A 144,179-nucleotide genomic window follows, 5' to 3' on the forward strand; every position below is an offset into this window, starting at 1 on the left:
GTCCCTCTACACTGTCCCATCAACACTCCCAGGGCAGGTGCAGCACGGGTTATATACATAGTAAAGCTTCCTCTACACTGTCCCATCAAACACTCCCAGGGCAGGTACAGCACGGGTCAGATACAGAGTAAATTTCCCTCTACACTGTCCCATCAAACACTCCCAGGGCAGGTACAGTACAAGTCAGATACAGAGTAAAGCTCCCTCTACAATGTCCCATCAAACACTACCAGGGGAGTACAGCACGGGTTAGATACAGAGTAAAGCTCCCTCTGCACTATCCCATCAAACACTCCCAGGGCAGGTACAGCACAGGGTTAGATACAGAGTAAAGCTCCCTCTACACTGTCCCCATCAAACACTCCCAGGGCAGGTACAGCACGGGTTAGATACAGAGTAAAGCTCCCTCTACACTGTCCCATCAAACACCCCCAGAGCAGGTAAAGCACGGGTTAGATACTGAGTAAAGCTTCCTCTACACTGTCCCATCAAACACACCCAGGGCAGGTACAGGGCGGGTTAGATACAGAGTAAAGCTCCCTTTGCACTGTCCCATCAAACACTCCCAGGGCAGGTACAGCACGGGTCAGATACAGAGTAAAGCTCCCTCGACACTGTCCCATCAAACACTCCCAGCACGGGTTAGATACAGAGTAAAGCTCCCTCTGCACTGTCCCATCAAACACTCCCAGGGCAGGTATAGCACGGGTTAGATACAGAGTAAAGCTCCCTCTACACTGTCCCATCAAACACTCCCAGGGCAGGTACAGCACGGGTTAGATACAGAGTAAAGCTCCCTCTACACTGTCCCATCAAACACTCCCAGAGCAGGTACAGCACGGGTGAGATACTGAGTAAAGCTTCCTCTACACTGTCCCATCAAAAACTCCCAGGGCAGGTACAGCATGGGTTAGATACAGAGTAAAGCTCCCTGTACACTGTCCCATCAAACACCCCCAGGGCAGGTACAGCACGGGTTAGATACAGAGTAAAGCTCCCTTTACACTGTCCCATCAAACACTCCCAGGGCAGGTACAGCACGGGTTAGATACAGAGTAACGCTCCCTCTACACTGTCCCATCAAACACACCCAGGGCTGGTACAGCACGGGTAAGATACAGAGTAAAGCTCCCTCAACACTGTCCCCATCAAACACTTCCAGGGCAGGTACAGCACGGATTAGATACAGAGTAAAGCTCCCTCTACACTGTCCCATCAAACACTCCCAGGGCTGGTACAGCACAGGGTTAGATACAGAGTAAAGCTCTCTCTACACTGTCCCATTAAACACTCCCAGGGCAGGTACAGCACGGGTTAGATACAGAATAACGCTCCCTCTACACTGTCCCATCAAACACTCCCAGGGCAGGTCCAGCATGGGTTAGATACAGAGTAAAGCTCCCTCTACACTGTCCCATGAAACACTCCCAGGGCAGGTACAGCACAGGTTAGATACAGAGTAAAGCTCCCTCTACACTGTCCCATCAAACACTCCCAGGGCAGCTCCAGCACAGGTAAGATACAGAGTACAGCTCCCTCTACACTGTCCCCATCAAACACTCCCAGGGCAGGTACAGCACAGGGTTAGATACAGAGTAAAGCTCCCTCTGCACTGTCCCCATCAAACACTCCCAGAGCAGGTACAGCACAGGTTAGAAACAGAGTAAAGCTCCCTTTACACTGTCCCATCAAACACTCCCAGGGCAGGTACAGCACGGGTTAGATACAGAGTAAAGCTCCCTCTACACTGTCCCATCAAACACTCCCAGGACAGGAACAGTACAGGTCAGATACAGAGTAAAGCTCCCTCTACACTGTCCCATCAAACACTCCCAGGGCAGGGACAGCACGGGTTAGATACAGAGTAAAGCTCCCTCTACACTGTCCCATCAAACACTCCCAGGGCAGGTACAGTACAGGTCAGATACAGAGTAAAGCTCCCTCTACACTGTCCCATCAAACACTCCCAGGGCAGGTACAGCATGGGTTAGATACAGAGTAAAGCTCCCTCTACACTGTCCCATCAAACACTCCCAGGGCAGGTACTGTGATGAAATATTCCATTCATCACTGCCTGTGACTGTGGTCGGTTTCAGTGTCATTTCCCTTCCCCCAGTCCTCATTGTATTGTTTATTGGAATGTGCTGTGTGTAGGGCTCCGCCCATACCTGGCCCCTTTTGTAAGCTAGCTCAGTCTGGCCTCAGTCTCCAGAAGGAAGATACCTCTCTCTCTTACGTGTTACTTTCTAAGTTAATAAAAGCCTTGTTTTGTTTCGCTAACATCGAGTCTCGGAATTATTGAGGCACATCAATTTTATTAACTTATTTTTCAACACGATGGATCAACTCCTGAAACCCGAACGTTTGGATTTGGATCAACATGCTCCGGATGCATCAGCACGCTTCGGACACTGGTTTGAGTGTATGGAATTCTTCCTGGACTATTCCGCAGCCGTCAAAGACGCTACGGACGCTGCGAGGATGAGACTCGGAATTCTGCGGAATTGGGTAAGCCACCGAGTTTACCCCCTCATCCAAGATTCCGATACGTACCTGGCCGCCTGCGACATCTTAAAGGCGCATTACCAGCAGCCTACGAATGAGGTGTATGCTAGGCATCTGCTCGCTACTCGCGCACAGCGACCTGGGGAATCGGTGGAGGAGTTCCTAAGCACCCTGAAAATGCTTGGCAAAGACTGCAAGTGCCGAGATGTAAAAGCCGCACTGTACACTGACGAGCTTGTTCGCGATGCCTTTATCACAGGCCTCAGCTCCACTTACATCCGGCAAAGACTGCTGGAAGAAACGGGGTTGGACCTGAAACAGGCTGCGGACACCGCGCGATCTCTGGATGTGGCCCAGAGAAACTCGGATGCCTACTCTTCAGCCCGCGCCGTCCACGCCGCCACGTGTGCACCGAGGGCGCCGCCATCTTGGAAGGCATCTTCCCCGCTCGGCAGCCCGACACCGGCGGGGCCCCGCTCTCCCCCCAGAAGCCCTACGACAGCCGCGACGCGTCAGGGACCCAACTGCTACTTCTGCGGGCAGCCAAAACACACCAGAAACCTGTGCCCGGAGAAAGGCACCACCTGCTTTAAGTGCGGTAAGAAGGGGCACTTCGGGAAGGTGTGCAGAGGGAACCCCGCCGGAAAACCAACCGCCGGAAAACCCGCCACCGCCGCGTGTGCGCCGTGGGAGCGGCCATCTTGGACGCCATCTTGCCCGACCTCGTGGGGTCCGCCATCTTATGAGCAGACAGCGTGGACGCCATCTTGTATCGATCAGGGCCCTACAGTGGCATCGGTCAGTGGACCAGACCAGGCCGCACCCGCTATCCAAATCAATGGTGGGCATCGAGGTAAACGGGTGCCGGGTTTAATGTTTAATTGACAGTGGAAGCACGGAGAGTTTTATCCACCCTGAACTGGCACAACAACTCTCCCTAAAGGTGGTCCCTGCTCAGGGTACCATCTCTATGGCTGATAAAACCCAGACATCGACCATTCTGGGTTACTGCACGGTACAATTGGGCGTTAACGGGACTGTATACGATAATTTTAAAGTATTAATCATGAAGAACCTATGTGCGAGCGTGATCTTGGGTTTGGATTTCCAGTGCAACCACCAAAGCATCACGCTCAAGTACGGTGGGTCCCAGCCGCCCCTCAGTGTGCGGCCTGGCTACCCTGAAGGTAAAGCCGCCTTCGCTATTCGCGAACCTTACCCCTAACTGCCGGCCAATAGCGACCAAAAGCAGGAGGTACAGCTGGGAGGACAGGCGGTTTATCGCGACCGAGGTAGACAGGCTCCTGAAAGAGCGCATTATTGAACGCAGCAACAGCCCGTGGCGCGCCCAAGTGGTAGTGGTAAGGGGTAGCGAGAAGAAACGGATGGTGATCGACTATAGTCAAACGATCAACAGGTACACCCTACTAGACGCCTACCCGCTACCCCGCATATCGGAAATGGTGAACCAAATCGCCCAATACCGGGTGTTCTCCACCATCGACCTCAAGTCAGCGTACCACCAGCTCCCTATCAGACCAGAGGACCGCCCGTACACCGCCTTCAAGGCGAACGGACGCCTCTACCAATTCCTCAGAGTCCCCTTTGGGGTGACTAATGGGGTCTCGGTCTTTCAGAGGGAGATGGACCGCATGGTCGATGACCACCACTTGCAGGCAACCTTCCCCTACCTCGACAACGTCACCATCTGCGGCCACAATCAGCAGGATCACGACTCGAACCTCGAGAGGTTCCTGGAAACCGCACAAAAACTCAACCTCACCTACAACGAGGACAAGTACGTTTTCAACACCACGCGCCTCTGCATACTAGGCAGCGTGGTGGAGAATGGGGAAATCGGACCAGACCCCGACCGATTGCACCCCCTACGGGAGCTGCCCCTGCCCAACACTCCCAAAGCCCTGAAAAGGTGCCTGGGGTTATTTTCTTACTATTCCCAATGGGTCCCCAACTACTCCGACAAAGCGCGCCCCCTCTTGAAAGCATCCTCTTTTCCGCTCTCTGCTGAGGCCCACGCCGCCTTCAAAAGCATTAAGCAGGATATTGAGCGAGCCACGCTACAGGCAGTGGACGAGAACACTCCATTTCAAGTGGAAAGTGATGTGTCTGACTTCGCCTTGGCGGCCACCCTCAACCAGGCGGGGCGGCCCGTAGCTTTCTTCTCGAGGACCCTCCAAGGGCCCGAGATCAGACACTCCTCCGTGGAAAAGGAGGCCCAAGCCATCGTGGAGGCAGTGCGCCACTGGCGCCACTACCTAGCCGGCAAACGCTTCACCCTACTTACCGACCAGCGGTCGGTAGCGTTTATGTTCAATAATAAACAGAGGGGGAAGATTAAAAATGATAAGATTCTTAGGTGGCGGATCGAGCTCTCCACCTTCGAGTACGACATCATTTACCGGCCAGGGGCCCTTAACGAATCCCCTGACGCCCTCTCACGAGGGATGTGTGCCAGCGCCACCAGGGATCGGCTACAGACCCTCGACAACGACCTCTGCCACCCAGGGGTCACGCGGCTGTTCCACTTCATAAAGTCCCGTAACTTACCCTACTCGATTGAAGAAGTTCGGTCTCTGACCAGGAACTGCCGCACTTGCGCTGAGTGCAAGCCTCGGTTCTACCGCCCAGATAGAGCCCACTTAATCAAAGCTACACGGCCCTTTGAGCGGCTCAGCTTAGATTTCAAGGGCCCCCTCCCGTCCGTCGACCGCAATGTTTACTTCCTGAACATTGTGGACGAATACTCCCGGTTCCCATTCGCCTTCCCCTGCCCAGACATGACCAGCGCCACGGTCATTAAATGCCTCAACAGCCTGTTCTGCCTGTTCGGTATGCCGAGCTACATCCATACGGATAGGGGGGCGTCCTTCATGAGTGAAGAGCTACGCCAGTACATGCTGTCCAAGGGGATCGCCACGAGCCGTACCACCAGCTACAACCCCCGGGGTAACGGCCAAGTGGAGCGAGAGAACGGGACAGTATAGAAAGCAGTCACTCTAGCTCTAAGGACCAAGGGCCTCCCTATCTCCCGCTGGCAGGAAGTCCTCTCGGATGTGCTCCATTCGATACGGTCGCTATTGTGTACGGCCACTAATGCCACGCCTCATGAACGGATGTTTGTCTTTCCCCGGAAATCCACTTCAGGCGTATCCATGCCGTCATGGCTCTCCACCCCAGGTCTGGTACTCGTGCGAAGGCATGTGAGGGGCCACAAGACGGACCCTCTCGTGGAGCCAGTACACCTACTCCACGCCAACCCCCAATACGCATATGTCCGGCACGCCGACGGAAGGGAGGACACCGTGTCCATAAAAGACGTCGCCCCAGCCGGCATCGACAACAACCACGGCAATAGCAGCAACAATGATCACAGCAACTCTTACCAACCCACTACTCTTTCATCACCCCCGGAAGAACATCGACCAACGGCAGCCCCACCAACTACCCCTTCAACAACCCTGGCGGCACCCCCGGCAGAGACCCAGGAGGCGACCGGGGACACCCAGCCGACACCCGCGGCACCACAACAGCCACGTCGGTCGCAGAGGACTATCAAACCCCCGAACAGACTAAATCTATAGAAGGGGTGAATGTGATGAAATATTCCATTCATCACTGCCTGTGACTGTGGTCGGTTTCAGTGTAATTTCCCTTCCCCCAGTCCTCATTGTATTGTTTATTGGAATGTGCTGTGTGTAGGGCTCCGCCCATACCTGGCCCCTTTTGTAAGCTAGCTCAGTCTGGCCTCAGTCTCCAGAAGGAAGATACCTCTCTCTCTTACGTGTTACTTTCTAAGTTAATAAAAGCCTTGTTTTGTTTCGCTAACATCGAGTCTCGGAATTATTGAGGCACATCAGGTACAGCACGGTTTAGAAAGAGTAAAGCTCCCTCTACACTGTCCCATCAAACACTCCCAGGGGCAGATACTGCACGGGTCAGATACAGAGTAAAGCTCCCTCTACACTGTCCCATCAAACACTCCAAGGGCAAGTACAGCACAGGTTAGATACAGAGTAAAGCCCCCTCTACACTGTCCCATCAAACACTCCCAGGGCAGGTACAGCACGGGTTAGATACAGAGTAAAGCTCCCTCTACACTGTCCCCATCAAACACTCCCAGAGCAGGTACAGCACGGGTTAGATACAGAGTAAAGCTCCCTCTACACTGCCCCATCAAACACTCCCAGGGCAGGTACAGCACAGGTTAGATACAGAGTAAAGCTCCCTCTACACTGTCCCATCAAACACTCCCAAGGCAGGTACAGCACGGGTTAGATACAGAGTAAAGCTCCCTCTACACTGTCCCATCAAACACTCCCAGGGCAGGGACAGCACGGGTTAGATACAGAGTAAAGCTCCCTCTACACTGTCCCATCAAACACTCCCAGGGCAGGTACAGCACGGGTTAGATACAGAGTAAAGCTCCCTCTACACTGTCCCATCAAACACTCCCAGGGCAGGTACTGCACGGGTTAGATACAGAGTAAAGCTCCCTCTACACTGCCCCATCAAACACTCCCAGGGCAGGTACAGCACGGGTTAGATACAGAGTAAAGCTCCCTCTACACTGTCCCATCAAACACTCCCAGGGCAGGTACAGCACGGGTTAGAAAAAGAGTAAAGCTCCCTCTACACTGCCCCATCAAACACTCCCAGGGCAGGTACAGCACAGGTTAGATACAGAGTAAAGCTCCCTCTACACTGTCCCATCAAACACTCCCAGGGCAGGTACAGCACGGGTTAGATACAGAGCAAAGCTCCCTCTACACTGTCCCATCAAACACTCCCAGGGCAGGGACAGCACGGGTTAGATACAGAGTAAAGCTACCTCTACACTGTCCCATCAAACACTCCCAGGGCAGGTACAGCACGGGTTAGATACAGAGTAAAGCTCCCTCTACACTGTCCCGTCAAACACTCCCAGGGCAGGTACAGCACGGGTTAGATACAGAGTAAAGCTGCCTCTACACTGTCCCATCAAACACTCCCAGGGCAGGTACAGCACAGGTTAGATGCAAAGTAAAGCTCCCTCTACACTGTCCCGTCAAACACTCCCAGGGCAGGTACAGCACGGGTTAGATACAGAGTAAAGCTCCCTCTACACTGTCCCATCAAACACTCCCAGGGCAGGTACAGCACAGGGTTAGATACAGAGTAAAGCTCCTTCGACATTGTCACATCAAACACTCCCAGGGCAGGTGCAGCACAGGGTTAGATACAGAGTAAAGCTCCCTCTACACTGTCCCCATCAAACACTCCCAGGGCAGGTACAGCACAGGTTAGAAAAAGAGTAAAGCTCCCTCTACACTGTCCCATCCAACACTCCGAGGGCAGGTACAGCACGGGTTAGATACAGAGTAAAGCTCCCTCTACACTGTCCCTTCAACACTCCCAGGGCAGGTACAGCACAGGTTAGATACAGAGTAAAGCTCCCTCTGCACTGTCCCATCAAACACTCCCAGGGCCGGTACAGCACAGGTTAGATACAGAGTCAAGCTCCCTCTACAGTGTCCCATCAAACACTCCCAGGGCAGGTACAGCACAGGGTTAGATACAGAGTAAAGCTCCTTCTACATTGTCACATCAAACACTCCCAGGGCAGGTACAGCACAGGGTTTGTTACAGAGTAAAGCTACCTCTACACTGTCCCCATCAAACACTCCCTGAGCAGGTACAGCACGGGTTAGATACAGAGTAAAGCTCCCTCTACACTGTCCCATCAAACACTCCCAGGGCAGGTACAGCACGGGTTAGATACAGAGTAAAGCTCCCTCTACACTGCCCCATCAAACACTCCCAGGGCAGGTACAGCACAGGTTAGATATAGAGTAAAGCTCCCTCTACACTGTCCCATCAAACACTCCCAGGGCAGGTACAGCACGGGTTAGATACAGAGTAAAGCTCCCTCTACACTGTCCCATCAAACACTCCCAGGGCAGGTACAGCACGGGTTAGAAAAAGAGTAAAGCTCCCTCTACACTGCCCCATCAAACACTCCCAGGGCAGGTACAGCACAGGTTAGATACAGAGTAAAGCTCCCTCTACACTGTCCCATCAAACACTCCCAAGGCAGGTACAGCACGGGTTAGATACAGAGTAAAGCTCCCTCTACACTGTCCCATCAAACACTCCCAGGGCAGGTACAGCACGGGTTAGATACAGAGTAAAGCTCCCTCTACACTGTCCCATCAAACACTCCCAGGGCAGGTACAGCACAGGGTTAGATACAGAGTAAAGCTCCCTCTACATTGTCACATCAAACACTCCCAGGGCAGGTACAGCACAGTGTTTGTTACAGAGTAAAGCTACCTCTACACTGTCCCCATCAAACACTCCCAGAGCAGGTACAGCACGGGTTAGATACAGAGTAAAGCTCCCTGTACACTGTCCCATCAAACACTCCCAGGGCAGGTACAGCACGGGTTAGATACAGAGTAAAGCTCCCTCTACACTGTCCCATTACACTCCCAGGGCTGGTACAGCACTGGTTAGATACAGAGTAATGCTCCCTCTACACTGTCCCATCAAACACTCCCAGGGCAGGTACAGCACGGGTTAGATACAGAGTAAAGCTCCCTCTGCACTGTCCCATCAAACACTCCCAGGGCAGGTACAGCACGGGTTAGATACAGAGTAAAGCTACCTCGACACTGTCCCATCAAACACTCCCAGGGCAGGTACAGCACGGGTTCGAAAAAGAGTAAAGCTCCCTCTACACTGCCCCATCAAACACTCCCAGGGCAGGTACAGCACAGGTTAGATACAGAGTAAAGCTCCCTCTACACTGTCCCATCAAACACTCCCAGGGCAGGTACAGCACGGGTTAGATACAGAGCAAAGCTCCCTCTACACTGTCTCATCAAACACTCCCAGGGCAGGGACAGCACGGGTTAGATACAGAGTAAAGCTACCTCTACACTGTCCCATCAAACACTCCCAGGGCAGGTACAGCACGGGTTAGATACAGAGTAAAGCTCCCTCTACACTGTCCCGTCAAACACTCCCAGGGCAGGTACAGCACGGGTTAGATACAGAGAAAAGCTCCCTCTACACTGCCCCATCAAACACTCCCAGGGCAGGTACAGCACAGGTTAGATATAGAGTAAAGCTCCCTCTACACTGTCCCATCAAACACTCCCAGGGCAGGTACAGCACGGGTTAGATACAGAGTAAAGCTCCCTCTACACTGTCCCATCAAACACTCCCAGGGCAGGTACAGCACGGGTTAGAAAAAGAGTAAAGCTCCCTCTACACTGCCCCATCAAACACTCCCAGGGCAGGTACAGCACAGGTTAGATACAGAGTAAAGCTCCCTCTACACTGTCCCATCAAACACTCCCAAGGCAGGTACAGCACGGGTTAGATACAGAGTAAAGCTCCCTCTACACTGTCCCATCAAACACTCCCAGGGCAGGTACAGCACGGGTTAGATACCGAGTAAAGCTCCCTCTACACTGTCCCATCAAACACTCCCAGGGCAGGTACAGCACAGGGTTAGATACAGAGTAAAGCTCCCTCTACATTGTCACATCAAACACTCCCAGGGCAGGTACAGCACAGGGTTTGTTACAGAGTAAAGCTACCTCTACACTGTCCCCATCAAACACTCCCAGAGCAGGTACAGCACGGGTTAGATACAGAGTAAAGCTCCCTGTACACTGTCCCATCAAACACTCCCAGGGCAGGTACAGCACGGGTTAGATACAGAGTAAAGCTCCCTCTACACTGTCCCATTACACTCCCAGGGCTGGTACAGCACTGGTTAGATACAGAGTAATGCTCCCTCTACACTGTCCCATCAAACACTCCCAGGGCAGGTACAGCACGGGTTAGATACAGAGTAAAGCTCCCTCTGCACTGTCCCATCAAACACTCCCAGGGCAGGTACAGCACGGGTTAGATACAGAGTAAAGCTACCTCTACACTGTCCCATCAAACACTCCCAGGGCAGGTACAGCACGGGTTCGAAAAAGAGTAAAGCTCCCTCTACACTGCCCCATCAAACACTCCCAGGGCAGGTACAGCACAGGTTAGATACAGAGTAAAGCTCCCTCTACACTGTCCCATCAAACACTCCCAGGGCAGGTACAGCACGGGTTAGATACAGAGCAAAGCTCCCTCTACACTGTCTCATCAAACACTCCCAGGGCAGGGACAGCACGGGTTAGATACAGAGTAAAGCTACCTCTACACTGTCCCATCAAACACTCCCAGGGCAGGTACAGCACGGGTTAGATACAGAGTAAAGCTCCCTCTACACTGTCCCGTCAAACACTCCCAGGGCAGGTACAGCACGGGTTAGATACAGAGTAAAGCTGCCTCTACACTGTCCCATCAAACACTCCCAGGGCAGGTACAGCACAGGTTAGATGCAGAGTAAAGCTCCCTCTACACTGTCCCATCAAACACTCCCAGGGCAGGTACAGCACGGGTTAGATACAGAGTAAAGCTCCCTCTACACTGTCCCATCAAACACCCCCAGGGCAGGTAGAGCACGGGTTAGATACAGAGTAAAGCTCCCTCTACACTGTCCCATCAAACACTCGCAGGGCAGGTACAGCACGGGTTAGATACAGAGTAAAGCTCCCTCTACACTGTCCCATCAAACACTCCCAGGGCAGGTAGAGCACAGGTTAGATACAGAGTAAAGCTCCCTCTACACTGTCCCATCAAACACTCCCAGGGCAGGTATAGCACAGGTTAGATACAGAGTAAAGCTCCCTTTACACTGTCCCATCAAAAACTCCCAGGGCAGGTACAGCACGGGTTAGATACAGAGTAAAGCTCCCTCTACACTGCCCCATCAAACACTCCCAGGGCAGGTACAGCACAGGTTAGATACAGAGTAAAGCTCCCTCTACACTGTCCCATCAAACACTCCCAGGGCAGGTACAGCACGGGTTAGTTACAGAGGAAAGCTCCCTCTACACTGTCCCATCAAACACTCTCAGGGCTGGTACAGCACGGGGTTAGATACAGAGTAAAGCTCCCTCTACACTGTCCCATCAAACACTCCCAGGGCAGGTACAGCACGGGTTAGATACAGAGTAAAGCTCCCTCTACACTGTCCCATCAAACACTCCCAGGGCAGGTACAGCACGGGTTAGATACAGAGTGAAGCTCCCTCGACATTGCCCGATCAAACACTCCCAGGGCAGGTACAGCACAGGTTAGATATAGAGTAAAGCTCCCTCTACACTGTCCCATCAAATGCTCCCAGGGCAGGTAAAGCACAGGGTTACCTACAGAGTAAAACTCCCTCGACACTGTCCCATCAAACACTCCCAGGGCAGGTACAGCACAGGGTTAGATACAGAGTAAAGCTCCTTCTACATTGTCACATCAAACACTCCCAGGGCAGGTACAGCACGGGTTAGTTACAGAGTAAAGCTCCCTCTACACTGTCCCATCAAACACTCCCAGGGCAGGTACAGCACAGGTTAGATAAAGAGTAAAGCTCCCTGTACACTGTCCCATCAAACACTCCCAGGGCAGGTACAGCACGGGTTAGATACAGAGTAAAGCTCCCTCTACACTGTCCCATCAAACACTCCGAGGGCAGGTGCAGCACAGGTTAGATATAGAGTAAAGCTCCCTCTACACTGTCCCATCCAACACTCCGAGGGCAGGTACAGCACGGGTTAGATACAGAGTAAAGCTCCCTCTACACTGTCCCTTCAAACACTCCCAGGGCAGGTACAGCACGGGTTAGATACAGAGTAAAGCTCCCTCTGCACTGTCCCATCAAACACTCCCAGCGCAGGTACAGCACGGGTTAGATACAGAGTAAAGCTCACTCTACACTGTCCCATCAAACACTCCCAGGGCAGGTACAGCACAGGTTAGATGCAGAGTAAAGCTCCCTCTACACTGTCCCCATCAAACACTACCAGGGCAGTACAGCACGGGTTAGATACAGAGTAAAGCTCCCTCTACACTGTCCCATCAAACACTCCCAGGGCAGGTACAGCACGGGTTAGATACAGAGTAAAGCTCCCTCTACACTGTCCCATCAAACACTCCCAGGGGAGGTACAGCACAGGGTTAGATACAGAGTAAAGCTCCCTCTACACTGTCCCATCAAACACTCCCAGGGCAGGTACAGCACGGGTTAGATACAGAGTAAAGCTCCCGCTACACTGTCCCATCAAACACTCCGAGGGCAGGTACAGCACAGGTTAGATATAGAGTAAAGCTCCCTCTACACTGTCCCATCCAACACTCCGAGGGCAGGTACAGCACGGGTTAGATACAGAGTAAAGCTCCCTCTACACTGTCCCTTCAAACACTCCCAGGGCAGGTACAGCACGGGTTAGATACAGAGTAAAGCTCCCTCTACACTGTCCCATCAAACACCCCCAGGGCAGGTAGAGCACGGGTTAGATACAGAGTAAAGCTCCCTCTACACTGTCCCATCAAACACTCCCAGGGCAGGTACAGCACGGGTTAGATACAGAGTAAATCTCTCTCTACACTGTCCCATCAAACACCCCCAGGGCTGGTAGAGCACGGGTTAGATACAGAGTAAAGCTCCCTCTGCACTGTCCCATCAAACACTCCCAGTGCAGGTACAGCACAGGTTAGGGACAGAGTAAAGCTCCCTCTACACTGTCCCATCAAACACTCCCAGGGCAGGTAGAGCACAGGTTAGATACAGAGTAAAGCTCCCTCTACACTGTCCCATCAAACACTCCCAGGGCAGGTATAGCACAGGTTAGATACAGAGTAAAGCTCCCTCTACACTGTCCCATCAAATACTCCCAGGGCAGGTACAGCACGGGTTAGATACAGAGTAAAGCTCCCTCTACACTGTCCCATCAATCACTCCGAGGGCAGGTACAGCACGGGTTAGATACAGAGTAAAGCTCCCTCTACACTGTCCCATCAAACACTCCCAGGGCAGGTACAGCACGGGTTAGATAGAGAGTAAAGCTCCCTCTACACTGTCCCCATCAAACACTCCCAGAGCAGGTACAGCACGGGTTAGATACAGAGTAAAGCTCCCTCTACACTGCCCCATCAAACACTCCCAGGGCAGGTACAGCACAGGTTCGATACAGAGTAAAGCTCCCTCTACACTGTCCCATCAAACACTCTCAGGGCAGGTACAGCACGGGGTTAGATACAGAGTAAAGCTCCCTCTACACTGTCCCATCAAACACTCCCAGGGCAGGTACAGCACGGGTTAGATACAGAGTAAAGCTCTCTCTACACTGTCCCATCAAACACTCCCAGGGCAGGTACAGCACGGGTTAGATACAGAGTAAAGCTCCCTCTAATCTGACCCATCAAACACTCCCAGGGCAGGTACAGCACAGGTTAGATACAAAGTAAATCTCCCTCGACACTGTCCCATCCAACACTCCCAGGGCAGGTACACCAGGGGTTAGATACAGAGTAAAGCTCCCTCTACACTGTCCCATCAAACACTCCCAGGGCAGGTGCAGCACAGGGTTAGATACAGAGTAAAGCTCCTTCTACATTGTCACATCAAACACTCCCAGGGCAGGTACAGCACGGGTTAGATACAGAGTAAAGCTCCCTCTACACTGTCCCATCAAACACTCCCAGGGCTGGTACAGCACAGGTTAGATAAAGAGTAAAGCTCCCTGTACACTGTCCCATCAAACACTCCCAGGGCAGGTACAGCACGGGTTAGATACAGAGTAAAGCTCCCTCTACACTGTCCCATCAAACACTCCCAGGGCAGGTACAGCACAGGTTAGATAGAGTAAAGCTCCCTCTACACTGTCCCCATCAAACACTACCAGGGCAGTACAGCACGGGTTAGATACAGAGTAAAGCTCCCTCTGCACTGTCCCATCAAACACTCCCAGGGCAGGTACAGCACGGGTTAGATACAGAGTAAAGCTCACTCTACACTGTCCCATCAAACACTCCCAGGGCAGGTACAGCACAGGTTAGATACAGGGTAAAGCTCCCTCTACACTGTCCCCATCAAACACTACCAGGGCAGTACAGCACGGGTTAGATACAGAGTAAAGCTCCCTCTACACTGTCCCATCAAACACTACCAGGGCAGTACAGCACGGGTTAGATAGAGAGTAAAGCTCCCTCTACACTGTCCCATCAAACACTCCCAGGGCAGGTACAGCACGGGTTAGATACAGAGTAAATCTCCCTCTACACTGTCCCATCAAACACTCCCAGGGCAGGTTCAGCACAGGTTAGATATAGAGTAAAGCTCCCTCTACACTGTCCCATCAAACACTCCCAGGGCAGGGACAGCACGGGTTAGATACAGAGTAAATCTCCCTCTACACTGTTCCATCAAACACTCCCAGGGCAGGTACAGCACGGGTTAGATACAGAGTAAAGCTCCCTCTACACTGTCCCATCAAACACTCCCAAGGCAGGTACAGCACGGGTTAGATACAGAGTAAAGCTCCCTCTACACTGTCCCATCAAACACACCCAGGGCAGGTACAGCACAGGTTAGATACAGAGTAAAGCTCCCTCTACACTGTCCCATCAAACACTCCCAGGGCAGGTACAGCACAGGTTAGATACAAAGTAAAGCTCCCTCTACACTGTCCCATCCAACACTCCCAGGGCAGGTACACTACGGGTTAGATACAGAGTAAAGCTCCCTCTACACTGTCCCATCAAACACTACCAAGGCAGTACAGCACGGGTTAGATACAGAGCAAAGCTCCCTCTACATTGTCACATCAAACACTCCCAGGGCAGGTACAGCACAGGGTTAGATACAGAGTAAAGCTCCCTCTACACTGTCCCCATCAAACACTCCCAGGGCAGGTACAGCACAGGTTAGATATAGAGTAAAGCTCCCTCTACACTGTCCCATCAAACACTCCCAGGGCAGGGACAGCACGGGTTAGATACAGAGTAAAGCTCCCTCTACACTGTCCCATCAAACGCTCCCAGGGCAGGTAAAGCACAGGGTTACCTACAGAGAAAAGCTCCCTCTACACTGTCCCATCAAACACTCCCAGGGCAGGTACAGCACGGGTTAGATACAGAGTAAAGCTCGCTCTACACTGTCCCATCAAACACTCCCAGGGCAGGTACAGCACGGGTTAGATACAGAGTAAAACTCCCTCTACACTGTCCCATCAAACACTCCCAGCTCAGGTACAGCACGGGTTAGATACAGTGTAAAGCACCCTCTACACTGTCCCATCAAACACTCCCAGGGCAGGTACAGCACGGGTTAGATACAGAGTAAAGCTCCCCCTACACTGCCCCATCAAACACTCCCAGGGCAGGTACAGCACAGGTTAGATATAGAGTAAAGCTCCCTCTACACTGTCCCATCCAACACTCCGAGGGCAGGTACAGCACGGGTTAGATACAGAGTAAAGCTCCCTCTACACTGTCCCTTCAAACACTCCCAGGGCAGGTACAGCACGGGTTAGATACAGAGTAAAGCTCCCTCTGCACTGTTCCATCAAACACTCCCAGGGCTGGTACAACACAGGTTAGATACAGAGTAAAGCTCCCTCTACACTGTCCCATCAAACACTCCCAGGGCAGGTACAGCACAGGGTTAGATACAGAGTCAAGCTCCCTCTACACTGTCGCATCAAACACTCCCAGGGCAGGTGCAGCACGGGTTAGATACAGAGTAAAGCTCCCTCTACACTGTCCCATCAAACACTCCCAGGGCAGGTACAGCACGGGTTAGATACAGAGTAAAGCTCCCTCAACACTGTCCCATCAAACACTCCCAGCGCAGGTACAGCACGGGTTAGATACAGAGTAAAGCTCCCTCTACACTGTCCCCATCAAACACTACCAGGGCAGTACAGCACGGGTTAGATACAGAGTAAAGCTCCCTCTACACTGTCCCATCAAACACTCCCAGGGCAGGTACAGCACGGGTTAGATACAGAGTAAAGCTCCCTCTAGACTGTCCCATCAAACACTCCCAGGGCAGGTACAGCACGGGTTAGATACAGAGTAAAGCTCCCTCTAGACTGTCCCATCATACACTCCCAGGGGAGGTGCAGCACAGGGTTAGATACAGAGTAAAGCTCCCTCTACATTGTCACATCAAACACTCCCAGGGCAGGTACAGCACAGGGTTTGTTACAGAGTAAAGCTCCCTCTACACTGTCCCATCAAACACTCCCAGGGCAGGTACAGCACGGGTTAGATACAGAGTAAAGCTCCCTCTACACTGTCCCATCAAACACTCCCAGCGCAGGTACAGCACGGGTTAGATACAGAGTAAAGCTCACTCTACACTGTCCCATCAAACACTCCCAGGGCAGTTACAGCACAGGTTAGATACAGAGTAAAGCTCCCTCTGCACTGTCCCCATCAAAGACTACCAGGGCAGTACAGCACGGGTTAGATAGAGTAAAGCTCCCTCTACACTGTCCCATCAAACACTCCCAGGGCAGGTACAGCACGGGTTAGATACAGAGTAAAGCTCCCTCTACACTGTCCCATCAAACACTCCCAGGGGAGGTACAGCACAGGGTTAGATACAGAGTAAAGCTCCCTCTACATTGTCACATCAAACACTCCCAGGGCAGGTACAGCACAGGGTTTGTTACAGAGTAAAGCTCCCTCTACACTGTCCCATCAAACACTCCCAGGGCAGGTACAGCACGGGTTAGATACAGAGTAAAGCTCCCTCTACACTGTCCCATCAAACACTGCTGATGCACCTCAATAACTTCAAGGCTCAAAGTTAACTGGATAAAACTCGGCTTTTATTAGCAAAAAAAGATGCCTGTGTCTTCACCTAGCGTTCTGCTGCAAGGCATGCCTGGGCTTGTCTTAAGTAGGGCCAGGCATGGGCGGAGCCGACACACCCAATGGGGAGAAAGGGGGCGGTGCACTATATACAATACAAGGTAAAAATACAGGAGCAGGCAATACAATATATGGAGTTAAATACAGAGTCTGGTGAATGACATATTTCATCACAACTGCCAGGGCAGGTACAGCACGGGTTAGATACAGAGTAAAGCTCCCTCTACACTGTCCCATCAAACACTCCCAGGGCAGGTACAGCACAGGGTTAGCTACAGAGTAAAGATCCCTCTACACTTTCCCATCAAACACTCCCAGGGCAGGTACAGCACGGGTTAGATACAGAGTAAAGCACCCTCTACACTGTCCCATCAAACACTCCCAGGGCAGGTACAGCACGGGTTTGATACAGAGTAAAGCTCCCTCTACACTGTCCCATCAAACACTCCCAGGGCAGGTACAGCACGGGTTAGATACAGAGTAAAGCTCCCTCTACACTGTCCCATCAAACACTCCCAGAGCAGGTACAGCACGGGTGAGATACTGAGTAAAGCTTCCTCTACACTGTCCCATCAAACACTCCCAGGGCAGGTGCACCACGGGTTACATACAGAGTAAAGCTCCCTCTACACTGTCCCATCAAACACTCCGAGGGCAGTACAGCACGGGTTAGATACAGAGTAAAGCTCCCTCTACACTGTCCCTTCAAACACTCCCAGGGCAGGTACAGCACAGGTTAGATACAGAGTAAAGCTCCCTCTACACTGTCCCATCAAACACTCCCAGGGCCGGTACAGCACAGGTTAGATACAGAGTCAAGCTCCCTCTACACTGTCCCATCAAACACTCCCAGGGCAGGTACAGCACGGGTTAGATACAGAGTAAAGCTCCCTCTACACTGCCCCATCAAACACTCCCAGGGCAGGTACAGCACAGGTTAGATATAGAGTAAAGCTCCCTCTACACTGTCCCATCAAACACTCCCAGGGCAGGTACAGCACGGGTTAGATACAGAGTAAAGCTCCCTCTACACTGTCCCATCAAACACTCCCAGGGCAGGTACAGCACGGGTTAGAAAAAGAGTAAAGCTCCCTCTACACTGCCCCATCAAACACTCCCAGGGCAGGTACAGCACGGGTTAGATACAGAGTAAAGCTCCCTCTGCACTGTCCCATCAAACACTCCCAGGGCAGGTACAGCACAGGGTTAGATACAGAGTAAAGCTCCCTCTACATTGTCACATCAAACACTCCCAGGGCAGGTACAGCACAGGGTTTGTTACAGAGTAAAGCTAACTCTACACTGTCCCCATCAAACACTCCCACGGCAGGTACAGCACGGGTTAGATACAGAGAAAGCTCCCTGTACACTGTCCCATCAAACACTCCCAGGGCAGGTACAGCACGGGTTAGATACAGAGTAAAGCTCCCTCTACACTGTCCCATCAAACACTCCCAGGGCAGGTACAGCACGGGTTAGATACAGAGTAAAGCTCCCTCTACACTGTCCCATCAAACACTCCCAGGGCAGGTACAGCACGGGTTAGATACAGAGTAAAGCTCACTCTACACTGTCCCATCAAACACTCCCAGGGCAGGTACAGCACGGGTTAGATACAGAGTAAAGCTCACTCTACACTGTCCCATCAAACACTCCCAGGGCAGGTACAGCACGGGTTAGATACAGAGTAAAGCTCCCTCTACACTGTCCCATCAAACACTCCCAGGGCAGGTACAGCACGGGTTAGAAAAAGAGTAAAGCTCCCTCTACACTGTCCCATCAAACACTCCCAGGGCAGGTACAGCACGGGTTAGATACAGAGTAAAGCTCCCTCTACACTGCCCCATCAAACACTCCCAGGGCAGGTACAGCACGGGTTAGATACAGAGTAAAGCTCCCTCTACACTGTCCCATCAAACACTCCCAGGGCAGGTACAGCACGGGTTAGATACAGAGCAAAGCTCCCTCTACACTGTCCCATCAAACACTCCCAGGGCAGGGACAGCACGGGTTAGATACAGAGTAAAGCTCCCTCTACACTGTCCCATCAAACACTCCCAGGGCAGGGACAGCACGGGTTAGATACAGAGTAAAGCTCTCTCTACACTGTCCCATCAAACACTCCCAGGGCAGGTACAGCACGGGTTAGATACAGAGTAAAGCTCCCTCTACACTGTCCCATCAAACACTCCCAGGGCAGGTACAGCACGGGTTAGATACAGAGTAAAGCTCCCTCTACACTGTCCCATCAAACACTCCCAGGGCAGGTACAGCACGGGTTAGATACAGAGTAAAGCTCCCTCTACACTGTCCCATCAAACACTCCCAGGGCAGGTACAGCACGGGTTAGATACAGAGTAAAGCTCCCTCTACACTGTCCCATCAAACACTCCCAGGGCAGGTACAGCACGGGTTAGATACAGAGTAAAGCTCCCTCTACACTGTCCCATCAAACACTCCCAGGGCAGGTACAGCACGGGTTAGATACAGAGTAAAGCTCCCTCTACACTGTCCCATCAAACACTCCCAGGGCAGGTACAGCACTGGTTAGATACAGAGTAAAGCTCCCTCTACACTGTCCCATCAAACACTCCCAGGGCAGGTACAGCACGGGTTAGATACAGAGTAAAGCTCCCTCTACACTGTCCCATCAAACACTCCCAGGGCAGGTACAGCACGGGTTACATACAGAGTAAAGCTCCCTCTGCACTGTCCCATCAAACACTCCCAGGGCAGGTACAGCACGGGTTAGATACAGAGTAAAGCTCCCTCTGCACTGTCCCATCAAACACTCCCAGGGCAGGTACAGCACGGGTTAGATACAGAGTAAAGCTTCCTCTGCACTGTCCCATCAAACACTCCCAGGGCAGGTACAGCACGGGTTAGATACAGAGTAAAGCTCCCTCTGCACTGTCCCATCAAACACTCCCAGGGCAGGTACAGCACGGGTTACATACAGAGTAAAGCTCCCTCTACACTGTCCCATCAAACACTCCCAGGGCACGTACAGCACGGGTTAGATACAGAGTAAAGCTCCCTCTACACTGTCCCATCAAACACTCCCAGGGCAGGTACAGCACGGGTGAGATACAGAGTAAAGCTCCCTCTACACTGTCCCATCAAACACTCCCAGGGCAGGTACAGCACGGGTTAGATACAGAGTAAAGCTCCCTCTACACTGTCCCGTCAAACACTCCCAGGGCAGGTACAGCACGGGTTAGATACAGAGTAAAGCTCCCTCTACACTGTCCCATCAAACACTCCCAGGGCAGGTGCAGCACGGGTGAGATACAGAGTAAAGCTCCCTCTGCACTGTCCCATTTCCGGGTCCTTTCTGAGTTTGCACCGCAGTTCCAGGCCCCGCCCACTCTTACACGACATGACCAATCATCGAGTCTCTCGGGCGCCTCCTAAACCACGATTGGCTGTTTCCTGTAACCCGGATGCGGTGGTCCAATACGCTCTGCGATGAGAGAGCCGCGCTGTTCATTGGCCGCTACTCGGCTTCAGCTCCGGAGAGAGTGGAGCGGCGGCACCAATCAGAGCCCGGGGAACGGGGAGCGGCACCAATCAGAGCCCGGGGAACGGGGAGCGGCACCAATCAGAGCCCGGGGAACGAGACCAGTCGCAGCCCGGTGAACGGGGAGCGGAGATCGCGGATCGCCAGAGTAAGGCCGGGGGCAAGTGCTGGGTGGCGGTGCAGGTTGTGGGTGCAGAGTGTGCGGGCGTAGGGTGCTGAGTGTGTGGGTGCAGGGTGCAGGGTGCTGAGTGCAGGGTGCGGGTGCTGAGTGCAGGGTGTGGGTGCTGTGTGCCGGGTGTCGCCGCTCCTCCACACCCAGCCCTCCGGCTCAGGGAGACATTGTAGCGAAGCTAGCGCAGTGACACCGCCGGTGCTACAAGCCGCTACACTGTAACCGTGCGGGAAGTGGAGCCGCCCGAGCCCTGGTCAGCCCAGCCCCGGGGCACTGGCCGAGCCCTGGTCAGCCCAGCCCCGGGGCACTGGCCGCAGTCCTGGTCAGCCCAGCCCCGGGGCACTGGCCGCAGTCCTGGTCAGCTCAGCCCCGGGGCACTGGCCGCAGTCCTGGTCAGCCCAGCCCCGGGGCATTGGCCGCAGTCCTGGTCAGCCCAGCCCCGGGACACTGCCCGCAGTCCTGGTCAGCCCAGACCCGGGACACTGGCCGCAGTCCTGGTCAGCTCAGCCCCGGGGCACTGCCCGCAGTCCTGGTCAGCTCAGCCCCGGGGCACTGGCCGCAGTCCTGGTCAGCCCAGCCCCGGGGCACTGGCCGCAGTCCTGGTCAGCCCAGCCCCGGGACACTGCCCGCAGTCCTGGTCAGCCCAGCCCCGGGGCACTGGCCGCAGTCCTGGTCAGCCCAGCCCTGGGGCACTGGCCGCAGTCCTGGTCAGCCCAGCCCCGGGGCACTGCCCGAGCCCTGGTCAGCCCAGCCCCGGGGCACTGCCCGAGCCCTGGTCAGCCCAGCCCCGGGGCACTGCCCGAGCCCTGGTCAGCCCAGCCCCGGGGCACTGGCCGCAGTCCTGGTCAGCCCAGCCCCGGGGCACTGCCCGAGCCCTGGTCAGCCCAGCCCCGGGGCACTGGCCGCAGTCCTGGTCAGCCCAGCCCTGGGGCACTGGCCGCAGTCCTGGCCTTGGAGGGAGTGCTGCGTAGGTTTAGAAAGACAGACTTGCATTTCTATAGCGCCTTTCACAACCTCTGCACGCCTCAAAGCGCTTCACAGCCAATGAAGTGCTCTTTTTTGTAACGTGGGAAATGCGGCAGCCAAATTGCGCACAGCAAGCTCCCACAAACAGTGACGTGATAATGACCGGATAATCTGTTTTAGTGATGTTGATTGAGTGATAAATATAGCCCGGACACCGACGAGAACGCCCCTGCTCTTTGAAATAGTGCCCTGGGATCTTTTGTTTCCACCTGAGAGAGCAGACGGGCCTCGGTTTAACGTCTCACCTGAAAGATCAGACAGTGCAGCACTCCCTCAGCACTGCATTGGAAAGCCAGCCTAGATTGCTTGCTCGACTCTCGAGTGCGACTTGAACCCACGACCTTTTGACTCGGCAGCAAGAGTGCTGCCCACTGAGCCAAGGTTGAGATTTACAAGAATGATACTTGGACTGCAAGGGTTAAATTACAAGGAAAGATGACACAAATTAAGGGTGTATTCCTGGAATTTAGAATGTTAACGGGTGATTTGATCAAAGTTTTCAAGATATTAAGGGGAACTGATAGAGACTATTCCCGCTGGTTGGGGAGTCGAGGACTAGGGGGCAGAGTCTAAAAATTAGAGCCAGACCTTTCAAGAGTGAAATTAGGAAACACTGCTACACACAAAGGGTGGAAGAAGTTTGGAACTCTCTTCCGCAAACAATAATCAATGGTTAATTTTAAATCTGAAATTGATGGATTTTGTTAACCAAAGGTATTCGAGATATGGGGGTTTATGGAGATGGGTCATAATTCAGCCAAGATCTCATCGAGCGGCTAAATGGCCTCCTCCCATTCCTGTGTTCCTAATTGGCACTGACACTGTCACTCACTCTCACACTGTCACTCACACTGACACTGTCACTCACTCTCACACTCACACTGTCACTCACTCTCACACTGTCACTCACACTGACACTGTCACTCACTCTCACACTCACACTGACACTCACTCTCACACTGTCACTCACACTGACACTGTCACTCACACTCACACTGACACTGTCACTCACTCTCACACTGTCACTCACTCTCACACTGACACTCACACTGACACTGTCACTCACTCTCACACTGTCACTCACACTCACACTCACTCTCACACTGTCACTGTCACTGACACTGTCACTCACTCTCACACTCACTCACTGACACTGTCACTCACTCTCACACTCACACTGACACTCACTCTCACACTGTCACTCACTCTCACACTGTCACTGACACTGTCACTCACTCACACTGACACTCACCCTCACACTGTCACTCACTCTCACACTGTCACTCACTCTCACACTGTCACTCACACTCACACTCACACTGTCACTCACTCTCACACTGACACCGTCACTCACTCTCACACTGACACTGTCACTCACTCTCACACTGACACTGTCACTCACTCTCACACTGACACTGTCACTCACTCTCACACTGACACTGTCACTCACACTGACACTGTCACTCACTCTCACACTGACACTGTCACTCTCACACTGACACTGTCACTCTCACACTGACACTGTCACTCTCACACTGACACTGTCACTCACACTCACACTGACACCGTCACTCACTCTCACACTGACACTGTCACTCACTCTCACACTGACACTGTCACTCACTCTCACACTGTCACTCACTCTCACACTGTCACTCACTCTCACACTCACACTGACACTCACTCTCACACTGTCACTCACTCTCACACTGTCACTGTCACTGACACTGTCACTCACTCTCACACTGTCACTCACTCTCACACTGTCACTCACACTGACACTGTCACTCACTCTCACACTGTCACTCACACTCACTCTCACACTGTCACTCTCACACTGTCACTCACTCTCACACTGTCACTCACTCTCACACTGTCACTCACACTCACTGTCACTCACTCTCACACTGTCACTCACACTCACACTGTCACTCACTCTCACACTGACACTGTCACTCACTCTCACACTGACACTGTCACTCACTCTCACACTGACACTGTCACTCACACTGACACTGTCACTCACTCTCACACTGACACTGTCACTCTCACACTGACACTGTCACTCTCACACTGACACTGTCACTCTCACACTGACACTGTCACTCTCACACTGACACTGTCACTCACACTCACACTGACACTGTCACTCTCACACTGACACCGTCACTCACTCTCACACTGACACCGTCACTCACTCTCACACTGACACTGTCACTCACTCTCACACTGACACTGTCACTCACTCTCACACTGTCACTCACTCTCACACTGTCACTCACTCTCACACTGACACTGTCACTCACACTGACACTGTCACTCACTCTCACACTGACACTGTCACTCACTCTCACACTGACACTGTCACTCTCACACTGACACTGTCACTCACACTGACACTGTCACTCTCTCTCACTGACACCGTCACTCACTCTCACACTGACACCGTCACTCACTCTCACACTGACACTGTCACTCACTCTCACACTGACACTGTCACTCACTCTCACACTGACACTGTCGCTCACTCTCTCACTGACACCGTCACTCACTCTCACACTGACACCGTCACTCACTCTCACACTGACACCGTCACTCACTCTCACACTGACACCGTCACTCATTCTCACACTGACACCGTCACTCACTCTCACACTGACACTGTCACTCACTCTCACACTGACACTGTCACTCACTCTCACACTGACACTGTCACTCACTCTCTCACACTGACACTGTCACTCACACTCTCACTGACACTGTCACTCACTCTCACACTGACACTGTCACTCACTCTCACACTGACACTGTCACTCACTCTCACACTGACACTGTCACTCACTCTCTCACTGACACCGTCACTCACTCTCACACTGACACCGTCACTCACTCTCACACTGACACCGTCACTCACTCTCTCACTGACGCCGTCACTCACTCTCATAGATACATAGATACATAGAAGATAGGAGCAGGAGTAGGCCATTCGGCCCTTCGTGCCTGCTCCGCCATTCGATGAGATCATGGCTGATCCTTTAATTCAGTATCCCGTCCCCGCCTTCTCTCCGTAACCCTTAACCCCTTTTGCCCGTAGAAATATATCTAATTCCCTCTTAAATATATTTAATGAGCTGGCGTACACTGCCCTCTGTGGCAATGAGTTCCACAGGTTCACCACTCTCTGAGTGAAGAAATTCCCCCTCATCTCTGTCCTAAATGGTTTAGCCCTTATCCTTAAATTATGTCCTCTAGTTCTGTTCTCACCCGCCAAGGGAAACATTCCTTCTGCATCCAGTCTGTCTAGACCTGTCAGAATTTTATACACTTCTATGAGGTCCCCTCTCAATCTTCTAAACTCCAGTGTGTACATCCCTAAACTACATAGTCTCTCCTCATAGGTCATTCCCGCCATTCCTGGTATCAGCCTGGTGAATCGCCGCTGCACCCCCTCCATGGCAAGAACATCCTTCCTCAGATGAGGCGACCAAAACTGTACACAGTACTCGAGGTGTGGTCTCACCAGTGCCCTGTACAGCTGCAGCAAGGTATCCCTGTTCCTGTATTCTAACCCTTTTGCTATGAAGGCCAGCATACCGTTTGCCTTCTTGACCGCCTGTTGCACCTGCATGCTCGCCTTCAGTGACTGGTGTACAAGAACACCCAGGTCTCTCTGTACTTCCCCCTCTCCCAATCTATTGCCATTTAAATAATAATTTGCCCTCCCGTTCCTGCACCCAAGGTGGATAACTTCGCACTTGTCCACATTATAGTGCATCTGCCATTTATCCGCCCAATCGCCCAGTCTGTCCAAATCGCTCTGGAGCTTCCTGGTCTCTTCCTCTGAGCCCACCCCCCCTCCTAGTTTAGTGTCGTCTGCAAATTTGGAAATGCTGCATCCGACTCCCTGATCCAGGTCATTAATGTAAATTGTGAACAGCTGGGGGCCCAGGACAGATCCCTGTGGTACCCCACTTGTTACTGCCTGCCATTCAGAAAATGAGCCGTTTATTCCAACTCTCTGTTTTCTATCTGACAGCCAGTTCCCTATCCACGCCAAAACTTTCCCCTTTATCCCATGAGCCTCAATTTTCCATGCTAATCTTTTATGTGGGACCTTATCGAAGGCCTTTTGGAAGTCCAGGTACACCACATCTACTGGCTCTCCCCCATCTATTCTACCAGTTACTCCCTCAAAAAATTCCAATAGATTAGTCAAGCACGATTTACCCTTTGTAAATCCATGTTGACTCTGTCCTATCCTGTCCCCATTTGCTAAGTGCTCCGCTATTTCATCCTTAATGATGGACTCCAGCATTTTGCCCACAACTGATGTAAGGCTTACAGGTCTGTAATTACCTGCTTTTTCCCTACCCCCCTTTTTGAATAGTGGGGTAACGTTAGCTACCCTCCAATCCATCGGCACTGTTCCCGAGTCTAATGAATTCTGAAAAATCATCCTTAGTGCATCCGCTATCTCTAGGGCCACCTCCTTCAGTACCCTAGGATGCATGTTATCAGGCCCTGGGGATTTGTCCACCTTCAATCCCTTTAGCTTCCTTAACACCATATCCTTAGAGATATTGATTTGCGTCAGTTCCTCCTTTGCCAATGTCCCTATTTTTCCCGATATCCCAGGGAGGTTTTTTGTGTCTTCCTTCGTAAAGACTGACCCAAAGTATGCATTTAGTTGATCTGCCATTTCCTTATTTCCCATTATATATTCCCCCGTATCTGACTGCAATGGACCAACTTTGGTTTTCACCAGTCTTTTCCTTTTGATATACTTATAAAAGCTTTTGGAGTTAGTTTTTATATTTTCCGCCAGCTTGTTTTCGTAAGCTATTTTGCCCCTCTTGATTATGCCCTTTGCCCTCCTTTGCTCTATCTTAAACTGTTCCCAATCTTCCGCTCTGGCGCTTTTTTTGGCTATTTTATACGCCCTATCTTTGGATTTTATGCTGTCTCTAATTTCCCCTGTTATCCACGGTTGAGTCACCTTTTTAGATTTCCTTTTATGCCAGATTGGTATAAACAATTTTTGCAATTTTGTCATTCTATCTTTAAATGTTTGCCATTGTTTATCTACCTCCAGTCCTCCCAGGAACGTTGTCCAATCAGACCTACTCAGTTCCCGTCTCATGGCATCATAATTCCCCTTGTTTAAATTCAGGACCTTAGTCTCTGAGTCAATTTCTTCGCTCTCCATTTCGAGTGAGAAATCGATCATGTTATGATCGCTCTGACCCAAGGGTCCCCGTACAACAAGATTACTGATTAGTCCCTTCTCATTGCACAGTACCCAGTCCAATATAGCCTGTTCCCGAGTTGGTTCCTCGACATATTGATCCAGATAACCATCCCTCAAACACTCAAGGAATTCCTCCTCCTCATTATTTTTACTGATTAGGCTAGTCCAATCTATATGTAAGTTAAAGTCACCTATGATGACAGCTGTGCTCTTATTGCACGCTTCTCTAATTTCCCTCGTGATGCCCTCCCTAACCTCTATTTTACTATTTGGAGGCCTATATACCACTCCTATTAATGTTTTTCGCCCCTCGCTATTTCTTAGCTCCACCCATATAGATTCTGTATTAACTGAGTTAATATCCTTCCTTTCAATTGCATTTATCCCCTCTTTTACTAGCAATGCTACCCCTCCTCCCTTTCTTTTTTGTCGATCCTTCCTAAATACTGAATACCCCTGTATGTTAAGCTCCCAGCCCTGCTCACCCTGCAACCATGTTTCCGTAATCCCAATTAGGTCATAATTATTAACCTCTATTTCCACAGCTAATTCATCTACCTTGTTCCTGATGCTTCTCGCATTAAGGTATAAAACCCTCAGGCTTTTTTTATGCTCACATTTTTTATGAATTAGTTTGGCCCTTTGTTTTTTGTTCCTCACCCTTTTATCATTTATTTCTGTCTGCCTTTCACTTTCCTCTATTTCACTACATAGGTTTCTAGCCCCCTGCCATACTAGTTTAAATGCTCCCGAACTGCTTTATCAAAAATTACCCCGACACTGACACTCTCTCACACTGACGCTCACTCTCACACTGACACTGTCGCTCACTCTCACACTGACACTGTCGCTCACTCTCACACTGACACTGTCGCTCACTCTCACACTGACACTGTCGCTCACTCTCACACTGACACTGTCACTCACTCTCACACTGACACTGTCACTCACTCTCACACTGACACTCACTCTCACACTGACACTGTCACTCACTCTCACACTGACACTGTCACTCACTCTCACACTGTCACTCACTCTCACACTGACACTGTCACTCACTCTCACACTGACACTGTCACTCACTCAATTTTCAATTCAATTCAAATCGCTTTATTGGCATGATAAGGTACATCTTATGTTGCCAAAGCATCGAAATACATTTATGGTTGAACACATAAACGCAGATCTATTCGTACAGTGTATAAACAGATATATCCCTGAGTGTATAAATATACATTCGTATAATTTGTATATACTCTTTTCTTAGGTTTACTGGTTGTCTCTCTGTTTATGGCAAGCTGTAACATAGTGTGCCGCTAGTGTTACACAGTTTCTCTCTTCCCCTAGTAGGTATGGGAGTTTTTGGACGTCATTCAAATTTCTGAATTCAGGGCATATTTGTGAATTTTTGATAGAAATTCTCCCTGATATTTTCCACAAGCTGTGTGGAAGTGCATCTCTGTCTCCACCACTCCCTGACTGCAGTGAGAGCATATCCTGTCCTCTCTTGGCAGCCTGGTCTGCCTTTTTCGATCGCCAGGCTATGTTCGCTAAGTCTGTACCTTGTCAAGGTTTTTCTCAGTTTGCTATCCTTTACCATGGTCAGGTAATCAGCCATGTTGTATTGTCTGTTTAGGGCCAAGTAGCAATTGAGTTTGCTTTGGGTTTTTGTTGTTTCTGCCCAATATAACAGGTATTTTTCCTTTTGCTTAGTGACAATTGTGTTGGGTCGAATTCTCTGTGCTACGATGTCACTGTCCTGGGGCTGGTTATTGTTAGTAGTGTTAGTGGTTGCTTCACTGAGTCCCAGGACTAGTTGACTGAGGGTGTTCTTCTTTATGGTCCTCTCTTGGCATTTCAAGGCTTCGTAATGATAGCAGTGGGGGTTGCTCATTTTTAGGTGTTTCCAAAATTTGGTGGCTCTTTTTTGGATAGTAATTATTAGTGGATATTGGCCTAGTTCTGCCCTGCATGCATTGTTTACGGTTTTCCTTTGAGTCCGGAGGATACTTTTACAGAATTCTGCATGTAGGATCTCAATTGGGTGTTTGTCCCATTTTGCAAATTCTTGTTGTGTTAGCGGTCCCCACACCTCACTGCCGTAGAGTGCAATTGGTTCAATTACTGATTTGAAAATTTTGAGCCAAATGCTAATTGGGATATCTATTTGGATTGATTTTTTAATGGCATAGAAAGCCCTTCTAGCTTTCTCTTTCAGTTCATTCACAGCCAGTTTGAAATTTCCCGTAGAGCTGATTTTTATGCCCAAGTATGTGTAGTTAGTGGTTTGTTCGATTTTAGTTGTTCCTAGTGTGAGATTTATTTTGGGTCCCTGATGTCTGGATCTTTGCTGGAACACAAGGACTTTGGTTTTTTGGGGGTTTATTGTCAGGGCCCAGGTCTGACAGAACGACTCCAGCAGATCCAGGTTCTGCTGTAGACCCTCCTTAGTTGGTGACAGCAGAACCAGGTCGTCTGCATAGAGGAGGAATTTAACCTTGGATTCATATAGGGTGAGGCCGGGTGCTGTAGATTGTTCAAGTAGTTTTGCCAGTTCATTTATGTAAATATTAAAGAGTGTCGGTGAAATGGCGAGCCCTGCGTCACCCCCCGCCCCTGTGGGAAGTATTTTGTTTGTTTGTTTCCAATTTTAACTGCACATTTGTTGTTTGTATACATTGATTTAATTACATCATATGTTTTTCCCCCTACCCCGCTTTCGATAAGTTTCAGGAATAGACCGTCGTGCCAGATGAAATCGAAAGCCTCCTGGAAATCTATAAAGCATGCGTAGATTTTGCTTTTGTTTTGATGAACGTGTTTGTCAATTAGGGTCTGTAGGGTGAAGATATGATCTGATGTTCTATAGTTTGGCAGGAATCCAATTTGGCTTTTACTCAAGACATTGTGCTCCTCAAGGAAGTTATAAGTCTTTTGTTTATGATACTACAGAAAACCTTCCCCAGGTTACTGTTTACACAGATGCCTCGATAGTTATTTGGGTCAACTTTATCCCCACTTTTGTATATGGGCGTTATGAGTCCTTTGTTCCAGATATCAGGGAAGTAACCGACACTCAGAACCAAGTTGAAGAGTTTCAGTATAGCCAATTTCATTTTATCGTCCGTGTGTTTAATCATCTCGCTTAGGATGCCGTCTGCACCGCAAGCTTTTCCTGGTCGCAGGTCCTTGAGTTTTTCAATTAGCTCTTTTTCAGATATTATGGGGTCTATCGGGTTTTGGTTATCTTTTATGGCAAATTCTAGCTTTGCCAGTTTTTCGCATATTTGGTATTGCTCTGGGCTTAGTGTGTTTTTCTGGTATAATTTTTCAAAATGGTTTTCCCATGTGTCTCCGTTTTGAATGGCCAATTCGTCGTGTTGTTTTTTGTGTAATGTATTCCAGTTGTCCCAGAAACAATTGGAATCAATGGATTCCTCAATGGAGATGAGTGTATTCTTAATATACTGCTCTTTCTTGGTTCTGAGTGTGTTTTTGTATTGTGTTAGTGCCTGACAATAAGTAAGGCGTAATTCCTCATTTTCTGGTTGTCTGTGTTTTTGGTTTGATATTTTTCTGAGTTTTTTCCTCATGTTCTGGCAATCGGAGTCAAACCATTTTTCGTAGTTTTTTGTTTTGGGTTTGTTCTTGCGAACTTTCAAGTTTGACATTGATGCCAAATTATCAAAAATATTATTTAGGTTATTCACTGCCCAGTTTACGCCTTCTTTATTGTGTGTGTATGTATTTTCCAGAAAGGTGTCCAAGAGAGCTTGAGTTGTTTGGTTGCTAATTGCTTTCTGGTATTTTTCCGTGCTGTTTTTGGCCCATCTGTAAGATTTTTTAATGTTGTACAGTTTACTGGGTTGTGTTTCTGTGTTGGTTGTTTCTGTCCTCTCAAGATATGCAGTAATTTGACTGTGGTCTGACAGTGTTGTTTGTGGTTTGACTGTGAATGTTCTGAAAGAGGATGGGTCTAGATCTGTAATCATATAGTCTACGGTGCTGAAGCCAAGAGGTGAGCAATAGGTGGATCTTCCTAGGAAGTCTCCCAATAACCTACCATTGACAATGTACAGACCCAGGCTTCGACAGAGCTGCAGGAGCTGTTTTCCGTTAGCATTTGTCTGTTTGTCGCAGTTATGCCTGTGTGGATGGGAAGGGAGATCAAAGTGGTTATTCCCAAATATGTAATTATTCCCCTGATTATTGGTGAAGTCTGGTTCTTCGCCCGTTCTTGAGTTGAGGTCACCACATATCAACACATTTCCCTGGGCCTGGAATTGGATAATCTCCCTCTCTATGTTGGAGAAGGTGTCCTCTTTGAAGTACGGGGATTCTGTCGGGGGGATATAGAGTGTGCAAATGAAGACATCTTTCATGCTAGAGATTATGCCCCTCTTAATTTTGAGCCATAAGTGGTTTTCGCCCTTTTCCACAAATTCAATGCAACTCCTAAGCTCTGCTTTAATCCAAATCAGTATGCCTCCAGATTCTCTGCCCTGGGTTACTCCTGGCAATTTATTGGAGGGGACCACCAGCTCTGTGTACCCAATGGGACAGCCGGTGTGCCCTTCTCCTCTACACCAGGTTTCTTGTAAAAAGATAATATCTAGATCTTTAATCTCATCTAGGAACTCTGGGGTCACACTCTTCATGCCAAGCATAGAAGAGCGTAGACCTTGGATATTCCAGGTTGAGATATATAAGGATTTCATGCTAAAATTGATCTTTTACTGTGATGGGTTAGAATATAATAAATAGTAATATGTGTTTGTCGTGTCTAAATGGGGAAAAAAGAACACTTCAATTGTCTATAAATGCTGAGGATAATTGGTTACAACTTTTTCTAACAACTAGTCCTTATTTTTTTCTGGTCCATAAGGCGGGAGTGGATGCTGCTGATCGCCTGCACTATGTCTCTTAGTGGATTGTCTCTGCCTGTGGTATTGCGTATGCTCTGAGCACCTCTCCCTCTGCCTGGCTGGGGGTGGTCCTGTTCCCCTGTAGGACAGGAGTGGTGCAGGTCCGACATTGTTGTTGTGCATGGGGATCCTCTCTGGTCCCGGTTGGTGTGGTGGTGGTCTCTGTAGTAGTCCTGGTCTGTATCCCGTTGGTCTTTGGTGATCGGGGGGGGGGTCTTTTTGGGATCTGGGTGTGGACCCGGTTAAAAGCGACGTCCTTCAGGTCCTTCGCAAAGACCGACATTCGATTCCTGTGGATATGGACTTGGTCGTAAAGACATTCCACATTGAGGGTGGGGTGTTGGGCCAGGTGCACGTTATGTTTTAATTCACAGTCTCTTGCTATGCTTGCATTTATCTCATGGATTGTTTTGTTGTTGAAGTTTCTTCTCGGCAATAGTGTGGAAACAGTGATTCTAGTGTTTGGGAAGGTGTCGCTTGCCTTCTTGATCACTGATCCGAGCGATGTTGCTACCCTTTCCTGCTGGGCCCTTAGGTCATTTGTGCCGCTGTGTATTATTATGTGTTGGGGGGAGCCTAATTGGGTTTTGGTCAGCCATTCTAGGGCTCTGTCTGTTGTTGGGCACCAGAGCTTTTCTACTTTACGTCTAGGGAAGAGCCTTTTCTCCCATAGGTATTTCCCATTTGAGTCTATGAGGATTACGATGTCAGCCTTGTTGGTGTTTACTGGTTTGTGGCTTTCATCTGGACTCCCCGGTTGTGTGTTGGACCGGGGTGGTCGTGTCTGGTGTGTGCGTTCCTCTTGTGAGCGGCTCGGCTGTGGTTCCAAAGTGGTGGTGGCAGACTGGGTTTCAGTGTGCTGGTCGGTCTGTGTGGCTCCCCCTGTATTGTGGGTCTGCTGCTGATGTTCAGTGTGAGAGTGTAGCTGCCCAGTCGGGCTCTGTACTGTCTTATCTCTAGCCACCCCCCCCCTACTGGTCCCAGAGCCACCCCCCGGTCCCGGAGCCACCCCCCCCCCTGGTCCCGTAGCCACCCCCCCAACCCCCAGGTCCCAGAGCCACCCCCCGGTCCCGGAGCCAACCCCCCCCCCCACCGGTCCCGGAGCCACCCCCCGCCCCGGCCCCGGAGCCGCCACCCCCCCCCCCCCCGGTCCCGAAGCCACCCCCCCCCCCGGTCCCGGAGCCACCCCCCCGGTCCCGGAGCCACCCCCCCCGGTCCTGGAGCCACCCACCCGGTCCCAGAGTTTCTGTTTGTGGGATCTTACTTTGTGAAAAGGTGGTTGTTGAGTTTGTTGCTATTGAAAGTAATTGATTGAGTGTGAAGAGCCTTTCACTGGGAGAAGGTGTTCTGGAAGTGCAAGTGTTGGTGTACTTTAGTTGTCTAACAGCCCACTCTCTCTCACCAGGGGAGTAACAGGAGTCACCATGGCGAGCAAAGATGAGAACCTTTTGGCAAGCATCAACAATGCTTTCCGGAAACAGACCAAGGCTGAGGAAGTGAGGAGGGACAACATGCTCATGATGCAACCCTATGCCAACTGGGAGGAGTTCCTGATGCCGGCCCCCACCTCCATCGCCATTCTAGGTGAACTGATCATCATCTCTTCCGCCTGTGACTTCCCTGTAAACAAGCACACCCCGGACCGACAATACCAACACGTCAAGTATCCCGAATCCTTCCGCGCCTGCCTGATGCAGGTTAGTAACCAGGGCTGGAAAACCTTTAACTTGGCCCATAAGAACATGGACCAGATTCGGCTTCACTCCCAGAGCGTCCCCACGCACATGAAGAATACAGTGACGACCTTGATGGAAGGTGACCAGAAGGTCCTGGAGAAGATCCTGCCTCTTCAGCTGAACTGCATCAAGACCGTTGCTGACGAGTGTCTGGGACTAGCCCAGGAGGTGGAGAAGGACTTCTCCTCTGTCACCGACCTAATCCATGAGCTGCTGGAGGCCTGCACCAGCGCCAAGGGTGCGTACGAGAGTGAGTCCAAGGAGGTCCAGCAGGCCCTGGAGGAGTCCACGCTTCGAAAGGCCACCGCGGAGAAGGACAAGAGGCAGGTGGAAGAATATTTCACCAGGATGACCAAAGAGGTGGAGGAGGCCCACAACGCCTACAAGGACGCGCTGGAGTCCGCACCCAGCGAGTGGGGGGTCATGGGCCTGTTTGCGGTGCAGAACTCAATCAATCTGGTCAGCAGCCTTGTGTCGGGCTTCATGTCGATGGTCACGGCTGACCCGGTGAGTCTCTCCATCACCGTGGTGGAGACTTTGGCCAACATTGGCAATGTCATCGCAGAAAAGGTGAAGAACAAGGACCAAGCCAACCCTTCACCGCAGCAGGTTGAGCTGGACCCAGTGGCTGCCAACAATGTCCTATCAAAGTCCAGTGGCCTGCTGATAGCCACAGTGAAGCTGCAGGACCTGCTCTCTGAGGACGCCGAGCTCAGTCTGAAGAAACTGCTGGACCGCGCGACTGGCGGTGTGAACTCGGACATCTCCAGGCGCATGTTCCAGAGGATTAAAACGGAGATCAACCTGGAGGAGGACTGCAGCCCGAAGCAGGCGGCCCTCACTCTGTGCAGGAAGGGGATTGCCATTTGTGAGAAGCTGGAGGAGATCGGTCAGTGTGAAAAGCCCAGTGAAGAGCAGATGGAGAATATGGCCGTGAGGATCGGCGAGCTGTACGGCAAAGTGCTGAAGTTCACTGTGGGGTGCACGGCCTCCAGCAGCTCGTCTGTGCTCCCCCCGAACGCCCCAAACCTGTCCAGCGCAGCTGGGGTGCACGACCCCGAGGACAAGAGCATGGTCCAAACCGTGGTGACACAGGCCAGGTTCAAGATCGAGAACGCCAAAGCGCACTTGGATAGCACCCGGGCAGAGTATGAGAGGAGCTTCCAAGACTTGAAGCAGAACAACAAGGAGCTGGACGATATCCTGATCATGATGAGGACATGCCAGGTGACGAAGATCAACTTCAACACCACGCTGAAGATGTTGGCCCAGGGCCTGGACGCGTTGGGCCGGGTGCGAGAACAGTGGACCAAGATGATCCACTTCTTTGAGATGGTTTCCAACTTGATCAACATTTGCCTTACCAAGTCCCTGAAAAAGTTCATCGTGCACAGCGAAGAAATCCAAGGAATCCAGGGCTACAGCCAGCAAAAGCTCATCAAAGACTTAATTTACGCCCAAGCCTTTCAGGCGACCAACATCTCCTGCCTGGTCCACATGATCTCCAGAACCTACGTGGAGATTTCTACAAAGTACCTGATGAGCCGAGTGTCCAGCCTGGGGCGACTCATCACCCTGGACCCAGAGGGTGCGGAATTTCACACCGAGCGCCAACAGCTGCGACAGGGCTGCGATGATGCCCGGAAAATGATCATGGAACAAGTGTTGAGCAGCAAGGAGGAGTTTGAGAGTCGGGTACAGCAGCGGATTGAGGCCATCGACTCTGGTTTCAGGGCTGTGCTGCCTCCTCCCTCTGAACAGGAAGTGCAGGCGATCGAGTGGTCGCTGAAACAGGACCCACAATCCATCTTCAAGGAGATCTCGGAGGAGGAGGAGGACCAGTGGGCCTGAGAGAGAAAGCAAGGCTCCAGCCGCCACGGTGAGTGGGGAAGGGAAACTGACGGATTGAGAAGTCGAGCCGAGTCCATTCCCTTTTCCTTCGTTTTTTCAGGTTGGGGAGAAGGTGGGTGGGTGGGGTTGGAGATATGGGGAGAAGGTGGGTAGGTGGGGTTGGAGATATGGGGAGAAGGTGGGTGGGTGGAGTTGGAGATATGGGGAGAAGGTGGGTGGGTGGAGTTGGAGATATGGGGAGAAGGTGGGTGGGTGGGTTTGGAGATATGGGGGGTGGGTGGGTTTGGAGATATGGGGAGAAGGTGGGTAGGTGGGGTAGGGGGATATGGGGAGAAGGTGGGTGGGGTTGGAGATATGGGGAGAAGGTGGGTAGGTGGGGTAGGGGGATATGGGGAGAAGGTGGGTGGGGTTGGAGATATGGGGGGTAGGTGGGGATATGGGGAGAAGGTGGGTAGATGGGGAGAAGGTGGGTAGATGGGGTTGGGGATATGGGGAGAAGGTGGGTAGGTGGGGTAGGGGGATATGGGGAGAAGGTGGGTGGGGTTGAGGGATATGGGGAGAGGGTGGGTAGGTGGGGTTGGGGATGTGGGGAGAAGGTGGGTAGGGTTAGGGATATGGGGAGAAAGTGGGTAGGTGGGGTTGAGGGATATGGGGAGAAGGTGGGTAGGGTTAGGGATATGGGGAGAAAGTGGGTAGGTGGGGTTGAGGGATATGGGGAGAGGGTGGGTAGGTGGGGTTGGGGATATGGGGAGAAGGTGGGTAGGGTTAGGGATATGGGGAGAAAGTGGGTAGGTGGGGTTGAGGGATATGGGGAGAGGGTGGGAAGGTGGGGATGGGGGGGGGTAGGTGGGGATGGGGGGAGAATGAATAGACTAAGTAGCTCTTTCCTGTTCCTGCAAATTCTAAAATTACGGTGGCTGTTTTTTCAGGTTTGGAACATGTGTTTGAACCAAGGATGCTGCGTGCCAATCTCCAGGGAGCAGTGAGGAGCACCTCCTGACTCTGCAGTCACACCTGTTGAGTTATTTATGTATATGTTGCTATATTGGACCGGCCCTGTGACTTGGGGCTTTGCTGGTGAGCTGTAATCTTCATCAGAGAGATGCAAGACTCCTCCCCCTCTGATACCCTCCCCCTGCCCCTCACAACAGAGGCCCTGCTTGGGGCCTGCAGCAGACGGGGTTGCCCTGTCCTGGGCCCCCTCCCCTTATACAGGTGCTGTGCCTCGGCCATCTTACACGGTCTGTGGGTCGAAGCTGGTTGGGGGCTCCCAGGTATTAATCCCGGTGCAGTGACCGGCCCGGCCCAGTGTGGAGATACAACCTCTCTGAGCCCCCGGGGAGTGCGACTTCGGGGAGGGTGTCGGCGGATTGGCTGAGTTGGTGGTAGTGGGGGGGGGTGAGGGGTCAGTGGGGGGGGTGAGGGGTCAGTGGGGGGGTGAGGGGTCAGTGGGGGGGTGAGGGGTCAGTGGGGGGGGTGAGGGGTCAGTGGGGGGGGTGAGGGGTCAGTGGGGGGGGTGAGGGGTCAGTGGGGGGGTGAGAGGTCAGTGGGGGGGTGAGGGGTCAGTGGGGGGGTGAGGGGTCAGTGGGGGGTGAGAGGTCAGTGGGGGGGGTGAGGGGTCAGTGGGGGGGTGAGAGGTCAGTGGGGGGGTGAGGGGTCAGTGGGGGGGTGAGGGGTCAGTGGGGGGGTGAGGGGTCAGTGGGGGGGGTGAGGTGTCAGTGGGGGGGTGAGGGGTCGGGGGGTCAGTGGGGGGGGGTGAGGGGTCAGTGGGGGGGTGAGGGGTCGGGGGGGAGAGGGGTCAGTGGGGGGGTGAGGGGTCAGTGGGGGGGTGAGGGGTCGGGGGGGTCAGTGGGGGGGGAGAGGGGTCAGTGGGGGGGGGGGAGAGGGATCAGTGGGGGAGACGGGCCATCAATTGTGGGAAATGATCGTTGGAATTCTCAGGACCGCCGCCAGGAAGGTGGTTCAGAAGAAGTTTTATCAAGAAAATCTGTATTGAGGTTGGGAAAGTCAGGATTTGCCTGGGGTCAGAAAGTGGGAGAGCCCCCATAACTGTGGAGTTGGTGACCATGGCAGATCAGCACGATCCCCATCTACAATTTCCCTCACACCCGCTTAATACCTTCTCATTTATTTTTCAAGTGTCTGTCGTCTGATTCTCTGTCGCGAGTGGCGACCCCGCCTGTAACATGCCCTGTACCCCGCTCTCGCCCCCGCCTCGAGCTCTCGCTCTCTGGCCCCCCCCGCGCTCTCGCCCCCCACTCTTGCTTCGAGCTGCCGTGTGATGCTCCCACACCTGGAAAGCTTCTTGAAATATTATACTGGATTAAAGTGATCTGATCAAATGTTCCGTCTCCGTTTCCTATGTAAATGCTGGATTTAGAAAGCCTGGGGCAACTGTGCCGAATGAGACTCCCTCGGTCCCTCCTCCAGAACCTTGTCATCCTCGGGATGTGGGCGACTCTGACCAAGGCCAGCATTTACTGGCCATCACTAGTTGCCCTTAGGAGGTGGTGGTTGGTCGGCCTTCATGAACCGCTGGTGACTGTTTGATGCAACTGAGTGTCTTGCTCGGGCACTTCAGTGGGAAATTAATGTGGGTGTGGGACTGGAGTCACATATAGGCCAGACTGGGTAAAAGTGGAGAAGGTTAAGGGGAGATTTAATAGAGGTGTTCAAAATCATGAAGGGTTTTGATGGAGTAAATAATGTTTCCAGTGGCAGGAGGGTCAGGAACCAGAGGACACAGATTGAAGGTATTTGGCAAAAGAACCAGGGGGGCGATGAGGATTTTTTTTCCCACAGCGAGTTGTTGTGATCTGGAATGCGCTGCCTGAAAGGGCGGTGGGAGCAGATTCAATAGTAACTTTCAAAAGGGAATTGGAGAAATACTGGAAGGGAAAAGTTTGCAGGACACTGGGGAAAGAGCAGGGGGGAGTGGGACTAATTGGAGAGCTCAAAGAGCCGGCACAGGCACGATGGGCCGAATGGGCTTCTGTGCTGGATCATTCTCTGAGTCTAAATGACAGCAGGTTTCCTTCCCCCCAAAATTTTAGTGAACACAACACACATTGTGCTGGGCTCGATAATCATTGTAAGGAACAGCAGCCCCAGTGAATATTGCAGCAGGGCTGGTCGTGGTCTGTTGCTAGGCCCGGCCCGGCCCGGTCCGTTGCTAGGCCCGGCCCGGTCCATTGCTAGGCCCGGCCCAGTCCATTGCTAGGCCCGGCCCGGTCTCTCGCAGTATTTGGTTTGTGGTTCAGTTTGTGGACGCAGCCTGCCCCAGACAGTCTGTGGTTTAGCCGAGTTCCTCTTTTGTTTACTTTCCTTCAGACACACACAGAGCAGAGGCTGCAGGTCTGCCTCTCCAACCAGTTGTTGTGGTAACTGTAATATCTGTGGGTGGAACAAATGAAGGACAGAGACAGGATGAGTTGTTGGTCCGTGTGTTTGCTTTACTAGGCCAGAGCGAACTGAGCATGCTCATACCAAACCATGTGACAAACCATGTGATAATACTGCTTTCCCCATTAAAACAATGTCCATATTCCCCTCTCAAATACAACAAACTACAGTCCCACCTTTCCCAGCATTACATGTACCACATCACAAAAACTCTCGGCTTTTTTTCTTTTAAATGAGCTCCAAATCCAGTTTAATAACAGGTTTGTGGAGCATTCCTGATCTCCTTACAGAAGGTTTTGGTGTTGAACCGATTTTCGAGCTGTTTTGTTGTGGTTCCGAACTCAAAGATGATCCTGTTTCTATCTCAGCCTTGTGTGAACCTGGTACTTCAGTTACTAAAGTCTGAACTGAGTCAAACTCATGTATGTGTTCATGATCAAGTGGTTCAAGATCACTGTCCAATCCAGGCCAGTAAACACAGCTTCTTGCAATTGATTTCATACTGACAACCCCTGGATGTTCAGCATGAAGTTCGGCCAGAATTCTATCTCTCAATGAAGTAGGTCCCACCACTCTGATTCCCCACTTGATACAACCTGGCTCACAAAACAATTCAGTTCGACGGTTATGGAATGGTTTCAACTCTGTGTCCAGACACTGATCAGTTCATCCATTCAAGGTGTTTTCATTCACTCTTTTCAGTACTGAGTACTTTTGAGTCTCATCTGCAATCTCAGTTCCATTCACGGGAAAGTCTTTGTCAACTGCACCTAGCGTGAAAATCTCACCTTCACTCCCAACACGAGTCCTCATGTGACAACCTGGACAAGGCATCTGCGATTGCGTTTTGCTCTGAAGTGGGATATTCACTCGTGTAGTCATATTGTGACAACAACACTGCCCAACGTTGCATTCTTGATGCAGCCATTGCAGGGATGGCAGATTTGGGCCCCAATATTGCTAAGAGCGGTTTGTGATTGGTTATCAGGGTAAACTTTCTGCCGATCAGGAACTGTTGGAATTTCTTGATTCCAAACACTATGGCGAGTGCTTCCTTTTCAATTTGCGCGTAGTTTCTTTCGCTCTTTGTGAGGGTTTGTGATTGGTTTCTCTTGGCCGTCATCCTTTACGTGGCTTATGACAGCTCCCATACCGTAACTGGAAGCATCACACACTAACTTAAGCTCACACTCTGTGCCGTAGTGCACAAGTAGAGCATCGCTGGAGAGACTTCTCTTACAAGCATCGTAAGCTTCCTGTTGCGGTTTCGCCCACTTCCACTGAACATCCTTCTTGAGGAGCTCGTGCAATGGAGCTAACATGGTCGCTAACTCAGGTAAGAAACGTGCGTAGTACTGGATCATTCCAAGGAAAGATCTTAACTCAGACACGTTCTGTGTCTTTGGAGCATTGATGACAGCATCAACCTTTTCCTTCACTGGTTGCAAACAATTTGCATCAACTTTCAGACCAAGGTACAACCTCGGGCTGCACAAAAGCACATTTGCTCCTTTTCAATTTGACATTGTGGGCATACAACCTTTGAAGCACTAAATCTAACACTTCTAGATTTTCTTCCTTGCTGCTTGTTGCGATCAGCACATCGTCAGGATTGCATAAACAATTTGGAATTCCTTGCAAAATCTTATCCATCGTAGCCTGGAAGATTTTGGGGGAGGACTTTACACCATACAGCAGCTCGGTGTGTGAGTACAGTCCCTTGTGTGTGCTGATGGTGAGATACTGTTGACTCTCTTTGTCAACGTTCAGCTGAGCGTAAGCGGCGACAGGTCAAGCTTGGAGATAACCTTTGACCCTGAGAGTGCTGCATACAAATCTTGTGATGTAGGTAACGGGTACTGCTCATCGTTAACTGCTTGGTTGATAGTAACTTTGTAGTCACCGCACAAGCGTACAGTTCTGTCTGCTTTGGGCACTACCACAATCGGGGTAGCCCATTCACTGTCAGTTTTTACGAGCACTCCGTTCTCTCTCAGTTCTCCCTCCACCTGACTTCAATGCATAGGGGACCGGCCTTGCCTTACAATAGACAGGCTTCGCGTTGGACTTGATGCGGATATGTGTGTCATACCCAGTGATGTCCTCATAACTGTCTGAGAACATGCTTTTATACTTGTACAGAGTTGTGTCAATGCATCTACACTGAAGATGTTTTTCCAGTCTAGTTTTAACTTTCTCAACCAGTCTTTGCCCTTGAGGGTTGGCCTGTTGTTGTAGCTCGCTACAATAGGCAGCTTTACTGACTGGCCATTGTGTTGAACTGTACATTCCATTTGTCCACATGTCTCTAGGGTTTCTCTGGAGTAGGTTTTTAACTCTACGGTACTCTTTGTCAGTGGTATTTGATTAAAGTTATTCTCATTTGTGCCCTTACTCACGATAGAGCAGTCCACCACCGTATTGATACACATCAATTATATTGCTCGTTGATCAAAAGTTTTGTATGGAAGTCTTTCTGACGACTGCTAGCAATTGCCGTTAGTGGTATAAATACTGTAGATGCCTAGTTCTTCAACATCAAGTGTGTTCACTTCAATATTGTGAACGCCTCCCTTTTGTTGTCGCTGCTTTGCATTGCCACTAGAATGGTTCTTACTTCCTGCTTTCGATCTAGTTCTGCAAGCTGTTGAAATATGGCCTTGCTTCTGGCAGTGAAAACACTTCACATTTCTGTATTGGCAGGACTGTGGTGAGTGATTTCCTTTGCAGCGATAACAATTCACTGAACTGCTCCCACCGACATGCTTTTGACTTGTTCTCACACCTTTAGGTTTGGCGGTGGCTTTGTGACTGTAGACCTCAGCTGCCCCAGTCACTTGAGTTGGACAGAGCTCCCTAGCATTCTTAGACGCCATCTCCATAGATAGGGCAATTTTGCATGCTGTGTCAAACGTTAGGTTCAGAGTGTTCAGTAACTTGGACTGCATGCACTCATCCACCAGTCCACACACAAACTTATCTCACAAAGCACGACCCAACAATGTGTCGAAGTTACAATGCAAAGACAGGTTTTTAAGAGCTACAATGTACTCACTGATGGTTTCACTTTGTTTTTGGTTACTGGTACCAAACTTGAAGCTCTCTGCTATTTCTATCGGCTTTGGGTCGAAATGGTCCTCGAGTTTCTCGACAATGTCTTCAAACGGCACATCCTTCACTTTCCCTGGTGCGAGTAGGTTTGTCAAAGTTCCGTAGACATCTGGCCCGATCTCCGTTAGAAAAATTGCTTTTTTCCGTTCACGAATTACTTTATTTTGAGCTTGAACATTCTCCTCAGCACCTTTAGTCTCAATAATGTTATTGGCCTTAAAAATCATCTCCATTCGCTCAATGTAAGAACTGAATGGTTCGCGAGCTCGGTGATACAGGCCGAGGCTTCCGATAAATCCTGTACGCGCGGCCATGACTGTCCTGATCACATGAACAGAGACTCAGCCGCTCCCTGTGTACCTGTGAGAATCAACACCGCTGTTGCTGTGTGTACATACACGCGAAGGCGAAGCACAGATGATTCTGCATCAGCATTAACGGTACAGGAAACTTTCGATTTACCGGCACCTAAATAACCGAAAATCTCGGTTAACCGGCAAAATTCAGGAGTTGGTTCAGGTAAGTTTTATTACTTGCCTTCCTCGATCTGTTGCTGTGCAAGGGTGTGGCTGCAGCTGTTGCTAAGCTACAGATACGCTTGGAACTTGTGGCCATTGTTCTGAACCTGTTGCTAAGCAACAGGGTTTGTTGCTTTATCCGGAGCTCTCAGCTCCGTATCTTTTACTATAACATTCGGTTATCCGGAATTTTTGATGAACCGGCACCACGTCGGTCCCGGATAAAAAAATGTTTCCTGTAAAACATCGCAAAAATTCAGTTTAGGTGTCGCAAATTCACCTTAAACTTGTCCACTCGAAGGTTGAACACAGTCCTTCCGTGATCCCTAAAACTGGCTTTGGGATCCCATCCTCATCACCAAAATGTAATATCTGTGGGTGGAACAATTGAAGGACAGAGACAAGAGGAATTGTTCGTCCATGTGCTTGGCCAGAGCGAACTGAGCATGCTCATACCAAACCATGTGATACATTACAGTGACGTGTCCTGTGAGCTACCTGCCCCGGGATTGTAACCCAGCAAGTTGCAATGATGTAAAAAGGGCCTCGTCCCCACTTCCATCACCCCTACCCCCTCCCTCCCTCCCTCCTGGGTCTCGGTGTTCCGGCTCTCGTTCCCGATCCGGACTCCGGACCTGGTCTCGGGGTTCCGGCTCTCGTTCCCGATCCGGACCCGGTCTCGGGGTTCCGGCTCTCGTTCCCACTCCGGACCCGGTCTCGGGGTTCCGGCTCTCGTTCCCGATCCGGACTCCGGATCTGCTCTCGGGGTTCCGGCTCTCTTTCCCGATCTGGACTCCGGATCTGCTCTCGGGGTTCCGGCTCTCTTTCCCGATACGGACTCCGGATCTGCTCTCGGGGTTCCGGACCTGGTCTCGGTGTTCCAGCTCTCGTTCCTGATCCGGACTCGGTCTCGGGGTTCTGGCTCTAGTTCCCGATCCGGACTTCAGACCTGGTCTCGGGGTTCCGGCTCTAGTTCCTGATCCGGACTCCGGTCCCAGGGTCCTGGTTCTAGTTCCCGATCTGGACTCCGGACCCGGTCTCAGTGTTCCGGCTCTAGTTCCCGATCCGGACTCCGGTCCCAGGGTTCTAGTTCTAGTTCCCGATCCGGACTCCGGTCCCAGGGTCCTGGCTCTAGTTCCCGATCTGGACTCCGGACCCGGTCTCGGTGTTCCGGCTCTAGTTCCCGATCCGGACGCTGGCCGCCTTGTTGATTTGGAAGGCGGGGAGTAGAGGCTGAGTGAAGGGGGCCTGGAAGCGGTGCAGAAGGTTAGCCCTGTCGGTGATGCCATAGAAAGACAAGGCTTGGCCGGTGTAGTCGAGGAAGAGGCCAATACGCTGGTACGGGACAGGCCGCAGATCGCCCGGCTGGTTATCGTGCCAGGCGGTCCCAGTGCCCTCGGCCAGCTCCAGGCACCAGGAGGCGTGGTTGAAGCCAAGGAAGCAGGAGGTGCCGCGGCCTTTGCGGCTCATGTTGCTGTAAGCTAGGCCAATCCGCACCGGGCTCCCGGTGATCCACATCTCCCAGTAATGGCGGCCGCTGGACAACTCCGGCAGGCCCAGCACCTGGGGCAGCTGATTGAAACACTTCGGGTGGTCGGAGTATCGCCGGGGTTCCAAGAACGAGCTGACCGCACTCCGCCCATCCCCTGACAACACCAGCTGGTTCGAGGCCGTGTCCGGGTCAAAGGTCACCACTGTCAAATCTGCAGCGAGAGAGAGATTAGCACAGGGTGAGGAGTGACCTCAACCCGACTGACCGTTACCGCCCGTATCCCTGACCCCTCTGACTCCAGCCATCACCCCACCCACCGCCCTCGCCTCTGCTGACCATTATTCGGGCTATGCGAGCATGGAGGGCCAATCAGCAGCCTGGCTTCCCCCATCCAAACGCCCACATCCCAGCAGCCACTACTGGATACTAATTCACAGCAAATAGTGCAATGAACCTGAATGAAAACGAAGTCAAAATCCACAGTAAAGCTCCCTCTACACTGTCCCATCAAACACTCCCAGGGCAGGTACAGCACGGGTTAGATACAGAGTAAAGCTCCCTCTACACTGTCCCATCAAACACTCCCAGGGCAGGTACAGCACGGGTTAGATACAGAGTAAAGCTCCCTCTACACTGTCCCATCAAAAACACCCAGGGCAGGTACAGCACGGGTTAGATACAGAGTAAAGCTCCCTCTACACTGTCCCATCAAACACTCCCAGGGCAGGTACAGCACGGGTTAGATACAGAGTAAAGCTCCCTCTACACTGTCCCATCAAACACTCCCAGGGCAGGTACAGCACGGGTTAGACACAGTAAAGCTCCCTCTACACTGTCCCATCAAAAACACCCAGGGCAGGTACAGCACGGGTTAGATACAGAGTAAAGCTCCCTCTACACTGTCCCATCAAAAACACCCAGGGCAGGTACAGCACGGGTTAGATACAGAGTAAAGCTCCCTCTACACTGTCCCATCAAACACTCCCAGGGCAGGTACAGCACGGGTTAGATACAGAGTAAAGCTCCCTCTACACTGTCCCATCAAACACTCCCAGGGCAGGTACAGCACGGGTTAGACACAGTAAAACTCCCTCTACACTGTCCCATCAAACACTCCCAGGGCAGGTACAGCACGGGTTACATACAGAGTAAAGCTCCCTCTACACTGTCCCATCAAACACTCCCAGGGCAGGTACAGCACGGGTTAGATACAGAGTAAAGCTCCCTCTGCACTGTCCCATCAAACACTCCCAGGGCAGGTACAGCACAGGTTATATACAGAGTAAAGCTCCCTCTACACTGTCCCATCAAACACTCCCAGGGCAGGTGCAGCACGGGTTAGATACAGAGTAAATCTCCCTCTACACTGTCCCATCAAACACTCCCAGGACAGGTACAGCACGGGTTAGATACAGAGTAAAGCTCCCTCTACACTGTCCCATCAAACACTCCCAGGGCAGGTACAGCACGGGTTAGATACAGAGTAAAACTCCCTCTACACTGTCCCATCAAACACTCCCAGGGCAGGTACAGCACGGGTTAGATACAGAGTAAAGCTCCCACTACACTGTCCCATCAAACAATCCCAGGGCAGGTACAGCACGGGTTAGATACAGAGTAAAGCTCCCGCTACACTGTCCCATCAAACAATCCCAGGGCAGGTACAGCACGGGTTAGATACAGAGTAAAGCTCCCTCTACACTGTTGCGTCAAACACTCCCAGGGCAGGTACAGCACGTGTTAGATACAGAGTAAAGCTCCCTCTACACTGTCCCATCAAACACTCCCAGGGCAGGTACAGCACGAATTAGATACAGAGTAAAGCTCCCACTACACTGTCCCATCAAACACTCCCAGGGCAGGTACAGCTCGGGTTAGATACAGAGAAAAGCTCCCTCTACACTGTCCTATCAAACACTCCCAGGGCAGGTACAGCACGGGTTAGATACAGAGTAAAGCTCCCTCTACACTGTCCCATCAAACACTCCCAGGGCAGGTACAGCACGGGTTAGATACAGAGTAAATCTCCCTCTACACTGTCCCATCAAACACTCCAAGGGCAGGTACAGCACGGGTTAGATACAGAGTCAAGCTCCCTCTACACTGTCCCATCAAACACTCCCAGGGCAGGTACAGCACGGGGTTAGATACAGAGTAAAGCCCCTCTACACTGTCCCATCAAACACTCCCAGGGCGGGTACAGCACTGGTTAGATACAGAGTAAAGCTCCCACTACACTGTCCCCATCAAACACTCCCAGGGCAGGTACAGCACGGGTTAGATACAGAGTAAATCTCCCTCTACACTGTCCCATCAAACACTCCCAGGGCAGGTTCAGCACGGGTTAGATACAGAGTAAAGCTCCCTCTACAGTGTCCCATCAAACACTCCCAGGGCAGGTACAGCACGGGTTAGATACAGAGTAAATCTCCCTCTACACTGTCCCATCAAACACTCCCAGGGCAGGTACAGCACGGGTTAGATACAGAGTAAAGCTCCCTCTACACTGTCGCATCAAACACTCCCAGGGCAGGTACAGCACGGGTTAGATACAGAGTAAAGCTCCCTCTACACTGTCGCATCAAACACTCCCAGGGCAGGTACAGCACGGGCTAGAAACAGAGTAAAGCTCCCTCTACACTGTCCCATCAAACACTCCCAGGGCAGGGACAGCGTGGCTTAGATACAGAGTAAAGCTCCCTCTACACTGTCCCATCAAACACTCCCAGGGCAGGTACAGCACGGGTTAGATACAGAGTAAAGCTCCCTCTACACTGTCCCTCAAACACTCCCAGGGCAGGTACAGCACGGGTTAGATACAGAGTAAAGCTCCCTCTAAACTGTCCCATCAAACACTCCCAGGGCAGGTACAGCATGGGGTTCGATAAAGAGTAAAGCTCCCTCTACACTGTCCCATCAAACACTCCCAGGGCAGGTACAGCACGGGTTAGATACAGAGTAAAGCTCCCTCTACAGTGTCCCATCAAACACTCCCAGGGCAGGTCCAGCTCGGGTTAGATACAGAGTAAAGCTCCCTCTACACTGTCCCATCAAACACTTCCAGGGCAGGTACAGCACGGGTTAGATACAGAGTAAAGCTCCCTCTACACTGTCCCATCAAACACTTCCAGGGCAGGTACAGCACGGGTTAGATACAGAGTAAAGCTCCCTCGACACTGTCCCATCAAACACTTCCAGGGCAGGTACAGCACGGGTTAGATACAGAGTAAAAAGAGTAGTAGGCAGAAGGCTGGAAACTATAGACCTGTTAGCCTCACATCTGTGGTTGGTAAAATGTTAGAGTCCATTATTAAGGAGACAGTAACGGGACATTTGGATAAACATAATTTAATAGGACAAACTCAGCATGGTTTCATGAAGGGGAAGTCATGTTTGACAAATTTGCTTGAGTTTTTTGAGGAAGTAACATACAGGGTGGTTAAAGGGGAACCAGTGGACGTAGTGTATTTAGACTTCCAAAAGGCATTTGACAAGGTGCCACACAAAAGATTATTGCTCAAGATAAAAAATCATGGGATTGGGGGTAATATTCTGGCGTGGGTGGAGGATTGGCTCTCTAACAGAAAGCAGAGAGTTGGGATAAATGGTTCGTTCTCAGACTGGCAATCAGTAGCGAGTGGTGTTCCGCAGGGGTCGGTGCTGGGTCCCCAACTCTTTACAATCTATATTAACGATTTGGAGGAGGGGACCGAGTGTAACATATCAAAGTTTGCAGATGATACAAAGATGGGACGGAAAGTAGTGAGTGAGGAGGACATAAAAAACCTGCAAAGGGACATAGACAGGCTAAGTAAGTGGGCAGAGATTTGGCAGATGGAATACAATACTGGAAAGTGTGAGGTTATGCACTTTGGCAGGAAAAATCATAGAGCAAGTTATTATCTTAATGGCAAGAAACTGGAAAGTACTGTAGTACAAAGGGATCTGGGGGTCCTGGTGCACGAAACTCAAAAAGTTAGTATGCAGGTGCAGCAAGTGATTAAGAAGGCCAATGGAATGTTGGCTTTTATTGCTAGGGGGATGGAATATAAAAACAGGGAGGTATTGCTGCAGTTGTACAAGGTATTGGTGAGACCGCACCTGGAATACTGCATTCAGTTTTGGTGTCCATACTTAAGAAAAGACATACTTGCTCTCGAGTCAGTACAAAGAAGGTTCACTCGGTTAATCCCGGGGATGAGGGGGTGGTCATATGAGGAGAGGTTGAGTAGATTGGGACTCTACTCATTGGAGTTCAGAAGAATGAGAGGCGATCTTATTGAAACATATAAGATTGTGAAGGGGCTTGATCGGGTGGATGCGGTGAGGATGTTCCCAATGATGGGTGAAACTAGAACTGGGGGGCATAATCTTAAAATAAGGGGCTGCTGATTAAAAACTGAGATGAGGAGAAACTTCTTCACTCAGAGGGTGGTAGGTTTCTGGAATTTGCTGCCCCAGAAAGCTGTGGAAGCTACATCATTAAATAAATTTAAAACAGAAATAGATAGTTTCCTAGAAGTAAAGGGAATTAAGGGTTACGGGGAGCGGGCAGGAAATTGGACATGAGTCTAGGTTCGGAATGGTCATGGCCCTGTGGGTAGTGGAGTGGGCCCAGGGACCGTGTAGCCTTGTTCTGCTCCTACTGTGTTCTAATTCTGTGTTAGATTTCAGGAGATGGTTTTATTCCTGTTCCTGGCTGGGGTGGAGATCGCCTTTACAGAAGGTAAGTACTGTAGAAAATATAGGGACAGAGTGATCTCCTGGAAGAATTTCAATCGCCTAGATGGGTCGGAGAGGAATTTCCCAGATTTTTTTCTCCCAAATTGGCCATTGGGTCTTTATCTGGTTTTTCGCCTCTTCCGGGTGATCACATGGGTTCGGGTGGATGCAGAGTGATAGAAGATTTGAGGTTAGGATCAGATCAGCCATGATCTTATTGAATGGTGGAGCAGGCTCGAGGGGCCGATTGGCCTACTCCTGCTCCTATTTCTTATGTTCTTATGTTCTCTACACTGTCCCATCAAACAATCCCAGGGCAGGTACAGCACGGGTTAGATACAGAGTGATGCGCTATCAATTACTCATAAAAGACGGAGAGTTAGGAGAGTAACTAAAGGCTTTTATTAGCAAAGAACAGAGCATGCCTCTCGTGGTTGACTGGGTTCCAAGAAGGCAGGGGGCTGCAGGTCAATCACCTTTATACCTGGGCCTGTGGGTGGAGCCAGCCGAGACATGTTGAGGCATGCATAGGTACAACAGTGTGCAACAACAACAACACCAACAGTGGTTTACCACATTCACCCCTTGTTTAAAATTGAGTCCGGCGGGGTGAAGTGTAGTAAAGGTTCGTGTAAGTAAGTCTATCAGGTGGCCTTGTATGCCGTCCTGATCGTCGTGGTGACGGCGGTGATGGTGCAGCATCCAACGTTGAATCTGGCGTCTCATTGAGTGGTTGGGTGGTCAATGACGGGTCCTGGGGCTGCTAGCGGGGTTGGGTTGTGGGTAGTGGTGGATGGCAATGGTAGTGTTTCAGGGGCACTCAAAGGTGCGAGATCTCGTGTGGGGGCTGTGTCCTCCCGCCCGTCCGGGTACGCTACGTAAGCGTACTGGGGGTAGGCGTGGGTAGTGGTGGGTGGCGAGGGGGGTGTTTCGGGAGCACCCGAGGGTGCGAGGTCTCGTATGGAGACTGTGTCCTCCCGCCCGTCCGGGTACACCACGTAAGCATACTGAGGGTTGGCATGGAGGAGGCTCACCCTCTCGACCAGGGGGTCCGTCTTATGGGACCTCACGTGCTTCCGCAGTAGGACGGGTCCTGGAGAAGTCAGCCATGTCGGTAACGAGATCCCCGATGTGGACTTCCTGGGGAAGGAGAACATTCTCTCATGAGGGGAAGCATTGGTGGCTGTACAGAGCAGTGACCGAATGGAATGGAGCGCCGCAGGGAGGACTTCCTGCCAGCGAGAGGTCGGAAGGCCCTTAGATTTCAAGTTTAAAAGGACTGCCTTCCAGACCGTCGCATTCTCCCTTTCCACCTGGCCATTCCCCCGGGGGTTGTAGCTGGTGGTCCTGCTTGTAGCGATACCTCTCGAGAGCAGGTACTGCCGGAGTTCGTCGCTCATAAAGGATGAGCCCCTGTCGCTATGAATATAGCTAGGGAAACCGAACAAGGCGAAGAGGTCATTCAGACATTTAATGACCGTGGTACTGGTCATGTCTGAGCAAGGGATGGCAAACGGGAAACGGGAGTACTCATCAATTATGTTGAGGAAGTACACATTGCGGTCGGAGGAGGGGAGGGGCCGTATAAAATCGACGCTCAGCCGTTCAAAGGGGCACGTGGCTTTGATCAGGCTTGCTCTGTCTGGTCTATAAAAATGCGGTTTGCACTCGGCACAGATTTGGCAGTTCCTGGTCATGGTCCTGACCTCCTCGATGGAGCAGGGCAGGTTACGGGATTTGATGAAGTGAAAAAACCTGGTGACCCCCGGGTGGCAGAGGTCATTGTGGAGGGTCTTCAGTCTATCAACCTGCGTGTTGGCGCATGTACCACGTGATAGGGCATCTGGGGGCTCATTGAGTTTCCCGGGCCAGTACAAGATATCGTAATTGTAGGTGGAGAGTTCGATTCTCCACCTCAAGAACTTGTCATTCTTGATTTTGCCCCTCTGCTTATTATTAAACATAAAAGCTACTGAACGCTGGTCAGTGAGCAGGGTAAATCGTTTTCCGGCCAGGTAATGCCTCCAATGTCGCACAGCTTCCACAATGGCCTGGGCCTCCTTTTCGACAGAGGAGTGTCGAATCTCGGGGCCCTGGAGGGTCCTTGAGAAAAAGGCCACGGGTCTCCCCGCCTGGTTAAGGGTTGCAGCTAGGGCAAAGTCGGATGCGTCGCTCTCCACTTGGAAAGGGATGGACTCATCCACTGCGTGCATTGTGGCCTTCGCAATATCTCTTTTTATGAGAGTGAAGGCTGCACAGGCCTCTGCTGTCAGGGGGAAGGAGGCGGACTTGATGAGGGGTCTGGCTTTGTCCGCATAGTTGGGCACCCACTGAGCATAGTACGAGAAAAACCCTAGGCATCTCTTCAGTGCTTTTTGGCAGTGGGGGAGCTCCCTAAGGGGGCGCATGCTGTCGGGGTCGGGGCCGAAGACTCCGTTCTCCACTACGCAGCCAAGAATGGCAAGGCGCGTGGTACGAAACATACATTTGTCCTTGTTGTATGTTAGATTCAGCCGCTGGGCCGTACGGAGGAATTTCTCTAGGTTAACATCATGGTCCTGCTGGTCGTGGTCGCAGATGGTGATGTTGTCTAGATAGGGGAAAGTGGCCTGGAGCGCGTTCTGGTCAACCATCCGGTCCATCTCCCGTTGGAAGACTGAAACCCGGTTGGTGACGCCGAAGGGAACTCTGAGGAAGTGGTAGAGACGACCGTCAGCTTCAAAAGCTGTGTACTGGCGGTCCTCAGCCCTGATGGGGAGCTGGTGGTATGCCGACTTCAGATCAATCGTCGAGAACACCCGGTATTGTGCTATCTGATTGACCATGTCAGATATGCGGGGGAGTGGGTATGCAACCAACTGGGTGTAGCGATTGATCGTCTGGCTGTAGTCGATAACTAGGCGCTGTTTTTCGCCAGTCTTCACCACCACCACTTGTGCTCGCCATGGGCTGGTGCTTCTTTCAATAATCCCTTCCTTCAGGAGTCTTGCTACCTCGGATTTAATGAAGCTCCTATCCCCGGCACTGTAACGCCTGCTTTTGGTAGCGATGGGCTTACAGTCGCGGGTGAGGTTAGCGAACAAGGAGGGGGGGGGGACTTTAAGGGTGGAGAGGCTGCAAATGGTGCGCGGCGGGCGATTTAAAAGCTGCTGGCTGCAGACTGTGAGTGGGGGGAGGGGTCCGTCGTACGCTAATGTGACACTTTTAAGGTGGCACTGAAAATCCAACCCCAGTAGAACGGCAGCGCAGAGATGGGGCAGGACCAGAAGTTTAAAATTTTTGTATTCTGTGCCCTGTACTGAAAGGGTCACTACACAGTAGCCACCGACGTCCGCTGACTGGGCTTTGGAAGCCATAGAGATCCGATGGCACGTCGGCAGGACCGGGAGAGAGTAACTGCGCACCGTGTCGGGGTGGATAAAGTTCTCCGTGCTCCCGCTGTCAAAAAGGCAGGTAGTGGCGTGGCCGTTTACCGTAATGTCCATCATGGACCTGGACAGTTGATGAGGGAGAGATTGGTCCAGCGTCACGGAGGCCAGCGTATGGTCAAGCGAGTCGATGTGGACGTCAGATGAGGCGGTGGTTGAGTCCGGGTCCCCCGTGATTGAAGTTGGAGGCGTTCAAGATGGCGGACAAAATGGCGGCGCCCATGATCCCGATCCCCACGCGGCTGGGGGAGCCCAAGATGGCGGACAAGATGGCTGCCCTCACGGTTCGCACGCGGCGCTGCTGGCGTTAGCGGTTTTACCTTTGCAGGCGCTGACATAGTGTCCTTTCTTCCCGCAGCCGGAGCAGGTAGCGTTTTTCGCCGGGCAGCGTGCCCTGGGGTGTTTTCCCTGGCCACAAAAATAACATTTCTGTGCCTTGGACATCGCTGCAGCAGTTGGAGGTGGCGGTCCCATGACCCAAGGTTGCGGCGTCCACGGTGCGGAGCGGTTAGAGGAGAAAGCGTCCATATTAATGTGGGCCGCGTCGAGCGAGAGCGCGAGAGGCCATATGGGTAGAACTTAAAAACAAAAAGGGGGCAAGCACTTTGCTGGGAGTGTACTATAGGCCCCCAAACAGTCAGGGGGAGATAGAGGAACAGATATGTAGGCAAATCTCAGAAAAGTGCGAAAATAATAGGGTAATAATAGTGGGGGATTTCAACTTCCCCAATATAAATTGGGATAGTCAGAGTGTGAAAGGCTTAGAGGGTGCAGAATTCTTAAAGTGCATCCAGGAGAGCTTTTTGAGCCAACATGTAGAAAGTCCTACAAGAGAGGGGGCGGTACTGGACCTAATTCTGGGGAATGTAGCCGGGCAAGTGGTGGAAGTGTCAGTAGGAGAGCATTTTGGCGACAGTGACCACAATTCGGTGAGATTTAAGGTGGTCATGGAAAAAGACAAATATGGCCCGGAAATAAGGGTTCTAAATTGGGGGAAGGCCGATTTTAATATGATAAGGCAGGATCTGGCCAAATTGGACTGGGAGCAGCTACTTATAGGAAAATCCGCATCAAAACAGTGGGAGACTTTCAGAAGGGAAATAGAGAGAGTACAACGCCAACATGTTCCTGTAAAGGTCAAGGGTGGGACCAACAAGCAAAGGGAACCTTGGATGACAAGGGATATACAAAAATGCATTAGAAATAAAAGGGGGGCTTTTGGCAGTTACAAAAGACTAAAGACGGAAGAAGCCCTAGAGGAGTATAAAAAATGCAGGGGCATACTTAAAAAAGAAATTAGGAGGGCGAGGAGGGGCCATGAAATAACACTGGCGAGCAAAATAAAGGAAAATCCTAAGATGTTTTATAAGTATATTAAGGGCAAGAGGATAACCAGGGAAAGGGTAGGGCCCATTAGGGACCAAAGTGGCAATCTGTGTGTAGAGCCAGATGATGTAGGCGGGGTTTTAAATGAATTTTTTGCATCTGTGTTCACTATGGAGAAAGACGATGCAGACATAGAAATCGGGCAAGGGGGCTGTGACATACTTGAACATATTAGCATCGAGAGGGAGGAGGTGCTAGCGGTTTTAGCAGGCCAAAAATTGGATAAATCCCCAGGCCTGGACGAGATGTATCCCAGGCTGCTGTGGGAGGCAAAGGAGGAGATTGCAGGGGCTCTGACACAAATTTTCAGAACCTCTCTGGCCACAGGGGATGTACCAGAGGACTGGAGAACAGCTAACGTAGTACCATTATTCAAGAAGGGTAGCAGGGATAAACCAGGGAATTACAGGCCAGTGAGCCTAACATCTGTGGTAGGGAAATTATTGGAAAAAATTCTGAGGGACAAAATTAGTCTCCACTTGGAGAGGCAAGGATTAATCGGGGATAGTCAGTATGGCTTTGTCAAGGGTAAATCATGTCTGACAAATCTGATTGAATTTTTCGAGGGGGTGACTAGGGGGGTGGATGAGGGAAATGCTGTGGATGTGGTTTACATGGACTTCAGTAAAGCTTTTGACAAAGTCCTGCATAGGAGACTGGTCAAGAAGGTAAGAGCCCATGGGATCCAGGGTGCCTTGGCGCGTTGGATCCTAAACTGGCTGAGTGGCAGGAGGCAGAGGGTGATGGTCGAAGGTTGCTTTTGTGACTGGAAGCCTGTGTCCAGTGGGGTACCTCAGGGATCGGTGCTGGGTCCCTTGTTGTTTGTGATCTACATAAATGATTTGGATGAGAATGTAAAAGGTATGATCAGTAAGTTCGCAGATGACACGAAAATTGGTGGGGTGGTAAATTGTGAGCAGGAAAGCCTCAGGCTACAGGACGATATAAACGGGTTGGTCAGATGGGCGGAAAAGTGGCAAATGGAATTTAACCCTGAAAAGTGCGAGGTGATGCATTTTGGACGGACAAATAAGGCAAGGGAATACACAATGAGTGGTAGGACCCTAGGAAGTACAGAGGGTCAGAGGGACCTTGGTGTACATGTACATAGATCCCTGAAGGCAGCGGAACAGGTGGATAAGGTGGTTAAAAAGGCATATGGGATACTTGCCTTCATTAGCCGAGGCATAGAATATAAGAGCAGGGAGGTTATGATGGCGCTGTACAAAACACTGGTGAGGCCACAGCTGGAGCACTGTGTGCAGTTCTGGTTGCCTCACTATAGGAAGGATGTGATTGCTTTGGAGAGGGTGCAGAGAAGATTCACCAGGATGTTACCTGGGATGGAACGCCTCAGCTATGAAGAGAGGCTGGACAGGCTGGGGTTGTTTTCCTTGGAGCAAAGAAGGCTGAGGGGGGACCTGATTGAGGTGTACAAAATGATGAGGGGCATAGATAGGGTAGATAAAGAGGAACTTTTCCCCTTAGTAGGGGGGTCAATAACAAGGGGGCATAGATTCAGGGTAAGGGGCAGGAGATTTAGAGGGGATTTGAGGAGGAACTTTTTCACCCAGAGGGTGGTTGGAATGTGGAACTCACTGCCTGAAAGGGTGGTAGAGGCAGGAACCCTCACAACATTCAAGAAGCATTTGGATGAGCACTTGAAATGCCATTGCATACAAGGCTATGGACCAAATGCTGGAAAATGGGATTAGACTGGACAGGGATGGATGGGCGGCGCAGACACGATGGGCCGAAGGGCCTCTTTCTGTGCTGTAAAACTCTATGACTCTATGACTGCCTTTTTCAGGTCTATTTCTCCCTTCTCCAACAGTCTCTGCCGGGAGTAGTCGGACCTTAGACCCACAACGAAAGCATCTCGGATCAGTCCCTCCGTGTGTGCTGCGGCTGATACTTCTTTGCAATCGCAGCCTCGGCCGAGTATCCGTAGTGCCCGTAGGAAAGCCTCCACCGATTCCCCGGGCTGCTGTCTGCGGGATCTTACGAGGTGCCTGGCATAGACCGTATTTACCGGGCGTGCGTACTGCCCTTTAAGCAGATCGATAGCCGCCGCGTAGGTCGTCGCGTCCTGGATTAGTGTATAAACTTGGTGGCTCACCTTTGAGGCCAGGATTTTCAGCTTGCTTTCGTCTAGGGTCACAGTTGAGGCTTCCAGGTAAGCCTCGAAGCAACGCAGCCATTGTGCGAATTTGGTAGCCGAACCCGCTTCTTGGGGGTCTAGGTCCAGGCATGTTGGTCTGAGGGCTCGCAGCAGCGCCTGCTGCTCAGCGTTTGGCGCCATCGGTTGATGCAGCTCCTGCTGTTCAGCATTTGGACCGACATTTTGTTTTGCTAATAAAATTGATGCGTTATCAATTCCTCATAAAAGACAGAGAGTTAATTAATAGGCTTTTATTAGCAAAGAACAGAGCATGCCTCTCGTGGTTGCCTGGTATCCAAAAGGGCAGGGGGCTGCAGAGCAGTCAGCTTTATACCCGGGCATGTGGGTGGAGCCAGGGGCGGAGTCAGCTGAGGCATGCATAGGCACAACAGTGTGCAACAACAACAACAACAACAACAATAACAAACAGTGGTTCACCACAAAGAGTAAAGCTCCCTCTACACTGTCCCATCATACACTCTCAGGGCAGGTACAGCACGGGTTAGATACAGAGTAAAGCTCCCTTTACACTGTCCCATCAAACACTCCCAGGGCAGGTACAGCACGGGTTAGATACAGAGTAAAGCTCCCTCTACACTGTCCCATCAAACACTCCCAGAGCAGGTACAGCATGGGTTAGTTACAGAGTAAAGCTCCCTCTACACTGTCCCATCAAACACTCCCAGGGCAGGTACAGCACGGGTTAGATACAGAGTAAAGCTCCCTCTGCACTGTCCCATCAAACACTCCCAGGGCAGGTACAGCACGGGTTAGATACAGAGTAAATCTCCCTCTACACTGTCCCATCAAACACTCCCAGGGCAGGTACAGCACTGGTTAGATGCAGAGTAAAGCTCCCTTTACACTGTCCCATCAAACACTCTCAGGGCAGGTACAGCACAGGTTAGATACAGAGTAAAGCTCCCTCTACACTGTCCCATCAAACACTCCCAGGGCAGGTACAGCACGGGTTAGATACAGAGTAAAGCTCCCTCTACACTGTCCCATCAAACACTCTCAGGGCAGGTACAGCACGGGTTAGATACAGAGTAAAGCTCCCTCTACACTGTCCCATCAAACACTCCCAGGGCAGGTACAGCACGGGTTAGATACAGAGTAAAGCTCCCTTTACACTGTCCCATCATACACTCTCAGGGCAGGTACAGCACGGGTTAGATACAGAGTAAAGCTCCCTCTACACTGTCCCATCAAACACTCTCAGGGCAGGTACAGCACAGGGTTAGATACAGAGTAAAGCTCCCTTTACACTGTCCCATCAAACACTCCCAGGGCAGGTACAGCACGGGTTAGATACAGAGTAAAGCTCCCTCTACACTGTCCCATCAAACACTCCCAGTGCAGGTACAGCACGGGTTAGATACAGTGTAAAGCTCCCTCTACACTGTTCCATCAAACACTCCCAGGGCAGGTACAGCACGGGTTAGATACAGAGTAAAGCTCCCTCTACACTGTCCCCATCAAACACTCTCAGGGCAGGTACAGCACGGGTTAGATACAGAGTAAAGCTCTCTCTACATTGTACCATCAAACACTTCCAGAGCAGTTACAGCACGGGTTAGATACATAGTAAAGCTCCCTCTACACTGTCCCATCAAACACTCCCAGGGCAGGTACAGCACGGGGTTAGATGCAGTGTAAAGCTCCCTCTGCACTATCCCATCAAACACTCCCAGGGCAGTTACAGCACGGGTTAGATACAGAGTAAAGCTCCCTCTACACTGTCTGTTCAAACACTCCCAGGGCAGGTACAGTATGGGTTAGATACAGAGTAAAGCTCCCTCTACACTGTCCCATCAAACACTCCCAGGGCAGGGACAGCATGGCTTAGATACAGAGTAAAGCTCCCTCTACACTGTCCCATCAAACACTCCCAGGGCAGGTACAGCACGGGTCAGATACAGTGCAAAGCTCCCTCTACACTGTCCCATCAAACACTCCCAGGGCAGGTACAGCACGGGTTAGATACAGAGTAAAGCTCCCTCTACACTGTCCCCATCAAACGCTCTCAGGGCTGGTACAGCACGGGTTAGATAGAGTAAAGCTCCCTCTACACTGTCCGATCAAACACTCCCAGGGCAGGTCCAGATCGGGTTAGATACAGAGTAAAGCTCCCTCTACACTGTCCCCATCAAACACTCTCAAGGCAGGTACAGCACGGGTTAGATACAGAGTAAAGCTCCCTCTACACTGTCCCCATCAAACACTCCCAGGGCAGGGACAGCATGGCTTAGATACAGAGTAAAGCTCCCTCTACACTGTCCCCATCAAACACTCCCAGGGCAGGTACAGCACGGGTTAGATACAGATTAAAGCTCCCAGTACACTGTCCCATCAAACACTGCCAGGACAGGTACAGCACGGGTTAGATACAGTGTAAAGCTCCCTCTACAGTGTCCCCATCAAACACTATCAGGGCAGGTATAGCACGGGTTAGATACAGAGTAAAGCTGTCTCTACACTGTCCCATCAAATACTCCCAGGGCAGGAACAGCACAGGTTAGATACAGAGTGAAGCTCCCTCTACACTGTCCCATCAAACACTCCCCGTGCAGGTACAGCACGGGTTAGATACAGAGTAAAGCTCCCTCTACACTGTCCCATCAAAAACTCCCAGGGCAGGTACAGCACGGGTTAGATGGAGAGTAAAGCTCCCTGTACACTGCCCCATCAAACACTCCCAGGGCAGGTACAGCGTGGGTTAGATACAGAGAAAAGCTCCCTCTACACTGTCCCATCAAACACTCTCAGGGCAGGTACAGCACGGGGTTAGATACAGTGTAAAGCTCCCTCCACACTGTCCCATCAAACACTCCCAGGGCAGATACAGCACGGGTTAGATGGAGAGTAAAGCTCCCTCTACACTGCCCCATCAAACACTCCCAGGGCAGGTACAGCACGGGGTTAGATACAGAGTAATGCTCCCTCTACACTGCCCCATCAAACACTCCCAGGGCAGGTACAGCACGGGTTAGATACAGAGTAAAGCTCCCTCTACACTGTCCCATCAAACACTCCCAGGGCTGGTACAGCACGGGTTAGGTACAGAGTAAAGCTCCCTCTACACTGTCCCATCAAACACTCCCAGGGCAGGTACAGCACGGGTTAGATACAGAGTAAAGCTCCTTCTATACTGTCCCATCAAACACTCCCAGGGCAGGTACAGCATGGGTTAGATACAGAGTAACGCTCCCTCTACACTGTCCCATCAAACACTCCCAGGGCAGGTACAGCACGGGTTAGATACAGAGTAAAGCTCCCTCTACACTGTCCCATTAAACACTCCCAGGGCAGGTACAGCACGGGTTAGATACAGAGTAAAGCTCCCTCTACACTCTCCCATCAAACACTCCCAGGGCAGGTACAGCACGGGTTAGATACAGAGTAAAGCTCCCTCTACACTGTCCCATCAAACACACCCAGGGCAAGTACAGCACAGGTTAGATACAGAGTAAAGCTCCCTCTGCACTGTCTCATCAAACACTCCCAGGGCAGGTACAGCACGGGGTTAGATACAGAGTAAAGCTCCCTCTACACTGTCCCGTCAAACATTCCCAGGGCAGATACAGCACGGGGTTAGATACAGAGTAAAGCTCCCTCTACACTGTCCCATCAAACACTCCCAGGGCAGGTACAGCATGGGTTCGATACAGAGTAAAGCTTCCTCTACACTGTCCCATTAAACACTCCCAGGGCAGGTACAGCACGGGTTAGATACAGAGTAAAGCTCCCTCTACACTGCCCCATCAAACACTCCCAGGGCAGGTACAGCACGGGTTAGATACAGAGTAAAGCTCCCTCTACACTGTCCCATCAAACACTCCCAGGGCAAGTGCAGCACGGGTTAGATACAGGGTAAAGCTCCCTCTGCACTGTCCCATCAAACACTCCCAGGGCAGGTACACCACGGGTTAGATACAGAGTAAAGCTCCCTCTACACTGTCCCATCAAACACTCCCAGGGCAGGTACAGCACGGGGTTAGATACAGAGTAAAGCTCCCTCTACACTGTCCCGTCAAACACTCCCAGGGCAGATACAGCACGGGGTTAGATACAGAGCAAAGCTCCCTCTACACTGTCCCCATCAAACACTCCCAGGGCAGGTACAGCACGGGTTAGATACAGAGTAAAGCTCCCTCTACACTGTCCCATCAAACACTCCCAGGGCTGGTACAGCACGGGTTAGATACAGAGTAAAGCTCTCTCTACACTGTCCCGTCAAACACTCCCAGGACAGATACAGCACGGGGTTAGATACAGAGTAAAGCTCCCTCTACACTGTCCCATCAAACACTCCCAGGGCAGGTACAGCATGGGTTCGATACAGAGTAAAGCTTCGTCTACACTGTCCCATTAAACACTCCCAGGGCAGGTACAGCACGGGTTAGATACAGAGTAAAGCTCCCTCTACACTGTCCCATCAAACACTCCCAGGGCAAGTACAGCACGGGTTAGATACAGAGTAAAGCTCCCTCTACACTGTCCCATCAAACACTCCCAGGGCAGGTACAGCATGGGTTAGATACAGAGTAAAGCTCCCTCTACACTGTCCCATCAAACACTCCCAGGGCAGGTACAGCACGGGTTAGATACAGAGTAAAGCTCCCTCTACACTGTCCCATCAAACACTCCCAGGGCAGGTACAGCACAGGGTTTGATACAGAGTAAAGCTCCCTCTACACTGCCCCATCAAACACTCCCAGGGCAAGTACAGCACGGGTTAGATACAGAGTAAAGCTCCCTCTACACTGCCCCATCAAACACTCCCAGGGCAGGTACAGCGCGGGTTAGATACAGAGTAAAGCTCCCTCTACACTGTCCCATCAAACACTCCCAGGGCAAGTACAGCACGGGTTAGATACAGGGTAAAGCTCCCTCTACACTGTCCCATCAAACACTCCCAGGGCAGGTACACCACGGGTTAGATACAGAGTAAAGCTCCCTCTACACTGTCCCATCAAACACTCCCAGGGCAGGTACAGCACGGGGTTAGATACAGAGTAAAGCTCCCTCTACACTGTCCCACCTAACACTCCGAGGGCAGGTACAGCACGGGGTTAGATACAGAGTAAAGCTCCCTCTACACTGTCCCATCAAACACTCCCAGGGCAGGTACAGCACGGGTTAGATACAGAGTAAAGCTCTGATATACCTATCAATTCAGTTCATGAAAAGGGACGAGTTAAGTTAGTAACTATAGGTTTTTTTTGGCTAAATAACAGAGCCCACCCTCGCGGGTGATCGGATCCAACAAGGAGGAATACCTGCCAGTTGACCACCTTTATACCTGGGCAAGCAGGCGGAGCCATGGGCGGAGTCAGCTGTGGTCAGCCCAGGTATAACAGCGTGGCAAGAGGTGACCTTGTGTAGTGATACAACAGTGTAAACAGTGATAACCATAGTGTAACGATATAAACAGTGATAACCATAGTGTAACGATAGTGAACGATAAAAGTGGTTTACCACATTCACCCCTTGTTTAAATTTGAGTCCGGTGGGGTGAAGTGTACTACCAGTTCGGGTATGTCAGTCTGTCCAGAGGCCTCGTAACCCTTTCTGATCGGCGCAGCAGCGGCGGCGGTGGTGCAGTATCCGATGTTAATGCTGGTGTCTGCGTGGTCGGCGAAGGCTCGTGGGGTTCCGGCATGCCGTCTACCTGGGCTGGATTTGGGGGGGTGGTGGGGGGTAACGGTGGTGTCTCAGGGGTGCCCGAGGGTGCGAGGTCTCGTAAGGAGACTGTGTCCTCCCGCCCGTCTGGGTATGCCACATAGGCGTACTGGTGGTTGGCGTGCAGGAGGTCCACCCTCTCTACCAGGGGGTCCATTTTATGGGCCCTCACGTGCTTTCGCAGCAAGACGGGCCCCGGAGAAGTCAGCCATGTTGGTAGCGAGGTTCCCGTAGTTGACTTCCTGGGGAAAACAAACATTTGTTCATGGGGGGTGGCGTTAATGGCAGTGCAAAGCAGTGACCGGATGGAATGCAGCGCTGCTGGGAGGACTTCCTGCCAGCGAGAGGTTGGGAGGCCCTTAGACTTTAAGGCTAAGAGAACGGCCTTCCAGACAGTCGCGTTCTCTCTTTCCACCTGGCCGTTCCCTCGGGGGTTGTAGCTGGTGGTCCTGCTTGCAGCAATACCTCTCGCTAGTAGGAACTGGCGAAGTTCCTCGCTCATGAAGGATGAGCCCCGGTCGCTATGTATATAGTTCGGGAACCCGAACAAGGCGAAGAGGTCGTTCAGGCATTTGATGACCGTGGTACTGGTCATGTCTGGGCAGGGGAAGGCAAAGGGGAAACGGGAGTACTCATCAATAATGTTGAGGAAGTACACATTACGGTCAGAGGACGGGAGGGGCCCCTTAAAATCGATGCTCAAGCGCTCGAAGGGGCGGGTGGCCTTGATCAGGCTTGCTCTGTCCGGCCTAAAGAAATGCGGTTTGCATTCGGCACAGGTTTGGCAGTTCCTGGTCATGGTCCTGACCTCCTCGATGGAATTGGGCAGGCAGAGGTCGTTGTGGAGGGTCTGCAGTCTATCAATTTGCGCGTTGGCGCATGTACTTCATGATAGAGCATCTGGGGGTTCGTTCAGTTTACCAGGCCGGTACAAGATATCATAATCGTAGGTGGAAAGCTCGATTCTCCACCTCAAGATCTTGTCGTTCTTGATTTTGCCCCTCAGCTTGTTATTAAACATAAAAGCGACCGAGCGCTGGTCGGTGAGGAGGGTAAATCGTTTGCCTGCCAGGTAATGCCTCCAGCGTCGTACTGCCTCCACGATCGCCTGGGCCTCCTTCTCGACCGAAGAGTGTCGGATCGCAGGGCCCTGGAGGGTCCTTGAGAAGAAGGCCACAGGTCTCCCCGCCTGGTTAAGGGTTGCAGCTAGGGCGAAGTCGGATGCATTGCTCTCCACTTGGAAAGGGATAGACTCATCCACCGCGTGCATTGTGGCCTTAGCAATGTCTCCCTTTATGAGGGAGAAGGCTGCGCATGCTTCTGCCGTCAGGGGGAAGGAGGTGGACTTCATGAGGGGTCTGGCTTTGTCCGCATAATTGGGCACCCATTGGGCATAGTAGGCGAAGAGCCCCAGGGTTCTCTTCAGCGCCTTTGGACAGTGGGGGAGGGGAAGCTCCATGAGGGGGTGCATTCTTTCAGGGTCGGGGCCGATGACTCCGTTCTCTACTACGCAGCCGAGGATGGCAAGGCGCGAGGTGTTAAACACACATTTCTCCTTATTGTAGGTGAGGTTCAGCCGTTGGGCCGTACGGAGGAATCTCTCCAGATTAACATCATGGTCCTGCCGGTCGCGGCCGCAGATGGTGACGTTAGCTAGATAAGGGAACGTGGCATGCAGCCCGTTCTGGTCAACCATCCGGTCCATCTCCCTTTGGAAGACCGAAACCCCGTTGGTGACGCCGAAGGGAACCCTAAGGAAGTGGTAGAGGTGGCCATTCGCCTCGAAGGCGGTATACTGGCGGTCCTCAGGGCGGATAGGGAGTTGGTGGTAGGCCGACTTAAGGTCGATGGTAGAGAATACCCGGTACTGTGCAATCTGATTGACCATATCAGATATGCGGGGAAGGGGGTATGCGTCCAGCTGGGTGTACCGGTTTATGGTTTGGCTGTAGTCGATAACCAGGCGGTGTTTATCGCCGGTCTTAACGACTACGACCTGGGCACGCCAGGGGCTGTTGCTTCTCTCGATGATGCCCTCCTTCAGGAGTCGCTGCACCTCGGAGCTAATAAAAGCTCTGTCCCCGGCGCTGTACCGCCTGCTCTTGGTAGCGACGGGTTTACAGTCGCGGGTGAGGTTAGCGAACAGGGAGGGGAGCGGGACCTTGAGGGTGGATAGGCCGCAGGTGGTACGCGGTGGGCGGTTTAAAAGCTGCTGGTTGTAGACTGTGAGTGGGGGGAGGGGTCCACCGTATGCCAAAGTGACACTTTGAAGGTGGGATTGGAAATCCAGCCCTAGTAGGACGGCAGCGCAGAGCTGGGGCAGGACGAGAAGTTTAAAATTTTTATACTCCGTGCCCCTAACCAACAGGGTCACAACACAGTAGCCGCTGATGTCTGTAGAATGGGACCTCGACGCCATCGAGATCCGGTTGCGCGTTGGCCGGACAGTGAGGGAGTAGTGGCTCACCGTGTCTGGATGGATGAAACTCTCCGTGCTTCCGCTGTCGAACAGGCAGGTCGTGGCGTGGCCGTTTACTTTGATGTCCATCATGGACTTGGACAGGTGATGCGGGCGAGCTTGGTCAAGTGTGACGGAGGCTAGTGTATGGCTGAGCGAGCTGCTGTAGTCTGCGGGTGAGGCGGTGGTCAGGTCTGGAGACAAGGTGGCGGTCGAGTGTGGTGAACAAAATGGCGGCGCCTCCCCTGCAGGCCTTCGCGAAGTGGCCTTTCTTGTGGCAGTCAGAGCAGGTTGCGTTTCTTGCAGGGCAGCGCGCCCTCGGGTGTTTCGCCTGGCCACAGAAGAAGCAGCCGGCGGCCCGATCGCGGGGCTCCGATGTCGCAGCCGGTACCGGGGGTGGCGGTCCCGATCGGTTCCGGGACACCGACGCTGTGGTAGGTCCCAGAGGCGGCGGTGCGAGGGGTATTGCGGCCGGGGTCGGGCCCGAGTCCCAGGGTCGCGCAGCACAGTACCTGGAGTACGCCTCGAGGTCCCGATGGGCCACTTCCAAGGAGCGAGCGAGGATAGCAGCTGTTTTCAGGTCGAGGTCCTTTGATTCCAGCAGTCTTTGCCGTGAGTAGTCTGACCGAAGGCCTTTCACGAAGGCATCTCGGATGTTTCCATCTGTATGTTCTGCAGCTGTTACGGCTTTAAAGTCACAGTCCCTGCCGAGTATTTGCAGCGCCCGTAAGAAATCATCAACCGACTCTCCTGGCTGTTGCGAGCGGGATCTTAGGAGATGCCTGGCGTACATTGAGTTTACAGGGCTCCGATACTGTTCTTTTAGCAGGTTGAGGGCGTCCTCGTATGTGGCAATGTCCCGGATGAGTGCAAATACTTTAGGGCTCACCTGAGCGGTCAGAACTCTTAGTTTGGATGCCAGAGGCACGCCGGATTCTCCCAGGTAGGCTTCGAAGCAGCTCAGCCAGTGTTCGAAGTCGAGGGCTGAATTCGCAGCCTGTGGGTTTAGATCCAGGTACGGCGGCCGGAGGGCTCGTAGCCAGGCCGGCTGCTGGGGCTGTTGTAGATGGCCGTTTGGCTGGGGCTGTACGTCTGACTGGTCGTTTGGCTGCTCCGTTGTAGACATTTCAAAATTTAGCCAATAAAATTGATATACCTATCAATTCAGTTCATGAAAAGCGACGAGTTAAGTTAGTAACTATAGGTTTTTATTGGCTAAATAACAGAGCCCACCCTCGCGGGTGATCGGATCCAACAAGGAGGAATACCAGCCAGTCGACCACCTTTATACCTGGGCAAGCAGGCGGAGCCATGGGCGGAGTCAGCTGTGGTCAGCCCAGGTATAACAGCGTGGCAAGAGGTGACCTTGTGTAGTGATACAACAGTGTAAACAGTGATAACCATAGTGTAACGATATAAACAGTGATAACCATAGTGTAACGATAGTGAACGATAAAAGTGGTTTACCACAAGCTCCCTCCACACTGACCCATCAAACACTCCCAGGGCATGTACAGCGCGGGTTAGATACAGAGTAAAGCTCCCTCTACACTGTCCCATCAAACACTCCCAGGGCATGTACAGCACGGGTTAGATACAGAGTAAAGCTCCCTCTACACTGTCCCATCAAACACTCTCAGGGCAGGTACAGCACGGGTTAGATGGAGAGTAAAGCTCCCTCTACACTGTCCCATCAAACACTCTCAGGGCAGGTACAGCACGGGTTAGATACAGAGTAAAGCTCCCTCTACACTGTCCCATCAAACACTCCCAGGGCAGGTACAGCACGGGGTAGATACAGAGTAAAGCTCCCTCTACACTGTCCCATCAAACACTCCCAGGGCAGGTACAGCACGGGTTAGATACAGAGTAAAGCTCCCTCTACACTGTCCCATCAAACACTCTCAGGGCAAGTACAGCACGGGTTAGATGGAGAGTAAAGCTCCCTCTACACTGTCCCATCAAACACTCTCAGGGCAGGTACAGCACGGGTTAGATACAGAGTAAAGCTCCCTCTACACTGTCCCATCAAACACTCTCAGGGCAGGTACAGCACGGGTTAGATGGAGAGTAAAGCTCCCTCTACACTGTCCCATCAAACACTCCCAGGGCAGGTACAGCACGGGTTAGATGGAGAGTAAAGCTCCCTCTGCACTGTCCCATCAAACACTCTCAGGGCAGGTACAGCACGGGTTAGATGGAGAGTAAAGCTCCCTCTACACTGTCCCATCAAACACTCTCAGGGCAGGTACAGCACGGGTTAGATGGAGAGTAAAGCTCCCTCTACACTGTCCCATCAAACACTCTCAGGGCAGGTACAGCACGGGTTAGATACAGAGTAAAGCTCCCTCTACACTGTCCCATCAAACACTCTCAGGGCAGGTACAGCACGGGTTAGATGGAGAGTACTCACAGTGCAGGAGTTCCTCCCTGGTGCGTGGCTCCTTGTGACTGTCCAGCGGGGGTCTGGGCCTGGAGAAGGTTGGTGTCTCAGCAGCTGTATGAAGAGAAGCAGAGAGAAGGAATGGACATTGCGCGATGTGCAGCATTTCCACCTTAAACTGAAGAGATATGCCGAGTGTGCAAGGTGCTCTCGTGGGGAGGGGCCCCGTCCCTCTGTGCGATTATTAATAAATGCACTCTACACCTGAATCATGGGGAATTATCAAGTCTGTAGCCCAGAGAGGAAAAGTGCCTCAGCCCCGGGGAACAGAGCAATTCACCACAAGTGCTTTCTGCTTGAGTCCAGAATGGCCGCCTCCTGCTTGTCAGAATCTTTACCAGTTGGCAGCGGTTAAAGTGTCAGCCGCGGCTCAGTGGGCAGCAGTCTCACCCCGGAGTCAAATGGCCGTGGGTTCGAGCCCCACTCCAGAGACTTGAGCACATAATCCAGGCTGGCACTCCCTGTGCAATACTGAGGGAGCACCGCACTGTCAGAGGGGCGGTACTGAGGGAGCACTGCACTGTCAGAGGGGCAGTACTGAGGGAGCACCGCACTGTCGGAGGGGCAGTACTGAGGGAGCACCGCACTGTCGGAGGGGCAGTACTGAGGGAGCACCGCACTGTCAGAGGGGCGGTACTGAGGGAGCACCGCACTGTCGGAGGGGCAGTACTGCGGGAGTGCTGCACTGTCGGAGAGGCAGCACTGAGGGAGCACCGCACTGTCGGAGGGGCAGTACTGAGGGAGCACCGCACTGTCGGAGGGGCGGTACTGACGGAGCACCGCACTGTCGGAGGGGCAGTACTGAGGGAGCACCGCACTGTCGGAGGGGCAGTACTGAGGGAGCACCACACTGTCGGAGGGGCACTACTGAGGGAGTGCTGCACTGTTGGAGGGGCAGTACTGAGGGAGCACCGCACTATCAGAGGGTCAGTACTGAGGGAGTGCTGCACTGTCGGAGCGGCAGTATTGAGGGAGCGCTGCACTGTCGGAGAGGCAGCACTGAGGGAGTGCTGCATTGTCGGAGAGGCAGTACTGAGGGAGCGCTGCACTGTCAGAGGGTCAGTACTGAGGGAGCGCCGCACTGTCGGAGAGGCAGTACTGAGTGAGCGCCGCACTGTCAGAGGGGCAGTACTGAGGGAGCTCTGCACTGTCGGAGGGACAGTACTGAGGGAGCGCTGCACTGTCGGAGGGTCAGTACTGAGGGAGTGCTGCACTGTCGGAGGGGCAATACTGAGGGAGCGCTGCACTGTCGGAGGGTCAGTACTGAGGGAGTGCTGCACTGACGGAGGGGCAATACTGAGGGAGCGCTGCACTGTCAGAGGGTCAGTGCTGAGGGAGTGCTGCACTGTCGGAGGGTCATCGCTGAGAGAGTGCTGCACTGTCGGAGGGTCAGTGCTGAGGGAGTGCTGCACTGTCGGAGGGGCAGTACTGAGGGAGTGCCGCACTTTTGGAGGAGCAGCACTGAGGGAGCGCTGCACTGTCGGAGGGTCAGTGCTGAGGGAGCGCCGCACTGTCGGAGGGGCTGTATTGAGGGAGTGCTGCACTGTCAGAGGGGCAGTACTGAGGGAGCGCTGCACTGTCGGAGGGGCAGTACTGAGGAAGCGCTGCAGTGTCGGAGGGGCAGTACTGAGGGAGTGCTGCACTGTCGGAGGGGCAGTACTGAGGGAGTGCTGCACTGTCGGAGGGGCAGTACTGAGGGAGTGCTGCACTGTTGGAGGGGCAGTACTGAGGGAGCGCTGCACTGTTGGAGGGGCAGTACTGAGGGAGCGCTGCACTGTTGGAGGGGCAGTACTGAGGGAGCGCTGCATTGTCAGAGATGACGTCTTTCAGGTGAGATGTTAAACCGAGGCCCCGTCTGCTCTCTCAGGTGGATGTAAATGATCCCACAGCTGTATTTGGAAGAAGAGCAGGGGAGTTCTCTCTGGTGTCCTGAGGCCAATATTTATCCCTCAATCAACATCCCTAAAACTGATTATCTGGTCATTTATCTCATTGCTGTTCATGGGAGCTTGCTGTGCGCATATTGGTTGCCACGTTTCCTACATTATGACAGTGACTACACTTCAAACATTACTTCATTGGCTGTGAAGTGCTTTGGGACGTCCTGAGGTGGTGAAAGGTGCTATATAAATGCAAGTCTTCCTTTCCGCGATCAACTTGGAGATGTTCAGCGAAGCAGGAAATATTCACGCAGGTACTTCTCCAATTGCCTTTTGAAAGCCATGATTGAATCTGCCTCCAACATCATTTCAGGTGGTGCATTCCAGATCCTAACATCTCGCTGTGCGCATATTGGCTGCCTTGGAGAGGGTGCAGGAAATATTTACTAGAATGATCCCAGGGATGAGGGACTTCAGTTACATGGATAGACTGGAGAAGCTGGGGTTGTTCTCCTTGGAGCAGAGAAGATTGAGAGGAGATTTGATCGAGGTGTTCAAAATCATGAGGGGTCTGGACAGAGTAGATAGAGAGAAACTGTTCCCATTGGTGGAAGGGTCGAGAACCAGAGGACACAGATTTAAGGTGATTGGCAAAAGAACCAAAGGCGACTTGAGGAAAAACTTCTTTACTCAGCGAGTGGTGAGGATCTGGAATGCACTGCCTGAGGGTGGTGGAGGCAGATTCAATCACTGCTTTCAAAAGGGAATTGGGGAACTACCTTAAGGACAAACATTTGCAGGGCTACGGGGAAAGGGCGGGAGGAGTGGGACTAGCTGAGGTGCTGTAACCATTCTATCATTCTATATCCAGGGGGACAAGTTTCTAACAGGTACAGCACGGGATAGATACAGAGTAAAGCTCCCTCTACACTGTCTCATCAAACACTCCCAGGGCAGGTACAGCACGGGTTAGATACAGAGCAAAGCTCCCTCTACACTGTCCCATCAAACACTCCCAGGGCAGGTACAGCACGGGATAGATACAGAGTAAAGCTCCCTCTACACTGTCTCATCAAACACTCCCAGGGCAGGTACAGCACGGGATAGATACAGAGCAAAGCTCCCTCTACACTGTCTCATCAAACACTCCCAGGGCAGGTACACCACGGGTTAGATACAGAATAAAGCTCCCTCTACACTGTCCCATCAAACATTCCCAGGGCAGGTACACCACAGGTTAGATACAGAGTAAAGCTCCCTCTACACTGTCCCATCAAACACTCCCAGGGCAGGTACAGCACGGGTTAGATACAGAGTAAAGCTCCCTCTACACTGTCCCATCAAACTCTCCCAGGGCAGGTACAGCACGGGTTAGATACAGAGTAAAGCTCCCTCTACACTGTCCCATCAAACACTCCCAGGGCAGGTACAGCACAGGTTAGATACAGAGTAAAGCTCCCTCTACACTCTCCCATCAAACACTCCCAGGGCAGGTACAGCACGGGTTAGATACAGAGTAAATCTCCCTCTGCACTGTCCCATCAAACACTCCCAGGGCAGGTACAGCACGGGATAGATACAGAGTAAAGCTCCCTCTACACTCTCCCATCAAACACTCCCAGGGCAGGTACAGCACGCGTTAGATACAGAGTAAAGCTCCCTCTACACTGTCCCATCAAACACTCCCAGGGCAGGTACAGCACGAGTTAGATACAGAGTAAAGCTCCCTCTACACTGTCCCATCAAACACTCCCAGGGCAGGTACAGCACGGGATAGATACAGAGTAAAGCTCCCTCTACACTCTCCCATCAAACACTCCCAGGGCAGGTACAGCACGCGTTAGATACAGAGTAAAGCTCCCTCTACACTGTCCCATCAAACACTCCCAGGGCAGGTACAGCACGAGTTAGATACCGAGTAAAGCTCCCTCCACACTGTCCCATCAAACACTCCCAGGGCAGGTACAGCACGGGATAGATACAGAATAAAGCTCCCTCTACACTCTCCCATCAAACACTCCCAGGGCAGGTACAGCACGGGTTAGATACAGAGTAAAGCTCCCTCTACACTCTCCCATCAAACACTCCCAGGGCAGGTACAGCACGGGTTAGATACAGAGTAAAGCTCCCTCTACACTGTCCCATCAAACACTCCCAGGGCAGGTACAGCACGGGTTAGATACAGAATACTCACAGTGCAGGGGTTCGTGCCTGGTGTGTGGCTCTGTGTGATTCTCCTGGAGGGGTCTGGGCCTGGAGAGAGTTTGCTTCTCAGCAGCTATATGGAGAGAAGGAATGGACATTGTGTGATGTGCCACATTTCCACCTTATCTCAGTCTTAAAAGGACGACCCCTTATCCTGAGACTATGGCCCCTCGTTCTAGACTCTCCAGTGAGGGGAAACAATCTCTCAGCATCTACCCTGTCAATCCCTTCAGAATCTTATATGTTCCATTATCACCTCTCATTCTTCTAAACTCCAGAGAGTATCGGCCCATTCTACACAATCTCTCATCACAGGACAGCCCTCTCACCCCAGGAATCAATCTAGTGAACCTTCGTTGCACCGCCTCCAAGGCAAGTATATCCTTCCTTAGATAAGGAGACCAGAACTGTGCCCAGTACTCCAGGTGTGGTCTCACCAAGGCCCTGTACAATTGGAGCAAGACTTCCTCACTCTTATACTCCAACCCCCTTACAATCACAGAAATCACAGAAACCCTCAGTGCAGATAGAGGCCATTTCGGCCCATCGAGCCTGCACCGACACATATCCCACCCGATCCCCGTAACCCCACGTATTTAATCCCCCGAACACTAAGGGTCAATTTATCATAGCCAATCAACCTAACCCGCACATCTTTGGACTGTTTAAAGGCCAACGTGTCATTTGCCTTCCCAATTGCTTGCTGGACCTACACGCTAACTCTCTGTGTTTCCTGTACGAGGACACCTAAATCTCTCTGAACAACAACATTTAATAGTTTCTCACCATTTAAAAAATATTCTGTTTTTCTATTCTTCCTACCAAAGTGAATAACCTACCATTTCCCCACGTTATACTCCATCTGCCACATTACTGCCCACTCACTTAACCCGTCTATCTCTTGGCAGGCTCCTTGTGTCCTCCTCACAGCTCACTGTCCCACCGAGCTTCGTATCCTCAGCATTTTAAAAGAATCTAGGCAACAAATAGCAGAGGCAATACTAGACATATTTAATCATTCGTTAGAAAAAGGTGTCGTGCCAGAGGACTGGCGGATAGCTAACGTAATAGCTATATTTAAGAAGGGAGATAGAACATGTCCAGGGAACTATAGACCAGTCCACTGTGGTAGGAAAAATAATGGAATCCTTACTAAAGGAGAAAATAGAAGAATGTTTAGAAGCCAAAAATATAATAATAAACAGTCAGCATGGATTTCAAAAGGGAAAGTCTTGCTTGACCCACCTCATTGAATTTTTTGAAGAGGTGTGGCAATATTGGTTAAGGAGAATGTTAGAGTTAAGAAATAATAGAGGTGCCATTACACTACTAGGTGTATTCTATAGACCACCAACTAGTGGGAAAGATATGGAGGAGCAAATTTTCAGAGAAATTACAGAGCGTGCAAGAACTATAGAGTAGTAATAATGGGGGCTTCAACTATCCTAATATAGACTGGGATTGTAATAGTGTTAAGTGCAGAGAAGGGGAAGAATTTCTGAAGTGTTTTCAGGAGAACTTTCTTGATCAGTATGTTTCTGGCCTGACGAGGGAGGAGGCATTGCTGGATCTGGTTCTGGGGAATGAGGTAGGTCAAGTGGAGCAAGTGTCAGTAGGTGAACATTTAGGGAACAGTGATCATAATATCATAAGTTTTAGATTAGCTATGGAAAAGGACAGGGAGCAATCTAGAGTAAAAATGTTTAACTAGGGGAAAGCCAATTTCAGTGGGATGAGAACGGATCTGGCCCGGGTAAACTGGAATCAAAAATTGGCAGGAAAAACTGTAGTGGAACAACGGGCTGCCTTTAAAGAAGAAATAGTTCGGGTGCAGTTGAGGAACATTCCCACTAGGGGGAAAGGCAGGGCAACTAAAGTCCAAGCCCCCTGGATGATGAAAGAGATAGAGAGTAAGATGAAGCAGAATAAGAGCACGTATGACAGATGTCCGGTCGAGAATACATCTGAGAATCAGGCTATATATAGAAAGGTCAGAGGAAAAGTGAAAAAGAAAATAAGAGGGGCAAAGAGAGGGTAATAGAATAGAATGACAGCCAACACAAAAGGGAATCCAAAAGTCTTCTATAGGCATATAAATAGTAAATGGGTAGTAAGAGGAGGGGTGGGGCCGATTACGGACCAAAAAGGAGACCTATTCATGGAGGCAGTGGGCATGGCTGAGGTACTAAATGAGTATTTTGCATCTGTCTTCACCAAGGAAGAAGATGCTGCCACAGATATAGTGAAGGAGGAGGTAGTAGAGATACTTGATAGGATAAAAATTGATAAAGAGGTATTAGAAAGGCTGGCTGTACTTAAAGTAGATGGCCCAGAAATTCGGGTCGGGGGCTTCCCGCGGGTGCAAGCCCCCGACCTGCACTTACCTAGCGCGCCGGCCGTTGAGCTGTGGGCCCGCGTGGGATTCCGATCCTGGGCCTGCTCCAGCTGCCGGCGCGCAGTGCTTGCGTATCCCAGGGGTGCAGTTAGTTCGATGCGTCCCCTGGGATCACGTGGGCCATGGAGAGCCAATCGGAGCAGGGAATGCCCATTCATAAGTTTGTCAAACCTTATAAATACTACGGGCCCCAAAACATCACTAAATCTTCAAATACATTTTTTTTTAAATCACATTTTTTAAATCTATCTATCTATATATATATATAAGGATATGTCTCTCTGTCTGTCTCTCTGTCCGGCTATACAATCAAAAGTTATAGAGCGTACCTACACATATGTTATATCAAAAGAAAGCTCATCATTAGGGGACTCTTGTAGGTGTATTTACTTTTTGCTCGGACAAAAATTGTGCTGACGGTATCCAAAAAACGTTCAAAATTCCGCTCATTATCCGCTCATTTGCATTGAGTGGGGGCGGGTTCATTGTGTGTGCGGGCGGGCCATCCTACAGTTGAGTGATGTGATGATTGACCAATCCTACAGTTCAGTGACCTGACGGTTGACCAATCGGTGCGTGTGTGGGCGGGCCTTATCATTCTGAACCGAGGTGAGTGGCCGCCATCTTGATTCCAAACTGTTCATTTCTTTTTCCCACTTTCTGCGTGTTTCTTTTCAAATCTACATTTCCAGCAAAAAAAAAGTTGCTTTTGAAACACACATTGTTTATAAAAAAAGTAAATCAATTTGTAAATCTTTTCTCTAACATCTAGAATTCTCCTACCTTTCACCGTTTCTCCAGGCCTGTAAGCCTGGGCCTCTGTTGCCCAGCCACGCCCGAGCTAGGCACCTCCCGTCTCGCTCAACAAGCAGCTCGCGATCGCCGCCATCTTTGTGAAGGCTGGAGGGGGCGGGCCTGAGCCGAGCGTCGCCATCGCCGCCATCTTAGTAAAGGCGGGTGGGGCAGGAGTCAGCGCGCGCAACTTGAGTCCGGCCCGGCCTCACGCGGTAGGTTGCACGGAGGCGTCTCTCGCTCTGCTCTTGAAGCCGGCTCGGGTGGGGGGCGGGGCTCGGGAGATCGGGGTTCAGCAGATCGGGGCTCGGGAGATCAGGCCTCGGGAGATCGGGGGAGGGGAGCCTCGGGAGATCGGGGGGGGCGAGGCTCGGGAGATCGGGCCTCGGGAGATCGGGGGCGGGGCTCGGGAGGGCGGGGGGCGGGGCTCGGGAGATCGGGGGCGGGAGATCGGGGGCGGGGCTCGGGAGATCGGGGGGTGTGGCAGGGCTCGGGGAGGTGGGGGGCGGGGCTCGGGCTGACGGGGCGCTCCCCCCTCCCCCTTCTTCCCCCTCCCCCTTCTTCCCCCCTCCCCCTTTCCTCCCCCTCCCCCTTTCCTCCCCTCCCCCCTCCTTTCCTCCCCCTCCCCCTTTCCTCCCCCCTCCCCTCCCCCTTTCCTCCCCCCTCCCCTCCCCCTTTCCTCCCCCGCCTCCCCCTTCCCCCCAGTCGCTCTCTCTCTTCCCCCCAGTCGCTCTCTCTCTTCCCCCAGTCGCTCTCTCTTCCCCAGTCGCTCTCTCTCTTCCCCCCAGTCGCTCTCTCTCTTCCCCCAGTCGCTCTCTCTTCCCCAGTCGCTCTCTCTCTTCCCCCCAGTCGCTCTCTCTCTTCCCCCCAGTCGCTCTCTCTCTTCCCCCCATCGCCCTCTCTCTTCCCCCCAGTCGCTCTCTTCCCCCCAGTCGCTCTCTCTCTTCCCCCCAGTCGCTCTCTCTCTCTCTTCCAACAACAACATGCCCTCAAAAGACCCTTGGCACCGCCGGGCACTTCAGCTAGTAAACTATAAATTACATGAAATAACTATTTTAAACAATAGTTTAAATTTTTGAAAAAAATAATTTTATTTTCTAACAGGGCTAAAAATAAATTGACCTCGCTTTAAAGTATTTAAAAATAATAAACCTGTGGGAAAAATGTTTTAATTTTAATTAATTCACCACTTACCTTGTAAAAAGCAGGCCTTACGCCTGCTTTTTAAATGTGTAACTCCTGGAGACTTACCCTCCTGGGAAAACCTGGAAAAAAACGTAAGTTCGATGCGCACGCGCTGCCTCTCCCATGCACGCGTTCGAACTCTGAACCCCTGCTTTCAGGGGAACGGAAGTGCCGGTTTCCCGCGCATGCACGAAACCGGCACTTCCATTGGGCTTATGGGTGAGTACCCCGTGCGTACTCACCCGTGGTGACCCGAATTTCTGCCCCAATAAGTCACCAGGAACGGATGGGATTCATCCTAGGTCGTTGAGGGAATTGAGGGCAGAAATCGTGGAGGTACTGGCCATAATCCTCCAATCCTGCTTAGATACGGGGGTGGTGCCAGAGGACTGGAGAATTGCAAATGTTACACCCTAGTTCACAAAAGGGTGTGAGGATAAACCCAGCAACTACAGGCCAGTCAGTTTAACCTCGGGAGTGGGGAAGTTTTTAGAAACAATAATCAGGGACAAAATTAACAGTCACTTGGACACGTGTGGATTAATTAAGAAAAGCCAGCACGGATTTGTTAAAGGCAAAGCGTGTTTAAGCAACTTGATTGAGTTTTTTGATGAGGTAATTGAGAGTGTTGATGAGGGTAATGCAGTTGAAGTGTACATGGATTTCCAAAAGGTGTTTGACAAAGTGCCACATAATAGGCTCACCAGCAAAGTTGGAATAAAAGGGACAGTGGCAGCATGGATACGGAATTGACTAAGTGACAGGAAACAGTGAGTAGTGGTGAACGGTTGTTTTTCGGACTGGAGGAGGTACACAGTGGTGTTCCCCAGGGGTCGGTGCTAGGACCACTGCTTTGCTTGATATATATTAATGACTTGGACGTGGGTGTACAGGGCACAATTTCAAAATATGCAGTTGACACAAAATTTGGAAATATAGTGAACAGGGAGGAGGAGAGTGACAGACTTCAAGAGGACACAGACAGGCTGGTGGAATGGGCGGACATGTGGCAGATGAAATTTAACACAGAAAAGTGCAAAGTGATACATTTTGGTAGGAAGAACGAGGAGAGGCAATATAAACTAAAGGGTACAATCCTAAAGGGGGTGCATGAACAGAGAGACCTGGGGGTATATGTGCACAAATCGTTGAATGTGGCAGGGCAGGTTGAGAAAGCAGTTAAAACATACGGGATCCTGGGCTTCATAAATAGAGGTATAGAGTACAAAAGTGTGGAAATTATGATGAACCTGTATAAACCACTGGTTCGGCCTCAACTGGAGTATTGTGTCCAATTCTGTGCATCGCCCCTTAGGAAGGATGTGGAGACCTTAGAGAGGGTGCAGAAAAGATTTACAAGAATGGTCCCAGGGTTGAGGGACTTCAGTTACGTGGATAGACTGGAGAAGCTGGGGTTGTTCTCCTTGGAGCAGAGAAGATTGAGAGGAGATTTGATCGAGGTGCTCAAAATCATGCAGGGCCTGGACAGAGCAGATAGAGAGAAACTGGTCCCATTGGTGGAAGGGTTGAGAACCAGAGGACACAGATTTAAAGTGATTGGCAGAAGAACCAAAGGCGACATAAGAAAAAACTTTTTTACGCAGAGAGTGGTTAGGATCTGGAATGCACTGCCTGAGAGGGCGGTGGAGGCAGACTCAATCACGGCTTTCAAAAGGGAGTTGGATAAGTATCTGAAGGAAAAAATTGCAGGACTACGGGGAAAGGGCGGGGGAGTGGGACTAGCTGACAGTCGGCATGGGCTCGATGGGCCAAATGGCCTTCTTCCAGGCTGTAACCATTCTATGATTCTAGGTAACAGAGAGAATAGACAAGGATAATGCAGTAGATGTAATTTATCTAGATTTTCAAAAGGCCTTTGATAAGGTACCACATAATAGACTAATGAATAAGGTCCCCTGACTCCGCATTCTCTGACAAGTAGCAGAAACATAGAAACATAGAAGATAGGAGCAGGAGTAGGCCATTCGGCCCCTCGAGCCTGCTCCGCCATTCAATGTGATCATGGCTGATCATCCAAACTCAGTACCCGGTCCCTGCTTTCTCCCCATACCCCTTGATCCCTTTAGCCTTAAGAAATATATCCAACTATGAATGGATTGCTGGCTGGCTTCAAGACAGAAAGCAGAGAGTGGGAGTAAAGGGTAGCTATTCCCAGTGGCAGAAGGTGGATCGTGGTGTTCCACAAGGATCAGCGCTGGGACCACTGCTGTTCACAATTTACATTAATGATTCAGACTTTAGAATCAAAATCACAATTTCTAAATTTGCGGATGACACCAAATTGGGGGGATAGTCAATACTGAGGAGGACTGCAACAAGTTACAGGAGGACATTAACTTGCAGAACGGGCATATAATTGGCAAGTGAAATTAAACACAGATAAATATGAGATACAGGAAACTTTGTGCTATCCGGCACCCACGGGACCGAGCTGCTGCCGTTGCCTCAAAACTTCCGTACTCTCCAGAGTTAATGTTGAGAGATACGGAGATTCTTATCTCCGTATTTGACAACAAACACTGTTGCTTAGCAACAGCTTCTAAACACTCGGGTGTGGCCCTAAAGCTCTGTAGCTAAAGCTGTTGCTATAGCTACAGACCTTGCACAGCTTGACTGTTCAAACAAAGCAAAAAAAACAAACAAAAAGAATAAAAAACGGCTGCTAATTTTTGCCGGTGGCTCCAGATTGCCAGATAGCTCACCTCCGGATAGCACAAAGTTTCCTGTATTATATTTTGGTCGGAAGAATGGGGAGGTCACTTATCACTTGGAGGGTGCGAGTTCGGGTGGGGTAGAGGAACAAAGGGATCTGGGAGTACAAATACACAAATCACTAAAAGTTGCGACACAGGTTAGCAAGGCCATAAGAAAAGCAAACCAAGCACTGAGGTTTATTTCTAGAGGGATAGAATTGAAAAGTAGGGAAGTTATGCTAAACCTGTATCGAACCTTGGTTAGACCACACTTGGAGTACTGCGTACAGTTCTGGTCACCATATTATAAAAAGGATATAGAGGCACTGGAGAGGGTGCAGAGAAGATTTACAAGGATGATACCAGAAATGCGAGGGTATACATATCAGAAAGGATGAACAGGCTGGGTCTCTTTTTGCTTGAAAAAAGGCTGAGGGGTGACCGAATAGAGGTCTTTAAAATTATGAAAGGTTTTAGAGTCACAGAGTTATACAGCACAGAAAGAGGCCCTTCGGCCCATCGTGTCCGCGCCGGCCATCAAGCCCTGTCTATTCGTCCAGTCCCCATCCACCACCACCCTCCTCCGCCTGGCTGAGCTTGTTCTCACATTGGACAACTTCTCCTTTAACTCCACTTATTTCCTCCAGATCAAAGGTGTTGCTTTGGGTACCCGTATGGGTCCTAGCTATGCCTGCCTTTTCGAGGGTTATGTGGAACATTCTTTGTTCCAGTCCTACTCAGGTCCCCTCCCTCACCTCTTTTTTCGCTACATTGATGACTGTATCGGTGCCGTTTCCTGCTCTCGCCCCGAACTTGACAATTTCATTCACTTTGCCTCCAATTTCCACCCTTCCCTCACCTTCACATGGTCCATTTCTGATTCCTCCCTTCCCTTCCTCGACTTCTCCGTCTCCATCTCTGGGGATAGGTTATCGACCAACATTCACTACAAGCCCACTGACTCCCACAGCTACCTGGATTACACTTCCTCCCACCCCGCCTCCTGTAAGGACTCTATTCCATTCTCCCAGTTTCTCCGTCTCCCACCGCATCTGCTCCGACGATGCCACCTTCCACACCAGTGCTTCCGACATGTCTTCCTTTTTCCGCAACCGAGGATTCCCCTCTACCGTGGTCGACACTGCCCTCGACCGTGTCCGTTCTATCTCCCGCACTTCTGCCCTCACCCCTGCCCCTCCCTCCCAGAACCACGATAGGGTTCCCCTTGTCCTCACCTTTCACCCCACCAGCCTCCACATTCAACGGATCATCCTCCGGCATTTCTGCTACCTCCAAAGTGATCCCACCACCAAACACATCTTCCCCTCCCCTCCCCTTTCAGCATTCCGTAGGGACCGCTCCCTCCGAGACACCCTAGTCCACTCCTCTATCACCCCAGCACCCCTTCCCCTTCACCCGGCACCTTCCCGTGCAAGCGCAGGAGATGTAACACCTGCCCCTATACCTCCCCCCTTCCCACTGTCCAGGGCCCCAAACACCCCTTCCAGGTGAAACAGCGATTTACTTGTACTTCTTGCAATCTAGTATACTGTATTCGCTGCTCACGATGCGGTCTCCTCTACATTGGGGAGACCAAACACAGATTGGGTGACCGCTTTGCGGAACACCTCCGTTCAGTCCGTAAGGGTGACCCCGAGCTTCCGGTCGCCTGTTATTTTAATTCACCACCCCATTCCCACTCAGACCTCACCGTCCTTGGCCTCTTGTATTGTTCCATGGAAGCTCAACGTAAACTCGAGGAACAGCACCTCATCTTCCGATTAGGCACTTTACAGCCTTCCGGACTCAATATCGAGTTCAATAATTTCAGATCATAACCTCGGCCCCTATTACTTTTTTCCTTTTAATTTTTTCCACCCCTTTGTTTTGGGTCCTTTTTTTCACCCCCTCCCCCCCCCCCCGCCTTTCCTTTTGTTTCTCTCTCCCACCTGGCAGCTGTCTCTTGCCTGCCAGTACACTTCACACCTAATCTCAGCTGTCTTTTGTCTCCACCGGCCTATTACCATCTCGTCTGGTTTCAAATACCTTTTATTGTCTCTTTTACTTCTTTTGTCCGATCGCAGCTTTGCCTTCGATCTATTTTCTTTTCTTTCCAGTTTTGAAGAAGGGTTTCGACCCGAAACGTCGACTCAAATTTCTCTCCACGGATGTTACCTGACCTGCTGAGTTTTTCCAGCATTCTCTGTTGTTATCCTGTCTATTCTAATCCCATTTTCCAGCACTTGGTCCATAGCCTTGTATGCTATGGCGTTTCAAGTGCTCATCTAAATGCTTCTTGAATTTGATAGAGTGGATACAGAGAGAATGTTTCCACTAATGGTGAAGAGCATAACTAAAGGCCATCAATATAAGGTCGTCACCAAGAAATCCAATAGGGAATTCAGAAGAAACTTCTTTACCCAGAGAGTGGTGAGAATGTGGAACTCGCTACCACACGGAGTGGTTGAAGCGAATAGTATCGACACATTTAAGGGGAGGCTGGACAAGCGTATGAGGGAGAAGGGAATAGAGGGTTACGCTGATAGATTTAGATGAGGAAAGACGGGAGGAGGCTCGAGTGGAGCATAAACACCGGCACGGACTGGTTGGGCCGAATGGCCTGTGCCGTATATCCGATGTAATCCTTTGTAAACTTGGATACATTGCAGTCGGTCCCTCCATCTAAGTCATTGCTGTAGATTGTGAATCGCTGAGGCCCAAGCACTGATCCTTGCGGCACCCCACTAGTTACAGCCTGCCAACCGGAAAATGACCCGTTTATCCCGACTCTGTTAAACCGAGGTCCTGTCTGCCCTCTCAGGTGGACGTGAAAGACCCCATGGCACTATTTGGAAGTAGAGCAGGGGGGAGCTCTCCCCGGCGTCCTGACCAATATTTATCCCTCAATCAGCATCACTGAAAACAGATGATCTGGTCATTACCTCATTGCCGATTGTGGGAGCTTGCTGTGCACAAATTGACTGCCGCGTTTCCCACATTACAACAGTGACTGCACTTCAAAAGTACTTCATTGACTGTAAAGCTCTTTGCGACTCCCTGAGACTGTGAAAGGTGCTGTATTACTGCGAGTTTTTTTCCCCGCGATCGACACGATTGGCTTGGAGATGTTCAGTGAACAATGAAATACTCCCCCTGGGGGGACATGTTTCGAACAAGTTGGATTCTTTAACAATTTATTGCATGAACTTGTACCAGACTTCGATTGGTGAGTGTTAGCTGTGTACGTGATCAGGAAACTAACTGTGGAAATTTACTTGGAGCAGCCCGAATGTCACGAGGTAATGACTGGGTCTTATTGTTCACTGGCTCCCTGGGTGTAAAACCACGATTTCAGTAGAGATGGAGATCGGGCGCTTTCTAGAATGGGCAGCCGGTGCCTAACTCCAGTGATAGGCTTGGTGGTTGATTTCTAATCAACCATAAATGCCCCTTCAAAGCTGCACTCACCCAGGAAGGCAGCAGGAAGAGCTGTGGTATCTGGCGTTGGAATGGTGTGTGGACAGGATTGCTTCTCTGGAGAATCGGTCCGTCTCTCCTCCTGAGCTGTACAAAGAAAGTGGAGTTTGTTAGCCCACAGTGCCTGCCCGCACAGCTCGATCACTACCTAGCAGTGGTCTGTGGTGGGGTCTGTGGTCTGCATAAGTTCCACAGCACACTCTCAGGCTGGCTAGCATCAGTCAGCAATGAGACACCGTCCACAGGCAGGTCTGTGTGCGTCTGATCAAAACCCGCAGTGAATGAGTTAGTGTCTGAGCAGTAACAAGTACCCTGACCCTCAGCTGTAGCGGATCATTGCTGTGTGCTCTGAATCATTTCAATAACCAGAAACTTACCACACTATAAGACCATCTACTTCAAGCTAAATCATATTATAAGCATTTATTATGAGACAGAAGTTAATATCGGGTGAGGTCATGTAACTCACCACAGGCCAGGAATGGAGCCTGGGATCTTCCTGCTCTGTGTGGGGCTCAGGATCGCACCGGGTGGTGTACCAAGATCGTTTACCCTTGCAGTGACATTTACAGCAATCAACTCAATCTTCCATCTCATAGGGGAGACAGGAGCTCCAGACTGTCCCGGGGAGACTGGAGCTCCAGACTGTCGCGAGGAGGGGAGACAGGAGCTCCAGACAGTCCCGGGGAGACAGGAGCTCCAGACAGTCCCGGGGAGGCAGGAGCTCCAGACTGTCCCGGGGAGACAGGAGCTCCAGACTGTCCCGGGGAGACAGGAGCTCCAGACTGTCCCGGGGAGACTGGAGCTCCAGACTGTCCCGGGGAGGCAGGAGCTCCAGACTGTCCCGGGGAGGGGAGACAGGGGCTCCAGACTGTCCCGGGGAGACTGGAGCTCCAGACTGTCGCGAGGAGGGGAGACAGGAGCTCCAGACAGTCCCGGGGAGACAGGAGCTCCAGACAGTCCCGGGGAGGCAGGAGCTCCAGACTGTCCCGGGGAGACAGGAGCTCCAGACTGTCCCGGGGAGACAGGAGCTCCAGACTGTCCCGGGGAGGCAGGAGCTCCAGACTGTCCCGGGGAGGCAGGAGCTCCAGACTGTCCCGGGGAGGGGAGACAGGGGCTCCAGACTGTCCCGGGGAGACAGGAGCTCCAGACAGTCCCGGGGAGGCAGGAGCTCCAGACTGTCCCGGGGAGGCAGGAGCTCCAGACAGTCCCGGGGAGGCAGGAGCTCCAGACTGTCCCGGGGAGGCAGGAGCTCCAGACAGTCCCGGGGAGGCAGGAGCTCCAGACAGTCCCGGGGAGGCAGGAGCTCCAGACTGTCCCGGGGAGACAGGAGCTCCAGACTGTCCCGGGGGGACAGGGGCTCCAGACAGTCCCGGGGAGGCAGGAGCTCCAGACAGTCCCGGGGAGGCAGGAGCTCCAGACTGTCCCGGGGAGGCAGGAGCTCCAGACAGTCCCGGGGAGGCAGGAGCTCCAGACTGTCCCGGGGAGACAGGAGCTCCAGACTGTCCCGGGGAGACAGGAGCTCCAGACTGTCCCGGGGAGGCAGGAGCTCCAGACTGTCCCGGGGAGGCAGGAGCTCCAGACTGTCCCGGGGAGGCAGGAGCTCCAGACAGTCCCAGGGAGGCAGGAGCTCCAGACAGTCCCGGGGAGGCAGGAGAACCAGACTGTCCCGGGGGGACAGGGGCTCCAGACTGTCCCGGGGAGGGGAGACAGGGGCTCCAGACTGTCCCGGGGAGGGGAGACAGGGGCTCCAGACTGTCCCGGGGAGGGGAGACAGGAGCTCCAGAGTGCCTCGGGGAGACAGGAGCTCCAGACAGTTCCAGGGAGACTGGAGCTCCAGACAGTTCCGGGGAGACACTGACCGGTGATGGCACTGACCGGAGATGACACTGACCGGTGACGACACTGACCAGTGACGACACTGACCGCTGATGACACTGACCGGTGACGACACTGCCCGCTGACGACACTGACCGGTGACGACACTGACCGCTGACGACACTGACCGCTGACGACACTGACTGGTGATGACACTGACCGCTGACGACACTGACCGCTGACGACACTGACCGGTGATGGCACTGACCGGTGATGGCATTGACCGGTGACGGCACTGACCGGTGATGACACTGACCGCTGACGACACTGACCGCTGACGACACTGACTGGTGATGGCATTGACCGGTGACGGCACTGACTGGTGACGACACTGACCGGTGGCGACACTGACTGGTGACGGCACTGACCGGTGATGGCACTGACCGGTGGTGGCACTGACCGGTGAGGGCACTGACCGGTGACGGCACTGACCGGTGATGGCACTGACCGGTGATGGCACTGACCGGTGATGGCACTGACCGGTGATGGCACTGACCGGTGACGGCACTGACCGGTGAGGGCACTGACCGGTGATGGCACTGACCGGTGACGGCACTGACCGGTGACGGCACTGACCGGTGAGGGCACTGACCGGTGATGGCACTGACCGGTGAGGGCACTGACCGGTGACGGCACTGACCGGTGACGGCACTGATCGGTGACGGCACTGATCGGTGACGTCACTGACCGGTGAGGGCACTGACCGGTGACGGCACTGACCGGTGAGGGCACTGACTGGTGACGGCACTGACCGGTGACGGCACTGACCGGTGATGTCACTGACCGGTGATGGCACTGACCGGTGACGGCACTGACCGGTGATGGCACTGACCGGTGATGGCACTGACCGGTGACGGCACTGACTGGTGACGGCAGTGACCGGTGACGGCACTGACCGGTGACGGCACTGACCGGTGACGGCACTGACCGGTGACGGCACTGACCGGTGATGGTTGACCGGTGATGGCACTGACCGGTGATGGCACTGACCGGTGACGGCACTGACCGGTGATAGCACTGACCGGTGACGGCACTGACCGGTGATGGCACTGACCGGTGACGGCACTGACCGGTGACAGCACTGGCCGGTGAGGGCACTGACCGGTGATAGCACTGACCGGTGATGTCACTGACCGGTGACGGCACTGATCGGTGACGTCACTGACCGGTGAGGGCACTGACCGGTGACGGCACTGACCGGTGAGGGCACTGACTGGTGACGGCACTGACCGGTGACGGCACTGACCGGTGATGTCACTGACCGGTGATGGCACTGACCGGTGACGGCACTGACCGGTGATGGCACTGACCGGTGATGGCACTGACCGGTGATGGCACTCACCTGTGGTGGCACTGACTGGCACATTAAGCTGGATGAACTCCTCCAGCTGCTCTCTCAGCTGGTCTGACAGCACAGTTGTTGTGAGACTCAGCTTGGTCAGGTGTGCCGGGACCTCTGACTGGGCGGCTAGATGCACGGGACAGTCCGGGGTCATTTTCAACGTCTGTGATTCCTGAAAGCACAAGGCGTTGGTGTGACTATTCGATGCTTGGAGAGACGGGCGAGTTAGACAGGTCTTCCCCGGCTGGGACCAGCTCAAACTGAGCCCAGTCTCCTCAGGGTGGGTCTTAGCATCGTAACACTTCTTAAGGCTAAAGGGATCAAGGGATATGTGGAGAAGGCAGGAACAGGGTACTGAGTGTGGATGATCAGCCATGATCTCATTGAATGGCGGAGCAGGCTCGAGGGGCCGAATGGCCTACTCCTGCTCCTATCTTCGATGTTTCTATGAAATAGCAGGGCTCCCGCTGCATGGCCCGGGAGTGTAGGGTTTCTGGTACTGGACCAGTAATCCACAGAACGTGGGCTCAAATCCCACCTGGGCACTTGGAAAATGTGAATTCAATTTAAAACATTTGGAGATAAAAATCTGGTGCCAGCAAAAGTGACCATGAAGCAGTCGATTGACCCCAACTTGTTCACTCATGTCCTTCAGAGAAGGACCCCCACCTCGACAGGTGGGGAATTGAATTTCAATTAATTAAATACATCTGGAATAAAAAGCTAGAATCAGTAATGGTGACCATGATTGTTGTAAAAACACATCTGGGAAATTAGGGATGGCCAATAAATGCTGGCCTTGCCAACGACACCCACATAGAGTTTAGAAGAATGAGAGGGGATCTCATTGAAACGTATAAAATTCTGACAGGGCTAGGCAGACTGGATGCAGGGAGGATGTTTCCCCTGGCTGGGGGGTCTAGAGCGAGGGGTCACAGTCTCAGGATACGGGGTAGGACGTTTAGGACTGAGATGAGGAGAAATTTCTTCACTCAGAGGCTGGTGAACCTGTGGAATTCTCTACCACAGAAGGCTGTGGCGGCAAAGTCACTGAATATATTTATAAAGGAGATAGATAGATTTCTAGACACAAAAGGCATCAAGGGGTATATGGGGAGAGAGCGGGAATATGGTGTTGAGATAGAGGATCAGCCAGGATCATATTGAATCGTGGAGCAGGCTCGAAGGGCCGAATGGCCTACTCCTGCTCCTATTTTTCTCTGTTTCAATCCCAGGAAAGAATTCTAAATATAGTAACAGAAAATGCTGGAAAAACACAGCAGGCCAGGCAACAAACATGGAGAGAGAAATAGAGTCAACGTTTCTGGTCGAAACCCTTCTACAGAACTGAGAGAAGAGGCAGGAACTGAAACAAAAGGCAGTTTGGTGGCTGGGAAATGGGGGAGGGAATAAAAGAAGAGACATTAAAACCTGCCATCCTTACCCAGTCTGGTAGGGGGAGTACTGAGGGAGCGCCGCACTGTCGGAGGGGCAGTACTGAGGGAATGCCGCACTGTCGGAGGGGCAGTGCTGAGGGAGAGCCGCACTGTCAGAGGGTCAGTACTGAGGGAGAGCCGCACTGTCAGAGGGTCAGTACTGAGGGAGAGCCGCACTGTCAGAGGGGCAGTACTGAGGGAGAGCCGCACTGTCGGAGGGGCAGTACTGAGGGAGCGCCGCACTGTCAGAGGGGCAGTACTGAGGGAGAGCCGCACTGTCAGAGGGGCAGTACTGAGGGAGAGCCGCACTGTCGGAGGGGCAGTACTGAGGGAGAGCCGCACTGTCAGAGGGTCAGTACTGAGGGAGAGCCGCACTGTCAGAGGGTCAGTACTGAGGGAGAGCCGCACTGTCAGAGGGGCAGTACTGAGGGAGAGCCGCACTGTCGGAGGGGCAGTACTGAGGGAGCGCCGCACTGTCGGAGGGGCAGTACTGAGGGAGTGCTGCACTGTCGGAGGGGCAGTACTGAGGGAGCGCCGCACTGTCGGAGGGGCAGTGCTGAGGGAGCGCCGCACTGTCGGAGGGGCAGTACTGAGGGAGCGCCGCACTGTCGGAGGGGCAGTGCTGAGGGAGCGCCGCACTGTCAGAGGGGCAGTACTGAGGGAGAGCCGCACTGTCAGAGGGGCAGTACTGAGGGAGAGCCGCACTGTCAGAGGGGCAGTACTGAGGGAGAGCCGCACTGTCGGAGGGGCAGTACTGAGGGAGAGCCGCACTGTCAGAGGGGCAGTGCTGAGGGAGAGCCGCACTGTCGGAGGGGCAGTACTGAGGGAGAGCCGCACTGTCAGAGGGGCAGTGCTGAGGGAGAGCCGCACTGTCAGAGGGGCAGTACTGAGGGAGAGCCGCACTGTCGGAGGGGCAGTGCTGAGGGAGCGCCGCACTGTCGGAGGGGCAGTACTGAGGGAGCGCCGCACTGTCAGAGGGGCAGTACTGAGGGAGAGCCGCACTGTCAGATGGGCAGTACTGAGGGAGTGCTGCACTGTCGGAGGGGCAGCACTGAGGGAGAGCCGCACTGTCGGAGGGGGAGTACTGAGGGAGCGCCGCACTGTCGGAGGGGCAGTACTGAGGGAGCGCCGCACTGTCGGAGGGGGAGTACTGAGGGAGCGCCGCACTGTCGGAGGGGCAGTACTGAGGGAGCGCTGCACTGTCGGAGGGGCAGTAGTGAGGGAGCGCTGCACTGTCGGAGGGGCAGCACTGAGGGAGAGCCGCACTGTCGGAGGGGGAGTACTGAGGGAGCGCCGCACTGTCGGAGGGGCAGTACTGAGGGAGAGCCGCACTGTCAGAGGGGCAGTACTGAGGGAGTGCTGCACTGTCGGAGGGGCAGCACTGAGGGAGTGCCGCACTGTCAGAGGGGCAGTGCTGAGGGAGCGCTGCACTGTCGGAGGGGCAGTACTGAGGGAGCGCTGCACTGTTGGAGGGGCAGTACTGAGGGAGCGCTGCACTGTCGGAGGGGCAGTACTGAGGGAGCGCCGCACTGTCGGAGGGGCCGTACTGAGGGAGCGCCGCACTGTCGGAGGGGCCGTACTGAGGGAGCGTCGCACTGTCGGAGGGGCTGTACTGAGGGAGCGCCGCACTGTCGGAGGGGCCGTACTGAGGGAGCGCCGCACTGTCGGAGGGGCAGAACTGAGGGAGCGCCGCACTGTCAGAGGGGCAGTACTGAGGGAGAGCCGCACTGTCAGAGGGGCAGTACTGAGGGAGAGCCGCACTGTCAGAGGGGCAGTACTGAGGGAGAGCCGCACTGTCGGAGGGGCAGTGCTGAGGGAGCGCCGCACTGTCGGAGGGGCAGTACTGAGGGAGCGCCGCACTGTCAGAGGGGCAGTACTGAGGGAGAGCCGCACTGTCAGATGGGCAGTACTGAGGGAGTGCTGCACTGTCGGAGGGGCAGCACTGAGGGAGAGCCGCACTGTCGGAGGGGGAGTACTGAGGGAGCGCCGCACTGTCGGAGGGGCAGTACTGAGGGAGCGCCGCACTGTCGGAGGGGGAGTACTGAGGGAGCGCCGCACTGTCGGAGGGGCAGTACTGAGGGAGCGCTGCACTGTCGGAGGGGCAGTAGTGAGGGAGCGCTGCACTGTCGGAGGGGCAGCACTGAGGGAGAGCCGCACTGTCGGAGGGGGAGTACTGAGGGAGCGCCGCACTGTCGGAGGGGCAGTACTGAGGGAGAGCCGCACTGTCAGAGGGGCAGTACTGAGGGAGTGCTGCACTGTCGGAGGGGCAGCACTGAGGGAGTGCCGCACTGTCAGAGGGGCAGTGCTGAGGGAGCGCTGCACTGTCGGAGGGGCAGTACTGAGGGAGCGCTGCACTGTTGGAGGGGCAGTACTGAGGGAGCGCTGCACTGTCGGAGGGGCAGTACTGAGGGAGCGCCGCACTGTCGGAGGGGCCGTACTGAGGGAGCGCCGCACTGTCGGAGGGGCCGTACTGAGGGAGCGTCGCACTGTCGGAGGGGCTGTACTGAGGGAGCGCCGCACTGTCGGAGGGGCCGTACTGAGGGAGCGCCGCACTGTCGGAGGGGCAGAACTGAGGAGCGCCGCACTGTCGGAGGGGCAGCACTGAGGGAGCGCCGCACTGTCGGAGGGGCAGTACTGAGGGAGTGCTGCACTGTCGGAGGGGCAGTACTGAGGGGAACGGGGAGGGGGGTTCGGGGGGAGGGCGATGGGGGAATGGGGAGGGAGGGGGGGGTTCGGGGGAAGGGGTGATGGGGGAACGGGGGAGGGGCGATGGGGGAACGGGGGAGGGGGGTTCGGGGGAGGGGCGATGGGGGAATGGGGAGGGAGGGGGTTTCGGGGGGAGGGGCGATGGGGTGCTGTACCCGCCCGCCTTACCTCCAACAGCCGGCGATGGTCTTGCCGGCCCAGCAAGGTCTCCAGGTGCAGCTGCTCCTGCCTGAGTTGGGCCACGTGCTCTTCGAGCTGGGTGACCGCGGCCCTGGACTGATGGAGAAGGTCTCGCTCCGCTCTCTGCAGGAAGCCCCCGACCTCGTCTCTCGCTCTCTGCACCGCCACCACCAGCTCTCGGAATTCCTCCTCCACCTCCCCTCTGATTCGTTGCAAAGTCACCTGTCGGGGAAAGATGAAGGAATCTTCCAGATGGTTTCTGATGGGGGTATTAGCGACGGGACATGGGGTAAATCAGTCAGGGGAGGGGCTCCTTGTTGGGGCCGCTGATCCGCAGTGACAATGTGTCTGTGGCGTTCCCGTCCCCCAGAAGCCTGCGATCCACAGGAGTGGGGTCACATGGTCTCCAGCCAGGTGCAGGCCCAGGGATGTCGGCCATGACGTACCTCGCGCTACCCCTGCCCCCACCTGGAGGCTGTGCCTCATTACCATATGGTCGACAGGCGCCAAATGGAACCCCTCTCCCCCCCCGTCCTATCCCCCCGCTCCCCCCCCACCTCTACCCCGACCCGTGCCCCCTGCCCCTCTCCCTCCACCCCTGCCCCCGTCCCTCCCCCCACCCCACCGCTCCCCTCCCCCCGCCCCCCGCTCCCTCACCCCTGCCCCTCTCCCCCCACCCCTACCCCTCTTCCCCCCCCCCTGCACTTTGAATGTGAGCAGAGTAACAACATGGTGGCGGGGCTGATGGAGGGGAAATCTCGACTTGCTGAAAGCCCGGTCACCGGCGGTGGACGAGGGGGAGACGTCACACCACACTCCGCACACAGATAGCACCAGGGAAGGAGCGAGGACACACAAATCAAACTACCAGCGGGCGCAGAGCGCTGCCTGACCTGCAGGGAGTCAGCCGTTCCTTCCAGGTTGTTTTCCCATCCAATGTCGCTCGAAGATTTAGCTCCACCAAACTCTGACGCTGCACAATAGGCTCCTGACAAATCATAAACAGAAAATGGTGTTTCAGTCTGAAGCCTCTCAGCCTGCACTCTGGTTATAAGGTATGCACTCAGTGGGTTACTCTGGTTATAGGGAGTGCACTGGGCCAGTCAGTCACTCTGGCTATAGAGAGCACACTGGCAAGTGGGTCACTCTGGTTATAGGGAGTGCACTGGGACAGTGGGTCACTCTGGTTATAGAGAGCACACTGGGCCAGTGAGTCACTCTGGTTATAGGGAGTGCACTAGGCCAGTGGGTCACTCTGGTTATAGGGAGTGCACTGGGACAGTGGGTCACTCTGGTTATAGGGAGTGCACTGGGACAGTGGGTCAATCTGTATATAGAGAGTGCACTGGGACAGTGAGTCACTCTGGTTATAGAGAGTGCATTGGGACAGTGAGTCACTCTGGTTATAGGGAGTGCACTAGGATCGTGTGTCACTCTGGTTATAGGGAGAGCACTGGGCCAGTGGGTCACTCTGGTTATAGGGAGTGCACTGGGACAGTGAGTCACACTGGTTATAGGGAGTGCACTGGGCCAGTGAGTCAATCGGGTTATAGGGAGCGCACTGGGCCAGTGGGTTACTCTGGTTATAGGGAGCGCACTGGGGCCGTGTGTCACTCTGGTTATAGGGAGTGCACTGGGACAGTGAGTCACTCTGGTTATAGAGAGTGCGCTGGGACAGTGAGTCACGCTGGTTATAGAGAGTGCACTGGGCCAGTGGGTCACTGTGGTTATAGGGAGTGCACTGGGCCAGTGGGTCACACTGGTTATAGGGAGTGCACTGGGACAGTGGGTCACTCCGGTTATAGGGAGCGCACTGGGACAGTGGATCACTCTGGTTACAGCGGGCACACTAGGCCAGTGGGTCACTCTGGCTACAGGGAGCGCACTGGGCCAGTGAGTCATTCTGATTATAGGGAGTGCACTGGGCTAGTGTGTCACTCTGACTATAGGGAGCGCACTGGGCCAGTGGGTCACTCTGGTTATAGGGAGTGCACTGGGACAGTGTGTCACTCTGACTATAGGGAGCACACTGGGCAAGTGGGTCACTCTGGTTATAGGGAGTGCACTGGGACAGTGGGTCACTCTGGTTATAGAGAGCACACTGGGCCAGTGAGTCACTCTGGTTATAGGGAGTGCACTAGGCCAGTGGGTCACTCTGGTTATAGGGAGTGCACTGGGACAGTGGGTCACTCTGGCTATAGGGTGCGCACTGGGCCAGTGGGTCACTCTGGTTATAGGGAGTGCACTGGGCCAGTGAGTCACTCTGGTTATAGAGAGCACACTGGGCCAGTGAGTCACTCTGGTTATAGGGAGTGCACTAGGCCAGTGGGTCACTCTGGTTATAGAGAGTGCATTGGGACAGTGAGTCACTCTGGTTATAGGGAGTGCACTAGGATCGTGTGTCACTCTGGTTATAGGGAGTGCACTGGGACAGTGAGTCACTCTGGTTATAGGGAGTGCACTGGGACAGTGGGTCACTCTGTATATAGAGAGTGCACTGGGACAGTGAGTCACTCTGGTTATAGAGAGTGCATTGGGACAGTGAGTCACTCTGGTTATAGGGAGTGCATTGGGACAGTGAGTCACTCTGGTTATAGGGAGTGCACTAGGATCGTGTGTCACTCTGGTTATAGAGAGTGCATTGGGACAGTGAGTCACTCTGATTATAGGGAGTGCACTGGGACAGTGGGTCACTCTGGTTATAGAGAGCACACTGGGCCAGTGAGTCACTCTGGTTATAGGGAGTGCACTAGGCCAGTGGGTCACTCTGGTTATAGGGAGTGCATTGGGACAGTGAGTCACTCTGGTTATAGGGAGTGCACTTGGATCGTGTGTCACTCTGGTTATAGGGAGAGCACTGGGCCAGTGGGTCACTCTGGTTATAGGGAGTGCACTGGGATAGTGAGTCACACTGGTTATAGGGAGTGCACTGGGCCAGTGAGTCAATCGGGTTATAGGGAGCGCACTGGGCCAGTGGGTCACTCTGGTTATAGGGAGTGCATTGGGACAGTGAGTCACTCTGGTTATAGGGAGTGCACTTGGATCGTGTGTCACTCTGGTTATAGGGAGAGCACTGGGCCAGTGGGTCACTCTGGTTATAGGGAGTGCACTGGGATAGTGAGTCACACTGGTTATAGGGAGTGCACTGGGCCAGTGAGTCAATCGGGTTATAGGGAGCGCACTGGGCCAGTGGGTTACTCTGGTTATAGGGAGCGCACTGGGACAGTGGGTCACTCTGGTTATAGAGAGTGCGCTGGGACAGTGAGTCACGCTGGTTATAGAGAGTGCACTGGGCCAGTGGGTCACTGTGGTTATAGGGAGTGCACAGGGCCAGTGGGTCACTCTGGTTATAGCGAGTGCACTGGGACAGTGGGTCACTCCGGTTATAGGGAGCGCACTGGGACAGTGGATCACTCTGGTTACAGCGGGCACACTAGGCCAGTGGGTCACTCTGGCTACAGGGAGCGCACTGGGCCAGTGAGTCATTCTGATTATAGGGAGTGCACTGGGCTACTGGGTCACTCTGACTATAGGGAGCGCACTGGGCCAGTGGGTCACTCTGGTTATAGGGAGTGCACTAGGCCAGTGAGTCACTCTGGGTATAGGGGGCGCACTGCGCCAGTGGGTCACTCTGGTTATAGGGGGCGCACTGTGCCAGTGGGTCACTCTGGTTATAGGGAGCGCACTGGGCCAGTGAGTCACTCTGGTTATTGGGAGTGCACTGGGCCAGTGAGTCACTCTGGTTATAGGGAGTGCACTGGGCCAGTGGGTCGCTCTGGTTATAGGGAGTGCACTGGGACAGTGGGTCACTCTGGTTATAGGGAGCGCACTGGGACAGTGGATCACTCTGGTTATAGCGGGCACACTAGGCCAGTGGGTCACTCTGGCTACAGGGAGCACACTGGGCCAGTGAGTCATTCTGATTATAGGGAGTGCACTGGGCTCGTGTGTCACTCTGACTATAGGGAGCGCACTGGGCCAGTGGGTCACTCTGGTTATAGGGAGTGCACTAGGCCAGTGAGTCACTCTGGTTACAGGGGGCGCACTGCGCCAGTGGGTCACTCTGGTTATAGGGAGCGCACTGGGCCAGTGGGTCACTCTGGTTATAGGGAGCGCACTGGGCCAGTGAGTCACTCTGGTTATAGGGAGTGCACTGGGCCAGTGGGTCACTCTGGTTATAGGGAGTGTACTGGGCCAGTGGGTCACTCTGGTTATAGGGAGCACACTGGGCCAGTGGGTCACTCTGATTAAAGGCAGCGCACTCGGCCAGTGAGTCACTCTGGTTATAGGGAGCGCACTGGGCTATTGAGTCACGCTGGTTATGGGAGGTGCACTGGCCAGTGGGTCACTCTGGTTATAGGGAGCGCACTGGGCCAGTGCGTCACTCTGGTTATAGGGAGCGCACTGGGCTATTGAGTCACCCTGGTCATGAGGGGTGCACTGGCCAGTGGGCCACTCTGGTTATAGCGGGTACACTAGCCCAGTGAGTCACTCTGGTTATAGGGAGCGCACTCGGCCAGTGGGTCACTCTGGTTATAGGGAGCACACTGGGCCAGTGAGTCACTCTGGTTATAGGTAGTGCACTGGGCCAGTGGGTCACTCTGGTTTTAGGGAGCGCACTGGGCCAGTGGGTCACTCTGGTTTTAGGGAGCACACTGGGACAGTAGGTCACTCTGGTTATAGGGAGTGCACTGGGCCAGTGAGTCACTCTGGTTATAGGGAGTGCACTGGGCCAGTGGGTCACTCTGGTTTTAGGGAGCGCACTGGGACAGTGGGTCACTCTGGTTATAGGGAGCGCACTGGGCCAGTGGGTTACTCTGGTTATAGGGAGTGCACTGGGCCAGTGGGTCACTCTGGTTATAGGGAGCGCACTGGGCCAGTGAGTCACTCTGGTTATAGGGAGTGCACTGGGCCAGTGGGTCACTCTGGTTATAGGGAGCGCACTGGGCCAGTGGGTCACTCTGGTTTTAGGGAGTGCACTGGGCCAGTGGGTCACTCTGGTTTTAGGGAGCGCGCTGGGACAGTGGGTCACTCTGGTTATAGGGAGTGCACTGGGCCAGTGGGTCACTCTGGTTTTAGGGAGCGCACTGGGACAGTGGGTCACTCTGGTTATAGGGAGTGCACTGGGCCAGTGGGTCACTCTGGTTATAGGGAGTGTACTGGGCCAGTGGGTCACTCTGGTTATAGGGAGCACACTGGGCCAGTGGGTCACTCTGATTATAGGCAGCGCACTCGGCCAGTGAGTCACTCTGGTTATAGGGAGCGCACTGGGCTATTGAGTCACGCTGGTTATGGGAGGTGCACTGGCCAGTGGGTCACTCTGGTTATAGGGAGCGCACTGGGCCAGTGCGTCACTCTGGTTATAGGGAGCGCACTGGGCTATTGAGTCACCCTGGTCATGAGGGGTGCACTGGCCAGTGGGCCACTCTGGTTATAGCGGGTACACTAGCCCAGTGAGTCACTCTGGTTATAGGGAGCGCACTCGGCCAGTGGGTCACTCTGGTTATAGGGAGCGCACTGGGCCAGTGAGTCACTCTGGTTATAGGTAGTGCACTGGGCCAGTGGGTCACTCTGGTTTTAGGGAGCGCACTGGGCCAGTGGGTCACTCTGGTTTTAGGGAGCACACTGGGACAGTAGGTCACTCTGGTTATAGGGAGTGCACTGGGCCAGTGAGTCACTCTGGTTATAGGGAGTGCACTGGGCCAGTGGGTCACTCTGGTTTTAGGGAGCGCACTGGGACAGTGGGTCACTCTGGTTATAGGGAGCGCACTGGGCCAGTGGGTTACTCTGGTTATAGGGAGTGCACTGGGCCAGTGGGTCACTCTGGTTATAGGGAGCGCACTGGGCCAGTGAGTCACTCTGGTTATAGGGAGTGCACTGAGCCAGTGGGTCACTCTGGTTATAGGGAGCGCACTGGGCCAGTGGGTCACTCTGGTTTTAGGGAGCGCGCTGGGACAGTGGGTCACTCTGGTTATAGGGAGTGCACTGGGCCAGTGGGTCACTCTGGTTTTAGGGAGCGCACTGGGACAGTGGGTCACTCTGGTTATAGGGAGTGCACTGGGCCAATGGGTCACACTGGTTATAGGGAGTGCACTGGGACAGTGGGTCACTCTGGTTATAGGGAGCGCACTGGGACAGTGGATCACTTTGGTTATAGCGGGCACACTAGGCCAGTGGGTCACTCTGGCTACAGGGAGCGCACTGGGCCAGTGAGTCATTCTGATTATAGGGAGTGCACTGGGCTAGTGGGTCACTCTGACTATAGGGAGCGCACTGGGCCAGTGGGTCACTCTGGTTATAGGGAGTGCACTAGGCCAGTGAGTCACTCTGGGTATAGGGGGCGCACTGCGCCAGTGGGTCACTCTGGTTATAGGGGGCGCACTGCGCCAGTGGGTCACTCTGGTTATAGGGAGCGCACTGGGCCAGTGAGTCACTCTGGTTATTGGGAGTGCACTGGGCCAGTGAGTCATTCTGATTATAGGGAGTGCACTGGGCTAGTGGGTCACTCTGACTATAGGGAGCGCACTGGGCCAGCGGGTCACTCTGGTTATAGGGAGAGCACTAGGCCTGTTAGTCACTCTGGTTATAGGGGGCGCACTGCGCCAGTGGGTCACTCTGGTTATAGGGAGCGTACTGGGCCAGTGAGTCACTCTGGTTATAGGGAGTGCACTGGGCCAGTGGGTCACTCTGGTTATAGGCAGCGCACTGGGCCAGTGAGTCACTCTGGTTATAGGGAGCGCACTGGGCTATTGAGTCACGCTGTTTATGGGAGGTGCACTGGCCAGTGGGTCACTCTGGTTATAGGGAGCGCACTGGGTAAGTGCGGCACTCTGGTTATAGGGAGCGCACTGGGCTATTGAGTCACCCTGGTCATGAGGGGTGCACTGGCCAGTGGGCCACTCTGGTTATAGCGGGTACACTAGCCCAGTGAGTCACTCTGGTTATAGGGAGCGCACTCGGCCAGTGGGTCACTCTGGTATTGATGCACTATCAATTGCTACAAAAGACTGGAAATTGAGAAAGTAATAAACAGGCTTTTATTACCAAAGAACAGAGCATGCCTCTTGTGGTTGCCTGGTATCCAAAAGGGCCGGGGGCTGCCGAGCAGCGACCTTTATACCCAGCCATGAGGGTGGAGCCAGGGGCGGAGTCAGCTGAGGCATGCACAGACAAGTACAACAATATGCAAGAGTGAACAACAGTACTAACAGTGAACAACAGTACTAACAACAGTGGTGAACAACAATACTAACAACGGGAGTACTCATCAATTATATTGAGGAAGTACACATTGCGGTCAGAGGAGGGGAGGGGCCCTTTAAAATCGATGCTCAGCCGCTCGAAGGGGCGCGTGGCTTTGATCAGGCTCGCTCTGTCTGGCCTATAAAAATGCGGCTTGCACTCGGCACAGATCTGGCAGTTCCTGGTCATGGTCCTGACCTCCTCGATGGAGTAGGGCAGGTTACGGGATTTGATAAAATGGAAGAACCTGGTGACCCCCGGGTGGCAGAGGTCATTGTGGAGGGTCTGTAATCTATCAACCTGCGCGTTGGCGCACGTACCACGTGATAGGGCATCTGGGGGCTCATAGAGTTTCCCGGGCCGGTACAAGATATCGTAATTGTAGGTGGAGAGTTCGATTCTCCACCTTAATATCTTGTCATTCTTGATTTTGCCCTGCTGCTTATTATGAAACATAAAAGCTACTGAACGCTGGTCAGTGAGCAGGGTAAATCGTTTTCCGGCCAGGTAATGCTGCCAATGTCGCACGGCTTCCACAATGGCCTGGGCCTCCTTTTCGACAGAGGAGTGTCGAATCTCGGGGCCCTGGAGGGTCCTTGAGAAAAAGGCCACGGGTCTCCCCGCCTGGTTAAGGGTTGCAGCTAGGGCAAAGTCGGATGCGTCGCTCTCCACTTGAAAAGGGAGGGACTCATCCACAGCGTGCATTGTGGCCTTCGCAATATCGCTTTTTATGAGAGTGAAGGCTGCACAGGCCTCTGCTGTCAGGGGGAAGGAGGCGGACTTGATGAGGGGTCGGGCTTTATCCGCATAGTTGGGCACCCACTGAGCATAGTAAGAGAAAAACCCCAGGCATCTCTTCAGTGCTTTCTGGCAGTGGGGGAGGGGGAGCTCCATAAGAGGGCGCATTCTATCGGGGTCGGGGCCGATGACTCCGTTCTCCACTACGCAGCCAAGAATAGCAAGGCGCTTGGTACGAAACATACATTTGTCTTTGTTGTATGTGAGATTCAGCCGCTGGGCCGTCCGGAGGAATTTCCCTAGATTAACGTCGTGGTCCTGCTGGTCGTGGCCACAGATGGTGACGTTGTCTAGATATGGGAACGTGGCCTGGAGCGCGTTCTGGCCAACCATCCGGTCCATCTCCCGTTGGAAGACAGAAACTCCGTTGGTGACGCCGAAGGGAACTCTGAGAAAGTGATAGAGCCGACCGTCAGCTTCAAAAGCTGTGTACTGGCGGTCCTCAGCCCTGATGGGGAGTTGGTGGTATGCCGACTTCAGATCAATCGTCGAGAACACCTGGTATTGTGCTATCTGATTGACCATGTCAGATATGCGGGGGAGTGGGTATGCATCCAACTGGGTGTAGCGATTGATCGTCTGGCTGTAGTCAATAACTGGGCGCTGTTTTCCGCCAGTCTTCACCACCACCACTTGTGCTCGCCATGGGCTATTGCTGCTCTCGATAATCCCTTCCTTCAGGAGTCTCGCTACCTCGGATTTAATGAAACCCCTATCCCCGGCACTGTAACGCCTACTTTTGGTAGCGATGGGCTTACAGTCGCAGGTGAGGTTAGCGAACAAGGAGGGCGGGGGGGACTTTAAGGGTGGAGAGGCTGCAAATGGCGCGCGGCGGGCGATTTAAAAACTGCTGGCTGCAGACCGTGAGAGGGGGGAGGGGTCCACCGTACGCTAAAGTGACACTCTTAAGGTGGCACTGAAAATCCAACCCCAGTAGGACGGCAGCGCAGAGATCGGGCAGGACCAGAAGTTTAAAATTTTTGTATTCAGTACCCCGCACTGAAAGAGTCACCATACAGTAGCCACCGACTTCCGCTAACTGGGCTTTGGAAGCCATAGAGAGGCGATGACGCATCGGCAGGTCTGGGAGAGAGTAACTGCGCACCGTGTCGGGGTGTATAAAACTCTCCGTGCTCCCGCTGTCAAAAAGGCAGGTAGTGGCGCGGCCGTTTACCGTAATGTCCGTCATGGACCTGGACAGTTGATGCGGGAGAGATTGATCCAGTGTCACGGAAGCCAGCGTATGTTCAAGCACGTCGATGCGGTCGTCCGATGAGGTGGTGGTGGAGTCCGGGTCCCCCGTAACCGAAGTCGGAGGCGTCCAAGATGGCGGACAAAATGGCGGCGCCCACGGTCCCGAACCCCACGCGGCTGGGGGAGCCCAAGATGGCGGGCAAGATGGCTGCGCCCACGGTTCGCACGCGGCGCTGCTGGCGTTAGCGGTCTTCCCTTTGCAGGCGCTAACGTAGTGACCTTTCTTCCCGCAGCCGGAGCAGGTAGCATTCTTCGCGGGGCATCGTGCTCTAGGGTGTTTAGCTTGGCCACAAAAATAGCATTTTTGTGCCTTGGACATCGCTGCAGCAGTCGGAGGTGGCGGTCCCATGGCCCAAGATTGCGGCGTCCACGGCGCGGGGCGATTAGGGGAGAAAGCGTCCATATTTCTGTGGGCCGCGTCGAGCGAGAGCGCGAGGGACACTGCCTTTGTCAGGTCTATCTCACCCTTCTCCAGCAGCCTCTGCCGGGAGTAGTCGGAACTTAGACCCGCAATGAAAGCGTCTCGTATCAGTCCCTCCGCATGTGCCGCGGCCGATACTTCCTTGCAGTCGCAGCCGCGTCCGAGTACCTGCAGTGCCCGTAGGAAGGCCTCCACCGATTCCCCGGGCTGCTGTCTGCGAGATCTTAAAAGGTGCCTGGCATAGACCGTGTTAACCGGGCGTGCATACTGCCCTTTCAGTAGGTCGATAGCCGCCGCGTAGGTCGTCGCATCTTGGATTAAAGTATAGACTTGGTGGCTCACCTTCGAGGCCAGGATTTTCAGTTTATTTTCATCAAGAGTCACGGTCGAGGCTTCCAGATACGCCTCAAAGCAACGCAGCCATTGTGCGAATTTAGTCGACGAACCCGCTTCTTGGGGGTCTAGGTCCAGGCATGTTGGTCTGAGGGCTCGCAGCAGCGCCTGCTGCTCAGCGTTTTGCGCCAATGGTTGATCAGCATCCGCAGCCAACATTTAACTTTGGTAATAAAATTGATGCACTATCAATTGCTACAAAAGACTGGAAATTGAGAAAGTAATAAACAGGCTTTTATTACCAAAGAACAGAGCATGCCTCTTGTGGTTGCCTGGTATCCAAAAGGGCCGGGGGCTGCCGAGCAGTGACCTTTATACCCAGCCATGAGGGTGGAGCCAGGGGCGGAGTCAGCTGAGGCATGCACAGACAAGTACAACAATATGCAAGAGTGAACAACAGTACTAACAGTGAACAACAGTACTAACAACAGTGGTGAACAACAATACTAACAGTGGTTTACCACAGGTTATAGGGAGCGCACTGGGCCAGTGGGTCACTCTGGTTTTAGGGAGTGCACTGGGCCAGTGGGTCACTCTGGTTTTAGGGAGCGCACTGGGACAGTGGGTCACTCTGGTTATAGGGAGCGCACTGGGACAGTGGGTCACTCTGGTTATAGGGAGTGCACTGGGCTATTGAGTCACCCTGGTTATGAGGGGTGCACTGGCCAGTGGGTCACTCTGGTTATAGTGGGTACACTAGCCCAGTGAGTCACACTGCTTATAGGGAGCGCACTGGGCCAGTGGGTTACTCTGGTTATAGGGAGTGCACTGGGCCAGTGGGTCACTCTGGTTATAGGCAGTGCACTGGGCCAGTGGGTCACTCTGGTTATAGGGAGCGCACTCGGCCAGTGGGTCACTCTGGTTATAGGGAGTGCACTGGGCAGTGGGTCACTCTGGTTTTAGGCAGTGCACCTGACCAGTGAGTTACTCACTGTTTAACGATGTGAGCGGTAGTTACCCGAGTCAGCTCCGCTTCCTCTTCCAGTGTCACAGTTTCATGGTTTTTGTGATCCTGGTTGGCGCACTGGCTGCAGATGGCGACTCGTTCCTTGCGGGAGTAGAATTCCAGCTCCTTCCCATGGGCCTGACACCTTGTCCCAGGAACGGCTCTGGGAGTGGCTATTGCGCCCTGCAAGGCCTCACTCATTCGGCTCAGGATGATGCTTTTGTCCAGCTGGGGCCTGTTGGAGAAGCTGCGTCGGCAGTCGGGACAGGTATACTTGGAAGCCTCTTTGTCCCAGTGCTTCGAGATACAGTCAGTGCAGAAACTGTGGCCACAGTCCGTGGTCACCGGGGAACGGAAACTATCCAGGCAAATCGGGCAGTTGACTTCTTCCTGAATGTTCATCCTGCCCCTCTCATTGCCCGACATACCCACTGACCCCTCAACCCTCACTCACTGACCCTCAACCACTGACCCCTCAACCCTCAGCCACTGACCCTCACCCACTGACCCCTCAACCCTCACTCACTGACCACTCAACCCTCACCCACTGACCCCTCAACCCTCACCCACTGACCCTTACCCACTGACCCTCACCCACTGACCCTCAACCAATGAGCACTCAACCCTCACCCACTGACCCCTCAACCCTCACCCACTGACCCTCAACCCTCACCCACTGACCCTCACCCACTGACCCCTCAACCCTCACCCACTGACCCTCACCCAATGACCCTCAACCACTGACCCCTCAACCCTCACCCACTGACCACTCACCCACTGACCCCTCAACCCTCACCCACTGACCCTCAACCACTGGCCCCTCAACCCTCAGCCACTGACCCTCACCCACTGACCCCTCAACCCTCACTCACTGACCCCTCAACCCTCACCCACTGACCCTCAACCCTCACCCACTGACCCTCACCCACTGACCCCTCAACCACTGACCACACAACCCTCACCCACTGACCCTCACCCACTGACCCTTCAACCCTCACCCACTGACCCCCCAACCTTCACCCACTGACCCTCACCCACTGACCCTCAACCAATGAGCACTCAACCCTCACCCACTGACCCTCACCCACTGACCCCTCACCCACTGACCCCTCAACCCTCACCCACTGACCCTCACCCACTGACCCCTCAACCCTCACTCACTGATCCTCAACCACTGACCCCTCAACCCTCAGCTACTGACCCTCACCCACTGACCCCTCAACCCTCACTCACTGACCCCTCAACCCTCACCCACTGACCCTCAACCCTCACCCACTGACCCCTCAACCCTCACCCACTGACCCTCAACCACTGACCACTCAACCCTCACCCACTGACCCCTCAACCCTCACCCACTGACCCTTACCCACTGACCCCTCAACCTTCACCCACTGACCCTCACCCACTGACCCTCAACCAATGAGCACTCAACCCTCACCCACTGAGCCTCACCCACTGACCCCTCAACCCTCACCCACTGACCCTCAACCCTCAACCACTGACCCCTCAACCCTCAGCCACTGACCCTCACCCACTGACCCCTCAACCCTCACTCACTGACCCCTCAACCCTCACCCACTGACCCTCAACCCTCACCCACTGACCCCTCAACCCTCACCCACTGACCCTCAACCACTGACCACTCAACCCTCACCCACTGACCCTCACCCACTGACCCCTCAACCCTCACCCACTGACCCTTACCCACTGACCTCTCAACCTTCACCCACTGACCCTCACCCACTGACCCTCAACCAATGAGCACTCAACCCTCACCCACTGACCCTCAACCCTCACCCACCGACCCCTCACCCACTGACCCCTCAACCCTCACCCACTGACCCTCACACACTGACCCCTCAACCCTCACTCACTGACCCCTCAACCCTCACCCACTGACCCCTCAACCCTCACCCACTGACCCTTACCCACTGACCCTCACCCACTGACCCTCAACCAATGAGCACTCAACCCTCACCCACTGACCCCTCAACCCTCAGCCACTGACCCTCAACCCTCATCCACTGACCCTCACCCACTGACCCCTCAACCCTCACCCACTGACCCTCACCCAATGACCCTCAACCACTGACCCCTCAACCCTCACCCACTGACCCTCAACCACTGGCCCCTCAACCCTCAGCCACTGACCCTCACCCACTGACCCCTCAACCCTCACTCACTGACCCCTCAACCCTCACCCACTGACCCTCAACCCTCACCCACTGACCCTCAACCCTCACCCACTGACCCCTCAACCACTGACCACTCAACCCTCACCCACTGACCCTCACCCACTGACCCCTCAACCCTCACCCACTGACCCCTCAACCTTCACCCACTGACCCTCACCCACTGACCCTCAACCAATGAGCACTCAACCCTCACCCACTGACCCTCACCCACTGACCCCTCACCCACTGACCCCTCAACCCTCACCCACTGACCTTCACCCACTGACCCCTCAACCCTCACCCACTGACCCTCACCCACTGACCCCTCAACCCTCACTCACTGATCCTCAACCACTGACCCCTCAACCCTCAGCTACTGACCCTCACCCACTGACCCCTCAACCCTCACTCACTGACCCCTCAACCCTCACCCACTGACCCTCAACCCTCACCCACTTACCCCTCAACCCTCACCCACTGACCCTCAACCACTGACCACTCAACCCTCACCCACTGACCCTCACCCACTGACCCCTCAACCCTCACCCACTGACCCCTCAACCCTCACCCACTGACCCTCACCCACTGAGCCTCACCCACTGACCCCTCAACCCTCACCCACTGAGCCTCACCCACTGACCCCTCAACCCTCACCCACTGACACTCAACCCTCAACCACTGACCCCTCAACCCCCAGCCACTGACCCTCAGCCACTGACCCCTCAACCCTCACTCACTGACCCCTCAACCCTCACCCACTGACCCTCAACCCTCACCCACTGACCCCTCAACCCTCACCCACTGACCCTCACCCACTGACCCCTCAACCCTCAACCACTGACCACTCAACCCTCACCCACTGACCCTCACCCACTGACCCCTCAACCCTCACCCACTGACCCCTCAACCTTCACCCACTGAACCTCACCCACTGACCCCTCACCCACTGACCCCTCAACCCTCACCCACTGACCCTCACACACTGACCCCTCAACCCTCACTCACTGACCCCTTAACCCTCACCCACTGACCCTCAACCACTGACACCTCAACCCTCACCCACTGACCCTCACCCACTGACCCCTCAACCCTCACTCACTGACCCCTCAACCCTCACCCACTGACCCTCAACCCTCACCCACTGACCCTCAACCCTCACCCACTGACCCCTCAACCCTCACCCACTGACCCTCACCCACTGACATCTCAACCCTCACCCACTGACCCTCACCCACTGACCCCTCAACCCTCACTCACTGACCCCTCAACCCTCACCCACTGACCCTCAACCCTCACCCACTGACCCCTCAACCCTCACCCACTGACCCTCACCCACTGACCCCTCAACCCTCACCCACTGACCCTCACCCACTCACCCCTCAACCCTCACCCACTGACCCCTCAACCCTCACCCACTGACCCTTACCCACTGAACCCTCAACCTTCACCCACTGACCCTCACCCACTGACCCTCAACCAATGAGCACTCAACCCTCACCCACTGACCCTCACCCACTGACCCTCAACCCTCACCCACTGACCCTCACCCAATGACCCTCAACCACTGACCCCTCAACCCTCACCCACTGACCCTCACCCACTGACCCCTCAACCCTCACTCACTGACCCTCAACCACTGACCCCTCAACCCTCAGCCACTTACCCTCACCCACTCACCCCTCAACCCTCACTCACTGACCCCTCAACCCTCACCCACTGACCCTCACCCACTGACCCTCAACCATTGACCCATCAACCCTTACCCACTGACCCTCACCCACTGACCCCTCAACCCTCACCCACTGACCCTTACCCACTGACCCCTCAACCTTCACCCACTGACCCTCACCCACTGACCCTCAACCAATGAGCACTCAACCCTCACCCACTGACCCTCACCCACTGACCCTCAACCCTCACCCACTGACCCTCACCCACTGACCCCTCAACCCTCACCCACTGACCCTCACCCAATGACCCTCAACCACTGACCCCTCAACCCTCACCCACTGACCCCTCACCCACTGACCCCTCACCCACTGACCCCTCAACCCTCACCCACTGACCCCTCAACCCTCACCCACTGACCCTCACCCACTTACCCTCAACCCTCACCCACTGACCCTCAACCACTGACCCCTCAACCCTCACCCACTGACCCTCAACCACTGACCCCTCAACCCTCACCCACTGACCCTCAACCAATGAGCACTCAACCCTCACCCACTGACCCCTCAACCTTCACCCACTGAACCTCACCCACTGACCCCTCACCCACTGACCCCTCAACCCTCACCCACTGACCCTCACACACTGACCCCTCAACCCTCACTCACTGACCCCTCAACCCTCACCCACTGACACTCAACCACTGACACCTCAAACCTCACCCACTGACCCTCACCCACTGACCCCTCAACCCTCACTCACTGACCCCTCAACCCTCACCCACTGACCCTCAACCCTCACCCACTGACCCTCAACCCTCACCCACTGACCCCTCAACCCTCACCCACTGACCCTCACCCACTGACACCTCAACCCTCACCCACTGACCCTCACCCACTGACCCCTCAACCCTCACTCACTGACCCCTCAACCCTCACCCACTGACCCTCAACCCTCACCCACTGACCCCTCAACCCTCACCCACTGACCCTCACCCACTGACCCCTCAACCCTCACCCACCGACCCTCACCCACTCACCCCTCAACCCTCACCCACTGACCCCTCAACCCTCACCCACTGACCCTTACCCACTGACCCCTCAACCATCACCCACTGACCCTCACCCACTGACCCTCAACCAATGAGCACTCAACCCTCACCCACTGACCCTCACCCACTGACCCTCAACCCTCACCCACTGACCCTCACCCAATGACCCTGAACCTCTGACCCCTCAACCCTCACCCACTGACCCTCACCCACTGACCCCTCAACCCTCACTCACTGACCCTCAACCACTGACCCCTCAACCCTCAGCCACTTACCCTCACCCACTGACCCCTCAACCCTCACTCACTGACCCCTCAACCCTCACCCACTGACCCTCAACCCTCACCCACTGATCCTCAACCCTCACCCACTGACCCTCAACCATTGACCCATCAACCCTTACCCACTGACCCTCACCCACTGACCCCTCAACCCTCACCCACTGATCCTTACCCACTGACCCCTCAACCTTCACCCACTGACCCTCACCCACTGACCCTCAACCAATGAGCACTCAACCCTCACCCACTGACCCTCACCCACTGACCCTCAAGCCTCACCCACTGACCCCTCAACCCTCACTCACTGACCCTCAACCCTCACCCACTGACCCTCACCCACTGACCCTCAACCCTCACCCACTGACCCCTCAACCCTCACCCACTGACCCTTATCCAGACCCCTCAACCTTCACCCACTGCAATACAATACAATACAAATCGCTTTATTGGCATGATAAGGTACATCTTATGTTGCCAAAGCATCAAAATACATTTGTGGTTGAACACATAAACGCGGTTCCATTCATACAGTGTATAAACAGGTATATCCCTGAGTTTATAAATATATTTTCGCCTTGTTTATATATACTCTTGTCTTAGTTTACTGGTTGTCCCTCTGTTCATGGCAAGCTGTAACATAGTGTGCCGCCAGTGTTACACAGCTTCTCTCCTCCCCCAGTAGGAATGGGAGTTTTTGGTTGTCAGTCAGATTTCTGAATTCAGGGCATATTTGTGAGAATTTTTGATAGAAATTCTCTCTGATGCCCTGATATTTTCCACAGGCTGTGAGGAAGTGCATCTCTATCTCAACTACTCCCTGACTGCAGTGAGAGCATATCCTGTCTTCTCTTGGCAGCCTGGTCTGCCTGTGTCTGCCTTTTTCGATCGCTAGGCTATGTTCGCTAAGTCTGTACCTTGTCAAGGTTCTTCTCAGTTTGTTATCCTTTACCATGGTCAGGTAATCAGCTATGTTGTATTGTCTGTTTAGGGCCAAGTAGCAATTGAGTTTGCTTTGGGTTTTTGTTGTTTCTGCCCAATATGACAGATATTTTTCCTTTTGCTTAGCGACGATTGTGTTGGGTCGAATTCTTTGTGTTACCCTGTCACTGTCCTGGGACTGGTTATTGTTAGTATTGTTATTAGTTACTTTATTGAGTCCCAGGACTAGTTGACTGAGGGTATTCTTCTTTATGGTCAGCTCTTGGCATTTCAGGGCGTCGTAGTGATAGCATTGGGGGTTGCTCATTTGTAGGTGATTCCAAAATTTGGTGGCTCTTTTTTGGATAGTGATTATTAATGGGTATTGGCCTAGTTCCGCCCTGCATGCGTTGTTTACTGTTTTCCTTTGAGTCCGGAGGATACTTTTACAGAATTCCGCATGTAGGATCTCAATTGGGTGTTTGTCCCATTTTGCAAAATCTTGTTGTGTTAGTGGTCCCCAGACCTCACTGCCATAGAGTGCAATTGGTTCAATTACTGATTTGAAAATTTTGAGCCAAATGCTAATTGGGATTTCTATTTGGATTGATTTTTTGATGGCATAGAAAGCCCTTCTTGCTTTCTCTTTCAGTTCATTCACAGCCAGTTTGAAGTTTCCCGTAGAACTGATTTTTAAGCCCAAGTATGTGTAGTGAGTGGTTTGTTCAATTTTGGTTGTTCCTACTGTGAAATTTATTGTGGGTCCATGTTGTTTGGATCTTTGCTGGAACACAAGGACTTTGGTTTTTTTGGGGATTTATTGTCAGGGCCCAAGTCTGGCAGTACGACTCCAGCAGGTCCAGGTTCTGCTGTAGACCCTCCTTAGTTGGTGACAGCAGAACCAGGTCGTCGGCATAGAGGAGGAATTTAACCTTGGATTCATATAGGGTGAGGCCGGGTGCTGTAGATTGTTCAAGTAGTTTTGCCAATCCATTAATGTAAATATTAAAGAGTGTCGGTGAGATTGGCGAGCCCTGCGTCACCCCCCGCCCCTGTGGGAAGTATTTTGTTTGTTTGTCTCCAATTTTAACTGCACATTTATTGTTTGTATACATTGATTTAATTACATCATATGTTTTCTCTCCTACCCCGCTTTCGATAAGTTTCAGGAATAAACCGTCATGCCAGATGGAGTCGAAAGCCTTCTGGAAATCTACAAAGCATGCGTAGATTTTGCTTTTGTTATGGTGAACGTGTTTGTCAATTAGGGTCTGTAGGGTGAAGATATGATCGGATGTTCTATAGTTTGGCAGGAATCCAATTTGGCTTTTACTCAAGACATTGTGCTCTTCAAGGAAGTTTATAAGTCTTTTGTTTATGATGCTGCAGAATACCTTCCCCAGGTTACTGTTTACACAGATGCCTCGATAGTTGTTTGGGTCGATTTTGTCCCCACTTTTGTATATGGGTGTTATGAGTCCTTTGTTCCAGATGTCAGGGAAATAACCGACACTCAGAACCAAGTTGAAGAGTTTTAGGATAGCCAGTTTCAGTTTGTCGTCTGCGTGTTTAATCATCTCGTTTAGTATGCCATCTGTCCCGCAAGCTTTTCCTGGTCGCAGGTCCTTGAGTTTTTCAAGAAGTTCTTTTTCTGTTATTACGGCGTCTAGCGGGTTTTGGTTATCTTTTATGGCCATTTCAAGCTTTTCCAGTTTTTTGCGTATTTGGTGTTGCTCTGGTCTTAGTGTGTTTTTCTGGTATAATTTTTCAAAGTGGTTTACCCATGTGTCCCCATTTTGAATGGACAAATCGTCATGTTGTTTTTTGTGTAGTGTTTTCAAGTTGTCCCAGAAACAATTCGACTCAATGGATTCCTCCATGGAGCTGAGTGTATTCTTAATAAATTGCTCTTTTTTGGTCCTGAGTGTGTTTCTGTATTGTGTTAGCGTCTGACAATAAGTAAGGCGTAATTCCTCGTTTTCTGGATGCCTGTGTTTTTGGTTTGATAGTTTTCTAAGTTTTTTCCTCATGTTATGGCAATCATGGTCAAACCATTTTTCATAGTTTTTTGTTTTGGGTTTGTTCTTGCGAGCTTTCAAGTTTGCATTTGTTGCCAAATTATCAAAAATATTGTTTAGTTTACTAACTGCCCAGTTTACGCCTTCTTTATTGTGAGTGTATATGTTATCCAGAAAGGTGTCTAAGAGAGCTTGAGTTGATGCATTGCTAATTGTTTTCTGGTATTTTTCCGTGTCGTTTTTGGCCCATCTGTACGATTTTTTGGTGTTGTACAGTTTACTGGGTTGTGTTTCTATGTTGTTTGTTTCTGTCTTTTTGAGAAACATAGTAATTTGGCTGTGATCTGACAGTGTTGTTTGTGGTTTGACTGTGAATGCTCTGAAAGAGGATGGGTCCAAGTCTGTAATCATATAGTCTACTGTGCTGCAGCCAAGAGGTGAGCAGTAGGTCGATCTTCCTAGGAGGTCTCCTATGAACCTACCATTGACAATGTACAGACCCAGGTTTCGACAGAGCTGTAGTAGCTGTTTACCGTTGGTATTTGACTGCTTGTCGCAGTTATGCCTGTATGGAAGGGAAGGGATGTCAAAGTGGTTATTCCCGAATACGTAATTGTTTCCCTGATTATTGGTGAAGTCTGGTTCTTCGCCCGTTCTTGAATTGAGGTCCCCACAGATCAACACGTTCCCCTGGGCCTGGTATTGGATAATTTCCCCCTCCATGTTGGAGAAGGTGTCCTCTTTGTAGTACGGGGAATCGATTGGAGGGATATAAAGTGCGCAAATGTAAACATCTTGGGTGTTTGAGATAATCTCCCTCTCAAGTTTGAGCCACATATGGTTTTCGCCCTTTTTTATAAATTTGATGTAATTCTTAAGTTCTGTTTTAAACCAGATCAGTATGCCTCCGGAGTCTCTGCCTTGGGTTACACTTGGTAATTTATTGGAGGGGATCACTAGCTCAGTGTACCCTTGGGGACAGCCGGTGTGTCCTTTTCCTTTATACCAAGTTTCCTGTAAAATGATAATATCTAGATCTTTAGTTTCCTCTATGAACTCTGGGGTCCTACTCTTCACTTCTCGCAGTGAAGAGCGTAGACCTTGGATATTCCAGGTCGAAATATATAAGGATTTCATGTTAAGTTTTATCTTTTTCTATGATAGGTTAAAGAGTGGTACGTGTTTGTCGTGTCTAAGTGTGGGGAAAAAAAAGATCACCCCAGTTGTCTACAAAAGTTAATACAATTTGGTTACAGTTCTTTCTATTAATTAGTCCTTGATCCATAAGGCGGAAGTAGATGCTGCTGCACATCTGCTTATTGTCTCTTAATGGATTGTTTCTGTCTGAGGTATTGCGTACGTCCTGTGCATCTCTCCCTCTGTCTGGCTGGTAGCGGTCCTATTCCCCTGTGGGACAGGAGTGGTGCAGGTCTGATAATGTTGTTTTGCATGGGGATCCTCTCCGGTCTCGGTTGGTGTGGTGGTGGTCTTTGTAGTGTTCCTGATATGTACCCCGCTGATCTCTGGTGGTCGGGGGGCGGGGTCCTCTTGGAGTCTGGGTATGGACCCGGTTAAAAGCGACGTCCTTCAGGGCTTTAGCAAAGATCGATATTTTTTGCCTTTGGATGTGGACGTGGTCGTAAAGACATTCTTCATCGAGGGTGGGGTGTTGGGCCAGGTGTACGTTGTGGTTTGATTCGCATTCTGTTGCTATGCTGGCATTTATCTCATGAATTGTGTTGTTGTTGAAGTCTGTTCTCGGCAATATTGTGGAAACAGTGATTCTAGTGTTTGGAAATGTACTGCTTGCCTTCCTAATCATTGCTCTGAGCGATGTTGCTACCTCTTTCTGTTTGGCCTTTAGGTCATTTGTGTATTATTATGTGTTGGGGGGAGCCTAATCTGGCTTTGGTCAGCCATCCCATGGCTCTGTCTGTTGTTGGGCACCAAATCTTTTCTACTTTACTTCTAGGGAAGAGCTTTTTCTCCCATAGAAATTTCCCATTTGAGTCTATGAGTATTACGACGTCAGCCTTGTTTGTGTTTACTGTCTGGTGGCTTTCGCCTGGACTCATAGTGTGTGTGCTGGGCTGGGGTGTCTGGTGTGTGCGTACCTCTTGTGAGCGGCTCGCTTGTGGTTCCATGGTGGTGGGGGAAGATTGCGAGTCAGCATGCTGGTCGGTCTGTGTGGCACCCCTTGTATTGTGTGTCTGTTGCTTTTGTTCCGTGTGGGAGTGCAGCCGTTCCGTCCGGCTCTGTCTTGTCTTATCTCTAGTCTCTGGTTGCTGGTCTAATGGTGTTTTCTCTCCTCTATGGCTCTCTTCTTTTTCCTGCAGCTCTTTCACCTGATTCTTAAGTAGATTCACCTGGTTATCAAGTCTATTCAGCTCTCTCTTGTGTCTCTCCCTCTCCTGCTTTTGTTTGTCATTCAATTTGAGGACCTCCTCTCTAAGTTTAACCATCTCTATCTCTAATTGATTAAATTTATCTTTTGGTTGTATCTGGCTGTGTGATCCCGGGGTATGTGTCTGGTCGGCCCTGGAAGGCTCACTCACTTCCTGGCTAGGCTGGTCGGCCCTGGAAGGCTCACTCACTTCCTGGCTATGCTGCTCTTCTCTTGGTGGGCTGGGAATGGTAGGGGAACTATGTGTGGCTTCCTCCGTGGTAGTTATGCTGGGGTTTGTCAGTTGTATCGTGTGGCTGTGGTTCCCCGGGGTTAGTGTCTGGTTTGAACTGTGTGGCTCGTTCATCCCTTGACCATGCAGATTTTCTCCTGGTAAGTTGTCAATGTTGGGGGGAGTGCGGGCCACTCTGGGGCTGTTCATTCCCCTCGTAGTTGATCTTTTCAGTGTCCTGAAGGCCGTTGCAAATTTGTCGAGGTTGCCTTGCACTAATATTGTTCCGGTATTGTACGCGTTGACAGTCGTGATTGAACTGTCTCCTGGTGTGTTAATTTTCATTATGGACCCATTTGCGGTATTTTTTAGCTTAACACTGGTATAGTGTGATTTTATTACTCTGATCCAAGCCGCTGGCTGATCTGAGTAGAATATGAGGTTACTTTTTGTCCCATTGTTGTAACAGTCAGTAAAGAGAGTTTCTGGTTTTTCTCTCATCTGAGCATGCGTGATCGTTTTTATAGCTTTTTTTGTGGTGTTGGGGGGAATCTGGAAGCGGGGCTGTTGTGGATCTTCTGATTCGCTCATTTTTGGTAAAGTATTGTTGATCTTAGAATAAGCTTTTCTGGGGCCCCGGGTTTGGTGTTACCCTCTCCCTGTTCGCGAACTTTCCCGGTCCCCCTCTCCGACCCCGTGGTCCCTGGGCCTCGGCTCCTGGGTTCACCCTTCTCAGGTCTGAGTCTGTGAGCCGCTGTTTCCCGGTGCCTTCGGGCTGTTCCCCTCCCCCTCAGAGGTCTCTGGGCCTCTGTTTCGGCCTGGCTCCTCGGGCTTTTCCCTGGGCCTCCCTCCCTGGGCCCTGTACTCACGGTCTTGGTTGCGAGCCTTCTGGTTGCTCTCCTTCTCCTCAGAGGTCTCTGTGCCTGCTGGCCTGGCTCCTCGGGCCTTTCCCGTGCTGGATTGTTGGGCTGTGGCCCGAGTCCCCTCGGCTGTGCCGATTGCTGGATTTCCGGGCTGTGTTCCGAATCTCCTCGGCTGTGCCGATTTCTGCGATGCGGCCCGAGTCCTCTCCGCTGTGCCGATTGCCGGGCTGCGTTCCGGATCTCCTCGGCTGTGCCGATTTCTGGGATGCGGCCCGAGTCCTCTCCGCTGTGCCCGTTGCCGGGCTGCGTTCCGATTTCTGGGATGCGGCCCGAGTCCCCTCGGCTGTGCCGGTTGCTGGACCGCTGGGCTGCGGCCCGAGTCACCTCGCCTCCTCGAACTCGGCCCCGATGCCGCCGACTCAACCACCGCTGCTGAAGCCCTGTGTGGCTGCCGTTCACTGGTTTGTATAGTTCTTCTCTTGTTTCTTTTTTTTTTTTGCTTTGGCTTTTTTTTTTTTGCTTTGGCTTTTTTTTTCCTCTATTTTCCTCTGGGTTTTTTTTTTCTTTGGTCGTCTTTTTGGCGGTCTTTTCCTTCTCTACTTTGTCTAGACTAATCTAAACTTAAACTAAACTAAACTAAACTAACTTAACTAGAACTAAATTTAATTTTAAAACCTTTTTAAAAATTGAAATGAAATGAAACTTTTTTTCCCCACTTTAGACACTAAAAACACTAAAATCTCAGCAGCCCATCTTCAGCATGTGTATTCACTCCGTCTGCAATTCTCTGCAACTGACCCCTCAACCCTCACTCACTGACCCCTCAACCCTCACCCACTGACCCTCAACCCTCACCCACTGACCCCTCAACCCTCACCCACTGACCCTCACCCAATGACCCTCAACCACTGACCCCCTCAACCCTCACCCACTGACCCTCGCTCACTGACCCTCACCCACTGACCCTCACTGACCCTCACTCCGCTCTCTTCTCTCTCCAGCCTCCGACACACTCGGTCCGTGAAACGCTGCCCTCGCTCCGGCCCGAGTCCGATAGCCGCTCCCTCTCTCCCTCCTTCTCTCTCTCCGCTCTCTCTGTCTCCTTCTCTCTCTCCCCGCTCAGTTTCCAGAGCCGCCGCCGAGCGGAATCGAAACTAAAACCGAAACTGATCTGAAACAACAGCGACCTGAAACTAACCCGCACCCGCCGCTCACTGACTCCGAGCGGCCCCGGGGGGCGGCGCAGTTTATTCACCCCCTCCTCACCCTCCCCCCCCCCTCCCTCTCTCTCCCTCACCCTCCCTCTCCCTCTCCCTCACCCCTCTCCCTCCTCACCCTCCCCCCTCTCCCTCTCCCCCTCCTCACCCTCCCCCCTTCCCTCTCCCTCCTCACCCTCTCCCCTCTCAAATCAAATCAAATCAAATCGCTTTATTGGCATGATAAGGTACATCTTATGTTGCCAAAGCATCAAAATACATTTATGGTTGAACACATAAACGCAGATCTATTCATACAATGTATAAACAGATATATCCCTGAGTGTATAAATATACATTCGCATAATTTATATATACTCTTTTCTTCGGTTTACTGGTTGTCCCTCTGTTTATGGCAAGCTGTAACATAGTTTGCCGCTAGTGTTACACAGTTTCTCTCTTCCCCTAGTAGGTATGGGAGTTTTTGGTCGTCATTCAAATTTCTGAATTCAGGGCATATTTGTGAGAATTTTTGGCAGAAATTCTCCCTGATGCCCTGATATTTTCCACAGGCTGTGAGGAAGTGCATCTCTGTCTCCACCACTCACTGACTGCAGTGAGAGCATATCCTGTCCTCTCTTGGCTGCCTGTGTCTGCCTTTTTCGATCGCCAGGCTATGTTCACTAAGTCTGTACCTTGTCAAGGTTTTTCTCAGTTTGTTATCCTTTACCATGGTCAGGTACTCAGCCATGTTGTATTGTCTGTTTAGGGCCAAGTAGCAATTGAGTTTGCTTTGGGTTTTTGTTGTTTCTGCCCAATATGACAGGTATTTTTCCTTTTGCTTAGTGACAATTGTGTTGGGTCGAATTCTCTGTGCTACGATGTCACTGTCCTGGGGCTGGTTATTGTTAGTAGTGTTAGTGGTTGCTTCACTGAGTCCCAGGACTAGTTGACTGAGGGTGTTCTTCTTTATGGTCCTCTCTTGGCATTTCAAGGCTTCGTAATGATAGCAGTGGGGGTTGCTCATTTTTAGGTGTTTCCAAAATTTGGTGGCTCTTTTTTGGATAGTAATTATAAGTGGAAATTGGCCTAGTTCTGCCCTGCATGCATTGTTTACGGTTTTCCTTTGAGTCTGGAGGATACTTTTACAGAATTCTGCATGTAGGATCTCAATTGGGTGTTTGTCCCATTTTGCAAATTCTTGTTGTGTTAGCGGTCCCCACACTTCACTGCCGTAGATTGCAATTGGTTCAATTACTGATTTGAAAATTTTGAGCCAAATGCTAATTGGGATTTCTATTTGGGTTGATCTTTTAATGGCATAGAAAGCCCTTCTAGCTTTCTCTTTCAGTTCATTCACAGCCAGTTTGAAATTTCCCGTAGAGCTGATTTTTATGCCCAAGTATGTGTAGTTAGTGGTTTGTTCGATTTTAGTTGTTCCTAGTGTGAGATTTATTTTGGGTCCCTGATGTCTGGATCTTTCTCTCTCTCTCTCTCTCTCTGTCCCTCTCTCTCTGTCTCTCTCTCTCTCTCTCTGTCTCTCTCTCTCTGTCTCTCTCTCTCTGTCTCTCTCTCTCTCTCTCTCTCTCTGTCCCTCTCTCTCTCTCTGTCCCTCTCTCTGTCCCTCTCTCTCTCTCCGTCCCTCTCTCTGTCCCTCTCTCTGTCTCTCTCTCTCTCTCTCTCCCTCTCTCTCAATTCAAATTCAAATCACTTTATTGGCATGATAAGGTACATCTTATGTTGCCAAAGCATCAAAATACATTTATGGTTGAACACATAAACGCGGTTCCATTCATACAGTGTATAAACAGGTATATCCCTGAGTGTATAAATATACATTCGCCTTGTTTATATATACTCTTGTCTTAGTTTACTGGTTGTCCCTCTGTTCATGGCAAGCTGTAACATAGTGTGCCGCCAGTGTTATACAGCTTCTCCCCTCCCCCAGTAGGTATGGGAGTTTTTGGTTGTCATTCAGGTTTCTGAATTCAGGGCATATTTGTGAGAATTTTTGGTAGAAATTCTCCCTGATGCCCTGATATTTTCCACAGGCTGTGAGGAAGTGCATCTCTGTCTCCACTACTCCCTGACTGCAGTGAGAGCATATCCTGTCTTCTCTTGGCAGCCTGGTCTGCCTGTGTCTGCCTTTTTCGATCGCTAGGCTATGTTCGCTAAGTCTGTACCTTGTCAAGGTTCTTCTCAGTTTGTTATCCTTTACCATGGTCAGGTCATCAGCTATGTTGTATTGTCTGTTTAGGGCCAGGTAGCAATTGAGTTTGCTTTGGGTTTTTGTTGTTTCTGCCCAATAGGTCAGATATTTTTCCTTTTGCTTATCGACGATTGTGTTGGGTCGAATTCTTTGTGTTACGCTGTCACTGTCCTGGGGCTGGTTATTGTTAGTAGTGTTAGTAGTTACTTTGCTGAGTCTCAGGACTAGTTGACTGAGGGTATTCTTCTTTATGGTCAGCTCTTGGCATTTCAGGGCGTTGTAGTGATAGCATTGGGGGTTGCTCATTTGTAGGTGATTCCAAAATTTGGTGGCTCTTTTTTGGATAGTGGTTATTAATGGATATTGGCCTAGTTCCGCCCTGCATGCATTGTTTACTGTTTTCCTTTGAGTCCGGAGGATACTTTTACAGAATTCTGCATGTAGGATCTCAATTGGGTGTTTGTCCCATTTTGTAAATTCTTGTTGTGTTAGCGGTCCCCATACCTCACTGCCATAGAGTGCAATTGGTTCAATTACTGATTTGAAAATTTTTAGCCAAATGCTAATTGGGATATCTATTTGGATTGATTTTTTAATGGCATAGAAAGCCCTTCTTGCTGTCTCTTTCAGTTCATTCACAGCCAGTTTGAAGTTTCCCGTAGAACTGATTTTTAAGCCCAAGTATGTGTAGTTAGTGGTTTGTTCAATTTTGGTTGTTCCTAGTGTGAAATTTATTTTGGGTCCCTGATGTTTGGATCTTTGCTGGAACACAAGGACTTTGGTTTTTTGGGGATTTATTGTCAGGGCCCAAGTCTGGCAGTACGACTCCAGCAGGTCCAGGTTCTGCTGTAGACCCTCCTTAGTTGGTGACAGCAGAACCAGGTCATCTGCATAGAGGAGGAATTTAACCTTGGATTCATATAGGGTGAGGCCGGGTGCTGTAGATTGTTCAAGTAGTTTTGCCAATTCATTTATGTAAATATTAAAGAGTGTCGGTGAGATTGGCGAGCCCTGCGTCACCCCCCGCCCCTGTGGGAAGTATTTTGTTTGTTTGTCTCCAATTTTAACTGCACATTTGTTGTTTGTATACATTGATTTAATTACATCATATGTTTTTCCCCCTACCCCGCTTTCGATAAGTTTCAGGAATAGACCGTCATGCCAGATGGAGTCGAAAGCCTTCTGGAAATCTATAAAGCATGCGTAGATTTTGCTTTTGTTATTGTGAACGTGTTTGTCAATTAGGGTCTGTAGGGTGAAGATATGATCTGATGTTCTATAGTTTGGCAGGAATCCAATTTGGCTTTTACTCAGGACATTGTGCTCCTCAAGGAAGTTTATAAGTCTTTTGTTTATGATGCTACAGAATACCTTCCCCAGGTTACTGTTTACACAGATGCCTCGATAGTTGTTTGGGTCGACTTTGTCCCCACTTTTGTATATGGGCGTTATGAGTCCTTTGTTCCAGATATCAGGGAAATAGCCGACACTCAGAACCAAGTTGAAGAGTTTTAGGATAACCAGTTTCATTTTGTCGTCTGTGTGTTTAATCATCTCGTTTAGTATGCCGTCTCCCTCACCCTCTCCCCCCTCTCCTCTCCCCCCCTCCCCGCTCCCTCCCACTCTGAGTACAGACCCTGTGCCAGACGGTTCTTTATTGCCCCCCATGCCCTCCCGAATAACGAGGCGAGAAGGGGCGCTGGATTTGCAGCTTGCTTTAATGAGGGGCTCTGGGTACAGCAATCTATAATATAGTGATGGAGCTACAGTAGCAGCAGGTGGGGAGCTGGGCCCGTCCTCACCACATTGCTTACAGAGGGGAAGGCTCTCCATCCAGCGTCTCCGCACTGACATCACCCGGGTTGTCAGACGTGCATCCTTGGGGTCTGGGAGGGAAAGTGATCATTTTAGTCCTGCAGTCAGGGGAGTTCAAACAAGGAGTGTAATAGCGGGTAGTCTAACTCCGGGTCAGTGCTGCCGGGAGTGGTGCGACCACCCCATAATATTCACAGATTCTTCCAACAGCTCAAGCTCCCTTCCTATTGATTCTCACCCCGTGATGGACTGCTCTGGATTTTAGCAGCCGCGATCGCTTTGGGTGGCACAGGGAGAATTTGGCGAGGGGATTGTAGTTTAAAGCCCCAAACACTGCCCCCTGGGGGTATCAGAGGGTAATGACAAACACTGCCCCCTGGGGGTATCAGAGGGTAATGACAAACACTGCCCCCTGGGGGTATCAGAGGGTAATGACAAACACTGCCCCCTGGGGGTATCAGAGGGAAAATCCCAAACACTGCCCCCTGGTGGTATCAGAGGGTAATGACAAACACTGCCCCCTGGGGGTATCAGAGGGTAATGAAAAACACTGCCCCCTGGGGGTATCAGAGGGTAATGACAAACACTGCCCCCTGGGGGTATCAGAGGGTAAATCCCAAACACTGCCCCCTGGGGGTATCAGAGGGTAATGACAAACACTGCCCCCTGGGGGTATCAGAGGGTAATGACAAACACTGCCCCCTGGGGGTATCAGAGGGTAATGACAAACACTGCCCCCTGGGGGTATCAGAGGGTAATGACAAACACTGCCCCCTGGGGGTATCAGAGGGTAATGACAAACACTGCCCCCTGGGGGTATCAGAGGGTAATGACAAACACTGCCACCTGGGGGTATCAGAGGGTAATGACAAACACTGCCCCCTGGGGGTATCAGAGGGTAATGACAAACACTGCCCCCTGGGGGTGTCAGTGGGTAATGACAAACACTGCCCCCTGGGGGTATCAGAGGGTAATGACAAACACTGCCCCCTGGGGGTATCAGAGGGTAATGTCAAACACTGCCCCCTGGGGGTATCAGAGGGTAAATCCCAAACACTGCCCCCTGGGGGTATCAGAGGGTAATGACAAACACTGCCCCCTGGGGGTATCAGAGGGTACTGACAAACACTGCCCCCTGGGGGTATCAGAGGGTAATGACAAACACTGCCCCCTGCGGGTATCAGAGGGTAATGACTAACACTGCCCCCTGGGGGTATCAGAGGGTAATGACAAACACTGCCCCCTGGGGGTATCAGAGGGTAATTACAAACACTGCCCCCTGGGGGTATCAGAGGGTAATGGCAAACACTGCCCCCTGGGGGTATCGGAGCATAATTTTTTTAATTAATTGGTGGGATGTGGGCCTCGCTGGCAAGGCCAACATTTATTGCCCATCCCTAATTGCCCTTGAGAAGGTGGTGGCGAGCCGCTTTCTTGAACTGCTGCAGTCCGTGTGGTGAAGGTGCTCCCACAGTGCTGTTGGGGAGGGAGTTCCTGGATTTTGACCCAGTGACGATGAAGGATCGGCGATATACTGCCAAGTCAGGATGGTGTGTGACCTGGAGGGGAACTTGGAGGGGGTGGTGTTCCCATGCACCTGCTGCCCTTGTCCTTCTAGGTGGAAGAGGTCGCGGGTTTGGGAGGTGCTGCTCTTGTTGTGACAGTATTTATGTGGCTGGTCCGGTTAAGGTTTTGGTCAATGGTGACCCCCAGGATGTTGATAGTCGGGGATTCGGCGATGGTAATTCCGTTGAATGTCAAGGGGCAGTGGTTAGACGCTCACCTTTTGGAGATAGCCATTGCCTGGCACTTCTGGGGTGCGAATGTTACCTGCCACTTATCAGCCCAAGCCTGAATGTCATCCAGGTCTTGCTGCATGTGGGCATGGACTGCTTCATTATCTGAGGAATTGTGAATGGCACTGAACACTGTGCAGTCATCAGTGAACATCTCCATTTCTGACCTTATGTTGGAGGGAAGGTCATTGTTGAAGCAGCTGAAGATGGTTGGGCCTAGGACACTGCCCTGAGAAACTCCTGCAGTGATGTCCTGGTGCTGTGATGATTGACCTCCAACCACCACAACCATCTTCCTTTGTGCTAGGTATGACTCCAGCCTGTGGAGCGTTTTCCCCCTGATTCCCATTGACTTCAGTTTTACTAGGGCTCCTTGATGGAACTGGGTTATAAACCCCCCGCCCCGGGACTGGGTTATAAACCCCCCGCCCCGGGACTGGGTTATAAACCCCCCCGCCCCGGGACTGGGTTATAAACCCCCCGCCCCGGGACTGGGTTATAAACCCCCCGCCCCGGGACTGGGTTATAAACCCCCCGCCCCGGGACTGGGTTATAAACCCCCCGCCCCGGGACTGGGTTATAAACCCCCCGCCCCGGGACTGGGTTATAAACCCCCCCGCCCCGGGACTGGGTTATAAACCCCCCGCCCCGGGACTGGGTTATAAACCCCCCGCCCTGGGACTGGGTTATAAACCCCCTGCCCCGGGACTGGCTTATTCACCCCCTGCCCCGGGATTGGGTTATAAACCCCCTGCCCCGAGAATGGGTTATAAACCCCCTGCCCCAGTGAGTGAGTGACTGGGTTATAGAGAAGAGCGGAGATTCAGGAATTCCCCGGGGGATGAGGAAATACCCGGGGGTGAGGGGGTGAAACATAGAAGATAGGAGCAGGAGTAGGCCATTCGGCCCCTCGAGCCTGCTCCGCCATTCAATGCGATCATGGCTGATCATCCAAATTCAGTACCCGGTCCCTGCTTTCTCCCCATGCCCCTTGATCCCTTTGGCCTTAAGAAATATATCCAACTACTTCTTGAATATATTTAATGAATTGGCCTCAACTGCCTTCTGTGGTAGAGAATTCCACAGGCTCACCACTCTCTGGGTGAAGAAATTCCTCCTCATTTCTGTCCTAAATGGCTTACCCCTTATCCTTAGACTGTGACCCCTGATTCTAGACTCCCCAACCATCGGGAACATCCTTCCAGCATCTAGTCTGTCTAGTCCTGTTAGAATTTTATAAGTTCCAATGAGATCCCCTCTCATTCTTCTAAACTCCAGCGAGTACAAGTCCAATCGATCCAATCTCTCCTCATACATCATTCCTGCCATCCCAGGTATCAGCCTGGTGAATCTTTGCTGAACTCCTTCCATGGCAAGAACATCCTTCCTCAGATAAGGCGACCAAAACTGCACACAATACTCAAGGTGTGGTCTCACCAAGGCCCTGTACAACTGCAGCAAGACATCCTTCTTCCTGCACTCAAACCCTCTCGCTACGAAGGCCATCACACCATTTGCCTTCTTAACCGCCTGCTGCACCTGCATGCTTACCTTCAGCGACTGGTGCACAAGGACACCCAGGTCTCGTTGCACTTCCCCTTCTCCCAATCTATTGCCATTTAGATAATAATCTGCCTTCCTGTTTTTGCCACCAAAGTGGATAACCTCACATTTGTCCACATTATAGTGCATCTGCCATGCTTCTGCCCAATCACTCAACATGCCCAAATCATCCTGGAGTTTCTCGACATCCTCCTCACAGCACACATGCCCACCCAGCTTTGTGTCATCTGCAAATTTGGAGATATTACATCTAGTTCCCTTGTCTAGATCATTTATGTATATTGTGAATAGCTGGGGTCCAAGGACCGATCCCTGCAGTACCCCACTAGTCACTGCCTGCCATTCGGAAAAAGACCCGTTTACTCAAACTCTTTGCTTTCTGTCTGCCAACCAGTTCTCTATCCAAGTCAATACCTTGCCCCAATCCCATGTGCCTTAACTTTACACGCTATTCTCTTATGCGAGACCTTATCGAAGGCCTTCTGAAAGTCCAGATACACCACATCCACTGGTTCTCCCTTATCTATTTTACCAGATACATCCTCAAAAAATTCCAGTAGATTAGTCAAGCACGATTTACCTTTTCAATTCAATTCAATTCAATTTTATTTGTCATATATGCAGCAATGTGTGTACTGCACAATGAAATGTTGATTTTTACGAGTCCTCCCAACATTGGAATAAATATGGCATAGTAATGATAAAAAATAATAGAAATACAGTAATAATAAATAAAACAACAGTAATAAATAATAATAAATTATTCGTTCATGAGTCTTATGGCCTGGGGGTAGAAGCTGTTTCGAAACCTGCTGGTACGAGACCGTATGCTTCGGTATCTCTTACCGGACGGGAGCAGGGCGAAGAGGTTGTGGCTGGTGTGGCTCGCGTCTTTGATGATTCTCAGGGCCTTCCCCCGGCACCTCTCGGGGTAGATATCCTGCACAGCAGGTAGTTTAATTCCTATAGTATGTTGTGCAGCTTTCACCACCATCTGTAGAGCCTTGCGGTCTGTGGCGGTGCAGTTGCCATACCAGGTAGTGATGCAGCCGGACAGGATACTCTTGATGGTGCACCGGTAGAAGTTGGTGAGAATCTGGGGGGCCATTCCAAATTTCTTCAGTCTCCTGAGGAAGAACAGGCGTTGGCATGCCTTCTTGGTTACGACGTCGATGTGATGTGACCACGTTAAGTCCTCCATAATGAATACACCCAGGAATTTGAAGCTGCTGACCCTCTCCACCTCAGCCCCTTCGATGTAGATTGGGGTGTGTCCCTCCCCCGCCGCTTCCTGTAGTCCACGATCATCTCCTTTGTTTTGCTGATGTTGAGGGAGGTTGTTGCACTTGCACCATTCTGCTAGGGCTTCTCCCTGTAGCCTGTCTCGTCACCATCTGTGATCAGGCCTACAACTGTAGTATCATCAGCAAACTTGATGATGGAGTTGGAGTTGTGCGTGGCCACGCAATCGTGGGTAAACAGGGAGTACAGAAGGGGGCTGAGCACACAACCCTGGGGAGCTCCCGTGTTCAGGATCAGTGTGGAGGAGGTGTTACTGCCTATTTTCACCACCTGGGGTCTGCCCGTCAGGAAGTCCAGGATCCAGTTGCATAGGGAGTTGTTAAGTCCTAGCTCACTGAGCTTGTTGACAAGCTTGGAGGGGATAATGGTATTGAATGCTGAACTATAATCAATGAACAACATTCTCACATAGGTGTTCCTCTTATCCAGGTGTGATAAGGCAGTGTGCAGTACAGTGGCGATGGCATCATCCCTAGATCTGTTTGGGCGGTAGGCAAATTAGAGTGGGTCCAGTGTGTCAGGCAGTAAGGAGTTGATGTGGGTTTTGACCAGCCTCTCAAAGCACTTCATGATGACAGAAGTGAGTGCTATGGGGCGGTAGTCATTTAAACAGGTTACTTTTGTTTTTTTGGGGACTGGAATAACCGACGTCATCTTAAAGCGGGTGGGGACTACAGACTGGTACAGTGAACGGTTGAATATATCCGTAAACACGGCTGCCAGCTGGTCAGCACATGCTCTAAGGACACGCCCAGGGATTCCATCTGGACCGGGTGCTTTGTGGGTGTTCACTCTCTTAAAGGTCTTGCTCACGTCAGCCACGGAGATTGAGAAGACCCGGTCGTCCCGAGCCACAGGCGCCCTTGTAACAGGCCAGTTGTTGTTGGCCTCAAACCGGGCATAAAAAGTGTTGAGCTCGTCCGGGAGAGAGGCATTGCTGGGCATGACACAGCTGGGTTTCCCTTTGTAGTCCGTAATAGATTGTAGTCCACTCCACATCCTTCGCGAATCTGAGCTATGATAGTGTGACTCCACTTTGTCCGTGTATTGTCTTTTTGCATTTTTGATGGTTTTTCTGAGGTCGTACCTTGATTTCTTGTACTCACCCATGTCCCCAGAGTTGAATGCGATGGATCTTGCTTTTAACATAGCACGGATATTGCCATTTACCCATGGTTTCTGGTTGGGAAATGTTCGTACAACAATCCTCGGAACAACGAGGATATCCACCTATCCACCGTCAACCCTTTGAATGACATTCCCCAATCAATCCTACCCAACTCGCATCTCAGACCATCATAGTTTCCTTTATTTAAATTTAGGACCCTAGTCTCTGAGTCAACTGCTTCATTCTCCATCTTAATTGATTCACAACAATTTTGTAAATCCATGTTGACTTTGTCTGATCCTGTCACTGTTTTCCAAGTGCTCTGCTATTACATCTTTTATAATGGACTCTGTTGTGTATGTACCTTTAAGGGAATAACTGGTCTTAGGCTGCAGTACCAGCAGTGACCACCCCTGTATAAAATCCCCTAGCAGGCTCCTGTAGTTTCAGTTTCAAGCTGCCTCTTGTTCAGTAAAGTACCTGTTAAACTGTTCTCCCGAAGTCCGTGTATTATTGAGGCGCGGACTTTACAGTGGCGACGAGTAAGTTCGAACTCACCTGCAGTGTGGCATCATCTCACGGGGATCTCGCCTGAAAGGAAGGTCCTGGAAGGTCATAGTCTGAGCAACGGGCGTCGACCGAGGGCAACCGCCCAAAGAATCCATCGGTGTTTGGAGAATTGCGGGAGAGACTGTGGTTCCAGCGAATCATGCTGGTAGCAGGTAGCGCGCTGACCCTTCCGGACTGCGGCGGGCTCAAGCTCGATCGAGCGGCTCTACAAATCGGGCCGTGCAGCGTCGCCGGGAAAAGAAAACAAGAGAGAGAGGGTGGAGCGCACAGGGCGCGGTCGGTGCTCGAGAACAGGATAGCGGAGAGAAACTAAACGGGGGGGAAGGAAAGCGAGACGTGCCAAAGCTGCGGGTCGCCGCCATTACCCTGTAGAATGCTAGGAGCAGCGTGGCAGTAAGGGGAAGAAGCAAAATCGCGGGAGGCACCATTCTATCCCGTTGGGGAAGAAGCAAAAGCGCGGGAGGCGCCATTTTATTCCATTGGGGAAGAAGCAAAAGCGTGGGAGGCGCCATTTTAAATCGCCCAAGATGCCGAAAAGTGGCAGTATCACTGCTTTCGACAACGAGGTAGAAGACTGGACCATGTATGTGGAAAGAATTGAAGTGTACTGCAAGGCAAGTGAGGTGGCTGATGGAAAGAGGGCGTCTGTATTATTAAATCTGATGGGTGCGAGTACGTACGGCCTATTGCGGAATTTAATTACCCCAGCTAAACCAATGGAGAAAAGTTTTGAGGAGATTGTTCATATCTTACAGGAACATCTAAGCCCTACACCACTGCTGATAGCAGAAAGATTCAAGTTCCATAAAAGAAACCAGCACAAAGATGAGAGCAATGCTGACTATCTTACGGAACTACGCAAGTTATCGAAGCACTGCCAGTTCAGAGCAGGACTGGCAGACACCTTACGGGATAAGCAGTTCCAGCACATAAATGAGAAGCCAACCAGGAGCTTCAAGATAGGGCAACCAGTCTTGGCCCGCGACTACTGAACAGAAAAATGGCAGCCAGGCACAATATGCACACAGCAGGGACCACTAATGTACACAGTGGACGTTGGAGAGAGCATCGTGAGACGCCATGCTGACCAGATTCGAGAGTCACAGGAACAAGCCAAACCTGTACCACAAGCATGTGCACCTGGTAATGGGCCCGAAGTACAGATTGCGTCTACCTCAGAAGCAGGGGTACTGGAAGCTGACGAACCAACCAATGACAATGAGCCAGAATTGACTCCACCGCCAGAACAGGATACTCGAGAAAGGCGCTATCCAGTCCGGATCAGGAAGCCTCCTCAAAGACTGAACTTATAAATGACTATTTCAGTTGATGTATATATTACTGAGAAAATTGTAATTGTAATTAGTTATTATTTAGTTGTTAAATGAATGTTATGTACTGTTTATCTAAAAGGGGAGGAATTGTTGTGTATGTACCTTTAAGGGAATAACTGGTCTTAGACTGCAGTACCGGCAGTGACCACCCCTGTATAAAAGGCCCTAGCAGGCTTCTGTATTTCAGTCTGACGCTGCCTCCTGTTCAGTAAAGTACCTGTTAAACTGTTCTCCCGAAGTTCGTGTATTATTGAGGCGCGGACTTTACAGACTCTAGCATTTTCCCCACTACCGATGTCAGGCTTACCGGTCTGTAATTCCCCGTCTTCTCTCTACCACCTTTTTTGAATAGTGGGGCAACATTAGCTACCCTCCAATCCATGGGTACTGTTCCAGATTCCATCGAATGTTGGAAGATGATCAGCAATGCATCTACTATTTCTAGGGCCACTTCATTAAGTACCCTGGGATGTAGATTATCAGGCCCTGGGGATTTATCGGCCTTCAGTCCCATCAATTTCCCTAACACCATTTCCCTACAAATACTGATTTCTTTCAGTTCCACCCTTTCATCAGATCCTATGTTCCCCGGCGTCTCTGGGAGGTTATTTGTGTCCTCCTTTGTGAAGACAGAACCAAAATATGTATTTAGTTGGTCTGCCATTTCTTTGTTCCCCATTATAAATTCCCCTGATTCTGACTGCAAGGGACCTACGCTTGACTTCACCGATCTTTTTCTCTTCACATGTCTATAAAAGCTTTTACAGTCAGTTTTTATGTTCCCTGAAAGCTTACTCTCATATTCTATTTTCCCCTTATTAATTAATCCCTTTGTCCTCCTTTGTTGAATCCTAAACTGCTCCCAATCCTCAGGATTATTGCTTTTTCTGGCCAATTTATATGTCCTCTCCTTGGATCTTATGCTATCCCTAATTTCCCTTGTTAGCACCGGTTGAGTCACCTTTTTTGTTTTATTTTTATGCCAAACTGGGATGAACAAATTCTGTAGTTCATCCATGCGGTCTTTGAATGTTTGCCATTGCCTATCCACCGTCAACCCTTTGAGTGACATTCCCCAATCAATCCTACCCAACTCGCTCCTCAGACCATCGTAGTGTCCTTTATTTAAATTTAGGACCCTAGTCTCTCAGTCAACTACTTCATTCTCCATCTTAATGAAGAATTCGATCATATTATGATCGCTCTGACCCAAGTGGCCTCGTACAACAAGATTGCTAATTAATCCTTTCTCGTTACATAATACCCAGTCTAAGATGGCCTGATCTCTGGTTGGTTCCTCGACATATTGGTCCAGGAAACCATCCCGTAAAACACTCCAGGAATTCCTCCTCCACAGTATTGTTACTAATTTGGTTAGCCCAATCTATATGTAGATTAAAGTCACCCATGATGACTGCTGTGCCCTTATTGCATGCTTCTTTAATTTCTCTTTTAATGCCATCCCCAACCTCCGCCTTACTGTTTGGAGGTCTATATACCACTCCCACTAACGTTTTCTGCCCCTTGGTATTTCTCAATTCTACCCATACAGATTCCACATCATCAGAGCTAATATCCTTCCTTACAATTGTGTTCATCCCTTCTTTAACCAGTAATGCTACCCCACCTCCCTTTCCTTTTTGCCTATCTCTCCTGAATATCGAATACCCCTGGATGTTGAGTTCCCAGCCTTGGCCATCCTTGAGCCACGTTTCCGTAATCCCAACCAAATCATATTCGTTTACCTCTAATTGCGCAGCCAATTCATCTACCTTATTGCGAATGCTTCTCGCATTAAGACACAAAGCCTTCAGGCTTTTTTTTTTTAACGCTCTTAGACCTATTAGAATTATTATTTACTGTGGCCACGTTTGATTTAAACCATTGATTTCTCTGACTGCTACTTTTGTTTTTCTCCTTCCTATCTTTTGCTTTTATCCTTGTTTCCCTTTCCTCTGTCTCCCTGCTCAGGTTCCCAACCCCCTGCCATTTTAGTTTGGGTGGAGGGGGATGAGTGAATACCCGGGTCTGTAAAAGGTTCTGATTTTCTGAGAGTTTATCGAGTTCAGACCCGTGGAACAGACAACACAAAACCCAATAAATCTGTGAAACTTCTTTTACTTCAAAATCAACAAGAGGTTACAAGTAATTACCAGAATACAAACTGTACTCAATTCATGTACTTATTAATAACAAGCATCTAAAATCATTTAATTTAAGCTCAGTTGAATATAAGCAAAACCACATACGTACTAACACCAGGTGAGAGGTCAGCTCAGCGATGACTAGATGTGTGACTTTAACTGGCACCTGACCAGGCCGCCGATCGACTGCAGCCCCCAGTGTCAGTCCACAACACCCCTCATACCCCAAAACTGGCAACTCGCCCCCAGCACTCGGGCCCCAAACTCTGTGAAGAACCTTGTTTTTCTCACTCTCACTTTCTTTCTGTTTTGACGCTTAGTTAACCAAGGCCAGACATTGAAGGGTTGGAGAGTGTCGGTGTTTTCACATTTGCAGATTGTTGACTCGTGAATCTCACGGGATTTTCAAGATCTTATCTTTTGAAGGAAAATACCAGCAGATCATCTTTTAGCCAAGCAGGCTCTTGCCTCAAAGCTTGTCGGTAAATTGGCTCACTTTTAGATTCAGTCAAGTTTACCATGGACTGTATTACAGGGGGATCAGGAAATATCTGGGGGAGGGGATCAGGAAATACCCGGGGGAGGGGGGTGGATCAGCAAATACCCGGGGGGGGGGATCAGGAAATACCCGGGGGAGGGGGATCAGGAAATACCTGGGGGAGGGGATCAGGAAATACCCGGGGGAGGGGGGTGGATCAGCAAATACCCGGGGGGGGGGGATCAGGAAATACCCGGGGGGGGGGGATCAGGAAATACCTGGGGGAGGGGATCAGGAAATACCCGGGGGAGGGGGATCAGGAAATACCCGGGGGAGGGGATCAGGAAATACCCGGGGGAGGGGATCAGGAAATACCCGGGGGAGGGGGATCAGGAAATACCCGGGGGAGGGGATTAGGAAATACCCGGGGGGGGTGGGATCAGGAAATAACCGGGGGAGGGGATCAGGAAATACCCGGGGGAGGGGATCAGGAAATACCCGGGGGGGGGGGGGGATCAGGAAATAACTGGGGGAGGGGATCAGGAAATACCCGGGGGAGGGGATCAGGAAATACCCGGGGGGGGGGGGGATCAGGAAATACCCGGGGGAGGGGGATCAGGAAATACCTGGGGGAGGGGATCAGGAAATACCCGGGGGAGGGGGGGGGATCAGCAAATACCCGGGGGGGGGGGATCAGGAAATACCCGGGGGAGGGGGATCAGGAAATACCTGGGGGAGGGGATCAGGAAATACCCGGGGGAGGGGGGTGGATCAGCAAATACCCGGGGGGGGGGATCAGGAAATACCCGGGGGGGGGGGATCAGGAAATACCTGGGGGAGGGGATCAGGAAATACCCGGGGGAGGGGGATCAGGAAATACCCGGGGGAGGGGATCAGGAAATACCCGGGGGAGGGGATCAGGAAATACCCGGGGGAGGGGGATCAGGAAATACCCGGGGGAGGGGATTAGGAAATACCCGGGGGGGGTGGGATCAGGAAATAACCGGGGGAGGGGATCAGGAAATACCCGGGGGAGGGGATCAGGAAATACCCGGGGGGGGATCAGGAAATAACTGGGGGAGGGGATCAGGAAATACCCGGGGGAGGGAATCAGGAAATACCCAGGGGAGGGGGATCAGGAAATACCCGGGGGAGGGGGGATCAGGAATTACCTGGCGGGGGGGGATCAGGAAACACCCGGGGGGTGGGGGATCAGGAAATACCCGGGGGGTGGGGGATATGGTAATACCCGGGGGAGGGGGGGTCAGGAAATACCCGGGGGAGGGGGATCAGGAAATACCCGGGCTGGGGGAGGGGATCAGGAAATAGCTGGGGGAGGGGGATCAGGAAATACCCGGGCTGGGGGAGGGGATCAGGAAATAGCTGGGGGAGGGGGATCTGGAAATACCCGGGGGAGGGGGATCAGGAAATACCTGGGGGAGGGGGATCTGGAAATTCCCGGGGGGGGATCAGGAAATACCCGGGGGGGGGGGATCAGGAAATACCCGGGGGAGGGGATCAGGAAATACCCGGGGGAGGGGGATGTGGAAATACCCGGGGAAGGGGGTCGGGAAATACCCGGGGGAGTGGGATCAGGAAATACCCGGGGGTGGGGGGAGGGGATCAGGAAATACCCGGGGAGGGGGATCTGGAAATTCCCGGGGGGGGGGATCAGGAAATACCTGGGGGGCGGGGATCAGGATATACCCGGGGGAGGGGATCAGGAAATATCCGGGGGCGGGGGGGATCAGGAAACACCCGGGGGAAGGGGATCAGGAAATACCCGGGGGAGGGGGATCAGGAAATACCCGGGGGAGGGGGATCAGGAAATACCCGGGGGAGGGGGATCAGGAAATACCCGGGGGAGGGGGATCAGGAAATATCCGGGGGGGGGATCAGGAAATACCCGGAGGGGGGGGAGGGGATCAGGAAATACCCGGGGGAGGGGGATCAGGAAATATCCGGGGGGGGGGATCAGGAAATACCCGGAGGGGGGGAGGGGATCAGGAAATACCCGGGGGAGGGGTATCTGGAAATACCCGGGGGAGGGGGATCAGGAAATACCCGGGGGGCGGGTGGGATCAGGAAATAGCTGGGGGGAGGGGGATGAGGAAATATCCGGGGGAGGGGAATCAGGAAATACCCGGGGGGGGGGGCATCAGGAAATAGCATGGGGGGGGGGTTTTCAGGATATACCCAGGGAAGGGGATCAGGAAATGCCCGGGGGGAGGGGATCAGGAAATACCCGGGGGAGGGGGATCAGGAAATACCCGGTAAGGGGATCAGGAAATACCCGGGGGAGGGGGATCAGGAAATACCCGGGGGAGGGGGATCAGGAAATACCCGGGGGGCGGGTGGGATCAGGAAATAGCTGGGGGGAGGGGGATGAGGAAATATCCGGGGGAGGGGAATCAGGAAATACCCGGGGGGGGGGGGGCATCAGGAAATAGCATGGGGGGGGTTTTCAGGATATACCCAGGGGAGGGGATCAGGAAATGCCCGGGGGGAGGGGATCAGGAAATACCCGGGGGAGGGGGATCAGGAAATACCCGGGGGAGGGGATCAGGAAATACCCGGGGGAGGGGGATCAGGAAATACCCGGGGGAGGGGATCGGGAAATACCCGGGGGAGGGGGATCAGGAAATACCCGGGGGAGGGGGATCAGGAAATACCTGGGGGACGGGATCAGGAAATACCCCGGGGGGGGGGGTTCAGGAAATACCCGGGGGCAGGGATCAGGAAATACCCGGGGGAGGGGATGAGGAAATACCCGGGGGAGGGGGATCAGGAAATACCCGGTGGGCGGGGGATCAGGAAATACCCGGGGGAGTGGGATCAGGAAATACCCGGGGGGGGGATCAGGAGATACCCGGGGGGGTGGATCAGGAGATACCCGGGGGGGGGGGCATCAGGAAATACCCGGGGGAGGGGATCAGGAAATACCCGGGGGAGGGGGATCAGGAAATACCCGGGGGGTGGATCAGGAAATACCCGGGGGTGGGGGATCAGGAAATACCCGGGGGAGGGGGATCAGGAAATACCCGGGGGAGGGGGATGGGGATCAGGAAATACCCGGGGGAGGGGGATGAGGAAATACCCAGGGGAGGGGGATCAGGAAATACCCGGGGGAGGGGGATGAGGAAGTACCTGGGGGAGGGGGAGGGGATCAGGATATATCCGGGGGAGGGGGAGGGGGTCAGGAAATACCCAGGGGAGGGGGAGGGGGAGGGGGGAATCAGGAAATACCCAGATACTGACCCTTTCCCTGATTTATTTGCCCTCTCCACTCCCAATTCTGCAGTTGTCACTAGTTGTGATAAAGCTGTTAAACATTGGGACTTTCCCATCCAGCTCACTGAGCTCACTGTGGACTCGCGAGTCACACAGCAGCTCCTTATCAAAGCTCTGCAGTTGGATGAAGGTGAAGAGTTCCTGCAGACGGCCTTTGATCGCATCGATCCCATAGAAGGTCTCCTCCGTGCACTGCATGTGCAACACCTCCAGCTCGCTCTGCAGCTCAGTCAGGTGATTCAGATTGTCCTCCACCATTCTCTTTACCTCAAACAGCTCATCGATATCTTTCTTCATCATTACCTCCTTCCTTTCCTTCTCTCTCAAGCTCTCGCCTTCAGCCCTCTTTTCCTTCAGTTCCGTTATCTTCTTGTAGCACTGCTCCAGATTTTCTTCTTCAGTGTCGATTCTCACACTCAATTTTCCACATCTGTCGTTAGTGGCCTGGGATAGATCCACAGCACGCTGTATTTCTTTCAAAGTACCAATCACCATCGGGATTCCTAGAGGAGAGTGAATGGGACAGCAAGTAATCAGGAAGGCAAATGGAAAGTTTGCTTTTATTGCAAGGGACATGGAGTGTAAAAGCAGGGAAGTCCTGCTACAACTGTACAGGGTATTGGTGAGACCACACCTGGAGTACTGCGTACAGTTTTGGTCTCCTTATTTAAGGACGGATACACTTGCATAGGAGGCAGTTCAGAGAACGTTCACGAGGTTGATTCCTGAGATGAAGGGGTTGTCTTATGAGCTTGACCTTGGTGAGACCACACCTTGAGTATTGTGTGCAGTTTTGGTCGCCTTACCTGAGGAAGGATGTTCTTGCCATAGAGGGAGTGCAGCGAAGATTCACCAGACTGATACCTGGGATGGCAGGAATGACGTATGAGGAGAGATTGGGTCGATAAGGCTTATATTTGCTAGAGTTTTGAAGAATGAGAGGGGATCTCATTGAAACTTATAAAATTCTAACAGGACTAGACAGACTAGATGCAGGAAGGATGTTCCCGATGGCAGGGGAGTCCAGAACCAGGGGTCACAGTCTAAGGATAAGGGGTAAGGCTAAAGGGATCAAGGGATATGGGGAGAAGGCAGGGACAGGGTACTGAGTTTGGATGATCAACCATGATCTCATTAAATGGCGGAGCAGGCTCGAGGGGCCGAATGGCCGACTCCTGCTCCTATCTTCTATGTATCTATGAAAGGTTGAGCAGGCTGGGCCTATATTCATTGGCGTTTAGAAGAATGAGAGGTGATCTTATTGAAACACATAAGATGCTGAGGGGGCTCGACAGGGTAGATGCTGAGGCATAGAAAACATAGAAAAATAGGAGCAGGAGTAGGCCATTCGGCCCTTCGAGCCTGTTCCACCATTCAAGATGATCGTGGCTGTCCCTTTATCTCAATACCATATTCCTGCTCTCTCCCCGTACCCCTTGATGCGTTTTGTGTCTAGAAATCTATCTGTCTCCTTCTTAAATATATTCAGTGACTTGACCTCCACAGCCTTCTGTGGTAGAGAATTCCACAGGTTCACCACCCTCTGAGTGAAGAAATTCCTCCTCATCTCAGTCCGTATCCTGAAACTGTGACCCCTAGTTCTAGACCCCCCATTCCTCCCTGCAGTCAGTCTGTCTATCCCGGTCAGAATTTTATAAGTTTCAATGAGATCCCCCCTCATTCTTCTAAACTCTGGTGAATACAGGCCTAGTCGACCCAATCTCTCCTCATACGACAGTCCTGCCATCCCAGACGATGTTTCCCCTTATGGGGGAATCTAGAACTAGGGGGCATAGTTTCAGAGTAAGGAGTCGCCCATTTCAAACGGAGATGAGGAGGAATTTCTTCTCTCAGAGGGTCTTGAATCTGTGGAATTCTCTTCCCCAGAGAGCTGTGGAGGCTGGGTCATTGAATATATTTAAGGTGGAGATTGACAGATTTTTGAACAATAAGGGAGTCGAGGGTTATGGGGAGCGGGCAGGGAAGTGCAGTTGAGGCCAAGATCAGATCAGCCATGATTTTATTGAATGGCGGAGCAGGATCGAGGGGCCAAATGGCCGACTCCTGCTCTCATTTCTTATGTTCTTATGTTCTTAAATAGTGGGGTTACATTTGCTACCTTCCAATCCACGGGAACCATTCTAGAATCTATGGAATTTTGGAAAATGGCAACCAATGTGTAGTGTATGTACCCGTCTACCTTTCAGAGAACTATTGTATGTAACCGTCCACCTTTAAGAGAACTACTTTAGGTGTTGCACTACTTTGTTGGCTTCTGTATACTGTAATACCGACGGTGACCACACCGGTATATAAGTGCTGTGTCAGGATTTATTGGGCAGATTCGCCCTGACCTTCGAATAGTAAAGTCCTGTTTTAAGTTACTCTGGTAGTCTGTGTATTAATTAACTAAACAACCCACAGACTTTACAGTGGCGACGAGTCCGATCATACCCTGCGGCAACAATACTTCCGAAGCAGTTAACGAGTGTCGAGAAGAGGCAACCGCCCTCGTCATTCTGCTGGGAGAAAACTCGAGTCTGCAGAGCTGGAAAGGAGGAAGAATTCAGAGACAAAGACTTCCATCAGCAACAGGCACTGACTGTCCCTTCTGCCACGGTGAGGAGTGAGCCGATCAGCACGAGAAGCAAGCCGGCCACGGTGACTGTGAGTAAGGGAAAAGTAAAAAGAATAACCGGAGGATAAGGGCGGTGCACTCGACCACGGTCGAGGGGGAAAGGAGCCGGACAGAAGTCGGGCCCAGAGGCGCTGAGACTGGGGCAGCGTGGAGCAAGGAAGCCGCGGTACAGACAGGCTGGGGACGCAACGGCGTCGTGAGACAGCTAGACCGCGACCGGCGAAAAAGGCCGGGCAGCGGCCGAAGCCACGAAGCGCTGCGACCGGGAGCGTAGGCGCGGGAAGATATAAAAACTCAGCCGCAGCCGGGGAGGGAAGCACCGGACTGCGAGAGGGCTGGGAGGCGCGATTGGGAGCCGAGCGAGCGGGAGAGGCAGAGCCGACCAAGGGAGACTGAGCGAGAGCCAGTCCAGCGGCTGAAACTGTTCGCCGTCAACGGGGTGTACCCAGCGCCGGTAGAGCCGAGCGAGCGGGAGAGAGACAGAGCCCGAGCAAGGGGAACTGAGCGAGAGCCAGCCCAGCGGCTGAAACTGTTCTCCGTCAACGGGGTGTACCCAGCGCCGGTAGAGCCGAGAGAGCGGGAGAGAGACAGAGCCCAAGCAAGGGGAACTGAGCGAGAGCCAGCCCAGCGGCTGAAACTGTTCGCCGTCAACGGGGTGTACCCAGCGCCGGTAGAGCCAAGCGAGCGGGAGAGAGACAGAGCCCAAGCAAGGGGAACTGAGCGAGAGCCAGCCCAGCGGCTGAAACTGTTCGCCGTCAACGGGGTGTACCCAGCGCCGGTTGCCCTGCCGAGAAAAGGGAAAGCACTGAAGCCGACGCGCAGGCTGTGAACCTGAAAGCCAGCGGCCGTCGCCCGTGGGGAAAGTGTACCCCTCCCGCCAAGCGAAGAAACGCGGGAAGCCGCCATTAGGCGGAGAAGAAGACAGAAGCGGGGAACCGCCATTGAAGTGGGCGGGGAGAGAAGATAAGCGCGGGAAACCGCCATTTTTGCGGGAACCGCCATCTTGAAGGAAAAAAAAAGAAAATTTAAAGAAATAATCCGTGGTGTTATCAGGAAGAGAGGAAGATGCCTAAGCGTGGTAACATCAACGATTTTAATTCCGAGGTAGAAGACTGGGCCACGTATGTGGAACGCATTGAGATCTATGGTGAGGCAAATAAAATAGAAGAAGATGACAAAGCTATAACCTTGCTAAACTCGATGGGCGCAAAGACATACGGGCTCTTGAAGCATCTACTAGCACCAGCTAAACCGGCGGATCAGACTTTCGATGATATTGTTGCTGTCCTGAAGGATCATTTTAACCCCGCACCACTGATGTTAGTGGAACGATCCAAATTTTACGCGAGAACGCAACGGAAAGAGGAAAGCAACGCGGAGTACCTGATTGAACTGCGTAGGCTAGCGAAACACTGTCAGTTTAGGGAAAATCTGGAAGAGGCACTCAGAGACAAATTAGTGTGCGGAATGTCGAAGGAAGAAACACAAAAATGACTGCTCGAAGAGAACGATCTTACACTTGATAAGGCTGTCCTTATTGCTGCATCGAACGAAGCCGCAGCGAAAGGAACGGCGGAAATGCAGCTAAAGGCAGCGGCACTCAGTGTGCAGCAAATTACTTCGGGTACAACGAAATGCTATCGTTGTGGGAAGACAACACACGACCAGAACCAATGCTGGTTTAAAAACCAGGAATGTAGGGAATGTGGCAAGCTCGGTCACATAGCTAAGGTATGCCGGTCAGGAAAGAAGACCAACAATAATGAGTCACCACAAAAGAGGTACAGAAAGGTACATGAGGTGACTAGGAAGAGTCCGGAAGAACAGAATTCGGACTCACACTCCAACTGCAAGGAACTGGATAGTCTGAGAATTCACAATGTGAGTAATGAAGCTGACCGACAAGCTATCTGGATCACACTACAGATTGCAAAAGTCCAAGTGAAAATGGAAGTGGACACCGGATCGGCGTTGACGGTCATGAATAAGCATGATTATAAAAAGTTATTCAAGCATATTCCCCTACGGGATACGGAACTAGTATTGCAGACATACACGGGGCACAAAGTATACCCCATCGGAAAGATAGAAGTCAAGGTGAGATACAAGGACAAAGATCACCAAAGGATGGACCTGTATGTGTTGCCTGAGGGAGGTCCACCACTTCTGGGACGGGAGTGGATCAGGAAAATAAAGATAGACTGGCATTCACTAAACACCATGACGGTAGATTCCGGAAAGGAAGATGTCAAACCTGAACGGTTGTCCAGAATATTGGACGAAGCTAAAGAGGTATTCCAGCAAGGACTGGGAACACTGCGAGGAATTAAAGCAAAGGTTAAGATTGCAGAACATGCAAGCCCAAAATTTTTCAAAGCCAGATCGGTACCTTACGCGATACGACCTGCTGTGGAGGCAGAACTGGAAGAACTTGAACGATCAGGGGTACTGTCAAAAGTGGACTGGAGTGAGTGGGCCACGCCCATTGTTCCCATCATGAAGTCTTCACCAAGTAACAAGCCAGGGGGACCGGGGAAGGTCCGCATCTGCGGAGACTTCAAGATCACAGTGAATCCGGTGCTTCACACGGTACAATACCCGCTTCCGCGGATTGAAGATATCTTTGCTTCGTTGGCTGGAGGGAAACACTTCACCAAGATAGACCTGGCACAGGCATACTTACAAATGGAAGTCGAGGAAGAGTCGCGTCAGTACCTCACCATCAACACACACAGAGGCTTGTATCGTTATAATAGACTGGTTTTTGGGGTAGCTTCGGCTCCAGCAATTTGGCAGAGGGCCATGGAGCAGGTATTACAAGGAATTCCAAGCACGCAGTGTTACTTAGACGATATCCTGATTACGGGAGAAGACGAGGAAGAACACCTCACAAATTTGAAACTGGTGCTCACTAGGTTGAAGGAATATGGCCTTCGAGTTAATCGCAAGAAATGTGAGTTCTTCCAAAAACGGATCTCGTACTGCGGTCATGTCATTGACCGAGAGGGGTTGCACAAGTCACCTGACAAGATAGAAGCTGTCGTGAAGGCCCCTGCTCCGGAAAACGTATCACAGTTAAGATCATTCTTGGGGTTGATTAATTATTATCACAAGTTTCTGCCGAATCTATCCACGGTGCTGCATCCGCTGAATGCTCTGTTGCGGAAAGAAGTACCATGGAAGTGGAGTGAGGAATGTAAAAAGGCCTTTCGCAGAAGCAAGGCGTTGATTACCTCTGAAGAAGTGTTGGCTCATTTCAACCCAACGTTACCTCTTCGTCTAGCTTGTGATGCTTCCCCTTATGGAATTGGAGCAGTACTTTCACACAAGTTACCAAATGGCTCGGAAAGGCCAGTGGCATTCGCGTCCCGATCATTGACCTCCGCGGAGCGAAATTATGCTCAAATAGATAGGGAGGCCCTCAGCCTTGTGTGGGGCATAAAGAAATTCAATCATTACCTGCAGGGCAAGAAGTTCACATTACTGACAGACCACCAGCCGTTGGTGTCCATATTCAACCCTAACAAGGCCGTTTCCACCATGACAGCGCAAAGGTTACAGAGGTGGTCCGTGTTACTAGGGGCACACCAATATGACATCGAATACAAAAGGTCCAAACAGCATGGAAATGCTGATGGGTTATCGCGCTTGCCATTGCCGATAGTAGAAGAAGCGACTACAGTGGACCCGGTAGAGATGTTCCACTCATCCATAGTGGAATGTCTACCAGTAACAAATTCGATGATCGAAAACGAAACAAGAAATGACCCGACTCTCTCACGAGTCTATGATTTAACGGTGGAGGGATGGCCAGCACAGGGTGAACCAATGCTGCCAGCATTTTCGCAGAGAAAAGAACAGCTGTCAGTGTGTCGAGGAACCCTGATGTGTGGATCTAGAGTGGTGATTCCACCCAAACTTCAAAAGAAGGTGTTAAAGGAGCTGCACGAGGGACAACTGGGTGGAGTGAAAATGAAGAACCTAGCAAGAGCGTTCGTGTGGTGGCCAGGCATTGATGGGGACATCGAAGAAATGACTAAGAGCTGTCTAGGATGCCAGAAGGTCCAAAACGCGCCACCACAGGCTCCTCTGCATCCATGGGAGTGGCCCTCATCTCCTTGGCAAAGGGTACACATCGACTTTGCTGGTCCATTTATGGACTCAATGTTTCTAATAGCGGTGGATGCACACTCCAAGTGGCCGGAGGAAATAAAGATGTCCACCACCACCACGGAAAAAACCATCACAGTGTTAAGGACCATGTTTGCTAGGAATGGGCTGCCGGAACAGATCTGTTCTGATAATGGACCGCAATTTGTGTCCGAAGAATTCAAGAAATTCTTAAAGAGCAATGGGGTTAAGCACTACACGTCAGCCCCATACCATCCCGCCTCCAATGGATTGGCTGAAAGGTTTGTCCAGACCTTCAAGAAGGCCATAAAGGCCATGGGTAATGAAGCCATTAACTTACAACATAAGGTGGATAGCTTCTTGTTGGCGTACAGGAATGCAACACATGCGGTCACAAATCAAACTCCCGCCATGATGTTTTTTAATAGATGACTAAGATGCCGGCTGGATTTGCTTAAGCCAAACGTCAGAAGGGACGTAGAGAACTGGCAATTCCAGGGCATGAATGAAAGGCCAACTAGATCTTTTCAGATAGGTCAACAAGTTTTGGCCCGGGACTACCGTATCGAGAAATGGCAGCCTGGAACTATTGGAAAAAGGCTAGGGCCGTTGATGTATACGGTGGACATTGGGGACAGTATAATAAGGCGCCATGTTGACCAGATCATAGGGTCAGCCACAAATGGCCAACCTACTCCACCACCTTACACGGTTAATGTTGAGACAGAGATATCCAGAACACCTACCTCCGATCTGGTAATACTGGAATCAGATGAACCTGACACTGTCCTTCAAGCCGAATCGACCTTGCCAGAAGCACCTACTACCCCGCCGGAAGTTACAACACCACCGAGGCATTATCCGGACAGAGTCCGGAAACCTCCAGAGAGACTGAATCTGTGAACTGTCTTGCATAAAGTTGTATATATGTTATAATGTATGTTTAATGGGGAATCAGTATGTTGTAAGCTAAAAAGGGAGGATTGTAGTGTATGTACCCGTCTACCTTTAAGAGAACTATTGTATGTAACCGTCCACCTTTAAGAGAACTACTTTAGGTGTTGCACTACTTTGTTGGCTTCTGTATACTGTAATACCAACGGTGACCACACCGGTATATAAGTGCTGTGTCAGGATTTATTGGGCAGATTCGCCCTGACCTTCGAATAGTAAAGTCCTGTTTTAAGTTACTCTGGTAGTCTGTGTATTAATTAACTAAACAACCCACAGACTTTACACAATGCGTCTACTATCTCTATAGCCACTCTTTCAAAACCCTAGGATGTAGGCCATCAGGTCCAGGGGATTTATCGGCTTTCAGTCCCATTAATTTCTTCAGTACTACTTTCTTACTAATACTACTATCTTTCAGTTCCTCATTCTCGCTAGACCCTTGGTTGTCCATTATTTCCGAGAAGGTTTTAAGACACAAAGGGCAGGATTTTCATTCAGGAGTCAGGTTGGAGGCGGAACTACAACTTTCGGGGTAGTAGTCCCGCCTCCATCGAGTTGTGGCCAATCCACACGGGCTCAGCAGGCCAATTAAGGGCCACCCTGCAACAGGTGATGTCACAGACTGAAATTTCATCTGTCAAGACGTTTTGACAGATGAAATATCAATGTTTCACAGCTGTTTGAAGCTGTCAAACACTGACAGTCTTACTTCTAACCTGAGTCCTTCTCCACAGACTCAGTTAGAAATCTCTCCTGCACAGAAAGCTGCAGGCTGTCACTTTTGACAGATCGCAGCCATTCTGCTTTCTGTGCCGGTGAGTTGAGGGACTCCCGGGACCCAAAGGAAGGAAGGCTGAAAAGGTAAGAAAAGGTATGTAAAGCTTATTTAATCACTTTAGACACACCAAACCCACTTACCTTTGCACTCATGCACCCATCACTCACCTGAACACTGACATCTCGACCCCTCCAAGCCCTTCAACTCGACGGCCCAACTCCTCCAACTTGGCGTGATTTGGAGCCATCGGGAATCCCACAGTTCAAGCTTAAAAATAGGGATTAGGCTAAAAACTGCCTGTTGACTACCTGTTAACAGGCAGTTAATTGGCACTAATCCCTTCCCGCCTCGGGGAGGCGGGTCCCAGTGTGGGGCGGGTACCCGCCTCCTTTGAAACTGCCATGGAGGCGGGCTGGGGGTGGGATGGGGTTGGGACCCCCGATTTGGGGATTTTAACCCCCCGCACGCCTCCAATCCCGACTCCACGGCACACTGAAAATCGAGCCCAAAGTATTTGTTTAATTTTTCTGCCATTTCCTTAATTCCCCATTATAATTTCTCCTGTCTCAGCCTGTAAGGGACCCACATTTACTTTCGCTAATCTTTCCCTATTTACATACCTATAGAAACATTTACTGTCTGTTTTTATGTCTCTCGCTAATTTACTCACGTATCCTATTTTCCCTTTCTTTATCAATTTCTTGGTCCTCCTTTGCTGAATTCTAAAATCCTCCCAATCCTCAGGCTCACTACTCTTTTTGGCAGCATTATAAGCCTCTTCCTTTGATCTAATACTATCTTTAACTTCTCTTGTTAGCCACGGTTGGACCACTTTTCCTGTGGGGTTTTTGTGCCTTAAAGGAATGTATATTTGTTGTAAATTATGTATTAATTCTTTAAATGCTAGCAATTGCTCGCCCACTATCATACCTTTTAACGTAGTTTCCCAATCCACCTTAGCCAACTCGCCCCTCATACATACGTAGTTTGTTTTGTTTAGATTTAAGACCCTAGATTTGGATTTAACGAAGTCAGTTTCAAACTCAGTATAAAATTCTATCATATTATGGTCACTCTTCCCTAAAGGCCCCTTTACTACAAGGTTATTAATTAACCCTTTCTCATTGCACAATACTAGATCTAAAATAGCCTGTTCCCGAGTTGGTTCTTCAACATAGTGATCTCGAAAACTAACTTTCATACATTCCATGAATTTGTCAACCGCTCGATTACTGCAAAGTTGGTTTGCCCTGTCTGTATGTAGATTAAAGTCCCCCATGATTACTGTATTACCCTTGTTAAATGCGACTCTAATTTCCAGGGTGAGAGTGAATGGGAAAGGGGAGAGTGAATGGGACAGGGGGAGAGTGAATGGGACAGGCGGAGAGTGAATGGGACAGGGGGAGAGTGAATGGGACAGGGGGAGAGTGAATGGGACAGGGGGAGAGTGAATGGGACAGGGGGAGAGTGAATGGGACAGGGGGGAGTGAATGGGACAGGGGGAGAGTGAATGGGACAGGGGGAGAGTGAATGGGACAGGGGGAGCGTGAATGGGACAGGGGGAGCGTGAATGGGACAGGGGGGAGAGTGAATGGGACAGGGGGAGAGTGAATGGGACAGGGGAGAGTGAATGGGACAGGGGAGAGTGAATGGGACAGGGGGAGAGTGAATGGGACAGGGGGAGAGTGAATGGGACAGGGGGAGCGTGAATGGGACAGGGGGGAGAGTGAATGGGACAGGGGGAGAGTGAATGGGACAGGGGGAGAGTGAATGGGACAGGGGGAGCGTGAATGGGACAGGGGAGAGTGAATGGGACAGGGGAGAGTGAATGGGACAGGGGGAGAGTGAATTGGACAGGGGGAGAGTGAATGGGAGAGGGGGAGAGTGAATGGGACAGTGGGGAGTGAATGGGACAGGGGGAGAGTGAATGGGACAGTGGGGAGTGAATGGGACAGGGGGAGAGTGAATGGGACAGGGGGAGAGTGAATGGGACAGGGGGAGAGTGAATGAGACAGGGGGAGAGTGAATGGGACAGGGGGGAGTGAATGGGACAGGGGGAGAGTGAATGGGACAGGGGGAGAGTGAATGGGACAGGGGGAGAGTGAATGGGACAGGGGGAGAGTGAATGGGACGGGGGAGATTGAATGGGATGGGGGAGAGTGAATGGGACAGGGGGAGAGTGAATGGGACAGGGGGAGTGAATGGGACAGGGGGAGAGTGAATGGGACAGGGGGAGAGTGAGTGGGACAGGGGGAGAGTGAATTGGACAGGGGGAGAGTGAATGGGACAGGGGGAGAGTAAATGGGACGGGGGAGTGAATGGGACAGGGGGAGAGTGAATGGGACAGGGGGAGAGTGAGTGGGACAGGGGGAGAGTGAATTGGACAGGGGGAGAGTGAATGGGACAGGGGGAGAGTGAATGGGACAGGGGGAGTGAATGGAACAGGGGGAGAGTGAATGAACTGAAAGAGAAAGCAAGAAGGGCTTTCTATGCCATTAAAAAATCAATCCAAATAGAAATCCCAATTAGCATTTGGCTCAAAATTTTCAAATCAGTAATTGAACCAATTGCACTCTATGGCAGTGAGGTATGGGGACCGCTAACACAACAAGAATTTGCAAAATGGGACAAACACCCAATTGAGATCCTACATGCAGAATTCTGTAAAAGTATCCTCCGGACTCAAAGGAAAACAGTAAACAATGCATGCAGGGCGGAACTAGGCCAATATCCATTAATAATCACTATCCAAAAAAGAGCCACCAAATTTTGGAATCACCTACAAATGAGCAACCCCCAATGCTATCACTACGACGTCCTGAAATGCCAAGAGCTGACCATAAAGAAAAATACCCTCAGTCAACTAGTCCTGGGACTCAGTGAAGTAACTACTAACAACACTAACAATAACCAGTCCCAGGACAGTGACAGGGTAACACAAAGAATTCGACACAAAACAATTGTCGCTAAGCAAAAGGAAAAATATCTGACATATTGGGCAGAAACAACAAAAACCCAAAGCAAACTCAATTGCTACTTGGCCCTAAACAGACAATACAACATAGCTGATTACCTGACCATGGTAAAGGATAACAAACTGAGAAGAACCTTGACAAGGCACAGACTTAGCGAACATAGCCTAGCGATCGAAAAAGGCAGACACAGGCAAACCAGGCTGCCAAGAGAAGACAGGATATGCTCTCACTGCAGTCTGGGAGTAGTGGAGACAGAGATGCACTTCCTCACAGCCTGTGGAAAATATCAGGACATCAGGGAGAATTTCTACCAAAAATTCTCCCAAATATGCCCTGAATTCAGAAATCTGAATGACAACCAAAAACTCCCTTTCCTACTGGGGGAGGAGAGAAGCTGTGTAAAACTGGCGGCACACTATGTTACAGCCTGCCATGAACAGAGGGACAACCAGTAAACTAAGACAAGAATATATACAAACAAGGCGAATGTATATTTATAAACTGTATGAATAGAACCGCGTTTATGTGTTCAACCATAAATGTATTTTGATGCTTTGGCAACATAAGATGTACCTTATCATGCCAATAAAGCGATTTGAATTGAATTGTGAATTGAGTGAATGGGACAGGGGGAGAGTGAGTGGGACAGGGGGAGAGTGAATGGGACAGGGGAGAGTGAATGGGACAGGGGGAGAGTGAATGGGACGGGGGGAGTGAATGGGACAGGGGGAGAGTGAATGGGACAGGGGGAGAGTGAATGGGACAGGGGGAAGTGAATGGGACAGGGGGGAGTGAATGGGACGGGGGGAGAGTGAATGGGACGGGGGGAGAGTGAATGGGACAGGGGGAGAGTGAATGGGACAGGGGGGAGTGAATGGGACAGGGGGGAGTGAATGGGATGGGGGGAGTGAATGGGACAGGGGGAGAGTGAATGGGACAGGGGGAGAGTGAATGGGACGGGAGTAGAGTGAATGGGACAAGGGGAGAGTGAATGGGACATGGGGAGTGAATGGGACGGGGGAGAGTGAAAGGGACAGGGGGAGAGTGAAAGGGACAGGAGAGAGGGAATGGGACAGGGGAGAGTGAATGGGACAGGGGGAGAGTGAATGGGACAGGGGGAGAGTGAATGGGACAGGGGGAGAGTGAATGGGATGGGGGGAGAGTAAATGGGACGGGGGGAGAGTGAATGGGACAGGGGGGAGAGTGAATGGGACAGGGGGAGAGTGAATGGGACAGGGGGAGAGTGAATGGGACAGGGGGTATTGAATGGGACAGGGGGAGAGTGATTGGGACAGGGGGAGAGTGAATGGGACAGGGGGGAGTGAATGGGACAGGGGGAGAGTGAATGGGACAGGGGGAGAGTGAATGGGACAGGGGGAGAGTGAATGGGTCAGCGGGAGTGAATGGGACAGGGGGAGAGTGAATGGGACAGGGGGAGAGTGAGTGGGACAGGGGGAGAGTGAATGGGACAGGGGGAGAGTGAATGGGACAGGGGGAGAGTGAATGGGAGAGGGGGAGAGTGAATGGGACAGGGGGAGAGTGAGTGGGACAGGGGGAGAGTGAGTGGTTAAGGGGGAGAGCGAGTGGGACAGGGGGGAGTGAATGGGACGGGGAGAGTGAATGGGACAGGGGGAGAGTGAATGGGACAGGGGGAGAGTGAGTGGGACAGGGGGAGAGTGAGTGGGACAGAGGGAGAGTGAATGGGACAGGGGGAGAGTGAATGGGTCAGGGGGAGTGAATGGGACAGGGGGAGAGTGAATGGGACAGGGGGAGAGTGAGTGGGACAGGGGGAGAGTGAGTGGGACAGGGGGGAGTGAATGGGATGGGGGAGAGTGAATGGGACAGGGGGAGAGTGAATGGGACAGGGGGAGAGTGAATGGGACAGGGGGAGAGTGAATGGGACAGGGGGAGAGTGAATGGGACAGGGGGAGAGTGAATGGGACAGGGGGAGTGAATGGGACAGGGGGAGAGTGAATGGGACAGGGGGAGAGTGAGTGGGACAGGGGGAGAGTGAGTGGGACAGGGGGAGAGTAATTGGGACAGGGGAGAGTGAATGGGACAGGGGGAGAGTGAATGGGACAGGGGGAGAGTGAATGGGACAGGGGGGAGTGAGTGGGACAGGGGGAGAGTGAATGGGACAGGGGGAGAGTGAATGGGACAGGGGGAGAGTGAATGGGACAGGGGGAGAGTGAATAGGACAGGGGGGAGTGAATGGGATGGGGGAGAGTGAATGGGACAGGGGGGAGAGTGAATGGGACAGGGGGGAGTGAATGGGATGGGGGGAGAGTGAATGGGACAAGGGGAGAGTGAATGGGACAAGGGGAGAGTGAATGGGACATGGGGAGTGAATGGGACAGGGGGAGAGTGAAAGGGACAGGGGGAGAGTGAATGGGACAGGAGAGAGTGAATGGGACAGGGGGAGAGTGAATGGGACTGGAGTAGAGTGAATGGGACAAGGGGAGAGTGAATGGGCCCGGAGTAGAGTGAATGGGACAGGGGGAGAGTGA

At 52.1% G+C, this 144,179-nt stretch overlaps 2 protein-coding genes and 1 pseudogene across 2 annotated transcripts in view; 1 reads left to right on the plus strand and 2 right to left on the minus strand.

Moving 5' to 3' along the window:
• Nucleotides 1-20,815: 20,815 nt before the first annotated feature.
• Nucleotides 20,816-37,152, plus strand: LOC147120817 (uncharacterized). Its single transcript, XM_085978920.1, has 3 exons — nt 20,816-20,942; nt 33,571-35,780; nt 36,682-37,152. Exon 2 carries the CDS (start codon nt 33,590-33,592, stop codon nt 35,750-35,752), a length of 2,163 nt encoding a protein of 720 aa, XP_085835046.1. The 5' UTR covers nt 20,816-20,942; nt 33,571-33,589; the 3' UTR covers nt 35,753-35,780; nt 36,682-37,152.
• Nucleotides 37,153-43,394: 6,242 nt separating this feature from the next.
• On the minus strand, nt 43,395-100,204 carry LOC147120818 (tripartite motif-containing protein 16-like protein; annotated as a pseudogene).
• A 27,290-nt stretch (nt 100,205-127,494) lies between these two features.
• The window catches only part of LOC147120819 (uncharacterized), a 393,799-nt gene continuing 377,114 nt past the window's right edge, over nt 127,495-144,179 (minus strand). The window contains exon 2 of the mRNA XM_085978978.1: nt 127,495-130,699. Within this exon, the coding sequence (XP_085835104.1) occupies nt 130,176-130,699 (524 nt within the window). The 3' untranslated portion in view covers nt 127,495-130,175. The remainder of the gene's footprint in view (nt 130,700-144,179) is intronic.

This window comes from Somniosus microcephalus, chromosome 3 (assembly GCF_052327205.1).
Source record: "Somniosus microcephalus isolate GS21.2 chromosome 3, FLI_Smic_1.0, whole genome shotgun sequence".
In the NCBI taxonomy this organism is placed as follows: Eukaryota; Metazoa; Chordata; class Chondrichthyes; order Squaliformes; family Somniosidae; genus Somniosus; species Somniosus microcephalus.

Coding starts and splice junctions, on each gene's coding strand:
- LOC147120817 (XM_085978920.1), top strand. CDS start 33,590: ATGGCGAGCAAAGATGAGAACCTTTTGGCAAGCATCAACAATGCTTTC.